Source organism: Pelodiscus sinensis, chromosome 23 (assembly GCF_052426305.1).
Source record: "Pelodiscus sinensis isolate ZL-2025 chromosome 23, ASM5242630v1, whole genome shotgun sequence".
NCBI lineage: Eukaryota > Metazoa > Chordata > Testudines > Trionychidae > Pelodiscus > Pelodiscus sinensis.
This window is the reverse complement of record NC_143074.1, coordinates 19,660,021-19,804,199: the sequence shown is the minus strand read 5'-3', so window position 1 is coordinate 19,804,199 and position 144,179 is coordinate 19,660,021. Positions and strand designations below refer to the sequence as shown.

The 144,179-nt window shown below is 47.0% G+C and overlaps 1 protein-coding gene across 4 annotated transcripts; it reads right to left on the bottom strand.

Moving 5' to 3' along the window:
- Positions 1–50,354: 50,354 nt before the first annotated feature.
- On the bottom strand, positions 50,355–126,222 carry OLFM1 (olfactomedin 1). Of its 4 annotated transcripts, none has more exons than XM_025183480.3 (6): positions 125,815–126,222; positions 92,025–92,174; positions 85,453–85,608; positions 82,678–82,897; positions 63,964–64,070; positions 50,355–52,049 (listed from the first exon to the last, which is right to left on the bottom strand). In XM_025183480.3, the coding sequence occupies exons 2-6, from the start codon at positions 92,073–92,075 to the stop codon at positions 51,375–51,377; spliced, it is 1,209 nt and encodes a 402-aa protein (XP_025039265.1). In that variant the 5' UTR covers positions 92,076–92,174; positions 125,815–126,222; the 3' UTR covers positions 50,355–51,374. The 4 variants fall into 4 exon arrangements, with proteins under 4 accessions (XP_025039265.1, XP_006120816.1, XP_006120815.1 ...); XM_006120754.4 differs by having other exon boundaries at positions 125,726–126,221; XM_006120753.3 differs by lacking the exon at positions 125,815–126,222 and adding an exon at positions 95,778–96,308.
- Positions 126,223–144,179: the final 17,957 nt, after the last annotated feature.

The window sequence follows — 144,179 nt, the reverse complement described above, 5'->3', positions numbered from 1 at the left end:
TGTGTCTGGGGCAAAGTGACATGACCAAGGTCGCAAACAGTCAGGGCTCCTCATCACTTTTGCTAACCACAAGACAATGCTGCCTCACTTAGATCAACAGGCAGGGCCAGATTAACTCTCTTGCAGGCCTGGGATGATTAGTTTTTGTGGGGCTTCTGGGGGGTTGGAGTGTGGGAGAGGGCTCAGGAGTGCAGCAGCAGATTGGTGTGCAGAAGGGGTGCAGCTCCAGTGTGGGGAGTGGGGGTGGGATCTGAAGTGGGGCTTGCACTGGGATAGGACTTGGGGTGCATGTGGGGGTGCAGGGTTGGGGAAGGAGCTTGGCTGCAGGAAGGGGCTCTGGACTCAGGTGCAGGGTTCAGGTGCAGGAGAAGGGACAAGGTGCAGACTCTGTCTGGGAGGGGCTTACCTCAGGTGGCTGCTGGGTGGTGACACAGCAGGGCTAAGGTAAGTTCCCTGCCTGCCCAGGCTCCAAGCCATTCTGCACAGTGCACGCTGCCCATGCCTTCAGGTACCCCTCCCCGCAGCTCCCATTGGCCGTGTTTCCTGACCAATGGGAGCTGCAAAGCCAGTGCTGGGGGCAGAGGCTGCATGCAGAGATTCCTTGCCCCTCCCCTGGGGGTCACAGGGGCATTTGGGGGTAGCTGGTGCGTGTGGCTTCAAGCATTGTTAGATTGGAACTGTGATCCTTGAAGAAAAAGTGCAATTCAGCTAGGACTAGTAGATGTGTGTGAGGCTGGCCAAAATACAAAATTAAGGAATCGCAGCTGCCCCCAAAATGTTCTTTCATTTTTCCATGCCATTTAGTGCAAGACAGGTGATGTTTCTTATCTTAACTTCACTCTGATTTTGGGGTGGATGTTGAAAATCTAAATTCACTTCTAGAGCCAAGATTTACAGATTTGGTTGAATACTCCTGATTTCTGGGGCATTTGAAATCCAGACGCAAAATTCCACAGTTTAAATCCATCTTTAGGGTTCTAACAAATGAAAGTACTACCGCCACATGCTCTTTGTGAAGGATTCCAAAGTACTATGCAAACTGATTCACTCGCAGGGACTGATTTTCAGAATTAGACTGGAGGTGCAATTGTGTAAAGAAAAAAATCATAAATATGTGCGTGCCTAAACTGCATCTTCCTTTTTTAAAAAAAAAGAAAAGCAAAGGGATCATTACCTTACCTTACTGAAATTTGTGCTGGTTTCTCAAGGATTTAATCGATTGGAACTGCAGTCCACAGTGAGCATTATTCAACATGGCCCTGAACAACTCAGCATCTGCAAAATCTTGACATAAAATTATATCAGAAAATAAATTGCTAAGCCTGCTTTTCTGAATGGATGTGCTGCATGGGCATTATAGAAACACAGAACACTAGAACTGGAAGGGACCTCGAGAGGTCATCGAGTCCAGTCCCCTGCCCAGACCAAGCACCTGATAGACCATCCCCAGTAGATGTTTATCGAACCTGCTCTTAAATATCTCCAGTGATGGAGATTCCACAACCTCCCTTGGCAATTTATTCCAGTGTTTACCCATCGCGGCAGGTAGGAAGTTTTTCCTAATGTCCAATCTAAACCTCCCTTGCTGAAATTTAAGCCCATTGCTTCTTGTCCTATCATCAGAGGCCAAGGAGAACAATTTTTCTCCCTCCTCCTTGTGACACCCTTTGAGGTATTTGAAAGCTGCTCTCATGTCCCCTCTCAGTCTTCTGTTTTCCAAATCAAAGAAACCCATAGGTCATATCTTCTAGACTTTTAATCATTTTTGTTGCTCTTCTCTGGACCATCTCCAATTTCTCCACCTCTTTCTTGAAACATGGTGCCTAGAACTGGACGTAGCACTCCAATTGAGACCTAGTGTGAATTTCATTTTTGCCTGATTCCTAGGAACCAAATTTCTTGTTGCAATTTTAGAAGACGAGCAGGAGGGCCTTGTGGTGATGGCTTGGGCTAGGCTTTGTAAGCTCAGGGTTCATTTCCTGTCCCACCACACACTCCCTGTGTGACCCTAGGGCTAGATTGTAAAATGCTAAAGTTCTATTGTTCATAGATCTATTCTTCTTTATACCAACTGAGGCTCTAGTCCTCTGTCAGTAGTCCACCGTCTCCATGCTTTTGCCAGAGATAGCAGACACAAAAAATGCTGCGTGGGTTTGTGGACTTTTTAAAAAAAGGCACAACAATTATGGGATATGGCTGGCATTATGGAAAGGAGAAAGTGGCATGCTGGGACATGACCCTTTGCTCCCAGAAATCCCTGGCTGAATCACTATCCAGCCTACCAAGATTTCCCAGAAAGCATTGTGCTGGACAGCAGAGTGATGCATCCTGGGAAACCTACCCATAAGGCATCACCTTTTATGTGGACACAAGCACTCCTATTGAAGACGCATAGTGTTGACTCAAAGAGCCAAGTATGAACCCACCCAAGAAATACAAAAGTCAGACCTTATATACCAAGGAAACATGAATTTTCCAAAGTTTATAGAGTGGATCTGGCCTTGGGAATATTTCTTTCCTCCCCCTCTTTGTCTGTCAAAGAACAAATTTAGATGTCAAGATCTTAGAGAAAGAAACTCTTATTATATGGGCCTTCTAAGAGCTGCTTTTCTACAAACAGTATTCACGGAGATAGCTAAGCAGACACCTGGTTGTGCCATCCATATCCATAATGACTAATACTATATGCAGCCCTTGAAAAGCAAATATTCAGGAGTTACAAATCCCTCCAAAGTCAGATATCTCTTTGTTTTCCTTAATGAGATATAGTCTAATCCCATTCTGCTGGAGGAAGTAATAAAAGGAGCCCTTATTATCAGTGATGGGCGAAAGAATACCAGTCCCTGTAAAGCAGAGGGCATTTTTTACTGACACATTTGAAATTCCTCTGGGGATTTATGGTGGCCAGGGTGAGGGGGAAGGGCAGCAAGAGCCCCGGGCCTGATGATGCAGGAGCGAGCGGGCTGGCTTTTAATTATCATGAGCCATAAAAGCAATAAAGAAAGTCGAATCCTGCTAAGATTATATTCTCTATCAGCAAGACCAGCTTTCCAATACACTCGGCCCTTTGGGGCCCCTCCCAAATGTAGTCCTATAACTCCTGTTAATGGCCTGCCTCTACGTTTGCAGAAGCGAACGGGTCCTTGCAGCTGAAGGAGCTATGCTGATTTACACCAGATTCAGCCCCAGTGTAATTTTTTTTCTTGGATTTCGACAGCGTCAATGATGCTCTTGCTTTTAACAATGCGAGTTGGACCGTATTAGAGTCACTGATGGGTAGGCAGGAAGCCCATTTTGCATTGGGTCTCCCTGTATCAGAGATGGGCAATCTGGGCTAGCGTGCAGGCCACGGACCATCCCAGTGGGCTGCAAGGTTGTCATAGCGACAATGGTCTCCCAGGATAGGGCAGTTTTGCTCACTGGGCTTGCGTAGCTAGAATGTGTATGTGGGGGATGAGGAGGGATGGATGGAATTATAGCAGCACTGTGATTGGATGCAGAGGGAGCACCCGGCCCTCACAGTCCATGTTGTGGGCCGCCAGCCCGCACCTCACCCTACACTCCTTTGCCGTATGCGCGTGTCACATTAGTAATCTCAGTAAAAAAAAAATACGTGGACAGAAACCAGCAGGATCTTGAAGCCCCACACATGAGCAACGATGAACAAAATGTCTCCTGGGCTACATATAGATCCCTGAAGGGCCGCAGGTTGCCCACCACTGCTGTGTATCGTAGGAGCACTGTCTGTGGACCGTGTTTCAGATTTTGTGAGCTACATGTCTGAGGTCCCAAACCTGAGTGCCATCGTAAGGCACGATTCTCATGAAGACAATCACTTGGGTGCTGGAGCTTGTTAAATTCTTGGCCCTAAGTATATTTGTAATCCTGTCGCATCTAGTCAGATACCAGCGCAGGGGAACATAAGAACATAAGAATGACCGTATTGGGTCAGACCAAAGGTCTGTCAAGCTCATTATCCTGTCTGACAACAGTGGCCAACACCAGATGCCTCAGAGGGTATGTCTACACTACGAAGTTAATTCGAACTAACAGACGTTAGTTCGAATTAACTTTGATAGGCGCTACACATGCAAACCGCTAGTTCGAACTTAATTCGAACTAGCGGTGAGCTTAATTCGAACTAGGTAAACCTCATTCTACGAGGACTAACGCCTAGTTTGAATTAACTAGTTCAAATTAAGGGCTGTGTAGCCCCTTAATTCGAACTAGTGGGAAGCTAGTCAGCCCCAGCTTTCCCTGGTGGCCACTCTGGGCACCACCAGGGAAACTCTTCTGCCCCCCTCCCGGCCCCGGAGCCCTTAAAGGGGCACGGGCTGGCTATGGTGCCCGTGCCAGGTGCAAGCCTGCCAGCACCCAGCCAGCAGACCCTGCACCTGGCACGGCGCGAGCCGGCCACCCTCTGCCACCCAGCCCTCCGCCTCTTCCCGGGACCAGGCTGGTGGCTCCCAGGAGCCTGCCCAGCTCTGCAAGAGGCGGGCGCCCGCCTGGTCTAGTGCAGACATCATGGACTTCATCCACAACCTCCACACTAGGCACAGGAAAGTGGCCGTCTAGGGCAGGAGAGCTGCCAGCCTGGCCACCCAGGAGCAGGTTGGCATGAAAATCAAGGTGGTCCACTGAGTCCCCCGACCCTGAGCCCTGAGCTTAGAATGACCGTACTGGGTCAGACCAAAGGTCCATCTATCCCAGTAGCCTGTCTGCCGACAGTGGCCAACACTAGGTACCCTGGAGGGGATGGACCGAAGACAATCACCAAGCCATTTGTCCACAAACAGAGGCCAGGGACACCATTCCTACCCCCTGGCTAATACCACTCCATGGACCCAACCTCCATGACTTTATCTCACTTCTCTTTAAACTCTGTTCTAGTTCTAGCCTTCACAGCCTCCTGCAGCAAGGAGTTCCACAGGTTGGCTATTTCCTTTGTGAAGAAGAACTTTCTGTTGTTAGTTTGAAGCCTGCTACCCATTCATTTCATTTGGTGTCCTTTAGTCCTTCTATTATGGGAACTAATGAAGAACTTTTCTTTATGCACCCTCTCCACACCACTCATGCTTTTATAGACCTCTATCATATTCCCCCTCAGCCTCCTCTTTTCTAAGCTGTAAAGTCTAAGCCTCTTTAGCCTCTCTTCATATGGGACCTGTTCCAAACCCCTGATCATTTTAGTTGCCCTCCCCACTCCCACCCTCTCTCTTCCCCTCTCCCACCTTCTTTTCCCAGTCTCCCTGAGTTTTGTTCAATAAAGAGAGTTTCTATTTTTGAACACACGTGTCCTTTATTTTGTACATCAGGAAGGATGGCTAGGGAGGAGTAAGTGGAAGGAGGTGAGGGAGGAATGGGGTACGAGCCCCCAATGGGGAGGACTGGGCTGGCTCTGCGGGCTCCTCGGGGTGGAAACTCTCCTGAAGCCCCTTGATTGACCCCCCCCCTCCGGATGGCAGCCTGCGGCAAGTGCAGCTGGGCTGATGGCCGAGTGCTGTGATGTGCCAAGTGTGGGCACTCAGGGCACTCCAAGCCAGGACTGCTTTGCAAGCGGGGAGCCCCTGAGAACTGTCTATCCGGGGTGGGGGTAGGTTCCCTTTAAGTACAGCCCTCGGCTAGCCTGAGGCAGCAGCTCCACACTCTAAGTCCTAATCTGATGCCCTGCCGGCACTGCTTCTGGCCATCCTTAACCTCAGTTCAGGGTCCACTCAGTGTGGACATGCTAGTTCGAATTAGCAAAACGCTAATTCGAACTAGTTTTTAAGTCTAGATGCGCTAATTCGAATTAGCTTAGTTCGAATTAACTAATTCGAACTAAGTTAGTTCGAATTAGTGCTGTACTGTAGACATACCCAGCGGTATAATCCTCAACAGATAATCCTCATGTGATCCCTTCTCTGTCACTCATTTCTGGACAAACAGAGGTTAGGGACACCATTCCTAGCCATCCTGGCTAATAGGTTCATGTCCATCAATGGCTATCTAGCTCTTTTTTGAACCCTAACTTTCATCATATCCTCTGGCAAGGAGTTCCACAGGTTGACAGTGCGCTGAGTGAAGAAAAACTTCCTTTTCTTTTAAATATGCCACTTATTCCCACAATATAAGAACTAGGGGTCACCAAATTAAATGAATAAGACAAGTGAATAACTTTTCCTTGTTCACTTTTTCCATACCAGTCATGATTTTATAGACCTCTATCATATCCCCCCTTATTCTCCTCTTTTCTAAGCTGAAAAGTTCCAGTCTTTTTAATCTCTCTTCATACGGGACCTGTTCCAAACCCCTAATCATTTTTGTTGCCCTTTTCTGAACCTTTTCCAATGCCAATATATCTTCTTTGAGATGAGGCAACCACATCCGTGCGCAATATTCAAGAAAAAGACCCATCTCCAGCGTTCCCCTGAAAATTCTTCCCCTTTGATGCAGGAGGAGCCTGTCTTCAAACTCCTGTCGTCTCCACGTTCCTTCCCCAGCCATGCTTCTCTCAGCCAACTAATTTGTCATTTCTACTTGTCTCTACTCTGTGTCATGGGCCTGTAAATCAAATGCCCAAAGCAAGTCAAGCTGGGCTGAGGCAAGACATTACCAATAAGTCAGATGGGGAGAGAGACACCAAGGCAGCAGAAAATGAGATTGTGCTTTAATAACAACATCTTTTATTTATTACTCCATCTCCCATTCCTTTCCCTCTGTGGAAAACTATTGTATGCACCTTGCAATGGGTGGGGTACGTGAGACCAAAAAAAAACCCTGGCACTTTCAGAACTCAGAACTGGAACATAACTTTTTTTCCCACGAGGATTATAAAAAGCCTGAATGCTACAGGTCTCCACAGATTTTCAGTGAGGATTGCCCCGTACATTGTGGTTTTGAGCGGAACAGGAAGACCAAATGTTAAAATAATGAGTCAGTCTGTTTAAAAAAATGAGGAGACCTGTGGCAACTTAGGCAACGTCTAGACGGCATGCCTTTTTCGACAGAGGCTTTGTCGACATAGACTGTCGACAAAGCCTCTGTCAAAAAAGAGCGTCTAGACAGCAAGGTTTTTTCAAAAAAGTGGCTCGCTTTTTCGAAAGAGAGTGTAGACGCTCTCTTTCGAAAAAGCAGTTTTCATGCAATAGCGCCTTTTTTCGAAAGATGACTTTTGAAAAAAGGCATTATTTCTCATAGAATGAGGTTTACCGCCATCGACAAAACTGCTGTGTTCTGTCAACTTACTGTCGACAGCATGTGGCGGTATTGTAGACGCAGGTATAGTTTTTTTGACAAAAGCCAACTTTTGTCGAAAGAACCCTGTAGTCTAGACTCACCCTTGAAGACTAAGGGCATATCTACACTATGAGGAAGATCAACGCTCCAAAGGTCAATCTTCTGGGGTTCGAGGAAGTGGGTCAAATATGTACCCATACATTGAACACGGAAAGTAGCTCCAGCCAGGGTCCAATACTACTTTTGTGAGGAGTAAGGGAAGCTGATGGGAGCTGCTCCCATTGACCTCTCACTAGGTAGATGCTGCCGAAACGTGATTTAACTTACGTAATGACTTACGTAATTAACTTGGCTGGAGTTGCGTATCTTATTTCAACCTTCTGCTGTAGTATAGAAACCAATGTTTCTCAACCAGTGGTACGAAAACCCTTAGGAGTACTCGGGAGAAGTCTGGGGGGTACGTCAACACAACTGAAATTTGGAGAAAACTGAATTTTTGTGTTAAGTTTTACAGCACTTCATTATTTTTGTACTTTTTACACCCAAAAATGTCATCGCTCACCCGGCTACAATTAAGTTGTTTAAACAAATGTGTTGCAACATTAGAAAAAATTGTGCGTGTCTGAAAACTGTAGATACTGGGGGTACTTATAATTATTTTTTTTTAAAAAGGGGTACTTTATAAAAAAAGGTTGAGAAACACTGGTATAGACAAGGCCTAACATTTATTGTCTCCAAATAAAAGCTTTCTTGTCTTCAAATCACTTAACTTTTTTGAGTCAAAACCACTTCATCATTTATGCCCAAATTAATCTGTTAGAGTACGTCTACGCTTGCCCTCTAGTTCGAACTAGGGAGGCAAACGAAGGCAACCGAAGTTGCTAATGAAATGCGGGATTTAAATATCCCACGCTTGATTAGCATAGTCACGGCCGGTCGCCATTTTGGAAATTGACTAGCCCAATTTAACTTGCCGCATATAGACACAGTACTCCGAGAAAAAACCCTGAACTCAGATTAACTGGTATGCCTCATTGTATGTATTCATACAGTTAATTCGAGTTCAGGGGTTTTTCTCAGAGTACCTACTGCATCTATACGCGGCAAGTTAAATTAGGCTAGTCAATTTCCAAAATGGCGACCGGCCACGACTATGCTCAAGCACAGGATATTTAAATCCCGCACTTCATTAACAACTTCAGTTGCCTTTCTTTGCCTCCCTAGTTCGAACTAGGGGGCAAGTGTAGACGTACCCTTAGTCTTTAAGGTGCCATGGGACGCCTCGTCGTTTTTACAGACACAGGCTATCATGGCAACCCCTCTGAGATCTGTTTTCAAAGCATTTCCAGGTTCTATGCAGCATTCGGGTTTGATGGTGCCTTATAATGAAGCTTCCAACCTCTGCTTTTCTAATCTTCTAGTAACACTAACCAGCCTTGATTGAGATCAGGGTTCTCTTGTTCAAAGTTTTGTGCCAACTCTGAGTAAGAGAAGTCCCTGCCCCAAAGAGCTTGCATTCTAAATAGACACAACAAACAATTCTCTAACTTTCCCTGATGGAGAACTTGGAGAGATAAAATGATTGCCCCAAAACTGCATCAGGGGTCTGTGCAAAAGCGATGAATCAGACCTAAATCTTAAAAATCCCAGTCTAGCGCCTTGTCTACAAGTTCAACTTTCCACCTAAAGAAGAAACAGATTTACTCCAGCACGACATGCAAACTGAAAGCCCAAAAAAAGGGGAAGTCTTGTGCTGTTTTATGCATGATTGAGCCCAACTTTTTTTGCAGTGTCAATGGAGACCTTTAAGAGCTCCAGCTCATTATGGAGAATCATGTGAGTTACAGGCAAAAAAAGACCTTTGCTTTCATCTGAGGTTTAATCTTAGACACCTTGCAATTCACTTCACAACAAAGCCACCAAAATGGCAGGCAATCACTAGCTCAGGAGTGGGCAATAAAACAGCAGTGGATCACCAGGGTTAGCCCCCGGTGGGTCACTGCCACTATATTTACCTACACCTTCGCTGGTATGGGTGATCATAGCTCCCTTAGGCCGGGAACGGCGATTCACGTCCAATAAGAGCTGTGATTCCCCATACCTGAGGAGGAGCAGGTAAAAAAAATGATGTGGAGGCCAGCTGGGGCTAACCCTGGAATATCAGATCCAGCCCACGGACCAGTATTTGCCCATCCCGCACTAGCTTCCTGTTGGGTGACTTAGAAAATCAAAAACTTTAATGGCCTGGGAAGACAGAACTACCTGAGAGGACGGCCAGTCAGCTCTGAACTCTGTTGTACCTGTTCTGTAGATAATCAGACTTTTGTTTTAGGGGTGTCGGGTCAGCACTGCGAACATAAGGAAATATCTTGCACTTTGCATGCAGAATGTGTCTTATATGCATCCCAGATAATTACATAAGAACGGCCATACTGGGTCAGATCAAAGGTCCATCCAGCCCAGTATCCTGTCTGCCAACAGTGGCCAATGCCAGGTGCCCCAGAGGGAGTGAATCGAACAGGGAATGATCAAGCGATCTCTTTCCTGTCATCCATTTCCACCCTCTGACAAACAGAGGCTAGGGACACCATTCCTTACCCATCCTGGCTAATAGCCATTTATGGACTTAACCTCCATGAATTGATCTAGTTCTCTTTTAAACCCTGTTATAGGCCTAGCCTTCACAACCTCCTCCGGCAAGGAGTTCCACAGATTGACTATGCGCTGTGTGAAGAAGAACTTCCTTTTATTTGTTTTAAACCTGCGGCCCATTATGAATCAGCTGTCATTACTGGACCCCTTTATGACAAAACCTGGGTGCTTGGTTCTCTGTAGCCTCGCATTGCATGTAGCCACGTACACAAGGCAAAGTGAGTATAATGTGCCACCACATTGAAGTCATAGCAGTTTACACCTATTTTATCCTGGTGTCAATGATGACACACGACGTAGAGGCACCAGACCTTTCAAGTCTCCCTAAAAGACACTCATACCCCAGATGTATTTGATCTAGCTAGTGCCCTTCCTTAGACCCTGCTGCCATATGACACTCAGTGAATTGGAACAGCATCTTCTAAATATAGATGCTTTCTCTTCCAATGGCTGTGAAAGGTGAGACTATCCTGTACTCATTTATCTTTGCAAGAAAGCTCCACGGGGATTTAATAATTAAACAGTGAACATCCTGTTGCTATGGAGTTCTTACCAACGCCTGTATCCATCACCCAGATGAAACTGGGTCACACGTTCAACTCTCTGTAGCTATTCACATTCACTTGGTTCACCAGAAATTTTAAAAAAAGAACACATCAACCCTTCCCTCTCTCCTTTTCCTCCTTAGTAGACAAGGCTTCCCCCAGGTGGAAATCTACTCTCGTGTTAATGCAACCCTGCTGGCTTCAGCAGAGTTTGTATCCAGGGATTAGTACCAGTGTGTGTGAAAAGTGAATCAGGCCCATAGGTCTGCATAGAATGCAGGAGGATTCTGATACGTTCAGATCTACAGTACAGGTTGAACCTCTATAGTCTGGCACCCTTGGGACCAGACCGGTGCTGAACCAAAGAATTTGCTGGACCATGGCCAGTCAATATTCTCTAGCAGCATGACCAACACTTTCGCTGCTTGCTGGGCTCTTAAAAGACATGGAGGGGTCAATTAGAGCTAAATAACCTCACAGAACACTAAGCGCCAGGACTAGTGGCTGCAAAAAAACTTCATGGGACTGCAGGAAACTTGGCCACACTCATGATAAGTGGACATCTGAGTAACTAAAATCATGCCAGGCCACAGATGTTGCCAGATCTGAAAGTGCCAGATTAGAGAGGTTTGCTAATCCTGTGAGTTGCTGACCAAAAACATCTGCCACTGACATCAGTGGGAACTGTGGGCACTCAATACCATCCCAAAAATTCAGGCCTTAGGCCATAATCCTAAAACTAAACATTCTTTTATACCCCCTGGACATCCCTTGAGATCAGAAGCATCAGCAGTTCTCAACTCATCTCTCCACCTCCAACTCCCCGGCCTCTCCTCCCCCCCAAAAAACAACCGTGGATAAGTGGCTTAAAAGGAAACCAAACCCATATCACAGAATTTGCTTCCTTCTCCCCCACCCCCCACAATGCTAATAAAAAAGCTGCTTTGAAAAGTTTTATATCAGACAAAGCAAAAAAGGGTCATTTTCCCATTTTAGTGTTTTTTTCCTAAATACACTTATATTCTTTGGCCAGATCCGTTTTTTTAAAATCCATGAACAGCTCTGTCCCACTTGGTTCTGTACAAGACCAGAAATGCTAAAATACTACTGTTCAAATAGTTTTGCCCAATGAGGAACTAACAGAAGAAAGCTGCTCGCATGAGAATTCCACAGAAATTAGGCAGCTGCTCATGACAACTGGATTAAGACACCGACTTTTGGTCTCCATTTGGGGGTGAATCCATCTCAGAATGCAATTGCTATGTGGTCTTCATTTCCCAGCATATTCAGCTCCATGAATGGTTTCTCCTTAATGCTTTATAATACTTTGCTCTTCTGTAGCCCTTTACTTTGGAGGACTTTGAAGAGTTTTGTGAATGTTAAATGGATGAACAGAAGAACATAAGAATGGACATATTGTGTCAGAACAAAGGTCCATCTAGCCCTGTATTCTGTCTTTTGACTGTGGCCAGGGCCAGGTGTTCCAGAGAGAGACTATGTCTACACTACAAAGGAAAGTCAGAAAAAGATACACAAATTGCAAACCGCAATTTGCGTATTTTTTTCAGCTTTTCTTCTGAAAGAGACTTTTCCAACATTTGGCCCATCTACATGGGGCCAAAAGTCAGAAAAAAAGCCTTCTTTCAGAACATCTGTTCTTCCAGAACATCTCTTCTTCCTCTTAGAACGAGGTTTACAGGGATGCTGAAAAAATGCATCTGCTTTTCTGATTTTTTTTTTGGAAAAGCAGACTCGTTCCTTGGAGCTAACCTCCATGCATTTGATGGACCTAACCTCCATCAATTTATCTAGTTCTTTTTTGAACCCCGTTAAAGTCCTGGTCTTCACAACATCCTTTGGCAAGGAGTTCCACAGGTTGACTGTGTGCTGTATGAAGAATGACTTCCTTTTGGGTATGTCTACACAGCAAAGTTATTTCGAAATAACAGCCATTATTTCAAAATAACTTTACTAGTGTCTACACAACCAAATCGCTATTTCAAAATTAATTAATAAGCAGAGCGCTTATTTCGAATTTGGTAAACCTCATTCCATGAGGAATAAAGCTAAATTTGAAATAGATGTTTTGAAATAAGTGCTGTATAGATACTTACATCGAAATAGGGGGCCTCCAGCCTTCCCAGGGTGCCCTGGTGGTCTCAACCAAGAAGACTCCTCTCCCTCCCTCCTCCCCAGATCCCTTAAAGGGGTTGACTCTGGCCACAGTGACTGTGCCAGCTCCAAGCCTGCCAGCCCAGAGCCAGCAGTCACTGTCCCTGACCCAGTGGCCCCAAAACATGAGCCAGCAAGACATTGGCAGCCAGCCCTCCACCGCTCCCCAGGACCAGTCTGCCAGCTCCCAGGAGCCTGTCAGGGCCTGGAGAAGGCGAGTGCCTTCCTGGTCCAGAGTGGAGATCATGGACCTTATTCAGGTTTGGGGGGGATGCCCCCAACGTCCATGATCTCTGCACTAGACGGAGGAATGCGGCCATCCATGGCAGGATAGCTTCCAGCCTGGCCACCAAAGGCCACATGCGAACCCAGGAGATGGTCTGCATGAAAATCAAGTTGGTCCAATGAGACCCCCAACCCTGAGCCCTGAGCTTCCCCTCCCCCTTCTTCCCCTTGCTTCCCCTTTCCAGCTCCCTCCTCCCAGGTTTCCCCCTCCCTTCTCCCACCCTCTCTTCCCCTCTCCCAGCCTCTTTTCTCCCTTCTCCCACTTCCTTTCCCCAGTCTCACCAGAGTTTCATTCTCTCCCCCACCAGTTTTGTTAAATAAAGAGAGTTTGTGTTCATGAAAATACATGTATTTTATTTGACATCAGGAAGGGGGTTAGGGAGGGTTAAGTGGAAGGACGTGAGGGAAGAATGAGGCACAAGTCCCCAGCGGGGCAGACCAGGGAGGCTCTTAGTATCCGAGGGTATGTCTACACTACCACCCTAGTTCGAACTAGGGTGGTAATGTAGGCAACCGGAGTTGCAAATGAAGCCCGGGATTTGAATTTCCCGGGCTTCATTTGCATAACGCCGGGCGCCGCCATTTTTAAATGTCCGCTAGTGCGGACTCCGTGCCGCGCGTCTACACGCAGCACGGACTAGGTAGTTCGGACTAGGCTTCCTATTCCGAACTACCGGTACATTTAAAAATGGCGGCGCCCTAGTTCGAACTAGGGTGGTAGTGTAGACATACCCCAGGAGGCCCGTCAGGAGAGTTTCCACCCTGAGGAGCACTGACAGCCCACTGATGGACCTCCCGGATGGCAGCCTGCAGAAAGTACAGCCGGGCTCACAGCAACACATCCACGAGAAGCACCAGAGTGCCCATGGGCAGCTCTGGCTCCATGCTGCAGAATGCTGTGGTGTCCCGAGTGAGGGCAACCAGAGCACACAAAGACAAAATGCTTTGTTGTCCCCCATCGAGGTAGGCAAGCAAGCAGGGAAACCTACGAACCGGCTGTCCAGGGGGGTCCCTTTAAGCACAGGCCTCAGCCTCAGGCAGCAGCCACACAAAATAACTCTTGACCTAATGCCCTGCCAGACCTGGTTCCGGCCGGCCTTAAATGCGATTCAGTGTCCACTCAGTGTGGACACGCTATTTTGAAATAGCAAAACGCTATTTCAAAATGCATTTTGTGTGCAAACGCATTATTTTGAAGTATCTATTTCGAAATAAGATATTTCGAAATAACGCTGTAGTGTAGACATACACTTTGTTTCAATTAAACCCTCTGCCTATTCATTTCATTTGGTAGCCCTTAGTTCTTATGTTATAGGAGCAAGTAAATAACTTTTCCCTATTCGCTTTCTCTACACCTGTCATGATTTTATAGACCTTTGTCATATCCCCCCTTAGTCTCGTCTTTTCTAAGCTGAAAAGTCCCAGTCTTTTTTCATCTCTCTTCATATGGCAACTATTCCAAACTGGTAATCATTTTTGTTGCCCTTTTCTGAACTTCTGCAGTCAGCATCTGGAAAGTCAGAGCAACAAAACCTATATCCTAATCCACAAAAGCCAGGACCATAGCACTCGGGTGACATACAGACTGCAGACCCCTCCCAGCAGACCAGGGACACCCCGAGCAGACCAGGGACACCCGGAGCAAAGCCGCAGAGGCGCAGGACCCCGCCGCCTCCGCGGCTTTGCTCCGGGTCTCCCTGGTCTGCTGGGAGGGGGGGGGGGGCGCAGCTAGTGCACCCCCCCCCAGCAGATCAGGCTTTTGTTGTGGACACCTGGGGTAGAGCAGCTGGGGTGCTGCCGGGTTGGTCCTGGGGGGACCTACCCGGCAGCGCCCCAGCTTTTCTGTCCCAGGCTCCAGATTCAGCCGCTGTTGAAACTGATCAGTGGCTGATTCCAGGAGGCTGGGGGCAGAGCAACTCTGCCTCAGGCTTCCTGTAGTCAGCCCCTGGTCAATTTCAGCAGCAGCAGCTGAATCTGGAGCCAGTTCCGAGTTACGTACAAATTCAACTTAAGAACAAACCTACAGTCCTTATCTTGTACGTAACCCGGGGACTTCCTGTAATTAACTGCATGGCATGTGTGTGTATGTACCACTGCCTCTCATGAGTTCCAAAGAGGCAAATGTGGGGTGGGGAGGGGGAGTGGGGAGAACCTGCAGTTCCCAATTTCTTCCTTCTCCATACTGATTTGTTGCTTGGCTTGTCCTGAGCATGCTCACATGGATTGAAGCTGGCTTCCCACCCATCCCCCACTGATACCCTGATGTCAGCAAGGGTCATCTCTGCTTCGATTACCCATTCAGGAAAGCTGACAAAGGCACAGATGATTACCCACCCTCTCTGCAGTAACTTTAATCAAAAAATCAGCTGAACCACTGGACATGGTTTGTGCTTAGCTGTCTCAAAACGTGCCAAGAGAGGTTTCAACCGAACAAGATTGGTCCAAATTAATAAAGGGTGTGCAGGGAGGGAGAGAGGAGGGGGGAAAAGATGATAGAAGTCACTTACTGAAATTTTGCCACTGACTCCTCTGACACATCCACTTAGGGAAATGAGTCCTGCAGGCAAATGCTTCTTGACAAGTCGTTTCCCCTGTTCCTGCACGCCGTGGAGAAAACCTGCAATGAGCACTCCCACCCCACGGACGCACGCACAAACCCTGAGCAGGCCAGCGAGCTGAGCAGTGGTCATGCGCCAGGAAATGCGAAACCCTTTGGAGGACGTTTGCATCAGCTCATCTGCCTTTTCCTGCTACGAGCCTCAGCTCTGAATTCGCTATTCAGCCATGCTGAATTGCTGGAAGCCCAGCCCCCTACGAATAGAACCAGCCAATTCCCCCGAGATGATGCAACAGTGTGATGCTGTTGCAAAAAAAGCAAATATGATTCTAGGTTGTATCAACAGGTGTGTTGTAAGCAAAACTCGTGAAGTCATTCTGCCGCTCTACTCTGCACTAGTTAGGCCTCAGCTGGAGTACTGTGTCCAGTTCTGGGCACCACATTTCAAGAAAGATGTGGAGAAATTGGAAAGGGTACAGAGAAGAGCGACAAGAATGATTAAAGGTTTAGAGAACATGACCTATGAAGCCAGGCTTCATGAACTGGGCTTGTTTAGTTTGGAAAAAAGATTAAGGGGGGACATGATAGCGGTTTTCAAATATCTAAAAGGGTGTCACAAGGAGGAAGGAGAAAAATTGTTCCTCTTGGTTACTGAGGACAGGACAAGGAGTAATGGGCTTAAAGTGCAGCAGGGGAGGTTTAGATTAGACATTAGGAAAAAATTCCTAACTGTCAGGGTGGTCAAATATTGGAATAAATTGCCAAGGGAGGTGGTGGAATCTCCCTCTCTGGAGATATTTAAGAACAGGTTAGATAGACATCTGTCAGGGATGGTGTAGACGGAGCTTGGTCCTGCCTTGAGGGCGGGGGGCTGGACTCGATGACCTCTCGAGGTCCCTTCCAGTCCTATTATTCTATGATTCTATGACGCAAAGGCCGGGGGATCGATTCCTCTAGAACAGTGGTTCTCAAAGTGGGATCCGCAGACCAGTAGTGGCCCATGATTGTCTTGCTGGTGGACTGCAGGCTCGGAGCTTTCCCCTACCCCTCTGCAGCAGGGAGCCTGTGCTGGCCCTCCAGCCCTGCACCCTTCCTGTAGTACCAGTGCCGGCTTCATGCTGGGGGGGGGGGGGGGGAGCAATACAGCTCATGGGGGGAGGAAATGGCTCTACGTACTGCCACCCCCCTGCCCTCTGGCTGGGAGAACAGCAGCACAGGAAACCGCTCACCTGGAGTCTTTCCCTGCTGTTCCCATTGGCTGGAATTGCAGCCAATGGGAGTAGCCGGGGGGAGGGAGAAGCTTGGGAGAGGCAGGAGGTGACCCCATCCCCCTCATGCACAGGCCTTACCCCCCCTCACGCCCACCCCCTCATGTACCCCTTTCCACTGAGACACTGCACATACACCCCACGCCGGCATCCTCCCTCCTGCACAGACCTCCTCACCCCCAGTCGACTCCTGCACCCCCAGCCTGCTCCTGCACCCATTTTGCCATCATGGGTGGTTGGTTGGTGGTCCACGGAAAGATTTGTGCTGAATAGGGTGGGCCTCAAGCCTAAATGTTGAGAACCCCTGCCCTCACGGGTCTATTCAGTTGGCTTCACCTGGATTCACTCCTCCCAGTTTAGTTATTTTAAATCAGCCTGTATTTATGTTAGGGCGAAGATATGGCCACCAGATCCCCGAGTCAGCATGCTGTACACAGGGGTAAAACTAAGCGCCTAATTCTCTGACAAACTCCCAAAGGTTAACTGGGTGGTAGTGTAAAAAAAAAAAAGCATTTGTGCCGTAAAAATAAATTGGCTGAGTGCGTCTCAGCACTGCAGCATTCCTGACAAACAAACACGGAGGCCTCTGTTTTGTATTTTTAACAGCAGAAAGGGAATAAAAATATGGAACTATAAATGTATGGTAAATAGAAACTTCCAAGAGGAAAGAGGTACAGTGCAAGCCCATCTAGTTGCCATGGAGATTTAGACCAGCATCTGTTCACCCTGCTTGCCTCCATCAAGTTGGGGAAAAAATGGGTTTGTTTTCTGAAGCTCTGTCTGTCTTTCAGATTCCACATTGAGAAGGACAAAAATTGCATCCAGGCTACAGAAATGTGAATTTGCAAGGGGTTTGTAGGGAAGAGGAAGGAGAGATGCTCTCCACTATTTTGTCAGGTTTTATATTGTGAACACTTTGGACACTGTTGGTGCACTGGCTGAAGGATTTGGAATTTCAGCAACCACGTGGTTCTTCCATTCAAGTAAGCTCTCTTCTGCCGTGGATTTTGGCATGTTCTAGCTCTATAGTTATGGGTTATTCTAATGAAGCGGGGGATATTTAAATCCCCGCTTTATTGACTATGTCGGTATGTCTAATTTACATGCCTCTGTAGACATACCCTGAGTGAATGTTTTCAAAGGACTCTTCACAATGACTCCAAGAGCTCTCTCTCGCATGGTAACAGCTAATTGAGTCACCATCATTTTATATGTATAATTGGAATTATTTTTTCTGATGTGCATTACTTTGCATTTAACAACATTAAATTTCATCTGACGTTTTGTTGTCCGGTCGCCTAGTTTTGTAAGATCCTTCTGAAGCTAGAGACAAACAAGAAGCGATACAGATTACAATGTGTGGCCTGGATTTGGAATGGCACACCTATGCAAGGAACTAATGACTTCCTTCATTGCTCAGGGTGGACTATCCAGACTGGGAGTCTCAGAATAGGTTTGTGCATATTTATTTACTGTTGTTTCCTTGCCCAATGAGTGGGTGGCCAGCGAACAAAACATGGACCCTGGATTCTGATGTGCTAGCAAGTAGAATTCCACTGTCAGGAAGGGAGCAATTGATCAAAACTGCAAATACATATGGTCTGTGTCTACATTGGCACCCCTTTCGGAAAAGGGATGCTAATGTAGCACTTTGGAATAGGCAAATCCGCGGGGGAATTAAATATCCCCCGCGGTATTTGCATTAACATGGCTGCCGCTTTTTTCCGGCTTGGGGAAAAGCCGGAGAAAAGCGCCAGTCTAGACGTTATTCTACGGAAAATAAAGCCTTTTCCGGAGGATTTCTTATTCCTACTTTCAAGGAAAAGGCTTTATTTTCCGTAGAATAACGTCTAGACTGGCGCTTTTCTCCGGCTTTTCCCCAAGCCGGAAAAAAGCGGCAGCCATGTTAATGCAAATACCGCGGGGGATATTTAAATCCCCCATGGATTTGCCTATTCCAAAGTGCTATATTAGCATCCCTTTTCCGAAAGGGGTGCCAATGTAGACGTAGCTATGGTTTGTTTCTACAGTAAAACCTTTGTTATCTGGCACGCTTGGGGATTAGCGCATTCCGGTTATCTAAACATTCTGGTTATCTGAGTGTCCCATCAGCCTAAGAAAAACCAATGGACAATAATAGTAAAACTCAAGTTTTTAATATTAGTAGTTTTGTAGTGTGAGGCAGTTAGTCTCACATTTCTATTTTGAGTTGAAGATGATTAGTTCTTAAATAAAAAATTGTTAAGCCAATCATGGTAAATCAAGCCAGGCCTGTGTGCCGAAAGATGTGACAGTATTGTGGCTGGGAGCAATGCTGGTTAACAAAGCTTTCTGGTTAACAGAGAGCTGGATAACCAAAGTTTCACTGCATGATGGCCTTTGCCCTTTGGGTTAATGGGCACTTCCACACTTCTAGGCTTTCAGGCATGAGCACAAGGTAGAAATGCTGAAATGACTGAGCACCATCCCAAACTTTGGATCCTTGTTCCTAGGCTTTTTATTTCCATGGTGTTGCTCAGAAAGGAGCAGCGGCAACCCGACATCCTTCCAAGCAGAAGGCAAAGTCCACTTCATGAGAACTAATTGGGAAGCGGAGACTCAAAGCTCCATGCGGCCATTTCACATCTGTTGGCCTTGCCATTAATAACTCAGACTGCTGGAAACGGAAGCAACATGGTCAATCCCTTGTTTATGATTTTCATCTTTGGTGTGATGGCAGATTCTTAGGCCTTCTTAAATGCTTGAAAATAAGGTTTGATGCAGTGAAATTGTCCTTTCATATTGCCAGCGCTACTTCCTATCTCTCCCCATCCCTCGGTTCCTTTTATGAATCCGTCTAAGTCACATATCTCAGGCTATGTCTACAGAGCAGCCTTATTTTGGAATAAATGGCATTATTCCGAAATAACGAAGTCCATGTCTACACTGCAAGCCGTTATTTCGACATAATGTCGAAAGAACATCAAGCTGGAGGACTTCTTCCTCCATCTCTTGTAACCCTCATTGTATGAGGAGCATTTGAAGTCGGAGGAAGAGTGCTCTAACTGCTGTGGAGATGTCAAAACCGCAATAAGCTATTTCGACTTCAGTTACACATTTGATGTAAGCTCAAGTTGCATAGGTTATTTCGGCATTAGCCCTGCTGTGTAGACGTGCCCTCAGAAACATCTTGCAACATGGAACTCCCCAGGTTAGTTATTTATACTGCAGTTTGACCTCTGCCAACCACTTCATGTGGGACCCCCTGGAAATCGGTAGGGTTCTTGTTCTGTTATGACCTGAAGGCTGATTTTCTCAGGGATAAGTGTCTAGGGCAGCGGCGCGCAACCCATGGGTCTTCCTGTCTTTCAGGGGGGTTGCAGTGCTTTCATCCATGCTGGCTGGTATTCTCTTTTCCTGGCTCGACACCTGACGTACATGTGGTGGGGGAAGTGGCAGGGGAGTGGACCGGTGCTTTAAAATAAAGGGGCCGCAACAAAATATTTCCATCTTTTTTTTTTTTTATTGCTCATCAAAAAGTTTCCTGGCTCCAGGGGTTGCGAATGAAACCAGGGACAGTGATGTTTGTGCAGATCCATCCCACACCCAAGAGCCGACCCTTTCTCTGTCAAACTCAGTATCTCCTCACAGCTTAGGGCTTTTAGGGGCCGAGCCCAGAGAAAGGGGTTAGATACACCTTATTGAATTAGGATGAGTTATTTTAACCGCCAGAAAGGTTCCTTACCTTTCTGACAACAGGGGTGGCTGCTGTCTCAGGTTCCTTTTGGTTAATAGGGGACTAAAACGTTCAGCCAAACTAGAAGCCTCTCTTTCTGAGGTAAAGAGAAGTCTAGGAACCACCACAAATATCCACAGCTTCCACCTCTGGTGAAAGCACTACCAAATTCGTCTCCATACTTTCGCCTCAGCCCTCTCTGTGACATCGGCATGACCTCAACCTTCTTCTCTACAGTGTGAGGGAGCCCCTATTCTCCCGCTAGCACAGGCTCCAACCCCAAGATGTGAGACTGAGGCTCTCCCTACACTTGCCTCAGATGCTCACTTTGTTCCTCCCTCAGGATTCCCTCCTGTGCTCGCTTCCAACCCTTCACTCTCTCTCTCTTTCTCTCTCTTTTTTTTTTTAACATAGGCTTCTTCAGCACCCCCTGCCAGGGGGTCCTTTCTCAGCTGAGAAGCCAACCACAAACTTTGATCACACTCCAGCAGTGAGAGAGAACATCCAGTGGCTTATTTAAGAGCCTTTCCTTTCCCAGCAGGCCTTGCAACACCCAAATAACTTTGAATTGTGCCTGATTTTCATCCTGATCAAGGGCTCTCTGGGGTCTGTAGTCTAAGCTATGAAATTCTCTTGAAAGCCTGGCTACTCTTTTGCTCTGCCACCCTGCAAGAAAAAGAAAGTTGCTTAGTATCGCAACAAAAATGTTGTTATTTTCTTCACAGAGGTTTAGTCTCTGGTGTGCATTCAGTCCGGGCCACCTTTAAGATATATGGGGACCTCCGCAGTACTATCTATGCAGCCCAGGGGAGAGGGTTAGCAATTATTTAGAGACGTGATTTGAGAATCTTCAGCAACACACTAATGGCATATTTTTAAAGCACATTTTCAACTAAGGTCCTGTCGACTCTCACAGAAAATTCAAGAAACTGACAGTATATATCTGGGGTTGACAAATGCCTGTTCAATGGTTTCATTACCACTTGAATAGCTCTTCCACAGATTTGATGTCCTGGTCGTAGCTGTGGCAGACTTCTTCACTTTTCAGTGAACTAGACCCTCTCCGGAGAAAGCAGAGCCACAGAACAGGGAGTGGAAGAGGCAGGGGACATTAAGACCGAGTGATGCCCCAGATTTTCCGGTGCCCTACACCACTGCAGATTCTGCATATGGGTCAGTCAGGCCTGGTATTCAGTTCTGTCTGGGGGTGAGGTAAAGCGCATTGAACAGTGGCTACAAATTTCCAAATTTTGTGGGGCTCTGCTACCGAGGTTGCTCCTTGTATATAATATTTTTATGCCACTGACTTAAAAGAAAATCAAATTGTCTCAAGTGGCAGCAAGGTGAATCAGCGGTTTGTTGTTTTTTTCTCTCTCAAGGTCTCAGATCAGGACTGCCTCCCAAGAGTCTTGCTGTCAGTCTAGAGGAAGTCTCAGAAATGAAACGTGCTGCCCAGCTTATCTTAATTCTGGTGCTGGAAGGGTATGCCCGTCACCCTCATCTCTGCTTCAGTAAAGCCCCCTCCTGACATTTCAGTTGTTCAAAGCACCCGCTCGGCCTGGTGTGTTCTCTCACCTTGTTTCCAGTGGCAGCCAGAAGGTCTCCTTGATATCCCTACTGTTCGTGGTTAAAAACAAGGTCATAATCACATTATTGATTATGTCTCGAGCCAAAGGAATCCAAGGCCCTTTGCGTCCCTGAGAAAGATCAGTTTGTTCAGAGGCGGGAGGGGCGGGGGAGCGGAACGGAGCTAGCAATTCATCCCCTTCCTCTGCACTCATCTGAGAGACTCACAATAGATCAATTGAAGCTTATGTTGTTACAACTTGTCCATCAGGAGAGCCAGAGAAAGCCGATGAAGGGGATTCTTGTGATTAACCTTCTCTCTCCCGCTTTCTCCGCCCTTCCCTGATTATTCTAAAAGAGAGCAATTTCCCTCCCAGTCTGTGCTCAGCCATGAGACCATATGGCCCTGGATTTTTCAATCCTGCTTGCACAAAGATGGATTTCTTTCCCCTCTTAGTGCTGGCAACGGGGCCACTCAGGGGAAAGGTGGGAGCCGAGGGGGCTCTCTTTACTCTCAGCGATTCCTTTCTGTAAAGACACGAGAAGATAGGCGAGCGATGCCATGGTAGCCATTGGCACCCACGAGCAAGAGGGCAGCTGTCTGACGGGGGGTGGGAGGGGGAGTCTTACCTTTGGTGACTGTGAGCCCCGTGAAGGACTGGAGCCAGGAAATAAAAGCCAGCAGCCTTATTTCCAGAGGCTTTTAGTCCTGAGTTATTGCTAAAATACGTAGCCGTATGGCTGCACAGCTTCCTAGTAAGCCCCACGCAGGTGCTCAGTGCGGCAGGGGCAGGAGAGAGCTCTCCCCAACCTTCAGAAGCTGCTGGGGACATTCAGGGAAGAGCCCTTCCCCACTGGCCCCAGGACCGAGTTCCTGTGGCTGAGGGAAAGGGACCCCTCATCACCATCCCCAGCAGCCAGCACCCCAACCCCTAGCCCAAAGCCCCTCCCCATACCTGAAGCTCCCCTCCTGCAGCCCAAATGTCTCATCCCCAGCCCCACCCCAGAGCCTGCACCCCCATCTGGAGCCTTCACACTCCTGCACCCCAGCCCTGAGCTCCCCATTCCACCCTGAGAACCTCTTGGCCCCACTCCCACCGCATGACTTTTGTTATGCCCCCCTATGAAGGTGATGTGCACATCCCCGCCGCACTGGTGCACATAAGAAAATTCATTCCGCCCGCGGGTGGGAAGAATTAAAGGGAAGTCCCATGGAAGTCAATGGGAGCTGCCAGAGCTCAGCACCTTTGAAAGTCAAGAGCACCAAGAGCAGCCTTCCACTGGTGAAGCCACGTCTGGAGTATTGCATCCAATGCTTGGGCCCCCGTTACAGAAAGGATGAGGACACATTGGAGAGGATCCAGCGGAGGGCAACCAAAACAATTGGGGGCTGGAGCACATGACCTACAAGGAGAGGCTGAGGGATTTGGGCTTTAGTCTGCAGAAGAGACATGTGAGGGGGGATTTGATAGCAGCCTTCAGCTACCTGAAGGGGGGTTCCACAGAGGATAGAGAGAGGTGGTGGCAGAGGACAGAACAAGGAGCAATGGTCTCAATTTGCAGTGGGGGAGGCCTAGCTTGAATATTAGGAAAAACTGTGGGTTTTGCCCACGAAAGCTCACGATACTAATCCATTTTCATTAGTCTCTAAGGTGCCACAGGACGACTTGCTAAAGTTACAGAATAACTACCCCTTAGAGGCTGGGGAAGCACTGGGATGGGTTCACTAGGGAGGGTGTGGAATCTCCATCCTAAAGGTTTTTAAATCCTGGCTTGACAAAGCCCTGGCTGGGATGATTGAGTTGGGGTTGGTCCTGATTTGGGCAGGGGCTTGGACTCGATGGCCTCCTGAGGTCTCTTCCAACCTTCAGATTGTAGGTTTCCATGACTGCTGTCTGTACAGCCAACACGTGCCAAACAGCACATATGTGACTGCAGTCGGTACCACACACGAGCTCTTTCTGCTTGCCTCTTCTTTCTCGGTTTTCTTTTCTCTGTGTCACAATCCTGCCCCTTCCCTGGGTTTCTTATAAGAATATAAGAATGGCCATACTGGGTCAGATCAAAGTATTCAGCCCAGTTTCCAGTCTGCCCACAGTGGCCAATACCAGATGTCCCAGAGGGAGCAAAACCAGGTAATCGCCATGTGATTCCCATCCCGCACCATCCTTCCCCAGACAAACAGAGGCTAAGGACACCATATCCATCCATCCTGGCTAATAGATTCATGGAGGTTCGGTCCATCGATGGCTATCTAGCTCTTTTTTGAACCCTGTTACAGTCCTGGTCTTCACAGTATCCTCTGGCGAGGAGTTCCACTGGTTGACTGTGCACTGCATGAAGAAAAACTTCCTTTTGTTTGTTTGAAAATAGGTAGCAAAAGCACACAGGAAGAAAATCATGGCAAGGAAGGGCCAGTGGTACAGCTTTGGTTGACAGAGGTCTGGCTTTGAACCGTGGCTCAAATTTGGGAGAGATATGGCTCTATTAGAAAGCTAATTTCATTCCTGTGGTGCTCCCTGGAAGAGCGAATAAGGCCAGACATCCTGTCATGTTGTGAATCATCACTCCGGGCCAGATGCAGAAAGGTGCTGAGAATATACAAGCCCCGCTGACTTTAGCAGCAATAGCAGATGCCATATTAGGCTACCAAATGGACTCTCTGGATTAGTCCCTTTCCACCAGATCCTGTCAATTTGTGCAATTCCATTGGAAAATCTGCATTGCAATCTCTGGGGGAAAAATGTTTAAGGCCCGCCAGCGAGGTGTGAATGGGCGTTGATTTCAAAAGGAGTTTACATCAATGGATGAGCTGACTTTTAATGTTTGATCAGGACTGGCAATCCACATTATAAAACGTGAGCTGGTCCAAATTGTTTGGACAAAAATTCCCATTAAAAAAATGGCTGTTTCCCCAAATTAAAAAAAAAAAATGTAGTCAAATATTTTTTTAAATGTTTCTTCCAAGCAAACCAGTTTTTCCTCTTCAATTTGCATGGGTCTTAGTATTTACTCTCCCTTCTTTTTATTCCCTCTTGTTGTGTTGTTTTGGGGGTTGGTTTTTTTGAAAATGAAGGGGAAAGTGAAAGAGGAGCCCCTCTTCCCCACACACAAAAACAAGCATTTGGGGTTTAACAAACCTGAACATTTTTGAAAATCAGCTCTGTGAAAAACACTTGGGGAATGTTTACACTGCAGGGCAAAAGTCAAATTAAGCTACATAACTTCAGCTATATCAACTGTGTAGCTGAAGTCGAAATAGCTTTATTCGGCTTTTGGCTTGGCTCCACAGTAGGAAGTTGAAGGAAGAGCGCTCTTCCTTCTACTTTCCTTACTCCTCATGCAACGAGCAGGGGCGGATGAGAGTGCCGCGGGGCCCAGGGCAGCACCGCAGGGCCCCAGGCAGCAAAATTTTGCGGGGCCCCTCATTTGACACGGCGCATGCGCGGGGCCTCGGGAAGCGCAGGGCCCGGGGCAGCCGCCCAGCTCGCCCTGCCCTAAATCCGCCACTGGCAACGAGGGTTACAGAAGTCGGAGTAAGAAGTCTTCTAGTTCAAAATTATTCTGAAATAACTCTGCTGTATTGACATACCCTTGGAAATTATAATTTTTTTTGGAAAGTTTTCTCACACATTTGTTTAGTTTTTCATGTAGGCCTAATTACAACATTGCAAATATTACGCCAGAGGGATTTCTTTTTAAAACACTTGTTAAGAAAATTGCCTGGCCTATTCAATGGCACGGCCATGTGATCCAGCAAAATCTAGACAAGGCATAGTATAGACCACACACTGCAGTACAGCCCACACTCACCTCCTGTCAACTAGCTGTTGAGAGCACTTCGCCCTTTGCTAGATTGGGAATTTAGGGCATTGTATAAGTGGCATCTATTCCTATAGTTTTTCCTTGACTTCAGTTTTCAGCAGGCTGGGATGTGTCTGTTAGCAGATGGCAGGGGGGGGTGCGGAATTATTTGTTTACTACCTATTTATGGCAGCCTCACGATATTCTACTCAAGCAAGGCACGTTGCTGTTTGGAGGAATTTGGACCTGCACACGAAATATCCTTATTCGTTACTTTTTGGCATCACAAAGAGATTTTGAGGCAGAGCTGCTAAGTTTACAGGGAAATTTTGCAATGCTGACTTTTGGGTAGTACAGATTGAACCTCTCTAAACTGGGATTCTCTGGTTCAGCAACATCTGTGGTCTGGAAGGACCATGGATGTTCCAGGACCAGAGTCCCACTGGAGAACTGGTAGTAGAGGGGCTGACTGGCAGGGGTCAGGCGCCTGGCCTGAAGCAGCAGGGCTGCTCGGCAGGACTGGGAGCCTGTTGTGTGCCCAGCGGGCTGGCAGGGCAGCAGGAGAGGAGCCGACCAGCGACCAGACAGGACTGGGGGGGGGGAAGGGGGGAGGATGTGGTGGCAGAGGGGCCAGAGAGGACCTTCCCTAGTCCAGTGAAATTCATCATCTGGGACCAGTCAAGTCCCAAGGGTGCTGGATCAGGGAGGTCTAACCTGTGTTATTGTCCATGTATAATTATTTAGTGGCATGCAGGTAGAAAGTTAATGGGCACAAAAAGGGTACGTCTAGACTACAGGCTTTTGTCGACAGAAGTTTTGTTGACAGATACTGTCGACAAAGCTTCTGTCAACAAAGAGTGTCTAGACAACATCCAGTTCTGTCGACAAAGCAAAACGTTTTGTCGACATGACAGTGTAGACACAAAGTAGACAGTGTAGATGCAATAACGGCTTCTGTCGACAGAACTCTGTTGACAAAAGGCATTATTCCTCATAGAATGAGGTTTACAGCCATCGACAAAACTGCTGAGTTCTGTCTAAGTTATGTCGACAGAACTCAGTGGCAGTGTAGACGCAGGTATAGTTTTGTTGACAAAAGTCCACTTTTGTCAATAAAATCCTGTAGTCTAGACACAACCAAAGTATGTGTCTAATAATGTCGCCAATCACTAAGCGTTAAACATAACATGACCTTTTCAGTTGCAGTTTTGTGAGTTAGGGTGAACTTTTTTTCACATTGGATTTCTCCCCTGTGCAATTTGCTAATCTAAGACCTAGATACTATTTAAGTCCAATTTATACTATATTTTGAAGGCTTAAAGATTTCCTATTAGGGATGGTAAAAAAAAAAATCTATTTAAACCATTGTATGATGGACAAATTGGGTTTTTGACTAAATTGTTTTCATGAGAAGCATCATCCTTGTGCAGAAAACTTCAATTTTGTTGAAAACCAGAACATCGAAAACCCAAAATATTTCTATTTGGCTTTGCTGCTGCAGGGTTTCGTGGGGGCTGTAATTCAGTTGCCTCATCATTCTCACTCTCCCCTCTGGGCTATAGTCAGGAACTCCCATGATGAACAGCCTTCCCTTTTCAAAATAGAAGTCTGTGGTGCACCATGGGAGATGTAGTCCCAGCAGGGAGGACAATGGGAGCATCCACCTCCATACAGAGGAGTATCACGCTTGAGAATTATGACTCCTATGGGGCACTACGGCAGTATAACAATATCAGAATAATGGATTTAAAAGGAGCCATTTGTCTACAAAGGAATTGCACAAGCTAGCGACGGAGAGAGAGCGCGAAATTAACCTTCATGCAAATTTGACATTGTCTCTCGTGACTTGAACTGGGTGGCTCATTATAAAACCTGCTTTCCTTATATTCAACACCCAATTGACATCAAAAGCTAAGTATGGGACCCTTCTAGACCACTCAATTAGCCTCCTTAGCACCAGCAGTGCAATTGATAGGTATCTCCCCCCCACCTGTTTTTTCCATTATCAGTTGTGAGGGTCCCCCCTTTTCTTTCCACTCAAACTCATCTGAGGAAGTGGGTTGCGCCCAGGAACACTCAGAATACTGTATATACTTACCTTTGTTCATCTCTAAGTTGCCACAGGACGGCATGTTGTTTTTAAAGTTACAGACTAACTCAGAGATTCCTCCAAGACTTTTAAACATCAAAATATGTTTTTCCGCCATAATATTCTGGTATTCAAATTTTCATTGAAATATTGTCCATTGGGAAAAGCAAAACCACCTGACAAGCTCTAAGGCCTATAGGTTAGGCTCAGGCCCTCTGCCCAGTGGTGAATTTCAGCGGCTCACACAAGTAGTGCTGCTGCACTCAACTAGTTACTCATCTGTGTAGAATCTCCTCAGAATTATAAAGTGGCCCACTAGCTATAGATTCAGTCTGGGAGAGACGAAGTCTCACTGTACACTTAATGAGAACAGGACTGCATGGCTCTGGAGGTCTCACACCTACTGAATACATAGCTACCGGCTTTCATCTATGCAGGCTGACCGTAACTGCCTAATTCATGAGAGCGCGGGGCACACCATGAATCCAGAGTCATGAAAGTGTAATATGGTATATTGCTCACTGTCTCATCTGCTGTATCTAATGGGGATGGCTGAGTACCAGTGTCGGAACAAACTTTTTATTGTACCTGTACTTGCCTGTGTTATTACTTTCATGACAGAGACAATATGATTTATTGATGCTTTTTTTTATTTCCCACAGGTTTACCCAGGACTATATGTGTAGGGAAGATAAACTATCTCATTATTGTCCTGATCTCTAATCATGTCACATTTTCAATTACTATAGCTTCTTCTCAGAGGCGGTGACATTTCTATATTTCAACCTACTATTATGCAAAAAAAAAAAAAAAAAAAAAAAGAAAAGAAAGGGGGAAAAATTCATTAAAAATCCATGTGTATGAGTTCAACTTTAAAATAAAACTGCTCTTGGTTTTCTTCAGGGAACTAGCTAATGAGACAAAGTTCTCCAGAGACCCCCATGCTGTGCCTTTTATATTATTTGCTTGTTCCTAGAGATGACCAATGGTATAATTACAGGCCACTTAAACATGCATGATCCCACATCAAGACCACAATGTTGTAAACAAGGAAAAATGTAATTTTGCACCCATGAAGCATCCTACAAGTCAATGAGACTGCCATGTATAAAGTTATGCCCATAAGTTTGTAGGGTTAGGGACTTATCAAGGAGCCTATATGGCATATTACAGGTCAGTATGTGCGCTGTGTTTGAAACAGGAATGCGTTGAATTGAAGGCATGAACTGGTGAATAAAAAGCTCCGTTTTTTATAACTAAATCACAGCTAGGTATAAGACTGCCTCTCCAATTGGTATAAATCAGCATAGCTGCACTGAAACCAATAGGTTGTCCCAGGGGCAGATGACTGTTTTGCGGGACCCTGGGCAGCATAATTCTGCGGGGCCCCCCCTTTACCACGGCGCATGTGCGGGGCTTTCTGAAGCGTGGGGCCTGGGGCGGCCGCCCCGTTCGCCCTGCCCTATATCCGCCCCTGGGTTGTCCCCAGTGGAAGATCTGTCCCATAATATTTGCTATTAAACACAACTGAGCATCTGAGAGCACACCGACAGATTGGTGGCCCTGGAGACAATGGATTTGGTTGCCCATCATTGTTATGGTTACTGTTTGTTTCTGACTGGGACATCCTGGATGGTTCCCTAATACAGAGTTATACTCATTGTGAGGTATTGTACACACAAGCCCAGTTCCCAAAGGAGATGCAAACTCCTGGACTCAGGCACTGCTGCGATCCACGACTCTACCCCCCTGTGATGTAGTGGGGGTACCTGGCTGGTTTCTATGCTGCTGGCTCTGGGGTAACCCCCACTGGCTGCTGTGGGTACCACGACCCAGCAAAACAGGATGAGTCACTATGCAAAGGGACCTCTCAACCGGTATGGCCAGACACCCCCTATGGAGAGGAACAAAGGAAGGTGGAATGCTGCCCTGGCTGGGGGGGCAAGGCTGGAAGAGTGTTGGTTAGTTGCTGGCTGGGAGCATGGAGGAGACAGCCTAGGGAAAGGGGCTGGAGTTTAGGGGCCCAGTCTCCCCCATCTCAAGGGGGCCTGAGGCATCCTAGCCCAGCTCTGTGACCAGATTACATCTTTGCTGTGCTGTATCCTGGAGAGGCAATAAACTTCCTCTATTCCACCGGCTGGTGCAGTCTGTTTGTGCCATTTCGGGGTGCAGGAGACGGGGGACCCCCAACGCGCCGTCACACCCCCCATCGGCTACCACCTCATCCCACGAGCATCCAGCCTCACCCAGTGCCTAGCTTTCTACTGAAAAGTTCCCGAGGCACCTACGTTGCTGCTTCTGTCAGCTGTCCGGATGCCTAAACCACAGCACAATCCTCCATCCAGGCACAGGGAAGCACCTAAGTCTCTTGGTTGATCCAGGCTGCAGTGTCTGCCCCAAAGAACTTATAGCTTATGAGTATATCAAGACCTATAGATATAGATATAGATTAGATAATTCAGGCTACGACTACACTGCAGGCTTCTTGCACAAGGAACTTTTTGCAGAAGAGATCTTCCACAAAAACTTCTTGTGCAAGAGCATGTCCACACTACAAAAGTGTATCACAAAAGTGATGCGCTTTTGCTCAAGAGAGCGTCCAGATCGCATGAACGCTCTCTCGAAAGAAAGCTCTGATTGCTATTCACAGAATAGCCATCTGTGCTTTCTTCGATTGGCTCTATTTGCATAAAAACCCCCTGTTGCCCATCCACTCGTAGAAAGAGGAATACCTACACTGCAAAAACTCCTCTGTTCTTTTGATTTACTGTAAATTTACTTGCACAAAAACATACTTGAGGTGTGGATGCTCCACGGGTTTTTGCACAAAACTCCTGTACTGTAGATGTAGCCTGGGGGTGGGGGTGGGGGTGTGTGTCTAGACTACAGGGTTTTGTCGACAAAAGTGGACTTTTGTTGACAAAACTATACCTGCATCTACACTACCGCTGAATTCTGTCGACATAACGTTGACAGAACTCAGCAGTTTTGTCAAAGGCTATAAACCTCATTCTGCGAGGCATAATGACTTTTGTCGACAAAGTACTGTCGACAGAAGGCATTATTGCATCTACACTGTCCTTTGCATCTACACTGTCATGTTGACAAAACGGCTTGCTTTGTTGACAGAACTGGATGTAGTCTAGACGCTCTTTGTCGTAGAAGCTTTGTCGACACTATCTGTCGACAAAACTACTGTCTACAAAAGCCTGTTGTCTAGACGTACCCTAAGATGCTAGAGGGCCATCCTGGTTATTGAACGGAAGATGGAATCCCGCCCCCTCCTCCAGTTAGGACTGCTTTACTCCATCAGGTCCAGTCTGGCAGAGTCTTACACATGCAATCAGTCCTTGCTTAACAGTCCCATTGTCTTTCATGGAGCTAGTCACATGGGTAAGCAATTACTTCTGTGGGGAAGAGTTTGCAAGGTTGGGTTAATATATTAGAATGTCTATCGCTACCTATACAAACCTGTCATGCAAGATATATGAAGCCCAGAAATCCAAGGAGCAGCAATCCATTAGTTGTTGAACCCTTCATTATCTGCATACAAGTTGGCATTCTGTATGTGGCACGAACGCTTGCCTGATTTCCTTTTGCTATTATTAAGCAAGTGAACAATACAAGCCAGATGCTCCGAGAGAGACGACTGAATTTATCCACAAACAGAGAAGCCGTAATGACTAAACATATTAGATAGTGAAAGAAAACAGAGGATTCATGTCAACATGAAATTAGAGGGCCTCTTATCTTCTCCCCTCTTCAGTTTTTTTCCTTCCTTCTTCCCTTTTCGAACGCTTCCACATCTGCTTGCAGCGTACATCATTTGGTGAAGAGGGAGGTGTTAAAATAAACACTTTGGCGTTTCTAACAGGTTCTTTTTTAGGGTTCTGCTGTGAGCACATTCCTGCTGTGATTCTCAGCGCTCCGGTTGCTATGGATAAAGCTGTTCAATTTCCCAGGGGGTTGTTTTTTTCCCCCTCTTTATGTACACATTATTATTACAGCACAGGCTGAAACTCTCTTAACTGGGATTCTCTGGTCTGGCAACATCCATAGTGCAGCACAGATGTTGCAGGCCAGAGAGTCCCAGTGGAGGGCCAGTGGCAAGAATCCCTGAAGGGCTGCCAGGGCAGTAGGCTGCTGGCAGCGAGTCCACTGTCAGCATGTGGCAGCAGGTCTGGGAGACGTGCACATGGCTGCCCGGCAGGGCTGGGAGCTGCGGTAGCTCGGTGAGGCAGGGAGCCATGGTGCACTGCTCCCAGGTGCATAACACCCTCACTATACCTCTGCCACACGGGGGATCTGGGACTCGCAGGGCAGCTAAGGAAAAATGTGAGCCCTCCCCTTCCCCACCTCCTTCCGTGGCCACCACCACCACACAGCGGGGCCCCAAACCTGGCGCACGGCTGAGCCCGACCCTGGGAGGAGGGGGGGAAGCTTGTACTGCATCTTCCCCCACCCCCTCCAGTTTGGGGTCAGGCCCATGCATGCACTAAGCTGCCGGTGGAGATGGAGGAGGGTCAGGCTGGGGGTGGTGATATGGGGAGGAGGCTCCGGCCAGCGACGGTGGGTGGAGGAGGAGCAGGTGAGCCGAGGGATGACAGGGGAAGTGGAGGGAGACTAAATTGGCGCCCCCACTAGTGTGGTGCCTGGGAGCAATTGCCCCCCCCCCCCCCGCTTCTCCTCACTACGCCACTGCCGTGTGGTGCACACAGCTGCCATGTGGCACCCAGAGCCGGGGCAGCGATGACTGCCCAGCGGGGTTGGCAGGGTAACAGGGCCAGCAGGAAGTGAGGAGCTGGTGGGGAAGCTGGCAGGCCAGGAGATGGGGGCAGCAGCATGGGGTCCAGAAATGACCTTATCTCCTCTGGCAAAATCCCTCATTCAGGACTGATTAGGTCGCAAGGGTGCTGGACCAGGGAAGTCCACCCTCTAGCACCAAGAGGATCCAGACCAGGGCTTCATTCTGCCACATGCTGTACGAACACTAAGAGCATGTCTACACTTGAGAGAAGATCAACACTCCAGAGGGTCAATCTTTTAATGTTCAATTTAGTGGGTCTAGTACAGACCCCTAAATCAAACGCTGAGGGCAGCCCCTGCCAGAGCTCAGGACGACTCCTCCTGCAAGGAGTAAGGGAAGCTGACGAGAGTGTCCTCCCGTTGGCCTCCCGCTGTGCGGACGCTGCCACGGCTCGGCTTAAGGTAAGCCCACTCCATTGCTCCTTCATTCTCTCATCCATCTAGTGAAGACCAGGCCTTAGGGAGAGACACGCCCTGCCCCCAAAGCCTTACATCTGTCATTGTGTCATCCATATCCCTGCTCCCCTCAGAGTTGTTCCATGTTTCAGCTACAAATGGGGAAAATATGCTTCCTGTTCATGGGTCAGATCCTCAACACCTTCCTCAGGGCCTGATTCTCCCCTCACACCAGCTTTCGGCTGGTGTTGCTGCAGCGGGGAAGAGCCTCCTCTGAGGGGAATTAGCACAGCTCCAGTGACGCTAATTCCACAACGCCGACTCACAACAGCTAAGCATCCACTTTCGTGCCCATCGACAGGCAGGATCGTCTCCCAGAGCCTGGGGGAGGGGGAGTTCTAAATGCACATCTCTCCTGGCTCGTGTGCAGAATTCACCACCGCTGAGGAGGCACACCTGACCTCCGTCAGATTCCACAGGTGCCTTTTGTGATTCTGGGGTCCACACTGGGGAAAAGGGTGGGGAATGAGTGAGCTACTGTCCCCAAGGAGAGGTCTTGGAAAGCATAATGTCGTGTAGAGGCCTTCTTGGTCCTGTGGTGCTAGGTGACGTGCCCATGGAAAATTCCTGTCTGTGCAGTTCCAAAGCAAAAACATGGGACCTCTCCATGGATAATCCTGTGCTCCTCAGGATCTCCAAAGACCCACATGAGTAAGACCCTGAAACAGAACTGTTGGCCACTGAGTCTGGTATTCTTGCTTCAACAGCAGCAAATGCAGCATGTTTCTGTATATGGACATAAACCGCCATAATACACTCAACGAGATGGTAACAGCTCAGAGTCAGGAAGAAATGTCCCTCTGGGGCTAACAATCCTCTTGTGCCCTGATGCATGAGAGTCAATGACCCTTACGCAATTTTCATTTCTGCTGGTTTATCCAAAGAGGCTATTTTTATTGTGAAGACTCGTGTGCCGTAGCTTTTATCCTGTCCACTCCTAGCAGGCCGAATTTAGCCCGGTGTCTGAGCTCCTGAAATGAAAGCCATTTATTTGCTGTCACGTCACTGATGTAATGAGAGTGAACGTTTGACAAAATATGCACATCTGGAAGGATGGAAAGAGCTTCCATCCACTCTCATTATTATCATTCACTAGCGACGACTATTCATTGAAAATCTGTCTGCTTTTCCAGCAGAAAACTCCAATTCTTGGGGGTTTTGAAGCTTAGGTATTTACAATAAAATGTTATGGGCTGAAACCGGGACCTGCCAAGTTGAAACCCAGTGGTGACAAGTGGGAAATCTGTCCCCACGGCTTAGCAATTGCGCAATTGCAGCTGGAATTCCTATTATGAAATTGCTGTCTTATGGAATGCCCGTCTGTCTATGGATAGCCACTGGTGCCAGCAAGGCCTTTGGACTCTCCCTCTGAGGGACAATTAGAACTCAACAGTGTCTATCATTCATGAAGGGTATGTCTAGACTACATGGCTCCATCAACGGAGCCATGTAAACCAGTTTACCCGGCATAGGCAAAGAAGTGGGGGGTTAAATAATCCCCACTTCATTAAAATAAACATGGCCGTCGTACTGTGCCGACGATCAGCTGATCCGGCACAGCGCGGTAGTCTAGACGTGGATTAGTCAGCTGGGGAAGCCTTTGCCGACCGGTCCCTTAAGCCTCATGGAACGAGGCATACAGGATCGGTCAGTAAAGACTTCCCCAGCCGATTGACCCACATCTAGACTGCCGGGCTGTGCCGGATCAGCTGATTGTCAGCACAGCGCGGCGGCCATGTTTATTTTAATGAAGCAGGGATTATTTAAATTCCCGCTTCTTTGCCTATGCCGGGTAAACTAGTTTACATGACTCCGTCGACGGAGCAATGTAGTCTAGACATACCCCATGTGTTCTGGCAACTTATAATGCAAAAGACACTATACAAATGTAAGCTAGTCTTATCGTGCAAGTTTGCGGTGGAAGTCTGCATGAAGTATCTTACTGCCCAGAGGTACATGTTTGTCTGCTACTAAAATACCCACAAAGAAACCAAATCAGAAGTCTGGCTCCATATCCAAAGTTCTGATCCTGACCCAGCTCTGGAATCAGGTCTAAGCAAGAGGAAGCATTAACTCAAAATGACAACACAGCTCTCAGTTCAAATATATTAACAGTCTGGCCTTGGAATGAGATTCTGTCAGATTTCTGCAGAGCCAGTCACTTCTGCCACCTGAACACTGACCTCTAGATACTGCAGCAGCAGAGCAAGGTAGATGCTACTTCATCAGTAACCACAAATCAATGCGAGCCAGGAAGATGAAGTTTCACCGTGGCATCCAGCCACCTCTTTGCCTCTAATGTTCTCCAGACAAATTCTCTTTGCAGGGGGCTAAGGGATTGACAGGTCTTAAATAAAGTGCAGACAGTGACTCGTGTCTTGAGGCTCCAACTCTGCCAAAGCACTCATCTAAGACACTCGCTTTGTCTCGTTTGGGACACTCGCCCCTCACTGTGGACAAGTGTGAGGACATAGCTTCTCTTGTGGAGAACTGGGAGGAAGGACTCAGATATTTTCTGCTGTTACGTTGCCTTGTGGATATTAGTAAAAACTATTTTAGGCAGGAAACTTACTGGTTATTCCACTGGCTCACATTCTTTTTCACTAGGAGAGTGGTGAAGCACTGGGATGGGTTCCCTAGGGAAGTAGTGGAGTCTCCATCCCTAGAGGTGTTTAAGTCTCGGCTTGACAAAGCCCTGGCTGGGTCGATTGAGTTGGGATTGGTCCTGCCTAGAGCAGGGGGCTGGACTTGATGACCTTCTGAGGTCTCTTCCAGCTCTATGGTTCTATGATTCTATACCACTAGGTTAGAATAGATACTAGACGAGGGGAAAAGGGCACACGGCTTCTTTTCTTAGCAGGGGGGACAACAGCCCTGCCAGGCCCCTGGGCAAGATGGGGTGGAGACTGGCTCCAGGCTCCCAGAAGAGACGGTGCCTCAGGTGGAAGGGGTGGGGCCAGAGGTGGGCAGCCAGTCCTCAGAGCTGTCAGGCCTGTGCCACGCCCCAATCCCAGCCCTCAGCGATGTCCAGAGTGCACTGCCTGAGGCATGTGGTGCTCCAGTGGTGGTTTTAAAGGGCCTGGGGTTCCGGGCACTGCTCCTAGACGATACCTGGAGTTTTGGCCAGGATACCCGGTCCTCCTTCCCCCTGCCCCCAACTTCTGTATCGGGAGGCCTGCTTCTTAGATTGTAAACTCTTTTGGATAGGGCGAAGCTCGACGCATCTATCGCAATAGAGTCTCTCAGGCTGACTGGGGCCTCTTGCCTCCAGTGTAATGCAAATATTGGATGATTTGTCATGCTAATGAAAACATGGGAGTGGCAGTGTCTGACTGCATAACCCCCAGTTTCAGCTCTCTCTGTTTGGAACCACGGCACACGTAGAGTACTAACCATGGGGCATGGTCTACTAATTAGCAATCCAAAGCTGTCCGTAATCTGAGACACATCAGCATTATCTCATTGGGCTGCAGCAGGACTTGCTTTGAAGTAACAACAGTACAATGTGCTTATAGACAGCTCACATCTCTCTCACTGCACTGGAGGCGTTTTCTGCTCAGTGGCATTTTCTATCTTAGCCTTTCAAAGTCACTAATGGCCTAAGTTGGTAAGTCATTTATCACACCCATTGTACGAGTGGGTACGGTGAAGCCCAACAATAGTACGAGTTGTCACAGGTCATACAACCAATAAATGAATCCAGAAATCTTGATTCCTAAATCAGTGCTCTAAGACCTTATCTCTGTCCACATATCTACACTAGTGACACCATCACAGGACCAAACCATATCAGCCATACCATTGAAGACTCATTCACCTGCACATCTACTAATGTAATATATGCCATCATGTGCCAACAATTCCCCTCTACCATGTATATTGGACGAAGTAATGAACACAAATCAGACATTAAGAATGGCAACATCCAAAAGCCAGCAGGGGAGCTTTTTAATCTTCTTCAGCACACAGTTTTGGACTTAGGCCTTGTCAACGCTGGCGTGTTTTGTCTCCAAAATCTGTGTTTTGGTGAGAAACAGAGAGAGAGTTTACACTACAATGCAACTTTTGTTAAGAAAAACACCTTGTTTTGGCGACAAAAAGCTTCCACCCCTGAGAGTGACTTTTGTCTTTTCCCCTCCCTTTATTGTTGACAAAGCGCCAGTGTGGACTCTGCTGTTTGTTTTGCCATGAGAACTGGATTCCGCCAGTATCCCACAATGCCTGCCCTGATAGCTCTGTTCAGTGATTTGTGCTCTTTGCTGCCCTGCAGGGAAGCGCCCCCCCCCCCCCCACCCCTTTCAAAGCTCTGGGAAGTATTGTCAGCTGAGCGAGCTGCTCTGTTTGAGGAACAAACAAAAAAGAGCAAATCATTGGAGTGCTCCTGTTCTGTCCAGCTAGGAATACAGCAGCAGGCAGGCTGCTACTGCAAGGGGACAGCTGGGGAGCTGGTGGTGCTGCTTTGACATTCCTCAGCACACAGATCTCACAGAGCTCCTCATGCTGCCTTCCCCCAATACTGCACTGGGAGATGCTTAGCCACATTGCTAGCACCTTGTCCAAAGCTAGAGCATAGCAATATGGCCAAGAAATGTTGACAATGAGAGGCAGAAAAATCAGTTTGACTAGTTTTCACTTATATATAACAGCAAAAGAAATACCTGTCAATTGTAGGTCCTGTGTTAAGAAGGCTAATTAAGTGGTCTGGATGTGTCCCATTCAAAGCTTTCAATGTGAAAATGTGAATGTTAAAGGCAGGGGAAATGGGCTTTGTAATGAACCAGCCAGGAGAGCAGTGTAAAACTTGTAGTTGAATTCCAGTTCTGCAGTCTCTCTCTGTGGTGAAATTCCTTTGTAGCAGAATGGCTACTTTTAAATCCATGACTGAGTGGTCAGTAAGGTTAAAATGCTCCCCTACAGGTGTATGTGTGTTAGCATTTCTGATGTCTGAGTCTGTTCATTTATCCTTGGGCATAGGGACTGTCTGGTTTGGCCAATATACATGGCAGAGGGGCCCTGCTGAAACATACAAACAGGGCTACCCCTTTGAAACCTCTCCTTAAGGAGCTACTGTTTAGTTACCTAATACCCATTTCATGAAACATCTTTGAGAAACTAGGCCATATAGCACATTGTCTTCCCTGATTGCCCTGGCTTTAAGACCCAGCTTCAGTGGCAAGTTGATTCCCATTATTTAAAAAAAAAATCACATTATGGCAGGGAAGGATTTACCTAGGCCTAGCACGACTAGCATGGGATTGGTCCTGCCTTGGGCAGAGGGTTGGACTTGATGACCTCCTGCAGTCTCTTCCAGCTTTATGAGTCTATGATTCTATGACTGCATACCCTTTGCTGGAGGTCCGGATCCCCAGAAAATTATTACGCTGCTTGTCCTTTAAAAATCCCAACTCAGCTATTGAGAGTCAACCTCGTGGCTCTGCATTGCCAAAATTCAATAAAGGTTTAATTGAATGTCTCCTTCATGAAGGGGCCCCCTTGAGTTAATGTCAGCTCCTCTGAATGGCCCTTTCCAGCCGTAGTTTCTCTCTCCCTCTTTTTTATTGCCGCATGCCATAGCCTGTTTGACAGGAAAAGGAGACTGCCCTAAGTGAAATGAACTGCATGATGTATTGATGGGAAGACTTCAACATTAATTAAAGGTGGCAAGTGCCGTAGTGTAATGCAAGTGGCAAATGCTAAATTGACACAGATGGCAAATGTAATGTTCTCTTTCCCCAAGGTCACTTATTCCTTTGAGAGGTCTGGATGTCCATATCGGGGGAGAGCCCTCTCCTCTGGATGTGGATGAATCAGCAGGGAGCACCCCACACTGGGATGCATGTAAGGGATATGTTATTCAGCATGAACATTACAATGCCTTTAAGAGAGATGGGAGAGATCTCAACGGGAAGGCGCTACTTCCTGAGAGTCAGAGTTGGCCTGTTAGCAGCCTCTCCTCTTCGGCATGGCTTCTCCCGCTTTGAGTGCTCATCCTGGCTGAAACGGCCATGTCGCTGAGTACAAGGCATGCACTGAGCAGACAGACTCGTATCCACCAATGCTGATGAAGCAATCACATGCACAAATGGATAGAGATGGCTCTGAACTAGAACTCCAGCGCTAAATACTCCTCTGACTACCACCTTTGTAACTCTGGATCCTGTTTAGTTGATGGAAGTGCTGAGTTCCCCTCCCTATGAGGATCAGCATCCAGCTGCCTCTCTCCTCATCAGCCATGGATGCTAGCTCAGTAAATCATTCATAGTCTCTCCTTCGCTTCTCTCTCTCTATCTTTATATATTTAACTTTTATTTGACAGATTTGCTTAAAAACCAGGTGGGACTATAAATGAAATGTTCAGTACAGATCTGGCCCTGGGTTTACAACATTCAAGAGAACATCAGGGTGACGTGATCAAAAGGCCTAGGCACAGCCGGAGAACAGAAGCCTGGTGCACGCAGCAGCCAAGAGCTGGCGTTTGTTGTGTGCTCCACAGATCACTCGCCAAAGCAGCTTCCCTCATTCTTCTCCCCTAAGTGAGACCCCCCACCCCCTGCTGGGAGAGGAAGTTGTTCAGTGCATAGGGCAGGGGACTGGGATGACTGTTGGGCCTACTCATGCTGGGCCATTGTTCGACAGGCCCATGGTTGCCATGGACACCAGATGGGCTCAAACCCTGAGAGGCTTTAGCTGTGTGACCGAATCCCCCTAGCACTTCGCCCATGTGTGAAGCCACTGTCGCAACCAGGGGTGCAGGAGCAAATTTTGGGGTGGGGGTGCTGAGCCGCAACCCCCTCCGCCCCCTTAGCCATGTTGAGATTGGGTTGCCAACAATCCTGGCCTGGACTCCAATGCTGAAAATGGTGTCAGGTCCATCCAGGCTGGGAGAGTGGCCCTCTCCCTGCCCCACGCTGAGGGCATCTCTGGAGGCATCTGCAGAGCCCTGGGCCCATGGTGGGACCCCAGGGCGAGTGGGGTGGGCAGGCTGTGGGGCTAATGGCGCGAAAAGCAGGCAGCAGGGCCCCGAGGACTGGTGGAGCTGGTGTGGCCAAGCAGGTGACAGGACCCCCAAGAGCTGGTGGGACCCCAGTGGACTGGCAAAGCATGTGGGGCTTGCAATCAAACTTGCTGGAGACAGGGACAACTAGATGGAGAGTTGAATTTCCAGTGAAGACCTGGTGGGATCAGGGTAACAGGCTGGTGAGTGGCTTTGAAGCATTATTAGAGGCACATGCAGTCCGTAGGAGGCCAGGTGGATACAGCAGGAGTGATGTACAAGTTAAAGCCCCAGCTCACACTTCTTCAATGAAGACTCCCCATTAACTCTTATTCACCGTACAAACTCTTCTGGCCTCGCAAGTCCACTCTTCTTCTGGGAGCCTGGGTGGTCACTGCCAGTCGGCCTCCCCCGCCAAGTTCAGGGAACCAAAGCTTCCTTCTAGGCCTGGGGAATAATTCAGGCAGACTCACCCTCTTTGTATTCGGGGCATCACAGTGTTTGTCCTGGGGAGGGGGCCATAGCCATACTGATTTAATGAGCACTCATGTCACAGTCCCATCTTTCTTTCTTTCTTTCTTTCTTTCTTTCTTTCTTTCTTTCTTTCTTTCTTTCTTTCTTTCTTTCTTTCTTTCTCATAGAATCATAGAGCTGGAAGAGACCTCAGGAGGTCATCGAGTCCAGGCCCCTGCTCAAGGCAGGACCAATCCCAACTAAATCAACCCAGCCAGGGCTTTATCAAGCCAAGACTTAAAAACCGCTAGGGATGGAGATTCCACCCCCTCCCTTCCACCACTCCCATTCCAGTGCGCTTGTAATTCACTCTCGCTTTGGCTCAGGAAACTCCAGCTTCTGCCATCACCAACAACTCCTCTTTGTCCTCCTCCTTCTTCTTGGGACTATGAGGCTACATCTAGACTACATCCCTCTGTCAACAGAAGGATGCAAATCAAGCACGTTGAAATTGCTAATGAAGCTGGGATTTAAATATACCGCGCCTCGTTAGCGTAAACATGGCTGCCACTTTTTTTTGAAACGGAGTTTTTTCGAAAAAAACCCAGCAGTCTAGACATGGCTCTGTCGAAAATAAAGCCTTTTTCGACAGAGCCTGTATTCCTCCAAAAATGAGGTTTACAGGATCTGTCAAAAAAGGCTTTATTTTCGACAGAGCAGCATCTAGACTGATGGGTTTTTTCGAAAAAATCTCCGTTTCGAAAAAAAGCGGCCGCCGTGTTTATGCTAATGAGGCATGGGATATTTAAATCCCGGCTTCATTAGCAATTTCGACATGCCTAATCTACACCTCTGCCGACAGAGAGGTATAGTCTAGACACAACCTGAGTTTCTCTTTCTGCTAGTGCCTCTAGAAGTCCCTCCCTAATTAACCTCTTGTAGCCTTTTAATAGGGCCAGGGGCTCATTAATCAATTCAGCTGCCAAGCAGACACCTAGGCAGTTAATCACCACAGTTAGGCCAAAATGGGCTTGTTCTCTTGACAGAGCAGGCCCTCGCTCTCTCTTCCAGGGCCAGTCGGCCTATGACATTTGCTCAGAATTTTGTTACCTCAGTGTCACACCGCAAAGCAGTTTCACTAAGAGAACGTTATCCATTTCCCTCTCTCTCCCCTTCATTATCAGCCCTGTGTTAGTTCTCTGAAATGTCTGCTGCCAGTTCTATCAGTGAGATGTGTGTGAATGTCCCTGCTTCATTGTGGGACTCCATTTTCCTTTGTAGTATCTCTCTGCTCTCCATCCCCAGCCAGCAGCTTGCGCAAGACAGGGACTATAAGCTAAGCCTGGTAGACCCTAATTTATTCATAAAAGGCCTGAATCTGCAATGAGCTGTTGACTTTCTGGGAAACACTGGGCATAGTTTTCAGTGCGGACTGAAATCTCTTAGCACCTAACGCTGTCACGCAGGATCAAATCCACACTGTAAGCAGGGATGTGTGGACCTTTGCTTTGATTGTATTGTGACAGCAGAGCAATATGAAATCCGCCTATAATTGCCCTCTTAATAATTCCCAGTCTTTAGCACTCACTCAAAAAGAGACTCGTCCCTCTCGTGCATCAGCTGCAAAAAGAGCAGCCCCCTTTGCCATACTTGGTGACATTATTAAAAGGGGGATTTTATATTAATAATGGTAGGAGCCGCAGCCCTATTTCCCCAGTGAAGGAAATGGGTGCCTTGGTCTAGTTCCAAGTTAATTTGTAAATATAAAGTATTAAAAGGTTTGACAGTTCTAAAAGTTTTAATTGGAAACTCAACAAATTGCTTTGCCAGATATTTATGTTTCAATATGGAGCCTTCATATAATGAGGAGCTAATTAAGGGACCAGGATTCTTTTTTTTTCCCTGATGGTATCTGTTTCCATGTGGGGCTCCAAGTTCACTGCTTGCCAGAACTTATGTAGGTCTTGCAAATAGCAGGAAAGTAAGGGAAATGATTTTTTTTAAAGCTTTGATGTAATGAGGATGCTACACATTAAACCTTGTGTTACCAAGAAACAGATTTCTGGATCAGGGACAGATGCCTGCATGAACTTTGTTGAAGTCGAATAACTGCTACTCGATCTAAGGGTATGGAACCATTCCTTGTATCTGAGGCCAGGTCTATACTGGTGGAGAAAATCAATGCAAGATAAACAACTCCAGTTACATGAATTGCATAGTTATGGTCCCACAGCAGGAGGCTGATGGGAGAAATGCTCCCAATGAGTTCCCTTACTCCTCACAACAGCGAGGAGTACCGGCATTGATAGGCATGCCCTGAGCATTTGATTTAGTGGGTCTTTATCAGGCCTGCTAAATCAAACCCCGGAAGATTGATCACCAGAGCGTCAATTCTCCAGCAGGTGGAGATGTGTCCTTAGTATGGGACACATTCCTGAGTGGAGGAGCACATTTCACTGGTCCTCATGCATTGACCATGGACTTTGCAACTTATGTGTCAAATTATCAGCCTTCACTTCCAAATATGTATGCCGGCCTATGACTGAGCCCTCAAAAGTGGGCATGCTTCTCCATGAAAACAAAATCAGCCATCTGTGCACACAGACAGGGAGTTTAGAATAAGATGAACCTAAGGCTATGTCAGTATTGGCAACAAAAGCACTGTCGACATGCAAAAGTCGCCAACAGTGAAAACCGGTCAAACCAGTTTTTCTGCCTCCTATTGTTGACATTTCATGGCCCAGCTGCAAACTGGGATGCTTACCCACATTGCTGTTTGCAGTGTTATGGGAAGGTAGAGCTGCTCTGTGAGATCTCCATACTAAGGAATGTCAAAGCAGCACCCCAGCCTTTCCAGCCCACACTCTGCAGCAGCAGCCTGCCTGATGCTGTGTTCCTAGCAGGGACAACAGGAGCACTCCAGTGATTTGCTCTTTGTTAAATGGAGCAGCTCACCCAGCTATCAGATGCTTCCCGGAGCTTTGAAAAGGTGCGTGCCTGCAGGGCAGCAGAGATCACAAAACACTGAGCACATCCATCAGAGCTGGCATTGTGTGATACTTATGGAAGCCAATTCTCTCCATAAAACAAATAGCTGAGTCTACACTGGCTCTTTTTTGTCTTTTCCCCCACAGTCTCTCATAGGGGTGGAAGTTTTTTGTTGCCAAAACTGGGGGGGTTTCCCCCCAAAAAATCACATTGCTGTGTAAACACTCACAGTATTTTGTCACCAGAAGGCAGGTTTTGGCAACCAAACATGTCAGTGAAGACAAGGCCTTCATCACACAAGTTCACTTCTGCATTTCAAAGTGCAGGGGTGCACCATTACAGGATTTTGGTTCAGCTCCATAGAAAGACAAGAGGTGGCTTGAAATCTGACCTAAGCCACAGACATTAAATTGAACTGACCCCCAGATGGGAGGTGGTTGTGAAACATATGTCTTGCTTTGCTTCCCACATCATCCTTGCTTAGAGGGTGCAATCCAGCCAGACTCAAACTGTCCCATCGTCCCAGGAGAGGATGGTAGGCACAAAGAGAATTCAATTGGAGAGGAAGAGGAGGATGAACAAAGTAAAAAGAGAGAAAAGCAGGAAGAGAGTGAGGCTACGTCTACACCGAGGCTTTTTTTCAGCAGAAGATATGCAAATGAAGTGTTAATTTTCATATCTTGCACCCACAAATCTTGCACATTTGTATATCCTCTTCCGATCTTTTTTGCAGAAGAGGTTTTGCTATTAAAAAGGCCCATGTGGATGGGGCCATTTGTTGGGGAAAAAAAATCCCTTTTTGCACAAGACCATGTAAAACTCATTTTTTGAGGAATAAGGGCTTCCCCCACAAATGGCCCCGTCTACACAGAGCTTTTTAATGGCAAAACTTCCACAAAAAGGATCGGAAGATGATATGCAAATGAGAGTGCTAGATATGTAAATTAGTGCTTCATTTGCATATCTTCTGCCAAAAAAAAGCCACAGTGGTAAACATTGCCTGAGTGAAAAGTAAGAAGGAAGAATCAAAGGGAGAAATGTAGGAAGGGAAAAGCAATGGGGAAAAGGAAATCAAGGGAGAAGGGGAAAAAAGGGTGAGGCAACAGAGTAGCCCTGAGGAAAGAGATGCTAAATTGGGCAGAGAAATGTGGGCAGATGGAAGGTGCATGAAGGAAAGCTGTAGGAGGAAATGAGATGTAAGGGAGAAGAGACAGAGAGTACAGATAAAAGAGGTAGCACATGGAGAGAACAGTCAGAGCGTATCTCCCCTGCTTAGTTTATGAGCTTTGGACCATTTCTAAAAAAACAACCTTCCTAGGCAAGTTCTCCCTCTATCTCCTGCAGCTGCAACTTTGAAGTAGAGGAGGGCACTGTGCACTCAAGACCTGTTGAAAGAGAGCTGCCAGTGAAAGCTTTCTCTTACATGGGATCATAACGATCAGATACACCAGGGGCCAGAAGTACCTATCCCTGCTGCTTGCACTCAGAGAGTTAGGTAACTTGGTACTGTGTAGTAGAAGACAATGAATCGAGGAAAGGCAGGAAAGCACCGGGACTTGGTGAAGTCCAAGAAGGAAAGAGACAGGAGTATTTTGGAGGTTATTTCGCTTTCCTTTGTAGAACCATCTGATGATCATGTGCACAGCTCAAGACCAATGAATCAAATGACAATGGTAGGCCATGGGTTAATTTGACATATAGGTTGAACCTCTTTACACCGGCACCCTCAGGACCTGACCGATACTGAACCGGAGAATTTGCCACAGGAGGTCAAAATTGTCCATCGGCGTTACTAACCCTCCCCCCGCTTACTGGGCTCTTAGAAGACATGTAGGGGGCAAATTAAAGCTAAATTACAGCCACGAGGCTTGGCTCTCTCTTCTGTGCTGTTAACAAACTTTAGGGGACCACAGATTTCCATAGTCGGATGTCCATTTATCATGGGATGTGGCCAAGTTTCCTGTCTCCTTGTGGGGCTGTAAATTCACTGCTTGCAGAACTAATGGAATGCAAAACACCACAGATGTTGCCAGATCACAGAGCGTCAGATTAGAGGGGTTCAACTGGTACAGGCAAATTTAAGGCAATTTAATGTATGGCTCAGTTACAGAGCTGGCACTAAATATTGCTGTTGTAAGTGAATGCAGAATATAAGCCTGATAAATATCAGTGTGGGTTTCAGGGGAGGTATTGTCCTCAGTGCTTTTAAAGCAATGCCTTCTGAGATAGTAACTGCGCGCGCGCACGCACACACACACACACACACACACAGGGTACATCTACCCAGTGGCGCTATTTTGGGATAATGTTCATTATCCAAAAATAGTGTTCTGCATGTCTTAACAGCACACCTGTTATTTCAAAATACATTCAAAATAATGGGCTTCTTATTCCAGCTTTCCATAAACCTCGTTGCACAGGGATTAAGGAAGAGGCTGGAATAGCCATTTATTTTGAAATAAGCTACGCAATTTGTGGAGGACAAATTGCACAGCTTATTTCAAAGTATGTGCTACTGGGTAGACTGTACACACACACACACACACACACACTCAGGCTATGTCTAGACTGCATCCTTCTGTCGACAGAGGCATGCAAATCAAGCACATCGAAATTGCTAATGAAGCAGTGAATTAAATATCCTGTGCTTCATTAGCATAAACATGGCTGCTGCTTTTTTCCGAAATGGGAGCTTTTTCGGAAAAAAAACCCAAAATCAGCAGACTAGCCGTGGATCTGTCAAAAATAAACCCTTTTTGGACAGTTTCTTTATTCCTCAAAAAATGAGGTTTACAGGATCTGTCAAAAAAAGGTTTATTTTTGACAGATCCGCATCTAGACTGCTGTTTTTTTCGGAAAAGCTCCATTTTGAAAAAATGCGGTGGCCATGTTTATGCTAATGAAGCATGGGATATTTAAATCCCTGCTTCAATAGCAATTTTGATGTGCCTAATCTACATCTCTCTGTCGACAGAGAGGTGTAGTCTAGGCACATCTACAGACACACACACACACACACACACACACACACACACACACACAAAAGGTTGGGCAATTTATTGCAGCAAGCCACTGACTTCCACTGTGAAATGCCACCACATTGGGCCCGGTATATTTCATGAACCAAATAATTAAGCTAATAGAAATGAATCATTCTGGGATGCATTTGCCTCAGAATGGCTCACTCACTAAGAAAACAAATGCATATCAAAGCTATATTACCATATGGCGTTCATTTATAGAATACGCACATCAGGCTAATAGAACAAAGACTGCAGGCAGTTTGATCACTTTTCTCACCTCATTGACTTTGGCACAGGGTTATGGGGAGAGCTATTTGGGCTTTGTAATGTTCAAGGACACCAGGTTGGTTCGGTTTTGTATTAAAAGATTTGGACGAGAAAAAGGAATTTGAATATAGTGTCTATGCAGAGGCAATCTAGCGGTTTTATGTGTGGCATGTGAGTCATGCGGGCGAAATATACCTACGGTAACAGTTATCATTCACATCCATAAAGGGAATGAGAGTGAGACAAAGATATGTCCTGATACACATACCTAGCTGAGCAATTCACATGTTCTTGATGCAGAAAGGGGTTCGTAGGCTGTTGAAGTTCCTAGGAAGCTTGCTGATGATTTCAGTGGGGTTTGGATCGAGCTCAAAATCTTTAAAAGAACAGCTGAGCTCTTGTCAAATGAGTTCCGGCTCACGGAATGTACTTGTTCCGTGGCTACAAATGCAGATGCTTTAAAGGCTCCTGGCATCACAGATTTTTTTCCCCCTGCACATCGAAAATCAATGCGGTTGCCAATTATAGCAGGATTCTTCCCTTTTTTAGCTTCTAGAAAGGAAAACCATTGCTTTGAATCGATGAGACCAACAAATGCAGCAATTCAGTACATTGCGTGTGTGGTATAATCAAATGCCCGGAAAGCAGCCTCCAGGCCCGACAGGAGCCCTAATTTCAGTAAGTCATCACCTTGGCGGGAGGCCAAGATTTACTCACCCAGCTCAGAAATCAAGTTGTGAAGAACTGTTCTTTGCCCAGGATGCCCTTCCATTTGGGAGAAAATAGCCTTCTGCTCATGCTTCATTTTTTTCCCCTCCCTTCCCTGGCTGCTGAAATTATGCAGGGATTATGTATTTGTGCCAGGAGGACAAAGCCCTGTATGTTCAACTTATTGCAATTGCATCTCTTGGCTGTTCAATTTTCTACTGAGGCCTCACTATTACCAAAGTGGGCGGCACTACCATGGACACCCCCGTGTGAAAGTCTGCCTAATTTAGGCCAAAGTAACATAGTTGGACTCATCATCCTTAGCCGAGACGCCTGATGGCTGGGGTGGCAAAACACGTTTATCCCCTTCTTTGCTTCTTGGAAAGGAATATAAGTTTATCACAATAAAAGAAGCTTTCTTAGAATGGGTGTAAGGGGAGGAGTTGAATTCAATGGGGCTTCTAACATAGGTGAGACTCTCAGAATCATAGAACACTAGAACTGGAAGGGGCCTCATGGGGTCATCAAGTCCAGTCCCCTGCTCTCATGGCAGGAACAAGGACCATCTAGATCATCCGTGACAGATGCCTAGACTAGTTCTATGTTATAAGTACACTCTTTCCAGCCTGTATGTCCTATAATGGACTCAATAAAGGGATCTCAGACGCCAAGACTGGCTTGTATGTGGTTCGTCCTTCTCCTGCATTAGTCTCCAGGACATTGCAAGATGCCTTAATACCATTTCTGATGGTCAGAAGCAACTGGGACATGTCCTTGGGGAAGGAATGACAATGGAGCACCCTGTGTTTCACCTGATGTGATGGGTCAACCGAGCAGTGATTAGTCAGCAGAGGGCAGGAGAGTGAATCTGGTTATTGGGACGGGTCATCAAGGGAGCATCTACACTGCAGGGCTTAACTCGAAATAAGCGATGCAATTGAGCTACGTCCATTGCGTAGCTTATTTCAAAATAGGGAGCATCTACACAGCACGTACTTCAAAATAACTGCTTGCTGTGTAGACGCAGACTAAGTTATTTCGGAATAGCACTAGTTATTTCAAAACAGTGTTGCGGTGTAGACGTATCCCAAGAAGGGTCCTTGGGAGTCAGGGAAGAATGGCTCAAGGAGGCCAGGTGTCCACAGATCATGGTTTTATCATTAGGAGGTGCATATTAACACCACAAAGTGGCCAGGCCCCTCGAGCATGAGCAGAGTCAGCTGTCGTACACCTGGGATTACTTGAAGGCAGGAGCTGGCATGCCATTGCGTGGCTCCACCCCATGGGCATGTCACAACTGGCAAAGGCGAGACATGACTGTCTTGCGCAGCATTGAACCTACTGTCTCTGACCCCTGGTCAGGGATCATCAGAGGCAAGATTGAGCCATTCTGAGCATTGGGGTTTTGTGTCTTTCAAGAAGGAGGACAGTTTCCTCATGCTACAATTGTTACAAAATACTAGTAGACTTAGGTCTTGAAACCGCTGCAGTTTCAATCTTCAAGGCTCACAGTCTTCCCCTCTGATGAATCTGGTGGAAAGAGGCCTTGTGTTGAAGGCCATTCTGAAATCCAAAGGATTTAGTCCGCGATGTAGAACAGGAACAGCGTGGCACTGCTGTCTGTCTTTGCTGGCAATGTATCGACGAAGCATCGATGCTTTCCTTCTTTTTTGTAGTCGAGCCGGTTTATACGAACGAAGGGAGGAACTTAACCTCCTTAAAACAGAAGACATTCAGCCTTGTGTTTCGAGTACGGGGTGTGCATCGCAGCCCATGAACTCTGCCTGATGTCTATGTGTGCTTCACTCAGCTTGCTTTTCACTGCCCAAATCCCAGGGGCCAAGTCCTGACATCGAAATGCAACCACCTGCTGCTTTGAAGGATGCACACTGGGGGTATGTCTACACTACCCTCCTAGTTCGAACTAGGGTGGTAATGTAGGCATACCGCACTTGCAAATGAAGCCCGGGATTTGAATTTCCCGGGCTTCATTTGCATAAGCGGGGAGCCGCCATTTTTAAAACCCTGCTGGTTCGAACCCCGTGCAGCGCGGCTACATGGGGCACGAACTAGGTAGTTCGAACTAGGCTTCCGGGCTATTGTTCTCAGTATGCAAGTCCTCCCCCTTTCAGTCATCCCGCACACAAGATTGTGCTCTCCAGTCTATCTTTGTGCAACCATTTGTCACTATTAATTTACGGCAGTTGTACTCCCCACGTCAGCAGTTTTCAACTTTTTTTTCTCATGACCCCGTTGAAGAAAATTGTTGGTATCCAGGAGCCAACATCATCTGACTAGAGTGTGGGCTCCGAGATGGGACTGAGGATGAGAGTTTTGAGGTGCTGGAGGGGGCTCCAGCTTTGGGGGGGGAGGGTTGGGGCAGGAGGGGCTGATTTTGAGCAGCTCTCGGTCAGCGGGAAGGGGGGGGGCTAAGGCAGCTTCCTGCCTCTCCTGGCCCCGTAGACTCTGCTGCACTCCAGAAGGAGCCAGCAGCAGGTCCCCCGCTAATGGGAATGCTGAGCTAGTGCTCAGAGCAGGGACAGTGCATGGAGCTCTGTGCACTCCCCCCTCCCCTAGGAGCTGAGTCTGCTGCCAACTGCTTCTGGGGCGCAGCGCAGTCTGCAGTGCCAGGACAGGCAGGAAGCTGCTTTAGCCCCCCGTTGGTCACCTGATCCCCGTGCAGCAATGAGACCCAAGACCCGACATTCCACCACCCAGCACTGGGTCGTGACTCATAATTTGAAAACCACTGCCCTACATATCCAGTACACAATAAGCAAAGCAGGGATGTCTCCTAATATTTTTATTGTTCCTTAGATAACTGTGGATAGTACAAAGTTTTCCCCTTTAAAAAAAATCAATTTCCTTCACAATTCCATCTCCCGAAGACTTCTTATGGGAATCTGATGCCACAGAATATCCACAGAAGCTATGTCCATCAATCATAATATTATGTAGGTATTATAATAGTAATCTAATATTTTTTAAATTATCAACATGAAATTAGTTACCTGTGTATAAGGGGTGAACACTGATTCATTGTATTTTTTTTTTTTTTTTAGAAATGAAACCATCATTTAGTAATCCAAACTACGTCATTGCATTTACAACATTCATTGCATAAACTAGACAGACAAAGTTTTGCCACCTCCGGTAAGTAACAGACATACATGATACAGTATATTTGCTGAATACATAAGTTCAAACAATATGGGTACAACAACTTGTTCATAATACATACTGAAACCATCGTGTTTAATAGATACTAAGACACAGATCCATGAGCTACTTTGAGTCTCAGCACAGTTAATCTAAGAGACAAAAACACAGTTGAGAGACAGTAGCTGCAAGGGAATGCAAGTAAAACCAACCAGTGTTAGTCTCACCAAACACCAAGATAGCTTTTCCACTTAGAAATACAAATCACACATCCATCAGAGTTGACCGTGATGCAGGAAAATGTCCATGCAACTCACATAGAGTTAGAGAGAAATTCTCCCCAGTGCTAATTTCCAACAGTCATTGCCTTACTTCTTTAGCATGTTCAGTAGATTTGCTATGGGAACCAAAAGCAAAACAAAAACTGGAGTGTTTCTTTTCAGTGCAGTTCCAGCTGCAAGTATATGATTATTCTTAAGTCTCTATAACACAGACTTGGATGTCTAGAAATGTAGAGGTAATGCTCAGGTGTATGCTGTATAATCCTCTGTGAAGTTATTCTCTATTTTGGCAGCCGTTTGTTTTTTAAATAAGAGTGTTTCCTCAATATTGGTAATTTTTTTTAAATTAGTTTCTAGACAAAAGCAGACTACAATTCATCAGACCTGATGACATGGAAGAGGGTGACGTTGTAAAGTATCTGATGCCCGTTGTTCCAGGCGTAGAGGGCTCGGTCCTTAGGGTTGTAGTCTAACATGGAAATGTGTGAGTATTTGTTTTGGAACGGGATGTCAATGTACTCGTAAGTGGATGCGTTGGTCTGGTAGGCGTAGTGCACCTTGGTTCCTCCCGAGTACCCGTTGGTGACGTAGAGCGTACCGCAGATGATGAAGGCCTCGCCGGCACTGCGTTTCGGGTAGCTGGTATTCCAGGTTTGCAGGCTCTGGAGGGTGTTGGGATCCAGCTTGCTAATAACAATGTTCCCCGCATTTTGATTGGTGGCATAGACAGCCCACAAGCCATTTTCATCCACCATGAGGTCAATGTCGGAATGGCCTCCCCAGGCGTAGTGGTACATGTTGTTGTAACCAGCATAATCCAGGCTGCGCGTCTTGAGGATGGTCTCGGTTTTCAAATCAAACCTGATGATGATGTGGCTTTGGTATTTATTGAAATAGATCGAGCCATTGTAGACCACTTGGCCTGTGCCAGACCAGGGGTGAGGGAGACGGTGAGAGGTGAAATTGTCTGTATTCATGAAATCCGACATGCTTTTGTACTCGCGGACAAAGCGGTTGTTGTGGTAACTGTCCATGTACCAGACCTGGGCAAACAATGGAAAAATTTCATGTTACAAGGCAGCAGAGAACCATCATAACATATGAGCAATAGAGAGAGAGATTTTTGTCCCCTCCTTCCCCCTCCTTCTTGAAGATATGGAGGGCGACAGCATCATGAGTCATATTAGGGAGCAATCGGAAGACTAAACTAAAGAAGACTCACTTTGAGGAGAAAACTCTGCCCCTCTTTTCCTATGGGGGTCTCATTACACTTGCAAGGAATTGGGTGACTGGCATGGACAGAGGAGAAAGCAAATGGCACATTAGGGTGCATGAGGAGAAGCATTGCCGACAGATCTAGGGAAGTGATTATTCCCCTTTATTTGGCACTGGGGAGGCCACATCTGGAGTACTGCATCCAATTCTGGGGCCCCCATTACAGAAAGGATGTGGATGCATTGGAGAGAGTCCAGCCCAGATGATTACTGGGCTGGAACACATGACTTACGAGGAGAGGCTGAAGGATCTGGGCTTGTTTAGTTTGCAGAAGAGAAGAGTGAGGGGGGATTTGAGAGCAGCCTTCAACTACTTGAAGGGAGATTCCAAAGAGGAGGGAGAGAGGCTGTTCTCAGTAGTGATGGATGGCAGAACAAGGAGCAATGGTCTCAAGTTGCACTGGGGGAGGTCTAGGTTGGATATTAGGAAAAACTATTTCCCTAGGTGGGTGGGGAAGCGCTGGGATGGGTTCCCTAGGGAGGGGGTGGAATCTTCATCCCTAGAGGTTTTGAAGTTCTGGCTTGACAAAGCCCTGGCTGGGATGATTGAGTTGGGGTTGGTCCTGATTTGGGCAGGGGGCTGGACTCAGTGACCTCCTGAGGACTCTTCCAACCCGTGGATTCTATGACAGACTCTTTCTGGCCTGGCCTGGCTTTGCCCTCCAGCTCATCAGCCAAAGATCTATTCGAAGACCCTGCTTATTCAGAAATGGTAGGGAGGCCCGCAGTTATTAACAGTAGGTCTTCTCATGCACAGACACCAAGGATCACAAGAAATCCAGAGCAAATTGCTAGGGAGAGCGGCTGTAATTAGCAACCTCCTTGAAAGTGATGCATTGGGAGGAGGCTACCAATGATCAAAAATGTCGGTCAACAATTTAAAACTCAACTGATTAGTTAACTAGCGCAGAAAAGCTTTCCAAGCTGGGGAGGCTATGTGACGGCGCGTTGGGGTCCCCCGTCTCCTGCACCCCGAAATGGCACAAACAGACCGCACCAGCCAGTAGAATTGAGGAAGTTTATTGTCTCTCCAGGATACAGCACAGCACAGATGTAGTCTGGTCACAGAGCTGGGCTAGGATGCCTCAGGCCCCCTTGAGTTGGGGGGAGACTGGGCCCCTAAACTCCAGCTCCTCTCCCTAGGCTGTCTCATCCATCCTCACAGACAGCCACCAACCAACTAACCAACTTCCAGCCCTGCCCCCCAGCCAGGGCAGCATCCACCTTCCTTTGTTCCTCTCCATGGGGGGTGTCTGGCCCCTGGATCAACAAGTTTGGCATTACCTCTGCGTAGCGAGGTTTTCCCTGCTGGGTCTTGCTCCAGACAGCAGGGGTCACCACAGCCCAGCAAGTACCCCCACTACGTCACAGGCTAACATCTTCCCAGATGCTCTGTAATAAATCTATTACCTTGAAGTTTCAGGTAGCTCTCTTTGTCCTTTGAAAGGGCAATTAATACACAGGTTTTATCCAGGCAGACTGGGATGTTATGCTGATACCTCTTTTGGCTTCCTGCAGGCCTCATCAGGGCAGCATTTATTAAATTATATCATCTGACGAGTGGAACTCCATGAATTTGGCATGCACAAGAATATGAATGCAATCACTCATTGTCAAGGAAATTCATTGGAAATTCCTTATCCCCTTTAAATATCACACCCTCCTGTTTCAAAAGCTCAAAGCAGTCTTCTATGACACAATAGATAAAGACATCAGAATCTTGCTATTGTTAAATTATTGGTTGATGGTGGAGATATTTTAGATTATTACTTAAATGCCAGTTCACTAGGGATACTGTCTAGACTTCTTACAAAATGCTTGAGTCATTTGCAACCAGTATTGAAGCAAATTACAAAGCAATACAGTGAGCGTGGAGAAAATAAATCTGTCCTGCTGGTGACATTTTGTATGCAGCTGCCTAACAATAAGACAGCTGGTTTCTACATCAAAAATTGTATGAGCTAGCAGAGAGATAATAAACGAAACCGTACTAGAGATGACTTTTGGGAGGTATATTTCCACGTCTTAAACAAATACAACTTCTGCCCGCATGGTCCTTGTGAAACCTCTATTGAGTTCTGTGTAGTGAGACTGAGCAGAGGGATGTCAACGGGAAAACTCCTGTGAACTGTAGGGCTACGACTACACTGGCACCCTTTTCCGGAAATGCTTAAAACGGAAAACTTTTCCGTTATAAGCATTTTCGGAAAAAGCGCGTCTACATTGGCAGGATGATTTTCCGGAAAAGCTCTTTTTCCGGAAAAGCGTCCGTGGCCAATCTAGACGCGCTTTTCTACAAAAAATCCCCGACCGTCATTTTCGTGATCGGGGCTTTTTTGCAGAAAGAAATCTATGCTGTCTACACTGGCCCTTTTCTGGAACAGTTTTCCGGAAAAGGACTTTTGCCTGAACGGGAGCAGCATCGTTTTTCCAGAAAAACTCTGACAATTTTACAGTAGATCGTCAGTGCTTTTCCGGAAATTCAAGGGGCCAGTGTAGACAGCTGGCAAGTTATTCCGGAAAAGCGGCTGATTTTCTGGAATAAGTGGCCAGTGTAGACACAGCCTAGATGTGCCTAGGAGACAGTGCTAAACCCAGATTTGGAATAGAGCAAGGTTTGGAATTCTGATGGTCGGTTGAAGTTTTGGCCCCACAGAAGTTAATAACAGAACTTCTAAGGCGAGGATTTCGCTCCAGGGGTGCGTCTAGACTGGTAAGATATTGCTCAAAAGTGCCCGCTTTTGTGCAAAAACTTGCCAGCTGTCTACACTGGCCACTTGAATTTGCGCAAGAGCACTGACTTTGTAATGTACAAAATCAGTGCTTCTTGCTCAAATTCTCTCATGCTCCCGCTCAGGAAAAAGCCCTCTTGCGGCCAGCGTAGACAGGGAAGAACTGTTTTGCGCAAAAAAGCCCTGATGGCTAAAATGGCAATGGGGGCTTTCTTGTGCAAAATCATGTCTAGACTGGCCATGGATGCTTTTGCGCAAAAGCATCTTTTGCGCAAAGGCATCCATGCCAATCTAGCCACGCTTTTGCGGAAATACTTTTAACGGAAAAACTTTTCCGTTAAAAGTATTTCCGCAAAATCATGCCAGTCTAGACGCAGCCCAGGAGTTCAGGCTTAAATTGAAGAGCACGGATTGACCTCGTGAGATTGTGACTCAATCTGTACTAGAAAATAGATACCTTTTGGTTCTGGAATCATAACTCTAAGGGGTGGCATTAGAATTGTAAGGAGTGGTCAAACCCAGAGATTTCATTCTAATCTCCATTGTCAGGGCTTGATATGCATGAAGCGCCAGTGAATGGGGCGCATGGAGCAACCAGCTGAAATCTACTCACCACAGGTGAGTAGATTCAGCAGTTTGTTGAGCCCTGTCCATTGCCATCTGAAATTTGAAAGGGATTGGATTGAAATCCCTGGCTCGAACCCATCTCTAGTTTGATTCATTGTCCTCAAAAAATGTCCCAGGAAATATTTGTCAGTTTAACACAGACTTTGTTTTGATCAAAGATGGAAAAGGACAATTATGCTGCTTCCAGAAGAAGCTGCCCTGCTTTGTGTACCCAAACACGCATTAGGGCTGTGTCTACACTGGCACCCTTTTCCGGAAAAGGGATGCAGATTAGCCAAGTCGGAATTGCAAATGCAGTGGGGATTTAAAATTTCCCCACTGCATTTGCATGAACATGGCTGCCGCTTTTTTCCGGCTCGGGGCTTTGCCGGAAAAAAGCGCCAGTCTAGACAGGGATCTTTCGGAAAATAAAGCCTTTTCCGAAAGGTCCCTTATTCCTCTTAAAATCAGGAATAAGGGATCTTCCGGAAAAGGCTTTATTTTCCGAAAGATCCCTGTCTAGATTGGCGCTTTTTTTCGGAAAAGCCCTGAGCCGGAAAAAAGTGGCAGCCATGTTCATGCAAATGCAGTGGGGAAAATTTAAATCCCCACTGCATTTGCAATTCCGACTTGGCTAATCTGCATCCCTTTTCTGGAAAAGGGTGCTAGTGTAAACACAGCCTAGATGTAACTGAAAATGCATGGAACATCCCCTGATCAGTGTTACCAAGGTTATGTGAAGTCATCGGCTCAGGTATGGATATGCAGGTTGAACCTCTCTAGCCTAGAACTCTCTGGTCCAGAAACATCTATCATACAGAATGGTTTTAGTTAGCCAGATGGCCACTTTTCATGGGTGTAACCAAATTTCCCTCGGTCCCATAATGTTTCTTTATAGCCACCAGTCCTGGATCTCAGTGCTCTGTGCTGTTATTTAGCTCTAATTGACCCCTCATGTCTTCTAAGAGCCCAGTAAGCAGCGGAAGTGTTGGTAACTCTGTTAGACAATATTGACCTCCTGTGGTCTGGAAAATTCTCTAGTTGGAACCGGTCAGGTCCTGAGGGTGCCAGACTAGAGAGGTTCAACCTGTACAGTGTTTGGTTGTTTATCTTAGAATGTGAACATCTGAGAGCTCTGCAAAACATCGGCCCTAAACTTCAAAGGTAGCCCAGATTTGAAACATTCTGTGAACCGGGATGAAGATGTTCCATGCACTTCCTTTGACAGGCCTGAGAAGATCCCAGATGGAAGAAGACACCAATTCCCTTGAGGAAAGGGGTTGGTAGGTTCTTAGAGACAAGCCATCTTGGGAGACGGGATATGGAGCAGAGGCGTAGAGAGGGGGGGCAGTTGTCCCTGGGCGCCATGCTAGGGGGGCACCAATTTAGTCCCCTTCTGCTCCTCCTGTCATCCCTCGGCTCGCCTGCTCCTCTTCTGCTGCCTCTCTGCCCCCAGTCCGACCCTCCTCCATCTCCATCAGTGGGTTAGTGCATGCAGGGACTCAGCCCCAAATTGGAGGGGGAGGGGGAAGATGCAGTACAAGCTCCCCCCCCCCCCCATCCTTCCAGGGTCGGGCTCAGTTGTGTGCCAGGTTCGGGGCCCTGCTGTGCGGCAGGGGGAGGGGGGGTTGCAAATTTTGCCTTTGCCCCCAGGTGCATAATACCCTCACTATGCCTCTGACGTGGAGTTTCTCCTTTCAAAGGTGGAGTTTATTGAATCAGGGTCTCTAAAAAACAACGAATAGACCTGCAGTCCCGTAGAGACTAATACAAAATGTGGATGGCATCCTGAATAAGGTAAAATATTTGTTAGTCTGTAACTGAAAAAACTTTAATTTTTTGGCTAACACAGATACCCTTCTGAGATGACTGAATTTACCCAGGAAATGACAATATTTTATAAAATATGAGAAACTGAGCCATCTTATTGCTCTGCTGCTCCTGTTTCATTGTTTGGCATTAAAAAGTAATACATGCCAAATATGCTGGGTACTTTTAAAACCAGAAAAGCAGAAACCCTTGCTATAATTCTAGCATTTTAGGGTGGCTGACTGTGATGAGTTTCTTTGCTTCAGAACACAAGAGATTGATAGCACTGTTTCAAGCCGGGCATGGTGCAACCTGGCTTTGAGTGAGTTTCTTCCACACACTGCTCCGCCCACGCTCATCAATCCTAGCCTTCAACGTCCTCTTGCCATTTCATTGCCGGACTTCTCCCGGGAGATTCACAATCAATCATGCCTAGTTGAGTTCAGTGATATTATGATATCAAGAAACGACTCATTTAGGGATCTGAACAGACGAACACCTGCCAAACTTATTGTGCGTTGTGATGCAACTCAGAGAGGACCAGCATTTTGGTCACACCTGCCATCAGCATCAAACTCTGCCAATGAACCCATGAAATTCCTAGCATGTTTCAAATAAAAGCAATTGTATGTACTTCTAAACGTAGAGCTACAATCCCTAGAAAATCTTGCTACTCCCTTGTACCTGTTGTGATCAGGACACGAGAAGTCATTCTTCCACTCTACTCTACGCTGATTGGGCCTCAACTGGAATATTGCGTCTAGTTCTGGGCACCACATTTTGAGAAAGATGTGGAGAAATTGGAGACTATCCAGAGAAGAGCAACAAAAATGATTGAATGTATAGAAAACATGAGCTATGAGGGAAGACTGAAAGAACTGGGCTTGTTTAGTTTAGAAAGGGAAGACGGAGGGGACATGATAGCGGTTCTCAAATATCTAAAAAGGTTTTATAAGGAGGAAGAAGAAAAACTGCTTCTTGTCCTATCCTTAGAGGCCAAGGAGAACATTGGGCTTAAATTGTGGCAAGGGAGGTTGAGGTTGGACATTAGGAAACCTTCCTAAATGGCAGAATGGTTAAATACTGGAATAAATTGCCTGGGGAAGTTGTGGAATCTCCATCACTGGAGATATTTAAGAGCAGGTTAGACAGAAACTGGCTATCTAATATGCTCTTAAGTATTTTCAGTGATGGAGATATTTAAGGGATGATCTAGATAGTATTTGGTCCTGCTGTGAGGGCAGGGGACTGGACTCGATGACCTCTCAAGGTCCCTTCCAGTTCTAATGTTCTATAATTCTACGGACACTAAAATCATCTACTGGAGAAAAGAAACTGTGTGTGATAACTATTAAAAGGAGGCTTCTTAGATGCGAATACAAATAATTAATAATAATGATAGACAAATAGCTTTCTGAAGATGCTAAGAGCCACAGAAGGCCCTTGCAATTCAATTGGACAATTAGAGTTCATTTTAAAGATATAATTGGCCATTTTCTCTTTTTGCGCCAGTGTAAATCTGGAGTAGCTGCACTAACATCAGGGAATTGAGTAAATATGCCAAAATGTAGCCCATGCAGAATAATCCTGTGTTTTATCAAGAGGAAAATGAAACGTGATGTGAGTACAGGGTTCTTCTTCATAATTACATTTTTAATTATGATGCGCATAAAGTTTGGTTTAATTATTGCCCGATGTTATATTAGATGGATCCTGTGCAGCCAATCATCTTGCTCAACAGCTGGCCATAAGCACTTCAGTTAACAAGCCAGACAGACAACTTCATTGATTATGTACTTTAAAAATCCCTGTAAGTTTATGGGTAAGCAAGACCCGGATTGATGGCAGAACACGATAGGCCTGCTCTGTGAACCAAGAAGCATAGAGCAGAAGAATAGTAATGAGCAACAAGACACTGTCACTTTGCTCTCCCAACCTCCACCAGATACAGAGATTAAATCTGCTTCCATTCGAAAGTACTACAGCAATAAATTTGCAGCGGATGTTTGGCACCCGATCGCTGGGGCCCAGTCTTGAAAATCAGCATTTTCGTTTCAGTTTGGTATTTATCATTATATGGCAACAGAGGCTGGTTCCTTTTGACATAACCGCTCATCATGTCTTAAGGTCTGCACCACTGATGCCTGTAATGGGAATACCTTGGACTAAAATAAAACCCTTTTCATCATAATTTTAGATCATGCAGTTGACTCCAACTCTATGCATCTGTGAAACTCCAGGTCCTTGTCCAAGAGACTCTAAGGCCAGATGCGACGAGGAGTCCTAAGGCCAGATGGGATCATGAAGTCATCTAATCTCACTGGCCATTAAATTTCACCCAGGCACCTCTGTACTGATCCCAGTAACTTGCTCGTTCACTAAGGCATATCATCCCATTTTGATCAGAACACATCAAGAGATGCAGAGTCCACCATTCCCCTTGGCTAATCACGCTCATTGTTCAAAATCTGAGCCTTATTTCCAGTTTGAATCTGTCTGGCTTCAGCTTTCAGCCAAGGGTGTAGGAGTAAAGAGCCTTTTTGTACCCAATAATGTCTCTCTCTGAAGATCTTTATAAAAAAGAAGGAATGATTTGATTACAGCGTATAAACTAACCAGATTAGGAAATAGTCTAGTAGCACCTTAAAGACTAACAAAACATGTAGGCTACGTCTACGCTACCTTTTTTTTTCAGCAGAAGATATGCAAATTGTGCTCTCATTTGCATATCTTCTGCCAATCCTTTTTGCGGAACATATTTTGCTGCTAAAAAGCCCCATGTAGACAGGGTCATTAGTCGGAAAAAAAACCCTTTTGCGTAAGATCCTGTAAACCTCATTTTTTGAGGAATAAGGAATCTTGCGCAAAAGGGTTTTTTTCTGACAAATGGCCCCGTCTACATGGGGCTTTTTAGGGGCAATTTGCATATCTTCTGCCAAAAAAACCGGCAGCATAGACATAGACATAGAGGTTTCATGAGCTTTCGTGGGCACAACCCACTTCTTCAGATGACTGGAGTATTAGAAGTCCAGATCCAAGAATAAATAAGGGAAGGGAAGATGGCGGGGGAAGAGGAAAAAAGGGGAAAAATAGAGAAAGAAGAGAGAAAAGAGAAAGAAATAAAAAATACCTTCCTTATTCCCTAAGGGTATGTCTACACTCGCACCCTATTTTGAAATAGGGATGCAAATGCAGCAATTCGAAATTGCAAATGAAGCCGGGATTTAAATATCCATTTGCATAATCGTGTTATGGCGCTATTTTGAGTTAGTGCTATTTAATAACTGTTAAACCTAATTGTATGAGGAATAAGGGTTATCTTGAGAGAAGGGATTTCTCTTGAAATAACCGTGTCTACACAGCGTCTGTTAATTCGAAATAGCGCTAACTCGAAATAGTGCCATAACGCGATTAGGCAAATGAAACGCGGGATATTTAAATCCCAGCTTCATTTGCAATTTCGAATTGCTGCATTTTCATCCCTATTTTGAAATAGGGTGCAAGTGTAGACATACCCTTATTTATTCTTGGATCTGGACTTCTAATACTCCAGTCATCTGAAGAAGTGGGTTGTGCCCACGAAAGCTCATGATACCAGCAACATGTTTTGTTGGTTGTTTTTTAAGTTTTTCCTGTTACAGACTGATTGTCTAGTAAGAAGCACCTTAAAAACTAACTCAGATACTCCTTTGAAGCTTTCTAACTAGATTAGGTTGGCGAGAGGAAGGGACAGATGGTCTTTATCTCTGCATAGTGCCCTGGGTTTTAATGCCTATGTTCAGAGCTAAGATGCTTCTCTGAAATGAAATCAACTTTGGAATCATCAGTAGGAATCTTTTTGTTAATAGGGTTCCTCCCTGTCTCAGCAAGAGAACCCCAAAAAAGAGTAGAGTATGACATTAATTTGCCTTCCCACCTCCTTTGACTAAGGCAGCATTAAACAATAGTGAATTTCCATTTAGCTGAGCTTTTTTTGATTTGTTTGTTTTGCCTCCTATAATGTCCTCAGCAAATGCCTTCAGATACTTTCTATTCCATCTCTCTTTGGAAGCCTAGATTGATTTTATTGGCTTCCTACCTCCTTGTGAGCAGAGCTGAACAGTCTGAATTGACAAGACCAAAACAGAACAAAACAAAAACCTCTCTTGATGCAGCAAATTAATTCTTCACAACAAGGAAGGTGGAGGAAGACAGAGGAGGGGGGATGTACATGGGTCAGACGACTTCATCGGAGATATGCACAGCAGTGTTATAGACACCAATCAGACTTCGATGGTCCCTTCTGGTTGGCTAATAACTATGGGCCTGATATTATACTGACTTGCACCTTGAGTCATCAGCTACACCAGAACGAGTGTGGTTCAAGTATGAAAAAATAAATCTAAACTTGAGCAAGCCAAATTTTGGAGTCTCCCTTTCATCTGCTTTGTATAGGACACAACCCTGTTCATTAGGCTTTAGAAAATAAGGAAGCTTTGGGCAGGAAAGCCTTTACAAAAAAGTCTTAGGGACCATTAATATATAGAGAATGGTCTTTTGCCATTAGCTGGCTAAATAGAAATTTGTACGCATCGGACCGATATGCAGCAAAAGGATTTTAACTCAAAGGTGATCATGAGAAGCTTGTTGGACATGTTTTGCCCTTGTAATCTGCTTGGAGCGTGCGGGTATTCAGCCTGAAATGGCCACTGTATTACTGAGCCCAGGTAAGACCGTGCTTTATAGGTTAACCAAAATAGGTAGGGCCGTTGAGAGGCCTGCTTAGAATGAGTTTGATGGGTCTCAGCCCAGTTCCCAGCTCACTCATGTCCTCTCCATTAAGAACCCGATGGTAACTGGCCCTACCAGGCCAACTTGGTTGGCCCTCTCAGTAGACAGAGTGTGTCTAGACTACATGGCTCCGTTGACGTTTACTAGACATAGTTGAGTTTACTAGACATAGGAAAATGAAGCGGTGATTTAAATAATCGCCGCTTCATTTGCATCAAAATGGCCGCCACGCTGCGCCAATCAGCTGTTTGGTGGCACAGCGCGGTAGTCTGGACACGCCGCGGTCGACAATGGAAGGCCTTGTTGACTGCTCCAGTAAACCTCATTTCACGAGGCATAACTCATCTACGTGGCTCCGTCGACGGAGCCATGTAGTCTAGACATACCCAGAGTGAAGACTTACTGACGCATGGAGATGGAATTGCCCTCTCCTCCAGGGGGAAGTGATAGCATGCCAGAACTGAGGCAGGCTGTGGTGAGCAGGAGAGGGAAGAAATTTGGCCCCCAATAGATTAACAGAGAACTTCAGTGGCTGTGAGCCTGGAACTTTTCCATAAGCAATAAAATTAATAGAAAAAATAATGTAAAGAACAAAAGAAATAAGTAAGAACCAATAAACCTCAGATCTTTAGAAAAAACCAAAACAACAACAAAAAACAACCACAACCAAGAGGCAAAGTTGTCAGCCATGCTACAAAGTGTGTGGGTTGGAATGACTTGCAGTCAGTCCCTCCAAAGCTTTTGCCTGTGTAGCCGGTTGCTCCTCAGCCTGTTGTTTCGAAATAGCGGCACTACCGCTATTTCAAAATAATGACTCTCCAAGTCGACTCAGTAACACAGCCCACCTCGGAATCATTTTGAGGTTTCCCTGTAGTGAGGACACTTTAATAACTCCTGAAATAACAAAATAGCAATAAACTCATAGGGCACGTCTATACTAGGAAACTATTTCTAAATAACTAACATTGATTTAATAAGTGCTGTGTGGATATGCATGCAGCACAGACAGGGCAGGCTTGCCGATGGGGAGGAACGGGTAAAGGGGGCAGCTGCCTGGGGGCCCACTGATTCAAAGGGCTCTGGGCCCTTTAAATCTCCGCTGGAGTGCCATGCCATACACTCCATGTGGCTCTGAGGGATGAGGGAGAGGTACCAACCTCCAGGAGGCATGGAGGGCTGGCTGTCCTCAGCTCCAGCCCTTCCACTCAAGGTCCAACCTCTTCCAAGAGCCTAGAGCCAACCCCAACACACACCTTGCCCAGGGGCCCACAGACTCTGTCGGCTTACTTGCAACAAGGTCAATAAAGCTGAGATGCGTTAAGTCTTTCCACAGTCTTCTGTGGACATTGGCTTGGACATGTGATGGTGGACTTCTAGTCAGAGTTTCAGTGCTTTGACTCAGAGCTCTGAGGCTAGGTCTACGCTACAGCTTTTTTTCGGAAAAAGCCATGCAAATTGCGCTCCACAATTTGGGTACCTTTTTCCGATCGCTTTTCCGGAAGAGGCTTTTCCATCATTTGGCCCCGTCTAGATAGGGCCAAATGGTGGAAAAGCCTCCTCTTTTGGTGGAGCCCATATCCCTCGTAGAACGAGGCATACAGGGCTCCCTGAAAGAGAGCATTTGCTCTTTTGCAAAAAAAAGTGGAAGTGCAAACTCATTCCTTGGATGCAGCAGAGTTTTTCCGGGATACCTCAGAGTAGCCGTACCCTGAGTAACAGACTGGGGGGAGGGGAAGGATAGCAGGAGGGGAATATCATAATCTTACCTTGTTTTCGCCTTCTGGAGCCAGAGGGTCTGTCATCCATGATCCAAACCTTGATCCAGAGGTTTTTATTGTGACGGGATCACTTATTCCTGTCAGCTTCCCACAAGCTGTAAAACAGTGGAAAGGGGGTGAGCAACGCAACAGAGGCACGATTAGGCTTCAGCGCATGTGGCAGACCCACGATATTCAGACAGTCGCTGCTCTGAGGAGGGACACTGGCATTCAGGCGCGCCTGTGTCACTGTGACATTGCCTCTCTCTGCGGTTGATTTTAATTAAGGGCAATTAGACGGTGAACAAACTATCGGCTGCTTTTGTTTTCTGAGGGGCACCGCGATAAGGACAATTGCTATTTAGTGGAATGAACCAAACAAGTCTGCCTGAAAACAGACGCACTGCTAATGCTGTGGAATAGCAAATGAGGAGAAGAGTTAACCAGCGTCAGGCAGCCAGGTGGAGAAATTAGAGGAAAAGCAACAGCTCAGTGTTACTGTAATCGAGCTGGTATAGTTCATTCTGAGTCTCCAAACAGTCCTCTCATAGGTTACAAAGGAGGGGTATTACATATAAGTTATCTTCCCAGCAAAACTCTCGACCTGCGCCTGTCTGTCATCATCTCAGATACCATGGTGATGGGCACCTAAGCGCCTCACAAACAGGAATGACTTTTCCTCACACACAACCCACTGTAAGGCAGGAAATTCTCGATCCCCCATTTGTATGGGTGGGGAATTGAAACACAGCAGGCATGAGTCTGAGGGGCTGTGCCCCCTCGGCTGCTGCCTTTGGCTTCACCCGGAATTCTGGATGGTCAGCTCCAAAAATCAGGCCTGAGTGATTTGCCCATGGTCACACAGTGAGTCTGTGGCAGAGTCAGGAATGGGGGCCGGATCTCCCGATCACCAGTCGAGCGATATAACCATAAGGCCAGCCTCCCTGCCAAAACTAGTGAGCTTGGCAGAACTGGGATTTGAATCTGCACAAACACATGCACCTTGGAACTAACGTCTAAAGGCCAAATTTTCCAAAGGTATTTAGATGCCTCAGGCACCTAGAGGGATTTTCCAAAGCACCTAGGCTCCTAATTCCCATTGACTTCAAATGCAGTGAATTCACCAGGTCTTACATGCACTACGCCCTTTGGAACAGACACCCAACTGCATCTTTACGTGACTAAATACCTTTAAAAATCAGGCTCTGATGTCTTAACCACTCATCCATTCTCCTTCTGAATCAAACCCCTGTATCAATCTGTCCCTTCCAAGGTTCCCCACAGTAAAATATAATCTTGTATCATTCCCAGGCTTCACACACGTATGCCTTCCGTGCTTCATTCTGCGCGTCTAAAAATATAGCCCTCTGGTGATTTCATATTTACAGTAATACCCGCAAGTTTCAGTAATGCAGCCATCGCCGGCTGTCAAAACGCTCACCTTTTAGCAGACACGCGCTAAAGAATGACCCGAGGAATGTCAAAGTTAGATGCAGCACAAAAATCTGCAAATCCCAAGGCAGGAGCAGCCATCTAAAACACTCGCACTGGTTCTGCCAAGCTGCTCTTGCAGAAGCCTGTCCTCAGTTCCCTGACATAAGGGTGGAAGAATGTGGCTAGCAATGAAAACTAAACTTGGGAAGGTGCCTGCTGGCTCTTCTTTAGGCTTTTAAACCCAGTCAAGGAGCAGGTTCCAGGAGTTAAGTGGAGCGCATGCTATGGCCAATGGATTTTGAAGCTTGCACGGAACAGCATATATGGTGTCTTTAGCCCAAATTGGAAATCTGCGGCTGGATCCTACAGGGTAAGTTGGCGCTAGCGTCACTGATTTCAGCAAAGCTGTGCTAGGTTTACAGAAGTTCATGATAAGACATTTGATTTTTAAGTACAGATTGAACCTCTTTAGTCTGGTACCCTCGTGACTGGACTGGAACTGAAACGGAGAATGTGCTGAACCCATGGGAGGTCAATATTGTCTAGCAGCATGACCAACATTTCCACTGCTTACCGGGCTCTTAGAAGACATTTGGGGTAAATTAGAGCTAAAGAACAGCACAGAACATGGAGAACCAGGACTGGGGGCTGTAAACAACTTTATGGGACTGTGGGAAATTTGGCCACACCCATGATAAGTGGACATCCAGCCAATTAAAATCATGCTGGACCACAGATGTTGCCAGACTAGAGAATGCCAGACTAGAGAGGTCCAACTTGTATGTGCCTAAGATTTTTGGGATCACTAGTCTTCAAGCTTTGCTTTGGTCTGTCCTAATTACAGTAGACTTCCGATAATCCGGAACCTATGGGACCTAGGTGGTGCCGGATTATCAGATATGCCGGACTATCAGGAGGTACTATAAGCTGGTTATATATATACTGTATACATTATATACTGTATATAAAGTGTTCTTAACCCTTTTTATTGTACATACTGTATACAGTATACTGTAATGTTTTCGGTTTTTTAAGCCTTTTTTACCCTTTTTGCTCAGTTCAGCTGCTGCCGCTGTTACCTTGTGCCTCGTTTTTTGCCGAAGCTCACTCACTAGGCTCTTGCCATTTTGATGCTGGACTATCAGGAGTGCCGGACTATTGGATGCCGGACTACTGGAGTTTTACTGTAGCTACCCATAGGGTTTCTTAGCTATTCAGTAGTGGGTGCAGATGTGGTGTGAGACTGTCACCTCTGTTCCAGCCTCTGGAGCAGTGAAAAGGAACTCTGCATTGCCCTAAAAGCCTTGTCATTGTGAAAGATAATCATCAAGTTGTGAGCCCCATCTACTCCCCCCTCCCAAGCCCTGGCATGAGGGGCATAGTGCAGGTGTGATGAGAAGAACATATATGAGACAGGGACAATGACCCATCATGAAGCTTTATGGATCTTCTGGGCCCTCCTGTGGCCCACTGACCAGCACAGAGAGATTTCTGTAACTTAGGCCAGTTAGGGCTGAGTTATATCAGAGTGCCCGACGCAGCCTAGAATCCGGAAGGCAAAAGAAGTCTGAAAGCCATGTTAGCGACCCCACTGTAAAACTATAGTGGAGGAAAGGTGCTTTAGGCCAGTGTTTCTCAACCTGTGGTATGACTAACCTTAGGGGTATTCGAGAGAAGTCTGGGGGAGGCACATCAACACAACTGAAATTTGGAGAAAACTGCATTTTTGTTTTAAGTTTTACAGCGCTTTTTTATTTTTGTACTTTTTATACCCAACAATTTCATCGCCTGCCTGGCTACGATTAAGTTGTTTAAACAAATGTGTTGCAATGGTAGAAAAAAAATGTGTGTGCCTGAAAACTGTAGGTACTGGGGGTACTTATAATTGTTTTGTTTTGTTTTTAAAAAGGGGTACTTGATAAAAAAAAAAGGTTGAGAATCACTGCTTTAAGATCACAAGGTAAACCAGAGAAAGTCATTCTAAGGTGAGAAATGTAGCATCTACCTCTCCCAGCGACCTTGCAATCAACACTATGTCTTGTCCTAACTTAAGATTTTACAGTGGCATTGCTATCGGTGCTTCTTTTCTCAATAAACGCCCCCATCATGGTGCCAATGAAAACAAAGCCTTAGACAATATAAAGATACCACCGCCGTAGGGTGTGCCCTGTAGCCCCCATTGATAAAAATACCATTCTTTGGCCAGTCCTTACTTCCCAGAGTAAAATCTCTCTCCCTGCCCCAGATTGTTCTGCATTGCCGCACATCTTCTGCCTTCCATCATATGTCTGATATGTTCGAAAGCAACTAATTGGGCTATTCTGAATGATTTCACCCCTGAGCAGTGGAGGGATGAAAATGGGGGAGAACATGAGCAAAAAGCCAAGCATCCACATGGCCCAAAATGTTAGATGAAGATGACATACTGGAGAAAGAATACAAAGAACCAAAAGAGTAAGCAGGTAATTTCTTGCAAAGTTTAGCTACACAAGGTCAGCCTTTGTCTACTGATCTTCCACATGCTCCTTGATATTATCCTACTAATATACTGCTTTCAGCGTAATCACTTTCCCGCTGTTTTCCTGGAAGGAATACTTGTATAAAGCCAATTGATTAAGAAATGCCGATACTAGTAAACTAACTGGCTACATCTAGATTGCATCCCTTTTTCGGAAAAGGGATGCAAATTAGACGTATCACAATTGCTAATGAAGCGGGGATTTCAATCTCCCCCGCTTCATTAGCATAAAAATGGCTGCCACTTTTTTCGGCATGGAGCTTTGCTGGAAAAAAAGTGCCAGTCTAGACGCGGCTCTTTCAGAAAATAAAGCCTTTTCCGAAAGATTCCTTATCCCTCTTATTTTAAAATTTAAATCCCCGCTTCATTAGCAATTGCGATACGTCTAATTTGCATCCCTTTTCCGAAAAAGGGATGCAATCTAGATGTAGCCATTTTGTTTGCAAGGAGTTAGGCTACCACTCACTATGCATTTAGCTGGAGACACATTTAGAACAGTTCCCAGTGGGGCGCTGGGGTTGACTGTATTCCAGGCTTGGTGTCTCTTTCATGGATTACCTCTGTCATGAACCTCAAGTCCTGGCAGGCAAAATCTAGAAACCTAGAGCCAGGGATTCATTTTAGTTAGAAACAGGACTGAAAGGCACCTCCTGAGTTCTTGAGTGTAGTCCCTCCTATCGTAGGTTACCCCATTTTACAATCTGAATCATAAATGTGTCATGTCAATTCAGAGCCTACCACTTGAACAAGGACTTGTGTTTTGGACTCTCAGATTAAAAGTCAGATGAATGATCGATTGAGCCCCTGGAGTTACAATTAAGCTAAGACAACATCAGTCATTCGGAGTTATTGTTCTGGATGGGCAGCTACAATCTTGTGGTATATCTAGACTACAGGCTTTTGTCGACAGAAGTTTTGTCGACAGTTACTGTCGACAAAGCTTCTGTCGACAAAGAGCATCTAGACTACATCCAGTTCTGTCGACAAAGCAAGCCGCTTTGTCAACATGACAGTGTAGATGCAAAGGAAAGTGTAGATGCAATAATGCCTTCTGACAGAACTCTGTCAACAAAAGGCATTATTCCTCGTAGAATGAGGTTTACAGCCATCGACAAAACTGCTGAGTTCTGTTGACACTATGTTGACAGAACTCAGCGGCAGTGTAGATGCAGGTATGGTTTTGTCAACAAAAGTCCACTTTTGTCCACAAAACCCTGGGCTGTGTCTACACTGGGCCACTTATTCCGGAAAATCAGCCGCTTTTCCGGAATAAGCTGCGAACTGTCTACACTGGCCCTTGAATTTCCGGAAAAGCAACGACGCTCTACTGTAAAAAATCAGCCGCTATTCTGGAAAAACTATTCTGCTCCCGCTCGGGCATAAGTCCTTATTCCGGAACACTGTTCCGGAAAAGGGCCAGTGTAGACAGCCCAGTAGTCTTTTCTGGAAAAAAGCCCCGATTGCGAAAATGGTGATCAGGGCTCTTTTCCGGAAAAGCGCGTCTACATTGGCCACAGACGCTTTTCCGGAAAAAGGGCTTTTCCGGAAAAGCAGCCTGCCAATGTAGACGCTCCTTTTCTGGAAAAACTGAAAAAGGAATAGCATTCCGTTTTAAGCAGTTCCGGAAATTCATGCCAGTGTAGACACAGCCCTGAAGTCTAGACACACCCTTGGCATTGCATTGGGAGTTTTAGTGGCGTTTGCTCATTTCAGCCAAGAAGCAACGACAAACATTACACAACGGGCTTTTGTATATCAGGTGCTTACTGACTGCTGGATATAGGTTGGGAGGAAATGTGTGCTGGAAGTCCTGGGGTGTGTGGAATGCTTTCTGCTAGGCACGGAGACCTTCTCAATGTGAATCCACCACAGCTCCAGCACCTGACAAAACAGGATCCTTGTATGGCCTATTACAAATGAATACATCAGTGAGACCCATGGCTGTACATGGGCAAATTAAATTGCTTTGTGTAACTTAGTCATTATAGTTAGGTAAAGTCCTGGATATATAGCTCATTTCTTTGTGTGTTTCTTTGGAAAAGAGAAGTCTGAGAGGGGATAGCCATTTTTCATTTGCCTAAAAGGGTGTTACAAGGAGGAGGGAGAAAAATTGTTCTCCTTGACCTCTGAGGATAGGACAAGAACAATGGGCTTACCTTGCAGCAAGAGGGGTTTAGATTGGACATTAGGGCTGTGTCTACACTGCACTCTAAACTCAAAATAAGATACTTATTTAGGTACATATTTCGAGTTTATTTCAAAATAGGCTATTACAAAATTTGGTGCTGTCTACAAATTTCTCTACATTATTAGTCTACATTACTCCCTCGTGCTTTCTGTGTCTCTTGGGGGAAGGAATAAGGATCTTGGGCAAAAAATGTTTTTTTCGCAAAACGGAAATGTTCACACTGCTTGTTTTTGTGCAAAAACCCCTTGCACAAAAATGGATCAGAAGAGTTTATGCAAATGAAGCACAAGAAAATGCTTATCTGCGCTTCGTTTGCATGGACTCTTCCGGCAATATGTAGTGTAGACATAGCCTCTGACACTGAGTATTTGCCTACATGGCAAACTCAGCCCTTTCAAAGAGAAGCAGGGACATGTGGGTCACCTGTTAGTTGCGCTAGGCGCTGTACAAACATGGAACAGAGTCCTGCCTGCCACCACAATAGAAATAACTAATAATGTGTGCAGGGCTCAGTCATATTATATATATGTTTCTTTAGCCTCACTCATGATTTTAATACTGACTATCCCAACTATAGGATAAACCTGGATAGTCCCAATAGCTCCGTGTTTCTGCTTATTTTTCCTCTGGCTCTTTGCATGCTTCAGGGGACCATTTCTAGTGCTTAAGTTAGGCGAGTTCAGACATTTGGAGGGTATTTCAAATCACCGGGTGGTGAGACTAGCATAAGATGACTTGGATTTGCTTTATTTTGTCTCTACAAATTATTCCTTGATGCAGGGAGAAAAAAGGGGGAGGAGATTAAAAAAACAAACATGACTGCTATGGAATTCCAGATGCAGGAAGTGTTTAAGGAGAGGCTAGAGCAGGAGTGACCAACTCATTTAACAAAGAGAGCCGAAACAGTGGCGAGCAAAATGAGAAGAGCCGCACCACAATTGTCAAGCAAAAAATAAAAAAAAAATAAAAAAGGAGCCTGTTCCTTTAAGAAACAAGCTAAGGCTTTTAGCCATATCAGGCTCCCGTCAACAGCCACCATCTTGGGCACCATTTTAAATCACTGCCCTGATGAGCACAAGGGAGCTGGGGTCCTTGGGGGGGTGGACGCAGGAGCGGCTTTGCAAGCCACACTTCTGGGGAAGAAGAGTCGCATGCAGCTCGCAAGCCACGGGTTGGCCACCCCTGGGCTAAACAAATATTTATCAGGGATGGATGGAGCATACTTAGTCCGGCCTCAACATGGAGAGATGGACAAGGTGACCTCTTGAGGTCCCTTTCAGCCCAACATATTCTCAACTCTGCTGTCCTGTTGAGCCCAACATGGCAAACATAATACATCTGTCAGTCATACTCAGGGCTTGACAAGCGGCAGCGAGCCCCATTCACCAGCCATGTGGTTTGGCACACTGCGCAGGCGCAGACTGCGCTGCGCATGCACTAATCGCGCTGTGGCACCGTGGTGGCTTAAAATCTACTCACCCCGGGCGAGTAGATTGACTAGACTAATTTGTTGAGCCCTGCTCATACTCATGCCACTAAAACACCAGGCAGGCTCAGGAAATATTGGTTTAAGGCTCAGATTTTCAAGGCTCACGTCCCTGGTGTTCCTCATGATGATCTCTCAGGCCATGTCGACACTAGGAGATTATTTCAAATTTACTAAGTTCGACTTCTGGGAACCTGATTTTACAAAGGGTGTGTCTACACAGCCGTGTTAATTCGGAATAAGGGTCATTATTCTGAAAACAACAATGCGAACATCTACATGGCAATTCCGTTATTTTGAAATAAATTTGAAATAACGGATGGCTTATTCTGACTTCTATAAACCACGAGGAATAACGCCTATTCTGAAACAGCTATTTTGAAATAGCGGTAGCGTGGATGCTCCATTGCTGCTATTTTGAAATAGCTCCTTCCCAGCACTATTCAAAGCAATTACTCCCTAGTGCTTCCTCTGGGTCTAAATTGAGGTAGCACATCCACATTAGGGGAGCCTGCCTTGGAATAATTTTGAGGCTTCCCTACAGTGTAGATGCAATATTTCGAAATAAGCTACTTTGGAGTCTTTCTTCTGAAATAGCTTATTCCGAAATAAGTGTGCAGTGTAGACATACCCAAATTCGAACTTCCGTATCCTCGCGACGGGGAAGAATTGAATGTAGTCTGAGGCAGGCTCCTTTAATGTGAATGTGCTACCTCAGACTCAGGAATCACTCTGGGGAGTTGTGGGAGGCCTATCAGAGGCCAATTAGTTTGAATTAGTGGCACTGGAGCATCCAGACTAATGTTATTTCGGAATTACACATTCAGGACTATCATTACTCCTCGTGAAAAGCAGGACTACAGAGTTCAAATTCCATGGCCCCTTCTTCCAGAATAACAGGCTTGGGTAGTGTAGACGTATCACTTTGAAATAAGCCCCTCAAGGTCGAATTTGTGAGTAAAAGCCTCGTGTGGACTAGGCCTCAGTCTCATATGTCAGTTAAACCCTTCTCTTGACCTTGCCTTCACTAAATCGCCCTGCAGGGAAGTGCACTATTAGGAGCTGTGGACTGGTCACAACAGACACTATTGGTGTTGCCTGAAGGAGCGCTATCAACTGCAACCTCTTTCCACCTGCTTTTAAGGGGGTAACATGAACTCACTCATATGCTACCATGCTCCTGGATGTTAGGAAAAACTATTTCCCTAGGAGGGTGGGGAAACACTGGGATGGGTTCCCAAAGGAAGTGGTGGAATCTCCATTCCCAGAGGGTTTTAAGTCCTGGCTTGACAAAGTCCCGGCTGGGATGATTTAGTTGGGGTTGGTCCTGCCTCGGGCAGGGGGCTGGACTTGACCTCCTGAGGTCTCTTCCAGACCTAGGGCTCTATGATTCTATGAGCTCCAGGCATCAGGAGGGAGCAGGGCTGGAGGAGGAAGGGGAGCATTATACCCCTTTGAGATAGATTTGCAAGATAGACTTTTGCCCTGAATTTCTTAATTCAACAATGCACCTCCATTTGCACTCTCCCGATCTTGCCTTTGTCTTCTGCCTGGGGGGAATCGGGGACTCTAATCGGACTGCGAATCCAAACGCAGCTGGCATGGATACGTGCGTGTGGCAGGAGGAGAGCACACACTTCTATGTCTCTCAGTCTCTATTGTGTAAAATGGTGGGGCAGCGCTTTGCTGGGGAGGTTTTATTTTAAAGACCAGCTCCCTGTTCCGTCCTAAGACCCATTTCAGAACAGGGGTGTACCCATCCTTCTTAAGCCCTGCCAAGGGAGCATGCGTCAGGGCTTTAAGAATCAAGACCAACCCTGAAAAGGACGAGACTCCTGAATCTGCAAAGAGCAGCTGCTCTTTTAGAACTACTCCTTAAACGAGAGGGGGCGTTTAAGTGACACGTTGAGTACTGCTCCAAGAATTCTCTTCAGGACATTCGGGGGAGGCTTCACAGCACCATACAAACTGCGATCATTACAAAATGTGAACAGAACCACACACTGGACACACATGCATGCACCCCAAGGTCAGGAAATGGTCTCAGCATTGATTTGTCAGTAAAGCTGAGGAGAAAAAGAAAAGCATGGGGGGCGGGGAGGAGAGGAACTTTGTCTACAGCAAATCATTCCTCAGCAATTCGGAGCTCAGTGCAACGGGCGGGGAGGGGGGATGGAATGGGGTGATAATACTGACAAGGAAATGGGAGGGGCTCCCCGACACTGTGAGACATCTCTGTCACTAGTCTCGCACCTTCAGCTGGCCAGACCAATGTGGAACAGGTATTTGGCAGCATTTTAAGTTAGTAATACTGTAAATACCCTCTAAACCAGAGCTACTTAACTTTGGAAGCCCTGGGGGCCACAATGATATTCATAGCACATGCCGAGGGCCGCAAACTTAAATGTGGTTGCATGTATATGTAAATATATATGCAAATATATGCAAATAACTTTTCACACTGATAGGCGTGAATACAAAGCACTTCCCACAATGTCCCGGTGTTCCCGGTACCGCCTCCCTGGGGGCTAGAAACACCGACACTCTGTACCCGTCTGTTCCAACCAGCCCATCCGCTTGCGTCTTTCAGTGCTCACCCCGCCTGGGAGATGCCTCACCATTATGGAGTGTGTTCTCAGTGGAGGCCACGTTCAAAGGATCCCACCTGCGGGCCATCTGTTTAGCCCTGTGTAAACCCAAACTGCACTGCGGGCCGCAAATATACAGGCCGTGGGCCGCATGCGGCCCACAGGCCATGTGTTGAGTAGCCCCACTCTAGACTGTGGACAGAGAATGGTTTTTTTGTTGCTGTCTGGGCAATACCTTGATACAGCCTTGATGCTTCACTCATATTCCTTTGCCTGTCTCTATTAGGGTGCGTCTAGACAGCACCCTAAACTGGAACTAAGATATGCAATTTGCACTACGCCAATTGCGTACCTTAGTTCGAATCTTTCAAAATAGCTTATTTTGAAATTTGGTGCGTCTACACAGCACCAAATTTTGAAGTAACGCACTATTTCGAGCCATGCCTTATCCCTTGTGCAACGAGGTTTCCCAGAATGGTGAAATAGCACGCCTGTTTCTTCGAAAAATATTGCGAAATAATGGGCGGCTTCTGTAGAAGCAGGGTAGGTGCAGTGTAGTCGTACCTATCGATATTTTTCCAGCTCTATAGCTGGGAAAAAAATGGGAACAGCTAACACAATTCGGCAAATTTGGCTTCATTTTGTGCTGGTGGAATATCACTGAGCAGATAAATTTATAGAAAAAAAATCAAGGATTTTTTGATCAATTTATTCTATACTCACATTTTTTGTACTCTAGAATAGCAAGAAATCTTAGGCATCTAATCCATGTTGATTAGCTGTAATTGACCAGATAAGCTACATAACCGGGCAAGCCTAAAAGCACTTCCAGGGCAAATGTTTGCAAACACAAATGGCAAAGTCTGTTCCCACAAACGTTTGTTGTACTGTTTGCTCCCTGCCAAAATTGAACCAGTAGCACACGGTAGCATGAATAGAGACAGAGATCAAAAACGAAAGGAGGGTGAGAAAATGGCCTAAGTAAAGCTGCTTAAAATACACCAACACCTAGCTGCAGACAGTTGCTTGCATGATCTGCCCAGCTGTGCTGGAATACATGGGAACTTTTATCCCAAACTGTTCTGTAAATTACCAGGCTCTCTCATCTGTCCAGGATGGAATCAGGGCCATGCTCAAGTTTTTTACAGGTACTGGCTGGGCCTATTTATCAGTCAAGCATGAAGTTCAGACACCAGAATAAACCAGTTCTTCCCCTTTGCCTCCTCTGCCACCATCTGAGAAGTTTTCCCCTTGCCTGTCTCATCTCACACACTTCCCTGAAATTCCCTGCTAAGTCATGGGACAGTCTGGGAGCCCTTAACTCTTTCCTGAATTTTTTACCTTTTAGTAGATCTCCAAAATATATATAACCGACACCGAGCGATCACTTCATCCACCACTGAAGGGCAACCACCTCTGAGATGGATCATGTGACAGGGTTGCCAATTTTCCCAACAGGACATTGTAGCAATGGCATTTATAGCAAATGGTGTCCGGTCCACCCAGTGGGAAAGTTGGCAACTCTTACATGATATTAAACAGCACACAACAGCCACTCTACAACAGTTCTGGATGGCAAGTGAAGAACATAGGGCCAGAGTCTGAGGCCAGGTCTACACTGTGGGGGAAGGTTGTCTTAAGGTACGCTACTTCAGCTGCATAAATAATATAGCTGGAGTTGGCATACCCGAGGCTGGGATTGGTGCCGTTTCCACAGTGGGAGATCAACGGGAGAAACGCTCCCTTTAACTTCCCTTACTCCTCCCAACAGTGAGCAGTACTGGTTCAGATGGGGGCACCCTCAGCGTTTGATTTAGCAAGTCTTTACTAGCCCTGCTAAATCAAACCCCGAAAGATTGATTGCCAGAGCATCGATCCTGTGGGAAGCGTGGCCTTATACACTGATTTTCAGCAGCAGAGGATCTCTGCACAGGGAGAGAGAATGCAACTACCCAACTTGGAGCTCAGTCAGTGGCATTATTCCTGTAGATTGTGGGAAGGACCTCCCGTTCTTCAGACCCACTTCTCCTACAGCTCGTTTTAAAGCACAAGTTCCCCAGCAGCAACAAACCCGCAGGTACGGCAGTAGCCTGATTTTCTGCAGTATCTATGTGAACTAGGGCTGCCCAGCATCTCTGACCGCCATCCCTTTACCTTTTAAAACCCCATTCCTACTCAGCAGCATTCCAAGGGGCATACAACGGGCTTGGTAGAACACTGCTCCAAAATGTGCTAAAAGTCCAGCCTGTTCCAGACTTGAAATCAATAGGCCTGTTCCACATGGAGCTGCTCCCATTTTGCAGCAGCTGAAATCAATGGAGTCACCCCGACACAGAATAACAGAGTGGAGCATGGAACCCCGACACGGGAAGAGAGATGGGGGCTGTACTCAAAGGAAATTGTGGTGATTCCAAGAGCTGAGTGCTAATAAACTTCATTGACCGGCCAGTTCCGGTCCTAGCAGCAGGGGTGGGGTTGCATACAGAGACGAGTGCTGCCAAATTGGAGGGAGTTGTCTCTGGATCTCACTTCCTTAGGACCAGACTCTAAGCAGAACAGGCCTGGCAAGCGGCTTATTTTCAAAGATCCAGATTCTCACTTGAGAGCCGTGATGTTCTGGGATGGATCTGGAACCTGTTAAAATTCTGCCACCAGGAAGGTCCATGTGGACTTCCTGTATGTGGGTCACATCCTCCATGGGGGTCAGTGCCACCATGGCTCCACTGAAATGAGCTGGCCCCTTCTTTCTGGGTACTGGGACAACACCCCTGCCTGGGTTGACTTATCCCTGGAACCGGAAACAAAGCACAAATGCTCCCAACACATGCCTTTCTCCTTTGTCTGCCACGTGCTACGGATGCTCTCCTGCAGGGGAGCTTTGAAGGCAGCAGTCTGCAAAGCCGTACTTGTGGTTTGCAAGAGGCTGACCACGCTCTCCCGCCCCCCACGCCCTCTTTCTTTTCAAGCGACTGGCTAACATGGCAGGCGAATGTTTGCAAACTCGGGACCCAACTCCTCCACTGGCGTAGAACAGTGCAGCTCCACAGAAGTCAGTGGCACTGTGCTGAGTAACACCAGGCAAGGAAGCCGGGCTGGAGTATTTAAAATTAAGTTTCTAAAACCCAAGCAGGCACCTTGCAACTAGAGACGCTAGCTTCCTGTAAGTGCTGTCGACTCCAATGAGGGCTAATTTAGCTACAACTACTGCAGAGAGAGAGAGTTCTTGGAGTCATGGTGGATATTTCTCTGAAAATAGCCACTCAGTGGGCAGAGGCAGTCAAAAAAGCAAACAGCATGTTAGGAAACATTAAAAAAGGGATAGAGAATAAGACAGAGAACATCTTATTGCCTTTGTAAATCCATGGTACATCCACACCTTGAATACTGCCTACAGATGTGGTTGCCTCATCTCAAAAAAGATAGCTTGGCGTTGGAAAAGGTTCAGAAAAGGGCAACAAAAATGATGAGAGGTTTGGAACAGGTCCCATATGAAGAGAGATTAAAAAGTCTCCTCTTTCCTAAGCTGAAAAGTCCAAGTCTAAGGGGGGGATATGATAGAGATCTATAAAATCATGACTGGCGTGGAGAAAGAGAATAAGGAAAAGTTATTTACTTGTTCCCATAACATAAGAACTAGGGGTCACCAAAACAAAATCAATAGGCTGCAGGTTTAAAACAAACAAAATGAAGGTTTTTTTCCCCCCACTCAGCACACAGTCAACCTGTGGAACTCCTTGCCAGAGGATGTGATGAAGGCCAGGACTTAAATATGGTTCAGAAAAGAGCTAGATAGATTCGTTCATCCTCTGTTTGTCTGGAAATGGGTGACAGGAGAGGAATCACGTGAGGATTACCTGTTGTGTTCCGTCCCTCTGGCATAGGCCACTGTCGGCAGACAGGACACTGGGCTAGATGAATCTTTGGTCTGACCCAGTATGGCCATTCTTATGTTCTTCATGGGATTTGCATATGCTCGGTCTGCCTGATACTTAGTCCATTTATTTAGCTTCCTAAGTAGGGATTTAGGAGGTAACACTGTGCATCAAGGAAGGAAAACGCAGGTCCTAACGAAATAAATTCATTTCAAAGCTACACAGGTGAGTTTACATGCAAAGTGAATTTTACATTCTTGCATGAGAATATTCCTGCAACGAGGTGCTTGCATATGAGATTACACGCGCTCATGCGGTCAGAGAACAGGACCCCTTCTCTGATCAGTCCCATCTAAGCAAGTGAATTCCACACTTGAATATTTGAGGGCAAGCCACACACACCCAAACCACAGAAGCTAGGTACATTATTTAGCTAATGAAACTTGAATAAATACAGAAAGGAGGGTAACCACTCGATCTAAGGAATTGTTGCCAACAGCCAAAGAGGGCCAGATTGTTTAAATAATTAGTCATTACAGATTATTTACTTAGCTCAAATTGGATTCCCCTAGTCCCTCCTTTTCTCCTTGAAATCACACACAGCTTTGGTCCATGGGGGATGTATCACATGTTCAGGGAGCACTATTACAGAAGCCTTCGGTTAAAATATTGACAGCACAATACTGCTCCACTTTCACATATAGCTGTGGTATTATTTTTTTTCTGCTCTAGAATGTTATTTTTTCCTTCTATGCTCTCTCTTCAGTTCCTACAGTTAAAGTGACGAAAGGTCAGCAGAGAGCTGGCAGCCGAAAACAAAGTGAGTCTCTTATTTCACAAGAGACAGGACTTGAACATAAGAGCAACCAAAAAGTGATAGGTTTGAAGAGACACTCTCTACTATGGAATAGAAACTAGATCACTGCTCTCCATTTGTTACCTTGCGTGAAACTCCATCTCTACTGCTTCTCTTTTGAAGGAAAAGACAAATGATTCCTCACAACAGAATGGTCTTGTGATTAAGGCACTCGACGGAGCCTCTGGAGACGTGGCCTTAATTCCAGGCTCTGCCACAGACTCGCTAAGTGACCTTGGTCAAATCACTTAATCTTTCTATCGCTTTGTTCCCCATCTATTAAATAATACTTCCTCATGCTCGCACACCCTTTCCTTGCCAGTCCAGGTAGTAAACTCTTGGGGGAAGGGACTATCCCTCATTATAAATCGATGCAGCCTCAGTACAATTCGGTCCAACTCAGCTGAAGTCTGTAGGTCCTACCATTATAACAAAAAATAATAATTACCAGGATCCATTTTACTTGAAAACATTTAGGGTGAACCTCAGACAGCCCAGAAAGAGGTCTATTCACCTCTGATTTTCCACTGAAGCCAAACTTTGAGGTCTTAAATGGGGCACAGACCTTTGTGCTGTGAATTTCCCCTTTAGAGCACAGAGCTGGAGAATTTTTCTTTACAGCCCCAAAACCACTGTGATAGTGTACATGGTAAATAACAAGGAGCAGCAGTGGCATGCCTTGCTTGCATCTTTCCAGCAAGGAGGGGAAAGAAGCTTTGGCATGTGTTTTTATTTTTAAATCAAGGGGCCCGATCCCCAGTCGGTATAAATCAGCCTAACTCCATCCTTTAGACCAGAGATGGACAACCGGGTCTAGTGAGCGGGCCGCATGAGTGGCCCTCCTTCATCTCAGTGGGCTACATGATTAAAATCCAGTGGTGGGCAACCTAGGATCTGTGGCCCACTGGGGGTTCCACCTGCAGCCCATGCACCCCCTCCCTCTCTGCTTCCTTCCCCCACACCTCTCACGCACTAGGGCACTGGAGCCCTGTACTTCCTATGTCTCCCCCTTTCTCCCAGCACCATGAATCGTCTGATCCGTTCTCCATCTCCGCTCCTCCCCGACCCTCCCATAAACAGCTGATCAGCAGATACATGGCACTGCAAAAGTTCTGGGAGGGTGGGGGAGAAGCAGGTAAGTGCAGGGCTCCAATGCCCTAGAGTGCAATAGGCCCTTGGGTAGGGTTGCCAGGTGTCCAGTATTCACCCGAACAGTCCAGTATTCACGTCCCCCATCCCGTAAAAAAAAAAAAAAAAACGGAAAATATTGGACATGTAAAATGTCCAGTATTTCCTGTCTCCCTTGGCCAGAAGCCTGGTAGGGAAAATTTCCCCCTGCGGCATCTGGTGAGGGTGGGGGAGTGAGGCATGTGGGGGCATTTAAAGGCACAGCACTTTACTTTTTTTTTTTTTTTTTGCTTAACAACTTTGGTCTCCCCCCTTTTTTTCTCAACAGAATTTTTTTCCACGTTGTTTTTTTTTGGTGGAGGGAGAGGTGTTCGGTATTTTTGGTTAAACCATCTGGCAACCCAACCCATGGAGCAGACGGGGGTGCCCTGGCCACACATAGAACCCCAGCAGGCCACGGTATTCGCCTGTGCTGATTGGTAAGAGCCTGGCCAATCTCATTAAGTTTCCTGCGGAAATGGGCCTTTCCCTTCCCCAACACAGAGAGACCGTGGCATTTTCAAAAGCATGTACATAACTTCCTTTCCATTTCCAAGTTTCATTTTCAAAACGCATTAGGCACAGAGGAGCCTACGTCTCACTGGCTTTTAATTAGACTTATGCCCTAGAGGCTGAGTGTTAACAACTAGAGTCACTTAAAACACCTTGGCAAATTTTACCCATCGCTCCCATAAAAATGTGTCTGTGCATATATACTATTCAAAGGGTATGTCTACACTACAGAGTTTTGTTGGATAAATGGTCATGCACTGAGTTACATCCACACTGCAATCGCGTTCTTCCAAAAGTAAATCGAAAGAACAGAGGGGTTTTTCCAACATTGGTAATCCTCTTTCTACAAGGAAGAAGCTTTTTTCTGAGGCTGTGTCCAGACTCAGGGGTTTTTTCGAAAAAACTTCACCTGCGTCTAGACTGCAGCCGCGTTCTTTCGAAATTAAATCGAAAGAATGCGGCTTTTCTTTCGACGGTGGTAAACCTAATTCCACGAGGAAGAACGCCTTCTTTCGAAAGCCCTCTTTCGAAAGAAGGCGTTCTTGAAAGCAAACAGGCTTTTTAGAAAGAGAGCATCCAGACTCACTGGGTGCTTTCTTTCGAAAAAGCGGCTTGCTTTTTCGAAATTCCGCGTGCAGTCTAGACGCTCTCTTTCAAAAGAGGCTTGCAGTCTAGACATAGCCTGAAAGAGCTCTTTCGGAAAAAGGCGTGTGGACAGGGAAAAGGGAGTTCTTTCAAAAGAAGGGGAAAGAGGAAAAAGCGTAGGTGCCCTAATGGCCACTCCATCCATAGTAATCACAGTTTAAATGCGAGATAGTGTCCATTCAATATGGACGCTATCTTTCGAATAAGCCGATCGCTTTTTCAATACGCTTTTGTGTGTGGACGCTCTCTTTCGGAAGAAGTTTTTTCAGAAGAAGCCTGCAGTCTAGATGTAGCCTAAAAGAATTCATTGTCCTCTGTGGGCTTTTAGCTGGCAGGTGGGCTACAAGGTAACAGGTCAAGAGAATAATAGCAATCCATTTCTAAAGGGAGGAAGCTCCCGAATAAAGATGGCGAGGTCTAAAACCAAACAGAACCCGTCCCGATAGCATAGACAGCCGAGAACTAGAATGGTACCTTGCCAAAAATATACAGTGATGATAAGGAAGCTTATTTTTAACGGAAGTCACTTGAGAGTATAATTTCAAATGTGCTACTGAAACAGGCTGGTGGATCAGCTAATATACTTAGATGACTTAAATTGCTTAACAAGCAAGTCAATAATGTAGGTGGAAATTAAATCAGGCAGGAGCTAGGTCAACAAATGTTGGCAGGGGGGGGAGGGGAATCTCTTGCAACAAGTACACAGAATGCAGAATCCCCACTTTCTCAAGGGATACTTTCACACTTTACTTGGGGCCAGATTCTGATCTGAGTTACAGGGATGTATTCTCCAGGAGAAACCTACTGACGAGAATGGGAGCCAATTGATACCAATGAGATCAGAATCTAGCTTCTTGGGCTTTACAGCATCTATATATTTAGCCAGTATTGAAAGCAAGTGATGGGATGGGGGAGGGAGGGGTGTGATATTCTTTATAGCAGCTGCAGCCCACACACAAACATGAGCAAATACTGGTGAAGGCGTGTGCCCCTTGCTGGTAAAAAGCCATGCCTCACATACAGATTATTTAAAATAATATGCAGAGAAAGCTTGACCTGCCCCAGTTCTAGCTAGCGGAAAGACTGGACATTGATACACGAGATAAATGGCGAGCCAGTGTTTGCATTGCATAAGCAGTATTTTAAAATAGCCTATTTACCATATTTCACTGTTCATTTCTGCTAACTTTGCAAAGGCTCATGTCCAACTAAGGATAGGATCCTGCATGCACTTACACCACGAGTAACTTTACTCAGGTGAGTAACAACTCATGGTAGTAAAGTTACTCATGTGTAGCTCTGTGGACAGGATCGGACCCTGGTTTGGGAGCTCATAGCCAGTGCAGTGAAGGCCCATGGCGATGCCCGGTTCAACATGGCTACCTTCAGATGGTGTATGTACTGCGCTTTACATTGCTGGTGTTTTGCCAGTGCCACCATATTGTTCTGAGCCTACCTAATTTTTGCATGCATGCACGGAGCCTTTCTTCAAGATTTGACACTCTGTTCTGAAGCTCTTCGTAGTCATAGGCGCCAATCTCTTCCTGGAGTTCGTTTAGAACTGACGTCAGATTCTGGACCTCCTCTTTAAACTGCAATACCAATTTTGCATCGGCTTTGTACTCTTCCAACACTGGTATCAAAGGCCTAAGTTCCTCCATTTTCGCTTTTATTGCCTGCAAGGTTAAAATAAGCTTGGTTCAGTGCTATGCGTGCAAAAATCTGCCACACTCTGCCTTGACCTGGCTGCTTCCTACGTGAGTGGAAGGTTCTTATCCCCACAATTATTATTATCATTATTATTTTATTTTGGTCCAAAATGATGTATTAGAAAGAGCATATTAAACAGTCTGCAGAACACCAAAATATTTGGGAAAGGCCTTTATTTGTCATTTTTAGAATGCAACAGCTTACGGTTACATGCTTCAGATCACATACACAAAGAGTTCTTTGTTTTTTTGCTTTTTTCTTAAAAAAATTATATATATATATGCATTGACAAGGGTTTCAAACTATTCATGAAATGCATCTACAATTGCATGCAAAGGAAGATCTCGGTTGTGGTGCAAGGTTCCTTAGTGAGATATGGTACTAATTTGGAAAATAAAATAAAAATAAAAATGCATGGTGCAAAATGCTCTGTGACCCTCTTTTCATGGTTACATGGGAGTGAACTGCTTCTTCAGTCACTGCAGCATTGAAAAAACTTTCTTTTAAGTTAGCCCTGCAAGCAAGAAAATGAAATACTGTTGAGGAGCTAGCTTACTACCCTGCCTTACACAGACATCCACTCATAAACAAATACTTTTATGGTAGGAAAAAACCAAAAACAAACAGAACTCCCACCACTCACATTTTAATGTTGGAGTTGGGCAGAGACAAAATGTTGTGACTGTTATTTAAAATAACGCCTGGGCAGCAATTATTATGAAAATTATTCCTTAATGCTATTTAATCATGCCAAAATACCATAATTAATTTTGTTCTCCAGAAACGCAGCCTTTATTTCGCCAAACTTTTTTTTAATGGAAAGAAAGGCTGTCTTTAAACCATTGTCCACAACATTTCGTTGAAGATGCTTTGAGACAGCAATGCACGTGTAAATATGCATGCACTTATTATTTAATGAAGCATTGGATAATATTTATAATAAGTAGGCTAGGAAGGATTCAATTTTTATTGATAAAGGTTGATAAATGTTGATTTCACCATAAACAAACAGAGGAAAAAATATTTCCACCAACAATAATTGAAATGAACAAATAGAGAAAATAAGAAAAATGCAATGTGAGAATTTACTACAGTTTGTGTTAAGGGTATTCATTTTGAGCAGCTCAGCATATGACAATTTGTGTTCTAGAGCTTTAATATTTGCAGTCTCAGAATCTACTGTTGTTAAATAATTATTGCTGTGTGCTCCCCCTGCTCTGGCCTCTCATGCTTTCCCCCAACCATTGAAAAATTTTAAACGATAACAATCAGGAAAAAAAGTGTATTATTTTGAGCAACTGTGAAAATTTAAATTGATAAAAACTGGGGGAAAGGTTAAAAATAAACATTTATCTGGTATATCTTTCACAGCAAATATAAATATTGTATTCTGCCAACTCTAATAATAGGCCAGCTTTTGATCTCACTTAAACCAATGTAAAACCAGAGAAGCACCAGAGGTAATTCCATTTCAGATTCTTATTCGATGCTTAGGTCCATGGTACCTGAGTGTCTTGTGGAATTACTCTGGATTTAAATTGGCATAAATGAGATTTGAAACCAGTCCTTGAAGTGAAGCATTATTTGTTTTCCATGCCTCTCTGTTTCAAGTGACATGCTTCCTCTCTGATATGTTCACTGAAGAACACAAATAAAAAAGTGTAAAACATCACCACGGGAGGGGAGGAAATAAAATCACATCGTTGGAGCCAGTAGGGTCAACAGCCTCACCGGGCCCCAGGGCAAAGTTGGGGGAGGGGCAGCTTTGCGGTCCCAGAAGGGGCGGAGTTAGAGGCAGGCAGTCTCGGCACCAGCTAGAGCGCACTCCAACGCGCTTCTCCCTTGCGGCCCTCACGGCCACCCAGAGCATGCCATGGCTGTGCTCTGGTGGTGATTTAAAGGGCCCAAGACTCTGGTCACCATCACTGCTGCAGTACACATGGTAACCAAGGTACCAGGCCTTTTGAATTGCTGGTAAATTAGGGCTAAATAACAGCACAGAACACAGAGAGCCAGGACTTCGTGGCTATAAACAAACTCTATGGGGCTGTGAGAAACTTGGCCACACCCACAATAAATGGACGTCTGGCTAACTAACATCATGCCGGACCACGGATGTTGTCGGACCAGAGCGTGCCGGATTAGAGAGGTTCAGCCTGTACCGGCATTTTTTTCTCCTCGCTGTTGGCATGTCACTTTAGTCATTTGGTCCCAAGTTTACACAGTAAGGGTGCATATTAGAAGACCCGCTCTCAACGAGTGCTTGAACAGTCCTTGCCTGGAAATTCAGTACATTCAAAATGTGAGTCCATTCAGGCAAAACTAGCCTGGATATCAATTTTTGCTGAGTAAGGCCTAGAATGCAGAGGGTAGAGAACCCTAGGATGGTGCCACATAGCACGTCCACCTACTTAGAAGTCTGGAAAATTGTTTTTGTCTTCTATGATCATTTGGCCCCTGGAATATTGAAGCAGAGGAAGAGACACTGCAGCCTTAATAGAAGGCTGGGAGACGTACGTACCTTAAACTGTCTTGCCAGGTGTTGTTTGTGACTCTCTTCCACTTGCTTGAATTTTGATTCCAACCCCTTCATCTGGTTCTCCATCTTCTCGACGTATTGTAAGTCTCTTTGAGTCCGCCTGTCCAGTACCTCTATTGACTGAGACATGTTTTGCACCTGTCCAAAGAAATAACCAAAGACAAAAGCAACAAAGTCAAAGACGGGAGCTTCCATAGGCACGAGGCCACAGCATTCGCCTCGCAACGCAAAACGTTGACCTTTTCCCAGTCAGCCAACAAAGCTAAAGAGGAATCAACAGATGCATTATTCACTAGCTAATCAGCAGCATCTGATGGCATTATGACCATGTGCTCCAACACAGAGCAAATTGCTTTCATAAACATTTATTTTGCCATGCTCCAGAAAATAAGCCAACAATCATGAATGCAAATAAGGATTGTAGTCAAGGACAAAAGGCCTGGGTCTTAATGGTCTCTTTGATTGGCTGAGCCGGAGTCAGATGCAAGTGGAAAGACTATTAGTTAAAGAGAAGCATATTTGACGGAGAATAGTACTTCTGCTCAGCTATGAATTAGGCAATCAGTGAATGTTTCTTGATGTGCATGGAGCAGTGCTGAGTGCCAACTTTAAACCCAGCTAGCAAAACCTTGCTATTCAAACAGTGCGGCCTTCTCCTTGGGACTATTTGTGTGTCCTCAGTCACACAGAATGCATTCAGAGGCGGACAGCGCTCTGTATACTGGTAACATGCGTTCATGATTGAAGGCTAATCTTTCCACCTGTAGTCTCTGATTATGGTGCCTGTAATTTTTGGCTGGCCTGCCGGGACCCTCTGATTTTAGCGGCCACAAGGTTGGAATCCATGCTAGGTGCCACCAGTGAGCTCACATTTCAAATGATGAAAAACACAGATTGCCACTTTGAAAAGTGCTATGAGAACCCAGGCTGCTGTGACTGAAATAGGGGGGAAGGAGGAAGCAAGGTGGTTATCAGAATGACCTGATTCTGAAGGATGGCCGTCAACTGAGATGCTAAATTGCTGGTTTCTCCTTCCAACATTTGTGCCATTACGGGATGTTAACCATGATCCCAGTTGAGGAAAGCAAAGAAGTGTAAGAATAGACTGTATGGACAGAGACAATGTTATTGTTCTTTATTTGGGCCGTTCCTAACACAATAGAGTCCTGAGATGTTACAATATCAATAAAACCAATGCAGTGTGCTACAACACTACTACTGCTACTAGGAGGAGGGAGAAAAATTGTTCTTCTCAACCTCTAATGGTGGGACAAGAAGCAATGGACTTAAATTGCAGCAAGAGAGATTTAGGTTGGACATTAGGAAGAATCTTCCTAACTCTCAGGGTTGTTAAACACTGGAATAAATTGCCTAAGGAGGTTGACGAGTCTCCATCATTGGAGATATTTCAGAGCAGAATAGATAGACATTTATCAGGAATGATCTAGATGGTGCTTGGTCCTGCCGGGAGGGTGGGGGACTGGACCGGATGACCTCTTGAGGTCCCATCCTGTTCTATGATTCTATACTTATTAAAAACCCCTTGATTTCAGTTTGGAATATTCCAGTTCTTAAAGTTAAGCTCAATGAGAACCTACTGGAATTCTTATCAGAACCCAAATCTTAAGGAAATCTTACTCTTTGCTTGCAGAGGAAATGATGGGCAATGAGCAAATTCCAAGCAGCTCTCTGAGTTCCGTGCTGCCGCAGTTAGCCCCTGTTTCTGTATTCAATGGTCAGTGAGGCCAGGTGTAATAATATTCAACTGGAAGGGTAGAGAAGAGATTCCTGCCACTCAATATTGCCTTCAGGGCTTCACTGAGCCAGTGTAACTCCTCTTGAACACAGCCATGGGAATTGTGGATGGTACCAGAAAGTACCTTGGAATATTGCTGGAGCCAGCCAAGGGACAAATGCTAGCTTTTCCATACGTCCTGTGAAATGATGGAGGTGGACCCATCATTAACATTTGATAGCAAGGCCAATATGGAAACTAACAATTCCACTAATTAAGGGGAACCCATGCACTTGATAAGTTGTGACATTCTAAGGTGGAGAAGTCCATCGTCCGAATGGTTTGTAGGCTAGTAAATTTCTCTCCCTTCTGGTCCGGGGACTGTGATCAGAAGAATACATTTTCAGTGCCTAATTCCAGCTGTATCCCCCATCCACACACAGCAACAGATATCCCAGTGTAACCCCCACACTTAGGCTACATCTTCACTGTTTTTGCGCAAAAACCGGCGGAGTGTCCACATCACAAGTGTGCTTTTGTACAAGAAAATCAACAGAACAGAGGGCTTTTGCCAATAGAGTTATTCTTCTCCCCACGAGGAATAAGTCCTTTTTGCACTACAGCTCTTGCGCAAAAAGGCAGGTGTGGACACTCCGCAGGAGTTTCTTGCGCAAGAAACCCCCATCAGAAAAAGCACAGGTGCTCTGATGGCCATTCTGTGAATGGCCATCAGAGCTTTCTTGCGCAAGAGCGTCCAGTCAGTGTGGATGCTCTCTTGCGCAAAAGCACGTCGCTTTTGCAATGTGCTTTGAAGTCCGGACGCACTTTTCTGCAAGAAGTTTTGGCTCAAAAACTCTTGCGCAAAAGGCTTCTTCCGCAAAAACCCTGCAGTGTAGACAAAGCCCTAGTGTGGTTCACTGTCCCATGCAGCGCCGCTTAGGCCAGGCTGTATAAGTCTCTTTTTATGTGTTGCTGTAAGTAGTCTGAGTAGCAGCTGGCTTTTAGCTCAAGCAGTAAAGGCTCCCACACTACACTCCAGAGATCCCAAGTTCAAATTCTCCAGGTGGCAGGATCAGGCCTTTAGGTAGACTGCACTGAATGGGGAGGAGAAGAAAAATCAATATCTATTTTTCTGCAATGGATAGGTGGGCATTTAAAGAGCTCTGTCCGCTCTGGTGGTATGACTGAGCTTTTGCTTGGACAAGATTTTTATCCGATTGACCCAGCCAGTCCTTCCATGAAAAAATCTGCATCCACTTAGTAGGACCACTTTGTGTGTCTGCCAGTGGGGAAGGGAATTAAGTTTGAACTTGCCTAAAACTGAGTCAATTAATTCCGCCAGTGCGCTCTCTCAATAAAAAGCCTAATGGGGGCATGAATTAAGGTAAGGCAAGTCGGGAAGGGGCCACACAGTTTACACCAAGCACGTTACTGAAAGATACTCTGTTAAAGTTCAGATCCATTCTGTTCATTGCTAATAAGTTTTTTTTAATTAAGTAACCACATATGCTGGACATTTTAAAACATCAATTACTTTTATTCCTGATCTTGGACAATTGTGCAAAATTCATCACCTAAAGAGCCACATCTTTTATTTTCATTAGCATTTTAAGGCCTTGGTCCAACAAAGCACTTAAGTCCATGATTAAATTTAAATGAGACTGCTCATGAACTTAAGGTCAAGCATGTGCTTGACTGCTTTAGGGGGCCGAAATACATTCTGTCTTAAATTTCCCTCCATTTCCTCCAATTACTTACGACCCCTGAAGAACCTTCGTTAAAAGTAGTCTTTATCTATGAAACACCTATATTCTGAGTGCTCAGAAAGCCTCTTTTTTCAGTACTCTAATGACAGACATGCCAACAGTTGCCAAGGGGAAAATACCTTTTTTGTTCCCTAGGGTAAAATCAGATAAGAAGATGAATTTTAAGCTTAAATTCTGCTTCCAGTTATGCTAGCTTCTTTGACACTGAAGGAGTGACTCTGGATTAATACCCTGTGTAAATGGGGAGCAGAACTTGGCTTGGTGATTCTAGGAAGCCACACTGGGGACAGAGAGCCATGGGGTGGGAGAAGGCAGGATGATGGCAGAAAGGGGGGGTTTAGGGGTCAGTAAGAGACATCCCCTTCTAACCCGCTGTAAATCCTGGGCCACATTGCATAATCCATGCAGCCGGAGGTGGCCTGCAGGCTGGGAGGTTAAGACCCCTGTCCTAGATCCTGGACATCCCAGTGTGGGTGCTACCCTTTGGGGATACCATCTCTGAGCAACACCCCTGCCTGGACCATCTGGAGCTACATGCATGTGCCACTATTTGTGGCAAAGGCCCAGTTCATTAACTTGTAAGCAGCAGCAGACTCATAAACCTCCATTCATGGCCTGCCTGTGAAAAGGCGATAGAGAGCTATGCTGTGACAAAAATTGGGGTGTGCCCCATTCTATTTTCAAATTTTATTATAACTTTGCCTTAAGAAGGGATTAAAAACCCCACAAGGTGCCAAGTGATGTCAATGCCCTTTGAACTAGAAAAAGATGCGGGATAGTCACTGGAATTTCACTTCCTATGTTGGAATCAACGGTGGGAGTGGGTTACAATTTTGAACTGATCTTTTAACTGCCAAAACCTCTATGCAAAGCCTATAACATCAGGTTCTAAGGAAGAAATTTCTCTGCTTTTCAAAAAAAATTACTTACTCAGAAACATGCAGCTTTGCTCAGAACAGTTACAGGGACGTTTTATTATCCCTGAAAGTGACTATTCATTTATGGTGGTGTTCCTCCTTGGAAAATCCAAACACAATGACATTTTGGATACATTATGTTTCTTCTGTTACATTTGGTGAAAAAAAGGTGAGGCTAGTTCCCGGCACAAAACTAGGGGAGTTAAAAGGGGCAGGGGGACTCTAGCAAGGGGCAGGACTACTTGCAACCAGCAACAGATCTTTCTTACGAGCTTGGAAGGCTTCCAAAAGCATCTGCAGATACATTTTACTAAAAGGATTTTGTTTTCAATACAGATCCCAGCTGAAGCTTCATGGTGACGGCTGAAACTCATTCTTTTTATTTCTGGGTTCTCTTGTGAGGTGGAGTGTGTGTGGGGAGATAGACAAGTCAACACACATACACGAGCGTCTGACTTTGCATACCATTCTTCCCTCACTTTACACCCTGCCATGCCAAGAGCAGCTCGCTGTCTGAGAAAAACAATGAACATTTATATTTCAGCATCCTCAACATTGGAAATGATCACATTTTAGCTCTTTCACCCCACAGCCGCTGCTCCCATGTGAACAGGACTTTGGACCAAAACTTTCTTGTCTAATGCACGTGTGTAGCTCTGATGCTAGTGCTGTCCCACATGATAGTTCCTGTTTCGACTTCAGACTCTGTTTGTAGCATAAGCATCTAAAGAAATGCTACAAAGGCTTTGGTCTCTTCATATAATAACGAGAACTCGATCAACAGAACAAAGAAGAAGGGGTGTCGGGTATGTAAGGCAGGGGAAGGCACAGCCTTCCCAAACCGCCAGGAACAGCCCCGCCCATACTTGCCCCCAGAATGACTGCGGTAGGCGTTTTGGGGGCGGAGCGTTGCTGTCCCCAGTGCTCGTCCTCCCCACGCTTCAGGGCTGGGGAGGCCAGGCCTGGCTGTGTGATGCGCTCTCCTCCCTCCCCCTGGTGCTTCGGGGCTGGCCGCACAGCACAACACGCCCTGCCTCCTCCCTCCCCGGTGCTCAAGAGGCTGCAGCGTGGTGCACCTTCCACCAGGACTGGGGAGGCTGTGGCGAGCATGTGCCTGCTCCCTTCCTCATGGGTGGAAGGAGGAGCATGCGTGTGGCATGCTGCCCCACCTCCAGGGGGCAGGGAAGGGGCGGGGCCTAACAGAAGGGGCAGAGCTGGAGGTGGGGCTGGGAGTTTGCCTCCCCCAGCTCTGCCTTCACCGACTGCCCATGCAAAGGAGAAATGTGTAAGTCACTACCAGCTCCTGTTTGGGTTTATTATACTTAGTCACTCAAAACATTCACAGAGCTGCACTTGATGGGTTTTACTATACTAAGACCATCAACTGTCTCTAGGTATCAGCATAAAAATTATTCTGTCACACACTTCAGACCCTGGCAGAATATTTAGACATGACGTGCCCCAACACAAGAGTCTACTTCGATTTAGACCATTTCACGAGAAATGGTGTTTCTTAAGGGGCTCCATTATCTAGAGAATTTTCTAAAATCGGGGATGTCTTCTGATCTCCCCGGACAGCAGACTATTAAAAAGGAATCGTCTGAATGTCAATGTTAAGAAGCAACCCCCAAGCTCCCATGACAGTGTTATTTGATGTCAGTGGCACACGCTGGCTCATCCAACCTTTTTAGTATCAACCCAGCTCCAAGAGCACCGGGTTCATTTTTAATTGTGCTTCTCTCTTGTCTCTTCGAGACTCAGCCTTTGAAAATACTGAAGCGTTAATTCAATGCAATCCCAGTGGGATTAGAGTCAAGTGCAGAATTTTTCCTCCTGCTGAATTACATATGGCAATCATTGTGTGCCTCTGATCTTATCGCATTCCACAAAGGCTTTCGGCACCCTCCCTCTATCTCAATACTTATGCATCAAAGCCCCTGACAATCATTAACAAAGTGGTCTTCCCCCCGGGAAGCATCATCACCCCATTTTACAGAGGGGGAAAAGAGGCCTGGAAGGCATGGCTCCAAGAGTTCTTAGCAAAACCAAGAACTGCAGCCAGATTGCTTGAATCCCACCTCCCTTCACTCCCGGACCATCCTCCCCCGCTTTTCGCAGGATGGTTCCTCCCGTTACCTTTTCTAAGAGCTGCCTCAGCTGCTTTGTCCTGGCATCACGAGAGCACATCGTCTGTTGGGGGGCAACCACTGTGCATATACACCGTCCTTCGCTGTCCTGGGCAGAGCTGTAGACCTGCCAGCTTTCCTCTGGGTTGGTCGGCAACACCTAATTGATAACATGGACAAGGGGGCGGGTTAAGTAAAACAGGGGGATGCTTCAAGACCCGGGTGGGTCAGGGGCCACTGACTCAGAAAAAAAATCAGTCGGGGGCTGCACAAAAGTAAGAAGCACAAAAAAAAACCCCCACCTCACATTCCCTTCACACATCAGAGCGAGGCTAGTAGATTTTCTGGGATGGGGCCAAAAATGAGGAGTTCAGTGTGTGGGAGGGGGTTGCCTGAGGTGTGGGGTCAAGGCACATGGGAAGATGCAGGAGTGGATTGGGGTTTGGCGGGTCTGGGAAGGTGCAGGAGCGGAGTGGGGGTGCAGGGTCGGGGGGGGGGGGCAGAGAACTGGAGCACCAGCTTCCCAATGCTGGGGGGGGGGAGCTCCAAACCTCAAGAGCCAGATCCAGGGAAACCAGGGGCCTAATCCAGCCCCCCCGGCCGTAAATTCCCTATCCCGACTTAAAGGGTTGGTGAGAGGGTAGGAAAATGGGTGCACAGGAAGTATTTGGTGCTACAAATAAAATAAAATAGCAATCAAGCAACACTACAGACAAATCATGGACCCCCTGGAAAAAATAATGAAAGTTTCCTCTGAAGGCCCAGGAAAGATATTAGGAGAGGGTTTTTTTAATGCAAAAATATGGATTGGGCACAGGTAAACAAAGAGTTTGATGACATAAAAAGGGGAGCAAGAGTTGAAGCAGCTAATAGGGACCCCAGGGGCCTGGGACTGGGGGCATGTGACATGGAAAATCAAGGGCCAGTTGGATTGGTTGGCATCATTAAAGTGAGTTCTACTGCACACCCAGCTGGTGTGAAACCCGAGGCCATGCCACTATTAAAGCACACGCTCAATTTCTCCTTGGCACACAGAGGAAGAAGTGCATCCTGATGGACTAGTCGCTGCTCTACGGACTCTCCGAACTGAGCCATAATCAGTGCAAATCTGCAGAGCTCTCCGAGATCCTGAAACAGGAATTGGCTCTGAAGAGGAAAAGGCAACCAGCATTTTTACTGCCCCCAGCCCCGAACAACCTGGGAGACAGCTAACGAGCACTGCAACCTTGGACTGTGGCTGCCCAGATCACAGTGCTGATTGCATTTCCATCTGGGGAAAGGGAGTCCAGCAATGGAGCGAAACACAATTGCACAACCTTGTGCAAAATGCATGATTTAATCACCGTCTCTGCTCAGGTGGAGGGGACCGGCATTTCACCAGCGAGAAAGAAAAAAAGTGCTGGTGTAGGCTTTCATCTGCAGTGCATAACCTAGCAAATGGCTAGACAGACAGGCGGACAGATGGATATTCCCCAGCTAAAATTATTCGGAGTCTCATCCCGTTCTTGTAACAGGCCTTCGCCACCAACAGACACTCTCTCAAATGCTCTTCCTCTCCAAACAGTGAGTCTATTTTTTTTTAAGACAGAAGCACACGGCCCGCAGATGAGAAGTGCCGATTCTGTCCTGCTAAGGGAAGGCGGCAGGACTGTTGTACCCAGCCATTCCCAACCGAGAAGATTCCAGGACACACTCTCCTTGCAGAAAAGGCAAAGGGAACCAGAAGGGACGACTGAAATGCACTTGCAACTTCCCTGATTTCGTCTCCAGCCCAATAAAGACTACTGATTCCAGTGTCCCTTCTTACGGCTCTGACGCCTGGCAGCGGAGCATATGGAAATAGCCATATGCCACAAGGGACATGCTTCTCTCACGGGGAAGAAATAAGGGGAAGCAACCCCACACCCACGCCCCTCCCCACCACTCCCACCTTCCACTGCAGGATGCTCTCGAGACCACTCGCTAACAGATTGTTACGTAACAGGATGGGCGGCTCAGAGGGGCGCCTGAGCTGTGCTGTCCAAGCACCAGGGCAGCCATGGCGGGACCCGCCCAGCACTGTGTGTGTCCTGCCCAGCAAGCGGCCATGCTGGGAATGGGCCCTGACCATGCCCTCCTTCGAATTGTGGCCAACGGGCCTCTCAGTCACCCCACCGCCACGCAAATGGAGGCTGTAGCTCAGCTCCCAAGCACTCCATATTGACAGCCTATTGAACAAGACACCAAGAGGTCCCTGGATGAACCCAGCAATACCCAGTCGCATTGAGGAGAGAAGGAAGGGTGGGTGGAGGGGGGAGGGAATGGAACACAATCCCTATTGCACCATTAGATTTTCCAAGTCCAATGCCTCTGCCAGCACTAGTGTAAAACATCATCTTCTCCCCAAGGCACACCCCCCTAAAGAAGTCCCTGGGAATATCTACCCCGCCCACTCCTGAAACACTACAAGATCAGAGACCTGCCCTTGGGAACCTGTGAGACGGCTTTGACCCGGATTATCAGTATTTAGACACACACACAGACACAGACACACACACACACACACAGACACACACACACAGACACAGGACAATCACCGCAGCTGATCTGAATGTTTAGACACATCTTCTAGCTGTTGTGACTCCAGCTAGTCAGTTGCCCAGCACAAAACACAGCCAGCCGAAGCTAGAAGGGGTGCTGTCCCTGTCCCTGCCCCTCCCCCAGGTCTGTCTGCCCCTCCCTCCGCTTCCTTGAGTCCCTGGGAGGAGATCAGGCCAGACCTTTGGACTTCGCCACGCCAACCTTGTCACTGCTCCACACCACAGTCCCTCTGGGCTAAAAGAGAACAAGTGCCTGGCACAAGGGGCCAGCGGCATCCAGCCAGCCCTGGCCACAAGCAAACTTTGCCCCCCTGCAAAATTCTGGATCTTGGTGTTACTGCCTCCCCAACACACACACACACACACACACACACACACACACACACACACACACACACTCCAGTGCTCTGTCCAAGGTGCCCCCCCAGGCACACACACTTCAGTGCTCCTGTCGGAGGTGCTCCCCCACACACACGGACACACAAACACACACTCTTACTCCAAGATACCCCCCCAGACACACAGACACATACTCCAGTGCTCCTGTCCAAGGTGCCCCCCCAGACACACACACACACACACACACACACTTACTCCAAGGTCCCCCCCCCACAAACACAGACACACACACACTTACTCCAAGGTGCCCCCCAGAAACACACACACACACACACACACACTCCAGTGCTCCCGTCCAAGCTGCCCCCCCAGACACACACACACACACACACACACACACACTTACTCCAAGGTCCCCCCCACAAACACAGACACACACACACTTACTCCAAGGTCCCCCCCACACACACACTTACTCCAAGGTGCCCCCCAGAAACACACACACACTTACTCCAGTGCTCCCGTCCAAGGTGCCCCCCCAGACTCACACACACACACACACACACTTACTCCAGTGCTCCTGTCCAAGGTGCCCCCCCAGACTCACACACACACACACACACTTACTCCAGTGCTCCCGTCCAAGCTGCCCCCCCAGACTCACACACACACACACACACACTTACTCCAGTGCTCCCGTCCAAGCTGCCCCCCCAGACACACACACACACACACACACACACACACACACTTACTCCAGTGCTCCTGTCCAAGGTGCCCCCCCCAGACTCACACACACACACACACACACACACACACACACACACACACACACACACACTTACTCCAGTGCTCCTGTCCAAGGTGCCCCCCGAGGCGGCCGTCAACTTGGTGGTGTTGAGCCCCACCAGCGAGGGCAGCGTCTGCGACATCCAGTTGGTGATCATGGCCATGGTGCTCAGGACCACCCCGATCTTGAGCAAAGGCACCGACATCTCGGCGGGGCTCGGCTCCGGCCACCCTTCATTCTGAACCGGCCCGGGGCTGCGCGCGGCTCGCCGGCACCAGCTGCTCCGCCCGGCCCGCGCCGGCGGCCGCCCGCTTCTTCGCCATGGCCCCGCGCCCCCTCGGCGCTCCCCGGTTCCCCCTGGGCTGGGCGCAGCGGCGCGGCCGGGCTCCGCCGAGGAGAGGGCGGCGGGTGCGGAGCGCAGCGCCCAGCGCGCACCGGGGCGGGCGGGGAGAGGCAGAGGTGCCGGCTGGGCTTGCTTTGGGGGTGGGTTTTTTTTTTTCTCCTAAGGTGCAAGGCGCCCGCTCTCCAAATCCCCGCGTCTCCCTGGGACGTGCAATGAACACGCCTGAAACTGGCTCTGGGGCGGGCTGAAATGCATGGGGGGCGGGGGGCCGGTGGGGCGGAGCCCGGCGGCTGGGGTGGAAATAAAACGCACTCTGATGTCAAACTGCTGCTTTCAGCCTTCCTCCGCCGCGTCCTTCGCTGCTCTCTGCCGTCACCTGGCGGCCAGCCGCGGGCTGCTTCCCACAGGCCGGCAAAGCCTTTTCGACCCCCAGGGGGGTGAGGTCTAAGGGGCCAAAGACGCAAAGGGGCGCGCCCCACCTGTTAGCCAGAGCCAACACCATCCGCTGAACATCACAGCAAGAGGCGGAGGAATTGGATCCGAATCAAATCTACCGGCTGGCATAACCATCCCCGAGAATGGGCCCTGCGCCCCGTTTTGCTTTGGACAGTGGTGGAGCCAGACAATCCTGGCAGTGTTGTTGTTGCATGGGGGTCCCTGGTAGGAGGCACAAGGGACCTTGTGCTTCTAGGGCAGTGGTCCCCAACGCTGTGCCCGTGGGTGACATGGCGCCCGCCAGGGCATTTATGTAGGCCCACCGAAACATCTGGGCTGGCCCCACCCTCAGGGCACGGCACGGCACATGTGTGGTGCTGGCCCCGGACGCATAGCGCATGGGCGGCCCCTGCCCTGAGTGCGTGGCACATGCACAGTGCCAGCCCCAGGCGCAGAGCGCGTGAGCGGCCCCAGCCCTGGGCGTGCGGCACATGCGTGGCCCCGCCCCAGAAGTATGGTGCATGAGTGGCCCCGCGCCCGGCAACCGCGAAAGGTTGGGGACCACTGCTCTAAGGTACACGAGAAAAATCGTGAGAAGGATCTCCATGTTAGTCTGTAACTTTAAAAACAAGAAGTTCTGTGGCACTGTAAGGTACGTCTCCACTGCCCGGCTGAGGTATCCCGAAATAGCTACCCCGCGTCTTCACAAGCCGCCCCTTATTTTGAAATATTTTTCGAAATAATGGGTGCTCTGTTTCAGCATCCCAGTAATCCTTGCTCCACAAGGGTGGAGGGATGTCCCGCAATAACGCGTTATTTTGAAATTTGGCACTGTGCAAATGCACCAAATTTCAAAATAACCTATTTCAAAATGTAATCAAATGTAATCAAAATGCGTAGCTGATTTCAAGTTTAGGGTGCTGTGTAGATGCACCCTAAGAAACTAACAAAACTAGATGTAGTATCATGAGCTTTCAAGGGCAAAGCCCACTTCCTCCAGCTCCTCTGAAGAAGTGGGTTTTGCCCACGAACGCTCATGATAGGAGAAAAAAATCCTGTAATTGTGAAAACACATTGTGTTACCCCTTTCAGACCCTCCTCAGTTTTCATACACGTATTCTGACCCTGTCTCAGATGGGGGCACGGGGCAAACTATGTTAATTGGAAAGGGGTCTTATAAGTTGGAAAGGCATCCTGGACCCACTTCTGTGGGCGGAAAGGACAAACTTTCCAACTTCATAGAGCTTGTCTTCAGACACCCTGGCTACCGTCCCCAACTTAGCATTGTCTTGTTTGCCCTAGGAATGTGGTAGTGTGGTCAATTAACCAAATTACTGATAATAAGCAAAAGCTCATGGGTTAGTGCTAAAGACTACATGCATTCCTTCCTCCTCTGCCAGTACATTTTTTAGCAAGCTAGCCAGCAGCCCGGCTCAGTCCTGGCTTGCACTGGGTCCAGGACTTACACTTTAAATGCAGAGCTGCAGAGCGGGGTATTAGGAACCAGGCAGGCAGGCAGGCAGCCTGGCTCAGTTCTGACTCGTGCTGGGTCCGGGAGCTCAGACCGCCCTCCCTCCACCCCCTGAACAGGGGCAGCTTGCCACCCTGGGCTGCTGCCTCTATCAGAGGCAACAGCGCAGGGTGACAGGCAGCCAGTCTACGAAGGGAGCTGGTTTTTAAACTGGCTCCCCTCACGGACCAGCTCCTGCCTGGCACCCTACACTGCTGCCTCTGATACAGAGGCAGCAGCGCGGAGTGAAAAGGGGCTTCTTGGGAGTGGGGCAGGATTGCACTGGCTGCCGGCCTCACCTCCAGGGACTATAGAATAGTCAAGTAACCGATAAGAATTCAGGAGGTTAATCAGCTCTTCAATTAACTGATATTTAACATCAGATGGTCACACGGCCAAAGTGGGGGAACAGGGCAAGGGCTCTGTTCTTCTTGACACTTTTCGTCTCTCCTCTGATCCAATTCCTGTGTGACGTTCTGTTCTCCAGTGGTTCTCAAACAGGAGACCCCCCTGTGGACAGGCAGAGATCTTCCAGGGGTCTATGTGCCTAGTTTTGCAACAGTCGGCAGAACAAGCACCAGCAAAATCGACACAAACTAAAATGCCTTATGGACAGTGACTTGTTGATGCTGAATAGTACACTACATACCGAAATGCACATGGCATATTGAAAGCTCGTTTGGGTGTATGATACAGCAAAAATGGGAATGTGAGCAATTTGTCAGTCACCGTGCGCTGTGACACTTTTGTAGCAAGGCGTTTTTAAGTGACGTGAAACAGTGGTGGGACGCAAGATAAATCGGACTCCTGAAAGAGGTACGGTAGTCTGGAAAGGTTGAAAAGTCACTGATTTGGGTATATCTATCTTGCTATAAAAGGCCTGCAGTGCGGCCGGAACTGACCCAGCTCAGTTGACTTGAGCTGAGAAGCTATACAATAGTAATATGGACATCTAGGATCTGAAACCCTGCATGGAGAAAGGGCTCAAAGCTCTGGCTCCAGCCAGAGCTCGAATGTCTACACTGAATGTTTCAGTCCCAAAGCCCTGGGAACCTCCATCAGCTAACCTGGATTTTGAGACTCCCAACCTTAGGTTTTCACCACAATGCGGATGTAGGCTTAGATTTATTCTGGTCCTCAGCACTCCCATGCTAACTTGGTGGCTCTTCCTCCACCTGCCTTGCTTTGCAAATGAAAAAAAAAATTGAAACTCCCTCATTATGTCCTGGCCTCATTTATATTCCCACCCTGAACATTGAAATCAGGCAGTGGAATCAAAATCTGAGCCCCATCAGTAGACTTCCCCTCCCTTAACCTTTCATCGTTCCAATTCCAAAGGAAGACCAGCCCCTTCCGAATGGAGAAAGACACAGTGGGGGCAGACATCAAAGAGCCCTCCCTGAGGCGTGACTGAATGGTCAAGTAAGCCGGTGGGCGGAAGGAGGGTGATGTGATGGAGAACAAGCAGATTCAAAGGAGGAACTGTGATCAATTGATTGGTGGCTAGTGTGGGGCATCAGACGGAGAGGAGAAGATCCTTCATGTTAGACGTGTTTGGCATGTAGGTCTCCATTTCTGTTTCATTGTCCTAAGTTGGGGAGGGCTGTTCTCCAGCAATGAGTTACTGAGGAAATGAGTTACTCTCCACCCGGGGAGGGATATCAGATTTATTGGGGCTGAGGGGATGAGAGATAGTCCTTGTCAACACTAATTCCCACCGTTGAGCTAATCTACGTGACCTCAGCTATGCACATAGAGTAGGTGAAGTCAACCTTCTGACCATGGCTTCTTCCATGCAATAAGGTCGGTGGTGGTTGCTCTCCCATTAACTCTGGCTACTTTTTTCATCCTGGTGGAATACCACAGTCAACAGGAGAATGCTCGGAGATTGATTTATAGTGTCTAAGCAGACACAATACAGCAACAGCCAGTGGATCGCTCCTGGCAGTGTTGCTGGTGCAGTGAAGACAAGCCTAAAGTTACCGCAGTGTTAATCAACCGGAGGAGTTGTATTACAGTAGCTCCCCCATCAAGGATCGTGGCCTCATTGTGTCAGTCACTGCACAAACACACGACAAAAAGACCATCATTGGCCCAAGGAGATGACAGTGTAAATATAAGGTGAGACAGACCACTGGGTATAACATACGGATGGGGAAACAAAAGATAAACACCATCACCTCAGCCTCCCCCCTTAGGTTTCTGTAACAGCTGGGTGGGAGTCAAAGGCCACACATTTCAGATCATACCTGCCTCATTAGTTTGGGCTATATCAAACAAATGAGTCTCTACATTTTCCCAGATGGTATCTCTGGGACTTCAGACCTAAGTGATGAAAAAGCATCCATTTTTACATAGCTGAGGCTGCAACTAAGTTTCTATTTAATGGAAATGTTTCAGTCTTGGTCAATCCCGCCCTCCCATTCTGCCCCAAAGTTGACAGTTTACATCATATTATACACATCGGGCGAGATCTTCATCTGGTGCAATCCACTGCAGTCAGTGGAGCTACCCTGGTTTACACGAGGAGGGGAATTTGGCGTCTTGGTGTCTTTCTCAGAAAAAATCTCACCCTGCGTTTGCTTGCACTGCAGTGACCCCAACTGTAAGTAGGAAGCCACTTGGCGTTTCCGTGGAAGCTGGGCTGATGGCTTTGTCAAAACATTTTCCCTGACCATGGCATCTGTGTAAGAAAACAGCACTCATTCAAGATTTTAAAAGAGTTCCTCGAGGAGCTTATATAACTTTCCGAATGACTGCAGAAAGAAAGGTTCCTCTGATTGAAATTCACAATTCCATCTTATTTTTTTCTAGGTTAACATTTAAATACCACATGCAAAGGACAGATTACAAAATTAATCCTCTGGTAATATGCAGGCTTCCCTAAAGTATAAAACAATCACATCTCTTCCTCCACAGTAATAAAGGCAGCCTCCGGGGAATCGGCTTCATATCTCACTATTCCTGAGATTTCCAAAAGCACAAGACGCAATCACAGCACTTAAAAAAATAATAGTAATGCAAACGCTTTCCTCCTCTCCAGATTCAAAATGAGAAAACGATTAAGGTAAGATGGAGAATTATATGCAATTATCTAATTTCTTTCCAGGGTCTGCAGTGTCCAAGTTTTACCGCTGCAACCTTGTGGTTTTCACCTTTGTGTAGGGAGGGAATTTGAAGGTGTTTAACTTTGTATTTGCAAGAAGATCTCGTTTCTGGCTGGAGTACAATTGCCAAACAGCGACCGGCAAGCATATTATGCAACTCCGCTGCCAGAGAGCTTCTGCAATTGTTGAATTCGAGTGCCACCTTCTAGCGTAGATGGGTATTGCATGCATCTCCTTCAAAATGTTTTATTATACAGTAGATCATCAGTGATAATAAATACAATAGCGCAAAGAATTGTCCTATATCCAGTCCCCTTGATAACTTCTTGCTCCCCGCCCCTGGGAATTTCTAGATAGCTCTGAGATGGATTTGTTAAAAGACAACTTGCAGGCTGCCTCTGCCAGTCTATATTCCCTTGCCAACGTCTGCTCATCAGCAATCTTGAGCTAAGTGAGATATGTTGGTGATGCCATCCGCATTTTCGGTATTGCCTAGGTCAGAGATACACTGGCAAAAACGAGGATTAGTATCTGCCAGCAGGAGTAACTTCCTGCTTCTGTAACTTTTTAGCTAACTAATCATTCACAAAGTCCCTCCAGATGTCTCAGGTCTCCATTACTGAAGTGTCCACGTACCTCACAGTCTTTAAGGGATGAATCCCGTGAGGAACGGCGGGGCAGTTATCACAGGTTTAAAGATGGGGAACAGACATGCAAAGGCTAAGGTCACGCTGAGCAAGGAATCGTCTGAGTTGCACCTAACGTTCTAATCATCAGGCCATATTTCCATGCTTGCTATAATGGGACAACCCTATCCCATATGCCGTGGGAGCCTAGAAATGTCAGGATAGAAGGGAGACGTCATCTAACCCACTCCCCTGTGCTGAGGCAGGGCCAAGTAAACCATCCCTGGCAGTGATGGAGATCAGTCAAGGCTGACTAGAGTGGCTTTGCCCAGCTAAACCTGTCATCTAGGCGTCTACATTCCTCCCCCGGGTGGCTAAAAGGCTCCATTTCATGGCCACGAGGCAGTTTCGCAACTATAGTTACCTCAGCCCTGCTTGCAGCCTACTCCTGCTCCAGTTAGATCACCAGCAAAACTCCCCCGACCTCTCCATGTGGGAGCAAAGCCTCTAAAGGGGAAACGGGCAGTGGTGTACTTCTGCCTTGCCCTCCGCCGGTGGGCACAAACCCATAACCCTAACCCCTGGCCCTAACTTTGGGCCCTTCTGGGGTTCCCAGCATTCCTGATGTGGGCAGAGCTCTCCAGGGCCAGAGAAGTGGCACCAGGCCGTGCCCTTACAATCGATCAGGGGAATTTAAAGAAACAGCAAAGTCAAGCACTTCACAAGATCCCCGGAAAGGTGAGGTGATGGTCGCGGGGCCGGTCAATGAGAGCGCAATTGGGTCCAATCTCTGGATGCAACCAATGGCTACAGATTGGAAGAGTTTAAATGGGATTCTCTTCCTGCCGATAACAGGACCCTCTCAGGGTAATACAGGTCAAACCTCTCTAATCCGGCACTCTCTGGTCCAGCAATATTCATAGCCCAGCATGGCTGCGTCTGCACCACAGGGCTTAACTTGAAATAAGCTACGTAAATGGAGCTATGTCAATTGCATAGCTTATTTCGAAATAGGGAGCGTCCACACAGCACTTCTTTCGAATTAGAGCACTCTTCCTCTGACTTCCCTTACTCCTCGTACAATGAGGGTTACAGATGTCGGAATTAGAAATCCTCCAGCTTGACAGTATTTTGACACTATTTTGAAATAACTGCCTGCTGTGTAGATATGGACTAAGTTATTTTGAAATAGTGTTGCAGTGTAGACATGCCTCATGATGTTAGTTGGCTGGATGTCCACTTATCACAGGTGTAGCTAAGTTTCTCACAGTCCCATAGAGTTGGTTTCCAGCCACCAGTCCTGGCTCACAGTGTTCTGTGCTGTGATTTAGCTCTGATTTACCCCTAAACGTCTTCTAAGATTTACCCCTAAATGCCCAGCAAGCAGTGGAAGTGTTGGTCATAGGACTAGACTCTATTGAGCTCCTGTGGTCCGGCAAATTCCTTGGTTTGGCACCAATCAGGTCCTAAGGATGCCGAACTACAGAGGTCAACCTGTAGGCTGTGTCTAGACTGCATCCCTTTTTCGTAAACGGGATGCAAATTAGACATATCGCAATTGCAAATGAAGCAGGGATTTAAATCTCCCCCGCTTCATTAGCATAAAAATGGCTGCTGCTTTTTTACGGCTTGGAGCTTTGCCAGGAAAAAGCGCCAGTCTAGATGTGGATCTTTCGGAAAATAAAGCCTATTCCGAAAGATCCCTTATCCCTCTTAAAATGAGCAAAGCTCCGAGCCAGAAAAAAGCGGAAGCCATTTTTATGCTAATGAAGCGGGGGAGATTTAAATCCCCACTCCATTTGCAATTGCGATATGTCTAATTTGCATCCCTTTTACGAAAAAGGGATGCAGGCTAGACACAGCCGTAGTGTTTCACTATTGTTCATGATGAGCCTTTTCCCAAAGGTCACTGATGGATGACAATGAAAAAATTCCCACTACAGTTTGGGTCAAACCCAATAACCCTGGGGATCCAGAAAGTAACCCAAGCTTCTCTGTCCCTCCTGCACTTTTTCATGGCACCAGATCCTGAGCTCCTTGTTTAAAGTTGGCCCTCAATGACAGGTAAAACTGGCATTGATGTTGCTGTAGGTTGTGTTGCTGCAGCCATGTTACTCCCAGGATACTAGAGAAACAAAGAGGATGAGGAAAAATATATTCTTCAGAAGACGAGCACTGTACAAGCTTGAAAGCGTGTCTTGCTCACTAACAGAAATTGGTCCAAGAAATTAGTACCTCACCCACCTTGTCTCCCTAATTGATGTTGATGGCACTTTGCCTGAATACGAATGGAATTAAAATGAAGATATCTTCCCTTCCTTGTCTGCACACCGTAGCTTGTTATCACAGGATTGCTCATATTGCTGAGTCACTGTCATTAGAAGACCTTCATTAGGGGACGGAGATTGAATTTCCCTAAATCTTACCGGTATTTCCTGTACTGAATTCTCATGATCCATCCATTCCCATGGAAAGCTGCTGTAAATACTGGGGGATGATAGAACATTTTCCCTTTAGGTCAAATATCCAACAAACATGTAAAGGTGCATCTAGACTACATTCCTCTTTCAAAAGAGGAATGAAAATGAGGGAAATCGAAAATGCAAATGAAAATGCTTCATTTGCATAATCTCTTCCAATCGCTTTTTTGGAAGAGTTTTTTTCGGAAAAAAAAGCAGTCTAGATGGGGTTCTTTCGAAGAAAAAAAACCACCTCTCTTGAAATAATCCTGTTAGCCTCATTTTTTTAGGAATAAGGGTTCTTTAAAAAAGGGTTTTTTAAAAAAAAGAATCCCTTGTAGACGCTTTAAAAAAAAATCTCTTCCGAAAAAGTAATCGGGCGAGATTATGCAAATGAAGCGCGAGATTTCTAAATCAGCACTTCATTTGCATTTTTATTTCCCTCATTTGCATTCCTCTTTCGAAAGAGGAATGAAATCTAGACGAACCCTTGAGTGTGCTACATTGGAACAAGTCAGATTTACGTTGGTGTTGCTGAGATAAAAATCTCTCCTGACATGCGTACCGGGATGGTAGCAATGAATGCCTGTGTCTAAGGCTGAACTACCTCTGCAGAGGGCATCTCGAGGAAAACACATCTTTCTGTTCTATACTAGTCTGTTTGGGTTCTTGTGCTGTGCTCACCAACATTGTATCTGAACACCTGATTCTGAACGACACGGAGAATATTAGAAGCATAGAACTGGAAGGCGCCTCGAGAGGTCATCGAGTCCAGTCCCCTGCCCTCACGACAGGACCAAGCACCATCAGGGGTGAGCAATAATTTTTAAGGGGGGGGGCACTCCAAGATTTTGCCAAGTGGGCAAGGGCTGCACTTTGGTGGAGGGGGTGTGCCTTCTGGGATGGAGGTTGGGTGAAGGAGGGGGGCTGTGATCTGGGGAAGGGGCTTGGGGTGCATGGTCCAGTAAGAGAGGATTTTGGCCTTGGGAAGGGTTGTGGGAGGCGGTGCAAGGTCTGGGAGGCAGTTATGGCCTGGGCAAAGGGGGTGCAGAGGGTTTTGGTGGTGACCAGAAGCAGGGGAATGGGGTGTAGGGTCAGGGAGGGGGGCTGGGTACAGGAGAAGATTCTGGCTTGTGGTGGGATGTAGGAGGGGGTACAGGGTCTGGGAGGGAGTTGTGACCGGAGAGAAAGGGGAAAAGGGGTACAGAGGGTTTGGGTGGTAGCCTGGGGCAGGTACTCAGAGGGGAGAGAGGGGGTGGGGCGCCAGAGGCAGGCTCTGGCTGGGAGGCGCTTACCTGCAGAAACCCGAGGCAGACTGTCTGCGGCAGGCCGCTTGCTGCTCCACGTGGCTCCACTCCAGGCATGATGGGGAGATGGGGAGGGAGGGAGAAGGCTTCCCACACTGCCCCTGTTCCCAGCAAAAATTCTCAGCTCCTATTGGGCAGAAACTGAGAGAGTGGTCAGTGGGAGCGGAGATGTTTTGCTGGGGGGCAGGAAAAGCATGAGAAGTCTCCTTCCTCCTTCTCCAGCAGTCCATAGCAGAGAACAGCTGGCTTTTTAGAGCGTGAGCTGTTCTCTTCCCAAGGGTTCTGGCGAGGCAGCCGCAAGCCGGATCCGGTGGCTTGGCAGGCTGGATCCGGCCCACTGGCACCTTCTTGGCCACCCCTGATCTAGATCATCCCTGACGGATGTTTATTTAACCTGCTTTTAAATATCTCAGGTGATGGAGATTCCACAACCCCCCTAGGCAAGTTATTCCAGTGCTTAACCACACTGACAGTTAGGAAGTTTTTCCTAATGTCCAACCTAAACCTCCCTTGCTGCAATTTAAGCTCATTGCTTCTTGTCCTATCCTCGAAGGTCAAGGAGAACAATTTTTCTCCCTCTTCCTTATAACAACATTTTAGGAACTGGAAAGCTATTATCATGTCCCCTCTCACGCTTCTCTTTTCCAGACTAAACAAACCCAGTTCTTTCAGTCTTCCCTCACAGCTCATGTTTTCTAAACCTTTAGTCATTTTTGTTGCTCTTCTCTGGACCCTCTCCAATTTCTCCCACACCTTGCCTGAAATGTACTGCTCAGAACTGGACACAACACTCCGCGTGAGGGCTAATCAGTGCAGACTAGAGCGGAAAAATTACTTCTTGCATCTTGCTTGCAACACTTCTGTAAATGCCTCCCAGAAAGGTGTTTGCTTTTATTGCAGCAGTGTTTGTATCATTTCAGTGCTCATTTGGAAAGCAGGGTATGCACCTACAGTTCACTTCTCGTGCTTGTCTGCATTGAATACGTATAAGGAGAATTAGTTCAGAAGCATAAAGAAATCAACATAATTTTTTAAGATTTTCCCCAGCTTTCCCCTGCACTAGGAAGGCAGGATAAGGGACAGCCTGAAGGTAGGGAGGGGAAATGGGTTGTGGAGTGGCACAGGGCAGCTACCTGGGGAACATTGGTTTGTGGGTTCAAGTCCTACCCCTATCCACCCTGGGAGCAGCTGGACAGCCAACACCAGCTCCCTCAGGCATAGACCTGGCTCTGGTACTAGAAAGGCAGGATAAGGGACATCCTGAAGTTAGCAGGGGGGTGGGATTTGAAGTGGCCTAGACCAGTGTTTCTCAACTAGTGGTACAAGTACCCTTAGGAGTACATGAGAAAAGTCTGGGGAGTACGTCAACACAACTGAAATCTGGAGAAAACTCAATTTTTGTTTTAAGTTTTCCAGCGCTTTATTATTTTTGTACCTTTTACACCCCAAAATTTCATCACCTGCCTGGCTATGATTAAGTTGTTTCAATAAATGCGTTGCAATGGTAGAATTTTTGTGTGTGTGTCTGAAAACTGTAGATACTGGGGGTACTTTTTCTCAAACTTTTTTTTTATAAAGTACCCCTTTAAAAAAAAAAAAAGACTGGCCCAGGGGATAGAGCATCCACCTTGGCAGTGCAGAGTGGTGGGTTGTTATTTAAAAACAGTACCAGAAATGCCTGCTGTAGCTTTTATTGCGCCAGGACCATATAAAGATTCATTCCCCCATTACTACGCATAGGGACTTGTCATTGGTATTCAGTCATGCCAATAATCCCATGAAGAACCCTTCATCCAAGGATTTTCTAAATGTTCTTGGTCTTGGCCTTACTCTTGTGGAGACCAGTGGCAAAGCTCAGGATCAGAGCCTCTATGAGGTAGGAATTGATTAGACTTTTTTCACAGACAGTGCAAAAGAGGAAACACACAAAGACATAGGGTACACCTAGACTACATGCTTCTGTCACCAGAGGCATGTAGATTAGGCTACCAGACATAGTAAAATGAAGCGGCGATTTAAATAATCGCCGCTTCATTTACATTTACATGGCTGCCGCACTGAGCCGACAAACAGCTGATCAGCTGTTTGTCGGCTCAGCGCGATAGTCTGGACGCGCGGGTGTCGACATCAAAGGTATTTGCCGACCACCCAGGTAAACCTCATCCCATAAAGCGGCATGGCTGTACTCAGGGGCAGATGACCGTTTTGCAGGGCCCAGGGCAACATAATTTCGCGGGGCCCCCCTTTGCCACGGCGCATGCGCGGGGCTTTTTGAAGCGCGGGGCCCGGGGCGGCCGCCCCGTTCGCCCTGCCCTATATCCGCCCCTGGCTGTACTGGTTTCAATGGTGCAACACTGATTTACAGCAGCTAAAGAAACAGCCAGGTATCATAGGCCAGTATTTCTCAACCAGCAGTATGAGTACCCTTAGGGGTACTCAAGAAAAGTCTGGGGGGTACGTTAACACAACTGAAATTTGGAGAAAACTGAATTTTTGTTTTAAGTTTTCCAGCGTTTTATTATTTTTGTCCCTTTTCTACACCCAAAACTTTCATCGCCCGCCCGGCTACGATTAAGTTGTTTAAACAAATGTGTAGCAACGGTAGAAAAAAAAGGTTGTGTGTCTGAAAACTGTAAGTACAGTAAAACTCCAATAGTCCGGCATCCAATAGTCTGGCACTCCTGATAGTCCGGCATCAAAATGGCAAGAGCCTAGTGAGTGAGCTTCGGCAAAAAATGAGGCACAAGGTAACAGCGGCAGCAGCTGAACTGAGCAAAAAGGGTAAAAAAGGCTTAAAAACACTAAAACATTACAGTATACTGTATACAGTGTGTACAATAAAAAGGGTTAAGAACACTTTATATACAGTATATAATGTATACAGTATATATATAACCAGCTTATACTACTTCCTGATAGTCCGGCATATCTGATACTCCGGCACCACCTAGGTCCCATAGGTTCCGGATTATCGGAAGTCTACTGTACTGGGGGTATTTTTAAAAATAAAAATAAATTATAAGGAGGTACTTTATAAAAAAAAGGGTGAGCAGCACTGTCATAGGCTGATCAAGGGAAGAATAAACCTATCTGAAGTGTTAGGCTCCTTTGCTTCCATATGCTCCAGAGGTTTTACGAAGTGACAAAGGTCCAGGGACTTCCCGGGAGTTGAGTCTTTTCTTGCAAGAGCCCAGCCCGAAGGGAGTGATGTGGGGACATTGGGAGAAAAACAGCGCTCTGAAATCGTCATGGACAGTGGCTTGGCGTCTTCTTTGTCACCGAACCTAATGCATTATGTATAGCTCAGCCAGACATGGCCAAAACCACCCCTCGCTCTTTTTCCACCCAGTGCAACCCCCTGGATGTCGCAGAAAGGTGGACAAGCAGCTACATCAATTCCAGCTCCAAACGGAGGCTTTGCAAAATCCATGCTCAATAGTAATGTTTGTTTCAATTTGTCAAATGACAAGTGATTGAGAAGGGGGATTGATGGTTGTTGTTTTTTTTAATTCAGATTTAATTATTATCATGCAGGGTTACCCTCCTCCCCGCCCCAATTCTGCAGCTTTGTGAAAAGGCCTGTGCCCTGGGAAGTGAAAGTGACGGGTGTATTTCCCACGCCCAAGCAAGGCAAAATGCAAAACCGAAACCCACATTGTTACTGCTCAGGTGCACAATGGAGCAGTAGTTTTCAATTTTTTTTTCTCTTGACCTAGTTGAAGAAATTTGGTTGATGCCCACGACCCAATATCATTTGGCTGGAGGATGGGGTCTGGGGTGGGGCTGAGGATGAGGATGAGAACTTCAGCTTTGGGGGCAGGAGTCAAGGCTGGGGCCGTAAGGCCTGACCTCGAGTGGCTCCCCATCAGCGGGTGGGGGGGGGGGCAGGGGGCTGAGGCAGCTTCCTGCCTCTCCTGGCACCACCGACCATGCTGCACACCAGAAGCAGCCGGCAGCAGGTTCTAGTCATTAGGAGTGCGGAGCTAGTGCTCGGGGTAGGGGTGGGGCTCAGAGCCCTACCCCCTCCCACCTAGGAGCCGGGCCTGCTGCCGGACGCTTCTGGGGCATAGCATAGTCTGTGGTGCCAGGCCAGGCAGGGTGCCCCCACGGCTCACTCTGCAGCCACGAGACCCGTTGCTTGACATTCTGCTACCCAATCCTAATTTGAAAATCACTGAATTAAAGGCAGGTTCTTTCCACTGCCATGGTCTAAAAGGTGGCGGGGGAGGGGGGGGAAGCCATAAGGACATATGTTTAAATACTTTGTAAGTGCGGGTACACTCGCTTACACTAGTGTAAATCAGGAGTCACGCCACTGACATCACTAGGGATACAGTGGAGTAAGTGAGAGACGACGCAGGTGGATTGTTTTCAACATGCCAGTCTCCTCTTAGGGAAGCTTTCCTGTGCAAAGCAGGACCGGGCCCTTGCCACAGACCAGACACCTCTTGGAACGTTCGACAAAACCCCTTTGGGTGTTGGGTTTGCCTCGATGTCTCCAATCGCCTGGCTCCTCCCTTGTTGATCACCCCAGCTATTTGTCTTGAAAACAGGCTCCTGGGAGTTGCTCCACTCGGATTGTGCAAGCTACGCCGGATGTCTCCGTGACATTAATCATTTCCAGAGCAGCCAATTTTGATGTCACAATGAATGAATTACAGCTGTGATGGGATAATAAGCAGCAGGAGAAGGTGAACTGTTAGGGAACAAAAAGTCCCATTTGCGAGCATATCTCCGTAGTAATGAAGGATGAGTAAAGGATAATATACAAATATTTGGTAGAGAATGGACCCCCCTAATTAGCAAACTGCTTAATGGAAAATGACACAAATGGAAAGTCGTTGTCCATATATAATGTCAAATGCGCCCTTCTGACTGCAACTGACCTAGAAGCCAGCATTCTCAAATGTGGTCAACAAATTTGTGCCTCTATTTTTGCACAACACACTAAGGTCAGGTCCACACTACAGGAAGAAGGTCGGCTTATGGGACACAATGCCAGCTACATAAATAATGTAGCTAGAGTCAACGTATTTTAAGCCAAGCTTGGCGCCGTCTCTACAGCGGGAGGTTGATGGGAGAAAAGCTTCCGTCGACTTCCTTTACTCCGTGCAAGAATGAGGAGTACCGACACCAATGGGAGTGCCCTCAGCATTTGATTTAGCAGGGCTTTACTAGAGATGCTAAATCAAACACCGGAAGATCAATTGCCACAGCATCAATCCTTTGGTAAGTGGAGATGTGACCTAACATGGGAAAGGTCTTTGTCTTTCTCTAATCATTAGTCCACCTACATATGAGGTTATGAAGTTGCCACAGCTACCAGGTGGAGACTTGGGGTCCTAGCCACACCCTAGTGACCCCAGTAGAAAGACTCCTATTGATTCAAAGCAGGTTTTCACTCTGTTCTTTAACTCAAGAGATACAGATTCATCCTTCTAGCAGAGCAAGTTCTGGGACCAAACACGGCTGCTATCCCAAGCTGTATCAGTTACACATACAGGAGTCGCCCTCCTTCATCCCAGTGGGCCACAAGTTTGTCATAACCGAGACAGTCTCCTGGGACACGGCAGCTTTGCTCACTGCCCTTGTGTACCTAGAATGTATGGGGGGTGCCAACTGAACCGTAGCAGTGCTGTGATTGGCCGCAGAGGGAGCACTGTGATTGGCTGCAGAGGGAGCACTGTGATTGGCTGCAGCACTGTGATTGGCTGCAGAGGGAGTGCCCAGCTCTCATTGTTAGTGTTGTGTGTCACCAGCCCGCACCTTGCTGCACATGCCCAGGCTTTAAGGGAGTGTCACTTTAGTAATAGCAGTAGCGGGGAAAAAATGACATGGACGGAAACCAGAAGAATCTGGCAACCCTGCAAGGGCAATGGGAAACAAAATGTCTTGTGGGTCACACATAGAACCCCAATGGCATGCAGGCAGCCCATGGGCTGCAGGTTGCCCTCGCTGGATTATAAGGACCATTGCAATCAGCTAGTCCCACCTCCTGCACAACACAGGGCATGGGATTCCCCCAAATGAGTGCCTGCTTGAACTAAACATCCCTCTGAGGTATGTTTCACAGGGTTCTTGGAGGAGCACCAGAAGCAGGATGGCAGTGGGTGGTCAAGTGGTCATTTAGTAGCTGTGCTCGGCCACAGCTCGGTGACACCCCCATCAAGGCGCCTTTGAAAGGGAGAAACCTGAGGAAGATTCCTCCTGCCTGCTCCACACAACCCCCGGGTGAAATTCCCCACTGTGCAGAAGACGTCAATGCACCCTCGATGTCTCACTCCGTTCCTCAGGGTGCGCCTCGGTCTCGTGCACAGGGAAGAACTTGGGCTGTAAGGCAAATCCTGGCCAAAGAGCACAGCCTAGAGCCTTCAGGGTGGGTGCCCGGGGAGCATCCTGAGACTAGGAAAATGAATCTTAGGCCATGTCTTCACTAGACAGAAGATTGGCACTGCTGTGATCAATCTTCCGGAGTTCGATCTAGCAAGTCTAGTTAAGGCTCACTAAATCGAACTCAGAGGGTGCCCCCTGCTGGCTGCCGGTACTTCTGCCTGTGCAAGGAGTAAGGGAAGCCAACAGGAGCATTTGCTCCCATTGGCCTCCCGCTGTGGGGAAACTCGAGTCAACTCCAGCTATGTAATTAACATTGCTTGCGTTGCGTATCTTGCTTCGACCTTCTCCTTTTGGATAGACCTGGTCTGATACTCCTAGACCACTGAGCAGCAGCAAAGTCATTCTAGGGCGCCCCCAGGCTGCAGTAATGCCCCGTCTGAAGGGCAAGGTCTGACGAATTCATGTAGCCATAGATCCATACCGAGGTCTTCCTCCCTCCATCAATTTCCTGGGAGCTGGGGAAACCCAAACCCCTGGAGGACTGTGCTTTGTGGTGGGGAAAGGACCACACCCCCTGTATGTGCTTCTGGCACAGTTGCCTCTCTTCCAGTCTTTGTTTAATGCACCCACACTAGCCCAGTGCCTCTGGGCAAGCAGAGCAAGGAAAAGGTTTTGTCCTTAGGGCTATGTCTACACTGCGCTGGTTTTGCGCAAGCAATATGCAAATGAGGCTAAGTGTGGAATATCGCCAAGCCTCATTTGCATAATTAATAAGCAGCCGCTTTTTGCGGAAAAACCCCCGCTTGTGCAAAAGCCTTTCTTCCTGAAAAAAAATGCAGAAGAATGGCTCTTGCACAAGAGGGGGGTTTTGCGCAAAAGCCTCTTGCGCAAAAAACGTCCGCTCATTAATTATGCAAATGAAGCTCGGCGATATTCCACGATTTGCCTCATTTGCATATTTCTTGCGCAAAACCAGCGCAGTGTAGACATAGCCTCAGTGTCATTTATCTCAGATGTTATCCCTGGCTTTTGAAGTGACATTGACCAGACGTTATCAGTCTGGCGTGGCTGGGAGGAGACTGCAGGTGCAGCAAGTTTGCAAGGCTGGGCATCTGGACAAGGGACCCAGAACTCCCCATTCAAGGGCTAATCACAGAAGGGGGCTCCCCCTTCCAACCATGACTGGGAGAGCTCCCCCTTCTGCCTCAAGAGACTGCCGCCCCAATGCATGTCTCCATTAGAGTGCAAGGGAGGTGAATGAACTTCCACCAATGTTCCCCCTATTTTTTTCCATCCAGGTGCAGAATACATTTTGTTCTGTGCACCGAGGCACGGGCAGATGTGCACCACCAGTAGAAACACACGCTGCTGGCTTTGGGTACGCTCCTAAGCAGCTGGGCAGCATCTGAATTTCTCCTGGCTGCCCAAGCACTCAGCTTACAGGACTTCCGCCCATAGTCCTTCTGTTGAGCACCGAAACCAACACAAACGTACGAACTCACGCTGCTGTCTTTGTGTCCCACCCACCAGGGGAGGTCAGTGGTGCCCACGCCCTCAAAAGTCATTCAGTTGCCTACCTCCCACTGAATTCACTTGGCTTTGGAGGTCTCTGTTCCTTTGAGCCTAAGAGGTTAGGACTGCCTCGCCAGAGCCTGACTGCACTGCAGCAATAGAAATGTGCCCAGCTTCCTTTCCCCTATCACAGAGACTCCTATCTTACCTTGCACCTCCCTATCCTGAAAGATCTCAAGCTACAGGACTACTTCTGCAGCGCCTCCTCACCCTGCATTTCCGCTGAGCTCAGCAAGAGTTTGGCGAAAGGTATGCATGATTGGTTCCAGGAGCAGCACTGAAATGCAGCCACTTCTGGGGCGAGGCACAACGTGCTGCACAATACACCCAGGGATGTTAAATTCTAGCCCTGAACACAGGACAATTCCTTGCACATGGAAAGTGCCGGGTGCATTCTACACTGAGTGTAGAGAGTAAAAGACCCTGAATGTTGCCGCAGAAAGAACAGGCTCTCGGTATTACATCTGAACAGAATAATCCCCCTTTACAGCCCTTTGCTTTGTACTAAATCTGTGTTTAGCAAAAGCTGCTCTTGACACTAAACCCAAAATCTCATAGCAAATGCCAATAGATCTCAGAAGTCTGCGCACCCGGTACAGCCGCATTACATTAACGGGAGTTTTGCAGTCATTTTTATAGGCCCAGAGATGAGGTTTGTATTAGGAACAATTAGCAGCATATCTTTTATGAGCAGGTTTCTTTGGCTATGTCTAGACTACGGGGTATCTCACCAAAACCCCGCTGCATCCAGGGAACACGTTTACTCTTCCGCTTGTTTTTTTTTGCGGAAGAGCAAACGTGCTCTTTTGGGGAGCCCTGTATACCTCGTTTCACGAGGCATAAGGGCTCCACCAAAAGAGGAGGCTTTTCCGCCATTTGGCCCTGTGATGGCACATTGGGGTCTCCCCACTCCTACACACCCGTAGTGGCATGAACAGACTCTGCCAGCTAGTAGGGTTGAGGGAGTTTATTGCTTCTCCCAGATACAGAACAGCACAGATGTAATCAGGAAACAGGAACTGGGGCCAGGGTACTTCAGGGCCCCCCTTTACATGGGGGGTGGCTGGGCCCTACAATCCCAGCCCCCCTCCCTAGCCCCATCTCCCCTTCTTTCCAGACAGAAACTAAAAACTCCTCCAGCCCTGCCCCCAGCCAGCAGTTGGACCCAATCTTCCTCCCTTTGTCTCTCTCCTTGGGAGACAACTGGTCCGACAGGTTGGGAGACCCTTGCCTAGTGACTCATCCACTGTCCTGCTGGGCCATGCTACAAATAGCGGCCCATGGAGGTCACCCACTGCCCAAGCCCAGCAACCAGCAAGGCCCCCATACTACACCACAGGCCCCATCTAGACGGGGCCCTTAAGGTCAATATTAGGGTGTGAGTAGGGAACTATTTCCATAGGTCAGTAAAGAACGACTGTCAGGGTCTTTTTCCAATTAATAAATAAGTGCATCCCATTGTGGTGCATGTCGATTGCTTTATACTATCCTCATTCGCTCTGAATTAGTTCTGGCAAAGCACCTGCTTTAATCCATTTCTTCCTGGTCTTATCCTTCACACAAAGGGTGCATCTACACTGCAGGGCTTAACTCGAAATAAGCGACACCAATTGAGCTACATCACTTGCGTCGCTTGTTTCGAAATAGGGAACGTGTATACAGCACTTCTTTCGAAATGGAGCCCTCTACCTCCAACTGGAAGAGTGCTCCATCCCTAGCAGGAAAGCGGCCCTTGTTTTTCAGGATTTGGACACGGCCAGCCAAGTGTCGAAGCCAGGGGCAGATGACCGTTTTGCGGGGCTCCGGGCTGCATAATTCCGTGGGGCCCCCCCTTTGCCACGGCGCATGCGCAGCGACGCCGCAGCGCATGCGCGGGGCTTTCTGAAGCGCGGGGCCCGGGGCAGCCGCCCCATTCGCCCTGCCCTATATCCGCCCCTGGTTGAAGCTATTGACAAAGACTGGGGTAAGGCCCAGACATAGCTTTATACAGTTGATCAGGTCAAAAGACAACCCTATTAATAAGGTCTCCCCACATCTGAAATGGAACCGTAGGGTATTCATGGCGTTCTCCCAGTTGACCTATTGGCCGATAGCTCAGTATGCTCTTCGCTGGGACATGATGTCTGCCGTTGTTGACACACCTCAGACTTCCAGAGCTAGTAGCTGGGCCATAACAAGACTCTTATACCTTCTGTGAGGATGTACAGAGGAACCTATCATATGTGCTTACCTGTTGGGTTACAGTGTACAATAGAGACACAGGTCAGCCATGATTTTGTATCTGCATTTTCTGTGGTGGAATCTTGTCAGAGGCAGTGCATGCTGGGAAAATCTTCCTGGGCATGTGCACATAACACATAGGGCAGTGCATTCTGAGATACCTTGCTGCACAGAGTTGGCTGGCCAGTGGCTAAGCAGGTTTAGGGAGAGTGGCAGAGTGAAATAAGTCATCATCAGTGTGTAGGAAATGAAGCAGAGGCCGTTAGCCCAGAGAGGTGACAGCTGATGGTCTAGACCAGTGTATCTCAACCAGTGGTACGAGTACCCTTAAGGGTACTCAAAAGAAGTCTGGGGGGGTAATTGAGTTTTGGAGAAAATTGAATTTGGGTTTTAAGTTATAAAGCGCTTTATTATTTTTGTGCTTTTTATACCCCAAAATTTCATCGCCCACCCAGCTATGATTAAGTTGTTTAAACAAATGTGTTGCAATGGTAGAAAAAAAATGTGGGTGTCTGAAAACTGTAGGTACTGGGGGTACTTACAATTTTTTTTTAAAGGGGGTACTTTATAAAAAAAATGGTTGAGAAACACTGGTCTAGATGGTACTGCGTCCTGCCATGGGGGAGGGCGGGGGTGGACTCAACCTCTTGAGGTCCCTTCCAGTTCTAGTGTTCTATGATTTTATGATTTACTCCTCATACAATGAGGGTTACAGGAGTCAGAGTAAGAAGTCCTCCAGCTTGACGGTATTTTGACACTGTTTCGAAATAACTGCCTGCTGTGTAGATGTGGACTAAGTTATTTTGGAATAGCACTAGTTATTGAGAAATAGTGTTGCAGTGTAGATGTACCCAAAGTCTCCCGTGAAAGTCAATTTCAAGTATAGGCTACTAACTTCACTAGAGCAAGGAGTTCAGAGACTCAGGCCTCCTGGGTTCTTCTCCCAGCCCTGAAAGGGGAATGAGGTCCAGTGGTGAGAAGATGCAGGAGACTGGCAGTCGGTATTCCTGGACTCTGCCTTGAGAGGGAAGTGATGTAGAATGGTTAGTGCAAGTAAGAGATTAGAAATCAGGATTCCTGGATTCTACTCCCAGTTGTCACTGATTTGCTGCATGACCTGGGACAAATCATATCCTTTTTGTTTACCTGCGCATCAAAAAACCCACTACATTGAGAGGAATACTTAATGTCATTGGCATTTGCGGATCTCTCTAGGTGCCTCAGATGAAAGGGTGTCTGTAAAAACAAAGTGCTAACTTCTCCTTCCCAATGTTCCATGCACACCACTTGTCTCATGAACAGCTTAGCTTCATAATGATTAAATAACAAATCTGAGAAGAAAGAATTTCCTCTCCTTCCTCATCTCGGCATATCTATATAGGGTTGCCAGATGGTTTCAACAAAAATACTGGACACACTTGACATTACATCACAATCTACATTACACCTTATTTAGAAAATACCGGACATTTCTATTTTCTCATTTCTATTTTCTCAACTTGTTTCCCGAACAGAAAACTCAAATACCGGACTGTCCGGTTCAAAACCAGACACCTGGCAACCCTATATCTACAGCCACGTCAGTGCATGTCTCAAGCATTCACATGGCCTTATGGTTTATGATTTTATACAGGTTGAACCTCTCTAGTCTGGCATCCTCTGGACTTAAATGGTGCCAAACCAGAGAATTTGCCAAACTACGGGAGTCTATATTGTCCAGAAGCATTACCAACACTTCTACTGCTTACAGTAGGGCTACTCAACTTTGGAAAGCTCTGGGGGCAACAATGATACCCACAGCACATGCTGAGGGTATGTGTAACCAACTTAAGTGTGGTTGCATATGCATGCAAATAAATATGCAAATATATGCAAATAGCTTCTTTCACACTGACGGGCATAAATACAAAGATTAAGGCAAGACTACACAACACACAGGCCCCATTTAAGTCAGTTCTGCTGATATTAATAAAATGCAATATTGACCCGATTTCCACCCACATGACAGCACTTTTAATGAGCAATGACAGTCCAGGAATTTAACTACTAAAACGCATAACTACAGAAGACCATTATATTGACTCGCCGTTGTGGAGTGTGTTCCCAGTGGGGGCCACGTTCAAAGGATCCCACCCGTGGGCCGTATGTTGAGCCCCGCATAAATCCAAACCGAACTGCAAGCCACAAACAAACGACCATGGGTCACATGCGGCTTGAGGGCCGCGTGTCGAGTAGCCCTGGCTTATTGGGCTGTTAGAAGACATTTAGGGGTAAATCCGAGCTAAATAACAGCACAGAACACTGAGAGCCAGGACTGGTGGCTGGAAACAAACTTTATGGGGCTGCGGGAAACTTGGCCACACCCATGATAAGTGAACATCTGGCTAACTAACAGCACGGATGTTGCCGGACCAGGCAGTGCTGGACTAGAGACGTTCAACCTGTAGTAGCAAACAAAAGCCACAACTAATCACTCATAACTGAGAATTCGCTTCCTCCATTATCAATGCCATTTTACAGGCCTCATCTACCTAATTCAGTCAGATGGTAATTAGTTCTGTATTACTTTACACAGTGGTGCTAGTAGTGATTACAAGGACTGATAACTTGAATAATAACTGTAACCAAAGGCTGACAATTACCTTTCTTTTTTATTGGTGAAAGCTGAAGTTAGTGAAATGAGACACTAATTGGTTTATGAAACGCAGCATCTGCCTCATGTTACAGGCTGCACGTTTCCAGCTTAGTTCATATAATCATAGAGCTGGAAGAGACCTCAGGAGGTCATCAAGTCCAGCCCCTTGCCCAAGGCAGGACCAATCCCAACTCAATCGACCCAACTAGGGCCTTGTCAAGCCGAGACTTAAAAACCTCTAGGGATGGAGATCCCACCACCTCCCTAGGGAACCCATTCCAGTGCTTCCCCACCCTCCTAGTGAAATAGTTTTTCCTAATATCCAACCTAAACCTCCTCCACTGTAACTTGAGCCCATTGCTCCTTGTTCTGCCATCTGTCACTACTGTGAACAGCCTCTCTCCATCCTCTTTGGAACCCCCCCTTCAGGAAGTTGAAGGCTGCTATCAAATCCCACCTCACTCTTCTCTTCTGCAGACTAAACAAACCCAAATTCCTTAGCCTCTCCTCACAGGTCATGTGTTCCAGCCCCCTAATCATCTTGGCTGCCCTCCGCTGGACCCTCTCCAATGCGTCCACATCCTTTCTGTTGTGGGGGCCCGGAACTGGACATGTGGAGCCATGTGGCTCCACAACAGAGAATGAAGTCCCTTAGCAAACAGCACAAATGTTGGAAAATCACCTTGACAGCTACATCTAGGCGAACACAATCTAAGGCAGTGATGGGCCACCTAGGCTAGGGAGTGGGTCGCATGAGTGGCCCCCTTTCAGCTCAGGGGGCTGCAAGATTGTTGTAACCAAGACGTTCTCCCGGGACAAGGGAGTTTTGTTACCTGCGTTTGGCATACCGAGAATTTGCGCTGGGTGCCGACGGAACTGTAGCAGTGCTGTGATTGGATGCAGAGGGAGTGCCCGGCTCTCTCAGTCAGTGTTGTGTGCCACCAGCCTGCACCTCACTGCACATGCCCTCGCTTTATGGGCATCTCACTTTAACAGTAGTGGTAGGAAAAAATGACATGAACAGCAATCTGGCACTGGGAAACAAAACGTCTCATGGCCCACTGGTTACCTACCACTGGTCTAAGGCCTCACATTAAAGTGAGTCTGAACTGAGCTGCACAGACATCAATCTGATAAAGACACACTGTCATCCTTCCCTGCTCTCTCGCAGAGCTACATCTAAACTACACCCCTCTGTCGGCAGCCGCTGCTTTTTTCCGAAACGGGGCTTTTTGGGAAAAAAACCCAGCAGGTTAGATGGGGCTTTTTTGTCAAAAATGCCCCATTTCGAAAGATCCCGTACTCCTCATTTTTTGACCCCATTATGCAAATGAAGCATGGGATATTTAAATCCCGCTTCATTTGCACTTTCGATATGTCTAATTTACACCCCTCTGCCGACAGATGAGTGTAGTTTAGACGTAGCCAAAAGTCTAAGAGTCCCATTTTGAACTAGAAAGCAATGAGTGGGATCCCAGGACTTGCCAGCTGTCTACACTGGCCGCTTGAATTTCCAGAAAAGCACTGACGATCTAATGTAAAATCATCAGTGCTCTTCCAGAAAAACTATGCTGCTCCCGTTTGGGCAAAAGTCTTTTTCCAGAAAACTGTTCTGGAAAAGGGCCAGTGTAGACAGCACAGTAGGGTTTTCCGCAAAAAAGCCCCGATTGCGAAAATGACGATCGGGGCTTTTTTGTGGAAAAGCGCGTCTAGATTGGCCACAGACGCTTTTCCGCAAAAAGTGCTTTTCCGGAAAAGCGTCCTGCCAATCTAGACGCGCTTTTCCGAAAATGCTTTTAACGGAAAACTTTTCTGTTAAAAGCATTTCCGGAAAATCATGCCAGTGTAGACGTAGCCATAGGGTATGTCTGGACTGCGTCCCTCTGTCCGCAGAGGGATGCAGATTAGGCAGGTCGACATTGCAAATGAGGTAGGGATTTAAATATCCCACACCTAATTTGCATAAAAATGGCCACCACATTTTGCCAAATCAGCACTTTGTCGGCAAAAAGCGGCAGTCTAGAGGGGGATCTGTCGAGAAAGCAAGCCTTTTTTGACAGATTCTGTAAACCTCCTTGCAGGAGACATAAGGGATCTGTCAAAAAAGGCTTTCTTTCTCGACAGATCCCCCTCTAGATTGACACTTTTTGCCGACAAAGTGCTGAGTCCTCAAAACGTGGTGGCCATTTTTATGCAAACTAGGCACGGAATATTTAAATCCCTGCCTCATTTGCAATGTCGACCTGCCTAATCTGCATCCCTCTGCCGACAGAGGGATGCAGTCTAGACATACCCATAATGATGGGGCTTTACAGACCCCTAAGAAGGGCACGCTTTTTCCCTGAGATAAAAATTGTAACCTAACACACCAGACATGCTATTTTGGAAATCAGTGGCAAAATTCCCTTCATAGGGAGTCTTAAATATTCTACACCTTCTCTGCCCCAAGGAACGTATATTTTTTTTCCCCTGTGGATTGAACTATTATGGGTGAAATAAATGTTGAAATGCCTCTTACCTCTTTATGTACCATCAAAAGTTCCAGGAAAAAAATCTATGGCAATTGCTTAACTATGGCATGGTGTAGTTTAGAGACCTGATTAAAGAGATGGAAAACATTACAAACCAGGACTAAACACGGTGGGGGAGAGAGGGTTTGTAATTGTGATTATAAGGGCATAAGAACAGCCATACTGGCTCAGACCAAAGGTTCATCCAGCCCTGCATCCTGTCTGCCGACAGCGGCCAATGCCAGATGCCCCAGAGGGAGGGAACACAACAGGTAATCCTCACGTGATCCCTCTCCTGTCACTCATTTCCAGACAAACAGAGGCTAGGGACACCATTCCTACCCATCCTGGCTAATAGCTATTGATGGCCTTAACCACCATGAATTGATCTAGCTCTTTTTTTGCAGAACTACGATCTCACACTTGTTTTCCATTAATCTAACTTTATTCGTTTTGATGACGTGCTTCTATAGCCATACCAGATCCTCAGGTGGTATAAATTGCCATAGCTTTGCTAAAGTCACCTGAGGATGTACCCTGTGATCTCTCTGGGGTTCCAAAGAAGCTGCCAAAGAAAGACAACACCCATTCTGAGTTCCAAAGAACTTTGACTAAACTTGCATGCATATAGGTAAGGTTGTCTTCCAATAGCAACAGGTACTAGAGAAAACCTTCTGGTGTAAACCCTCGAGGCACTGTTTAGTTGCAGCTGTAAAACCCAGTCTATTCAAATTCAACTGAAAGGTTCATCATTTCATGATTTGGATCACTAACCTGTAAAAATGGGAAGTGTGATTTAAGGACTTAGGCTAACTCTTATCCTTGGACTGCAATATAGGTTGAACCTCTCTAATCCGGCATCCTTAGAACCTGACTGGTGCCGAATTTGCCGAACCACGGTAGGTCAATATTTTCTAGCAGCATTACCAATACTACCATGGCTTACTAGGCTCTTAGAAAATATGCGGGGGCCAATTAGATCTTGGTAACTAATTGACCATTCATTATCAGTGGGAAATAGGTCAATGGAGGGATGATAGGAGTTACTATAGAGAACTTTCTGGGTGTCTGGCTGGTGAGTCTTGCCCACATGCTCAGGGTTTAGCTGATCGCCATATTTGGGGTCGGGAAGGAATTTTCCTCCAGGGTAGATTGGCAGAGGCCCTGGAGGTTTTTCGCCTTCCTCTGTAGCATGGGGTACAAATCACAGCTGGAGGATTCTCTGCATCTTGGGGTCTTCAAAATATTTGAAGGCTTCAATATCTGAGATATAGGTGAGAGGATTATTCTAGGAGGGGTGGGTGAGATTCTGTGGCCTGCATTGTGCAGGGGGTCAGACTAGATGATCATAATGGTCCCTTCTGACCTTAAAGTCTAGGAGTCTATGAGATCCAAAGAACAGCACAGAACATTGAGAGCCAGGACTAGAGTCTAGAAACAAACTTTACAGAACCATGAGAAACTTGGCCACACCCATGATAAGTGGACATCGGGCTAATAAACATCATGTCAGACCACGGATGTTGCTGGACCGGAAAGGGACGGACCGAAGAGTTTCAACCTGTGTTCTGAATATTTCCATATAGGACTCACTGAAATTAAAATGACAATACCATTGACGTCAAAAGGGATAAACATGTGGGGAATCAAAAGGAAAGCCGAAGTTCTGACAATGCCAACCCTTTGCAAGACAGGAGTTTGGCTCCCTCCTGTTATTTCAACATGGGCTCCCACTCCTGTTTAGCCAGGCCTTGATTCCAAAGCTGTGCTATTTCTTCTGGCTCAGTTTGCAGTGTCCTGCGTGCATCAGGAGAGAATTCAGGTTGAGAATCATAAATTCCTAGGGCTGGAAGAGACCTCAGGAGGTCACCGAGTCCAGCCCCCTGCCTCCTGCTCAGAAGCCAGCTGTGATTGGGACTTACTCGACAATTCAGCCCTGGTTTAGGGTTCTCAGATGTGATTAGTGGGTGAGTTTGGAAACTATTCTATCCCTTCCCAACTGGGGATGGTCACTCTTCTGTACACAGTGCAGGCTCAGTGGTTCACTGAAAGGAACACAATATGCTCCCCACATTACCATAGCAAAACCTGCTCTAGCACTCTGGATGTGGGATATTTGGGGAGCTGATATGAGTTCTTAAAGAGAAGGGGTGTGTGTGACAACAGCCATTGCCACCGAAAGCTGTCTGGTTAGAAGAAATCTTCCCTTAACCATGACCCTCCCCCCCCCTCCACATTGGGCTCCCTGATGGGGGCAGGGGAGAGTGGATCATGAGAAGGTGACTCCAGTGCATGTGACAGAGATGTTAATTTGGCACTGAATTAAACAGGGAAGGCACTGAACGGGGTGGTGTCAGGGATGAAAGGCAGATTCGGGGACTGCATCTGGCAGCTGGGCCATGGGAATGAGATGCAAAAACTCCAAAAGGGATTTGCAGAGGCGAACAATTCCGCAGCTCCGCTGGAGAGCTGGCTTCCTGTTCCCCTGGAAAGGGGGAGATGTGTGTGTGTGTGTGTGTGTGTGTGTGTGTGTGTGTGTGTGTGTGTGTGTGTGAGAGAGAGAGAGAGAGAGAGAGAGAGAGAGAGAGAGAGAATGGAGCTTTTCCTGATTTGCCAACTACAGGTGCTCGAGGTAGACAGTGAAAGCCAAGACGGTATTTTCTTTGTACATATTTTAGCTCTTCTTTTTGCTACAATCTAGTCAACGTGGCTACGTTTTTATTTGAAGTCAGTGAGCTAAATGCTGTTCTGGGATATCTCCCCCGAAGACAGCCAGGGATTAATTTGGCCCACAGCGTGGATTTCATTCCCCCAGGCTGAAGTTGGGACAGAAGCTAAGGCGGCCTTGCAGGAAAATGCCAAGGCAGAAGCAGTGGGGGCTGAAAGAGAGAAAGCAGCCATTAAGCAAAGGGGAGGAAAGAGTTGGATGAGGCCAAGAAATTCAAATTCCTCCCGTGCTGCCCTGGGAGCCACCAAGAAGGGAGAGAGGAGGGGAAATACCACTCAGGCTTGCAGAAGGGGCAGCCCAGGGTCGCTGGGAGGTACCATGCCAAAACAGAATTGCAGGGGTTTCCTTAGGGAGCCTTGTTTGGTTGTTTGGGGGCAATTCTTGTGCACTTCCCCCCTGCTCTGCCCACTTTGGTGCAGGCACATGAAGGTGAGCGAGGAAAGACCCTGCTGTAGATAGTCTCTCTCCTGTACCCAACTGATTTGTATCGGGCAGTCGCTTTAGCCAGAATTCCTTCCCAGCCCTTTCACTTTGCAGGCCACTTGGAATTATTTTTCATAAGCTTCCCCGCTTGCTCCCCACCCCCACCCCCACCAACGTGTGTAAGACTTTGCTTTGGAAAATTCTTCCTATCAGCAGCAGCTCAGACACATTCAAGAGCATCGGTGATGCGTGGTAGCACCCGGTAGCATCGCCGATCTGCCCCCACCGACATTCTAATTGCCAAACGGGGTGCCCCACATGCCCTCTCCAAGGCTCTGAGTGGCCCTCCCTGCGTCCGCTTCCCCTGCAGGCACCCTGCTCAGTAGGTCAAACATGCTTTATCCACTAAAACTCAGTATCCAGGGCAGTGACTTAGGAGATTGTTATTAGGGTTGGGTTTTTTTTTTTACGGGGGGAGAGTAATAATAAACATAAATTATCTAGGGTACAAGTCCACCTGCTAATTAGTACCATGCGCATATCCCAGAGGCTCTTGGATATTGTCCAGTCCTATTTAGTTATTGCTTCCAGGCAATATTACAATTATCCCCCCCCCCCCCCACTGAGCATCGCCTTCTGATCACTGTTGCTCCTTTCTTGCCTAATAAAGAAAAAAAACAAAACCATCCTTGTTTCCAAAGACATGGAATGGACTTTTATTCTCACTCCCATTGAGAGCTCTTTTTGGCCCCTTCTAACTTAATAATAGGTGGGCTTGGAGAAAAGAAAGAAAGAAAGAAAGAAAGAAAGAAAGAAAGAAAGAAAGAAAGAAAGAAAGAAAGAAAGAAAGAAAGAAAGAAAGAAAGAAAGAAAGAAAGAAAGAAAGAAAGAAAGAAAGAAAGAAAGAAAGAAAAACTCCTAAGCATGTCACAGAGGGAAACATTTAAATGTCCCCCTAAATGAGGAAAGATTATACCACACCGGTCATTCGTCAATATAAAAGGGAGAGGGAATTAAACTGGAGTGATTGCAGGTGGAAATTGCATATTTTACAAAGGGAAATAGAACGCACACAAGTCGACAAACCAATCCCCAGCTTTCCAATAACAGAGTTTGCATTTCAAGCTATTTATATTATGGGATTTTAAGGATTTCACATAGCCCCTTCCCCTCAATTCCAGCCCATTTACCAGCAGAGAATTGCATTGAAACTGTGGCAACCTCATCTGTAATTGTAGACTTCCCAAAGCAGAACAAGGACTATATTTTTGAAAAAGCAGGGAAGGCTCAGGACCCCAGGGCGGTGAAAGGTTGTGGTAGATGTAGATGAGGATGAGGATGAATTCCCTTCCTCCCCTAGTGAAACAAAAGGCAGTCACATTACAGAGTCACCTTACCTGAATTTCAACTTTTAATGGGGGGGGAGGTTGAATTATTCAACCTCCCTACCCCATTCCAAAACTGGCTGCAAGCAAAATCTACAGCAGATCGGTGGGCACAAAGGCAGCCTTAAAAAAATCCCCCTTTAGTGAAGAGATCGCACTTAGACACACAGACACCTTCATCCCCCCCCCCCCTCCCCGCCCCACTCCAGCTTGCCTGCAACGCAGGAGAGGAATTTGATGAATGACCTCTATTGCATGCTCCAAACAGAAGGAAAGGGGAGGGATGCGGGGGGCGGAGGGGGGGGGGGAGTGAAATTGACAAAAAGATGCAATTACTCTAGTTTCTTTTGTGCTCAGCGGCTTTAGTAGAAAATGGCGTTGGGAGAAAGAGAGAGAAAGAAGAAACCTACTTGAGTTAGTTCTGTGCCCATCAAGAGGAGAAAGAAGAGGCTCAGAAGCTTGCTTGTAGGTTGCATCTCTCGCACACAGATCCAAGTACCTGGCATGCAGATTCCTCCCCTCTCCTCCTGGGTTCTTTGGGTTTGCTGCGTGGATCACCGACTCCCCTTGCTTGCTTTTGAGTCCTTCGGGCTTTTATTGTTGTTGTTGGTTTAATTCTTATTCTCTCAGTACCCCGAGGAGGCAATGCAAGAAATCTGCTTGGCACAGCCTTCACTTTGCATATTTATAGAGCTCGGGTCTCCTTTTCTCTCTCCCCGGCTCGCTCTTTTGTTGTTATTATTACACTATTCTTAGGAGGAGTAGTTAATGGCTCCCCGGATCGAAAGGCATTTGCGAGGAGGAATTCACCGGAGCACGAAATGATTATCTCTGCATTTGCCAAAAGTTTGCCTTGCAAAGGGGGGCTGATGGAGGGAGGACAGGGATTAAAAAAAAGGGGGGGGGATTGGAAGGCAGTGGCTACTAGCAGGGAGGGATGCTTGGAACAGGATGTGACATCAACAAAGGCGGGGGAAATTTAACTAGAGAAGGGAATGGGGGGGGGGTAGCATCAGGATCAAAAAGGAGGAGGGGTCAGATTTGGGGCTGGGGCAGGGTGGGGAAAGGAGACAACAGGGGGTGAGGAGCGAGATGGGAGGGTCCCTCCTCTGGAGAGAATTTGAGGCCCTGTTACAGCAGGGTCCAAAGGGAGAAACCACGGTGCATATCAGGAAGAGGCATCTCAAGGAACCGGCTGTTGTATTTTAAAGGCAAAGATGATTTTCCTTGAGGGGTATGTGTGGGGTGTGATTTCACACACACACACACACACACACACACACACACAATACAGGACTATGTAGCACTTTAAAGACTAACAAGATGGACTTCCTCTGGCCCACGAAAGCTCATCATCTAATAAACCATCTTGTTAGTCTTTAAAGTGCTACATAGTCCTGTCTTTTGTTTTAGCTACACCAGACTAACACGGCTACATTTCTATCACTACACACACACACACACATATATACACACACACACCCCCCTCATTCTTTCCCTGTTGGAAATGGGAAAGCCGAAAACATTTAAACTTTAACACCGGTCTCCTGCCCCTTCCTGCCATTCAACCGTATCCCAGGCACCTTCCACTGAAGTTAAGGATTTTGTTGTTGTTTTCATTATTGATGGATTTGGCACAGGGCCAGCGGGGAGGAATGTTTCTGAGCTGGGTCCCGGCAATGCCAAAACGTCCAGCCAAAGGGGAAACAAACGTATATACAATCCTCAGATACAAAGTATTGAGGCCAATATATAACTGGTGAAAATACTCTGGCTTTCTACATAGCAAGATTACGGTTGCCAGACACTTTCACAAAAAGTACCGAACATGGCAAGAAAAAAATGGGTTGAGCAAAACAAAAAAGGGTGGGGGACCAAAGTTGTCGAGAAAAAAAAAAAGAGTCGCTGCACTTTTAAATCCCAACACTCTACGCTCTTCCTACCCCCGTCAGATGCAGTAGGGAAAGAATGGCCCAAGCCGCCTTCCGTCTGAGAAAAACTGAAAATGTGGGACATTTTACATGTCCCATATTTTCTGAATTTTTTTTACCAGGCCACAAATACCGGACTGTCTGGGCCAATACCGGACACCTGGCAACCCTAAGCAAGACAGAAACATGCACATAAACAGAGACATGTGTATGTATGTGCATACCATAGGATCAGAGAATTGGAAGGAACTTGGAGGAGGTCATCAAGTCCAGTCTCCTGCCCTTACAGCAGGACCAAGCACCATCTAGAAGATCATCCCTAACAGTTGTCTGTCTAACATGCTCTGTGGAATCTCCATCATTGGAGATATTTAAATCTCCCTGGGCAATTTATTCCAGTGTTTAACCACCCGGACAGTTAGGAAGATTTTCCTAATGTCCAACCTAAACTTCCCTTGCTGCAGTTTAAGCCCATTGCTTCTTGTTCTATTCTCAGAGGTTAAGGAGAACAATTTTTTCTCCTTCTTCCTTGTAACAACCTTTAAGCTACCTTAAAGCTATTAGCGTGACCCCTCTCACTCTTCTCTTTTCCAAACTAAACAAACCCAATTCTTTCTTTCACTCTTCCGTCATAGATCCCTCTCCCTCTCTCTCTCTCTCTCACACACACACACACTTTGTCTACACAAGAAGGAAGAGACCTTTCTTTGTTGCTTCATACAGAGTACCTGAAACCCTGGGACTGCAAAGTACAGATACTCATTATTAAGGCTTAGATTTTTAAAATTATTTAAATGAAACTCTGCTCGGCATTGCAAGTCTTAAGAGCTGGTCTACACCCAAAACTTCGGTTAATGCCATTATCTTGCGTACGGGGCATGGGAAATTCTCACCGCTGAAAGACACAGCAGATTTAAATCCCACAGTAAACACCATGAGATCAATAGAAAATTATTTGCTTGTCCTCGCTACTGTCTCTGGTAGGAGAGTGAGGTCTGGGGTGTGAAAAACCAACATTTCTGAGCAACATAAATGTCTCAGAGGGGGTAGCCATGTCAGTTTGTAACTTTAAAAACAATGAGCAGTCCGGTGGTACCTCATCTGACGAAGTGGGTCTTACCCATGAAAGCTCATGATACTATAAGTATTTTTGTTAGTCTCTATAAAGGCACATCTACACTATGGCATAAGGTCGAATTAAGATACTCGACTTCAGCGACACTAACTGTGTCGCTGAAGTCGAAGTACCTTAACTCGGTTTTTGACGTTGTCACACTGCAAGAAGTTGAAGAACACTCTCCCGTCGACGTCCCTTACTCCTCATGGTAGCAGGACTACCAGCATCAGCTGGGATGCCCCTCTCAGTTCAAATGAGCTGTCTTCACTAGACCTGCTAATTTGAACCCTGGGAAATCGACAGCGGCAGCTTTGATCTTTCTCTGTAGTGTAGATACACTCTAAAGTGCCACAGGACTACTCGTTGATTCTGAGCAACATAGTTCAGCCAGCCTCAGCCTCGGTATGGACAGTACTAGATCAATAGAAAAATTCTTCCATCAACCTAGTTACTGCCTCCTGGGGAGGTAGATTAACTATGCTGTCAGGAGAGTCTCTCTTGTTGGCTTAGGGCATCTTCATTAAAGTGCTACCATGGTACAGCTGTATCAGTGCAGTGTTTTACGTGTACATTTGCGCTAAGCCTCATTTTCAAAATTGACGTAGGCTGCCTAAGTCTCTGAAAGTGACTGGTACTTAGGCCAGGTCTGCACTGGTGGAGAAAATTGGGGCAAAACACGCAATTCCAGCTACAAACATTGCGTAGCTGGACTCAACGTACCTTGCCTCAATTTTTCTGGGGGAGCCCCACAGCGGGAGGTCGATGGGAGAAATGCTCCCGTCAACTTCCCTTACTCGCTGCGCCTGTGAGGAGTTCTGGGGTTCACAGGGGCATCCTCAGCATTCGATTGATCCTCCATCATTCAATGGCTAAATCGCTAAATCTCCGGAGTTTGGATCTTCCCAGAAGCGAAGACAAGCCCTTAGTGTCTAACTAACTGAGTCGCTTTTATCAATGGGATTTACCCATCCAGATCACTGAACTGTGCCACACCGAGGCGAACAATGCCTAACTAATGTTAAAAATCTAGGCCTAAATGTTAATACTCTGGTGCATCAAATCAGTATTATTATTACCATTTCACAGGTGGAAAAGCTAATGTACAACTAGGGTACGTCTAAACTACATGGCTCCGTCATGGCATCCTTTACTTGAGGGACCTGAGGGGCAAGGGACAAGTTGCAGTCATTCCTTGGCATCTCTGATCAGATTGCCAATTAGTACCAATTCGGTGAGTGCTAATCCCGATGTTGCAAGAGGGAAACAGCTTTTAGTCCTGACTTGGCCATTCTACAGCACAAGGAAGAGCAGCCTCAGGGCTCCTCTAATTATGTTTTTTTCTAGCGAGAGCCCATGCTGGGCTAGATTTACAATAGCCCATAAAAAGTAAACAAGCTCTCTATCGCATTACCAGTGCCGACCCGTCCAGTGCTGCGGCATGTCTAGTACAGCCGCTCCCCGAGTTACGACCACCTCCACTTACGACCATCCGCACTTACGACCAAAGCAGTCATAAATGCGGATCCGAGTTACGAACGGCGATCCACGCTTACGAACAGCGCGGTCGCCATGTAACTCTATGGGATCTGAGTTATGAACACTTTGAATTACAGACCAAGTGTTGGTCCGTAACTTGTTCGTAACTCGGGGAGCAGCTGTATATATTTAAGGGAGTTTGTCTATCTGTCCCTCTGTCTGTCTGTTTGAGAAAGCCTCCTAAATGGTGAAAGCTAGGACCACCACACTGGGGAGGCAGCTTCCCCTTCTCAGAGCTTAAAGTGAGGCACGGTTGTGCCAGGACAATGGGATGTGCCTGGAATAGGTTTGGTTCTCAGAAAACCAGTCAGAATAGAGACAGACTCACCAAACAGGGGAAAGGGGCTGGTTGGTGGCAGGACCCCACCCATCCAAGACTGCTCCAGCCCTGAGCCTCCCACCCCCAGAGGCCTTTAGGAAGGGTGGGGGGATGAAGCTCTCGCCCCCACCCTCCTGATTTGTACAGGGACATTGCTGGCTGTTCCCCTTTGTCATGGAGTAAAAGAACACAGTTTGCTGCATTCCTCATTCTGGCTGGGGAGCGCAAGGGGCAGACAAACCTGTTGGGGGACATGCAGCCCTCCCCAAGCTGTGTCTGCTGGGACTGCAGCAGCCATGGAGAGATGCTTCTCACCTTGCCCTAAGCTACTGCAATGACAGAGGGCTGGGGTGGTCCTCTCTGGCCGGGGCAGCTGCCTACTGAACCCCTCCACCCCAGCCCCACCCCAGAGCGATAATTTCAATGAAGTGTAACCACACACCTAGGCTACATCTACACTGGCATGATTTTGCACAAGAACTCTTTTGCGGAAGAGTTCTTGTGCAAAAACTCTTCCAGAAGAGAGCGTCTACACTGGCATGTGCCTTTGTGCAAGAGATGTGCTTTTGCGCAAGAGCATCCATGCTAGTGTAGATGCTCTCTTGCACAAGAAAGCTCAGATGGCCATTTTAACCATAGGGCTTTCTTGCGCAAGAAATTCATGTTGCCTGTCTACGCTGGCCTCTTGTGCAAGAACAGTTGTGCAAGAGGGCTTATTCCTGAGCGGGAGCATCATAGTTCTTGTGCAAGAAGCACTGATTTTATACATTAAAACGTCAGTGTTCTTGCTCAAGAACACGCGGCCAGTGTAGACAGGCAGCAAGTTTTTGCGCAAAAGCGTGTGCTTTTACTCAAGATCGCACCAATGTAGACACAGCCCTAGGGTATGTCTACATATCAAAGTTATTTTGGGATACCAGAGGTATCCTGAAATAGCTACCCTGAGTCTTTTGAACACGTCCACTATCCCAAAATATAGCAGAGGCGCTATTTTACCATCCCCGTAAATCTCGTTGTCTGGGGAATAAGAGATGGCTCGAAATAGCACTTTATTTTGAAATTTGGTGCTGTGTAGACAGAACCAAATTTCAAAACAGCCTATTTCAAAATAGATTTGAAATAAACTGGACATTTGCGTAGTGCAAATTGCTTACCTTATTTCGAGTTTATGGTGCTGTGTAGACGTACCCCTACTGCAGTTCACTGTCCAATGTAGTGGCACTTAGACCACTTACAGTGAGAGCTAAGAACAAGGGAGCTCTACAGCTTTAGCTAAAAGCCAGCTGGCTTTATACCTCAAGCTGTCAAAGTTCCTATACAAAGCTTCAGAGGTCCCCTGTTCAAATCCACCTAGTAGTGGTTACAGAAGCACATCCATTTTTTTTTAATTTATTGAGTTAAGGACCAAGCAACCATGGGTAAATGTAGTTGAACATAAGATGCCTCATGTATGACATACTTGTGCTCCTCTTATAGAACTGGCAGTATTCACATCCACTGGTCTGGGTATTTCTACATTCCTGTGTCCTACTTCGCTTTCCTCTTTGCTGACAGTGTTTTAGACAAAATCAAACCAGCCCCCCCATTTTCTTCTCAGGGAACAATCTGTCTGCTTCCCTTTTTGCGCAAGATCCATATGCCTCTTAAGGAGTTTTTGCGCAAAATGGAAACGTCCACACTGATTGTTCTTGCGCAAAAACGGATCCGGAAGAGTTTATGCAAATAAAGTGTGAGAAAATGCTAATCGGTGCTTCATTTGCATAAACTCTTCCGGCAAAACCCGCAGAGTAGACGTGAGAGGAAGAACATTCCAGAGGCAGGGTGAAAACCACCTCACGAAGTGCCTTTGTGCTACTTACAAAGCCAGGCAAAGAATGTAAAAATCTCCCTGTGGCTTTTGAATTTGAGTTTATGCAAATTCGCTTCTGCTGGGCACATGCCCTGTTTGTGTTCATTTTTACCCAAAGATAGTGCAGTCAAGTGTGACGCTCATGGATATTCGGGGGGGGGGGGGGGGAGCAAATTTTAAGTACAGTGGAACACTCATAAAGAACACATAAGAACATAAGAACGGCCGTACTGGGTCAGACCAAAGGTCCATCTAGCCCAGTATCCTGTCTACCGACAGTGGCCAGCACCAGGTACCCCAGAGAGGGTTGACCGAAGACAATGATCAAGCGATTTGTCTCCTGCCGTCCCGCTCCAGCCTTTGACAAACAGAGGCCAAGGACACCATTTTATCCCCTGGCTAATAGCCTTTTATGGACCTAACCTCCATGAATTTATCCAGCTTCTCTTTAAATTCTATTATAGTCCTAGCCTTCACCGCCTCCTCAACACATTTTAAATTCACCTCCCACGTGGCTTTGAACCAAGACCTACCCAATCGTAAGATCAGGGAAACTAGAAAAATATCATACGATTGTTGAGACCAATCACAACTCAGTAATATTCTCTGGTTTCTGAGTTGGAGGAAACAGAGGCCAATGGAATGAACTGTTATAGGCTGCAAAACATCCGTGAGATGACAACAACTTTCACTCTAGTTTGGCTTCAGTTAGAAGGGTATGTCTACAGTAAGCAGAAGATTGAGGCTGCCATGGTGAATCATTTGGGGTTCAATTTAGTGGGTCTAGATCAGTGTTTCTCAACCAGTGATACGAGTACCCTTAGGGGTTCTCAAAAGACGTCTGAGGGGTACTTCAACACAACTGAAATTTGGAGAAAACTGAATTTTTATTTGGCGCTTTATTATTTTTGTACTTTTTATACCCAACAATTTCATCGCCTGCCCGGTTATGATTAAGTTGTTTTAACAAATGTGTTGCAATGGTAGAAAAAAAAGTGTGTGTCTGAAAACTGTAGGTACTGGGGGTACCTATCTTTTTTTTTTTTTTTTTTTTTTTTTAAAAAGGAGTACTTTATAAAAAAAAAGGTTGACAAACACTGATCTAGTACAGACCCACTAGACTGAACTCAAAGGGTGCTCCCATTGACACTGGTAATCCTGCTCCTCATGAGGAGTAAGAGAAGCCGACAGGAGCTGCCTCCCACTGTGTGTAATTTACGTAGCTGGAATTTGCATATCTTACTTCAACCTTCTCATGTTATGTAGACCAGGCCTTAGAGATGAAAGGCTCTATATCCACTCATCACTTCCCTAAGTCATCCAGCCCTGTCCCATAATAAAGTTACATCCTATTTACAATGCAGCAAGAACTATTTTGTATGCTGAAAAGTATTTTTGACTGGTATGGGAATAGAGTTGAACTATACTGGAAGATACTGCTGGTTGCACCACGGTGAGTGATGACGAACAAAATGCCAACAATACTGCCTAATGGACCTACCGAGAAATGCTAGTTTATAAACCAACTCATCTAATCCCCTGCTCACAATTCCTGTTTATTAAACTACCGTAGATAGTTACTAGTCCTTTCTTGAGGTTTATGATTTATGCTGACATTTCTTAGATTGTCTGCTAAGGGTTGTCCAGGGAGTGACTGACTTTACAAGCTGACCTATATTATTGATCTCCTATCTGAAAAGCATCAAGACACAGGAGAAAGGGACCTGGCAAGAGTGTTGCTGTCATGGATTCATCATGCTCTGTGACTGGATAATTGCTGTCAAGAACAACATTTCCATGGGAGTGTTTAAGTGGTGACAGAACTGGAGTAGACTCAGATGGGAGATCTCTTCCGCCACTGCTCCACTTATCAGTCGATCGACACTCTGCAGATTGATCTTCTGGGGTTTGACTTAGCTGGTCTAGGAAAGACCCATTAAATCAAATACTGAAAGTGTGCCTGTCGGTGCCTGTACTCCTCACTGCTGTAAGGAGTAAGGGAAGTTGACCGGAGTGTTTCTCCCACTGATCTCCCACTGTGGAGACGACACCAAGCTCAGCTTAAGGGGTGTTGACTCCAGCTTTGTTTTTTACATAGCTGTGGTTGCGTACCTTAAGCCGACCTTCTCCCCACAGTGTAGACCTGAGTATCCCATAATGTGCACACAGGACAGAGAAAACAGCCCAGGAAGCCTATTCTCTTCCCGTTGGCTATAGATGCTAATTGTATTTCCTGTGCAGTGAGACATTTTTTTGCTTTCAAAAAACAACGGGGAGTCCTGTGGCATTTGAAAGCCTAACAGCTGTTGAGTCTCTAAGGTGCCAGAGGTGCCTCATTGTTTTTGCAGATGAAAACTAACTTGGCTACTGCTCTGAGACTTTTTCTTTTGGGTTACAGGTGGTCTCAAGACCCAAGTCATACATTTTGGATCTGAACTTCTCCAAGCGGTGGGTGGCGGTGATGTTTGAATAGGGGACATGGCTTTGGAAACTGACAGAGATAGCGGACATCTGTCAAGTTTGGAGCCAGTTCCTGAAACAAAGATCTTGGGGTATGTCTACACTACCCCGCTAGTTCGAACTAGCGGGGTAATGTATGCATACCGCACTTGCTAATGAAGCCCGGGATTTGAATTTCCCGGGCTTCATTAGCATAAGCGGGGAGCCGCCATTTTTAAATCCTCGCTGCTTCGAACCCCGTGTAGCGCGGCTACACGGGGCTCGAACTAGGTAGTTCGGACTAGGGTGCCTATTCCGAACTGCCGGTACACCTCGTTTCACGATGCGCGATCGCTGATGGAGGAGAAAAAAAGTTCTTGAGCTCAAAAAGCTCATTCTCAGTGGTGATTTTTGGGTCACATCTTTTGTGAAGAGGGAGTTCATTCGGGGCTATGTAGATTCCCTGTCTCCCAAGCCCTCCATCATTGCATGTCGAGGGGTGTAAAGGCTTCCACAACGCAGCCCTCCTCCTGTAACAGAAACTCCTTATGCTTTTCTACCAGCTGCAATGCTCTCGAACCCCTTCCATTGGGCCTTTGGTAGCTCAGGCAGGGGGAAGGCGTTGCCTTCCCAAGCCACCAGGCATGGTTCCACCCATATTCAGCCCCCAGAATGCCTGCTGTATGCATTCTGGTGGCACAGTGTGGCTGCCACCAGCACCCACCTCCCCATGCTCCAGGGCCGGGTAGGCTGGAGCTGTGTGGCTTCTTACCCATTCCCGCTCAGTGCTCTGGGGCCAGAGAGGCTCACGCCATGCAGCCCCCTCTCTCCACGGTGCTCCAGGGGTGGGGGAGTCTAGAGCCACACAGCCTCCTCTCCTCCTGGTGCTCAGGGTCGGGGAGGCTGGGGCACGTGCATGCATGGCTCCTTCTTATAGGGGGTGGGGCCTGAGCAGAGGGGGCGAGGCTCTAAGTGGGGCTGGGGCCCTGCCTACTGCAGCCCTAGCTGCATCGAACATCCATGATCCTTTCTCCAGCCAAGACCTCTCATGTAGAAATAACAACAGGAAGTCCCAAACTTGTGAACAGGTTGTGTTTGTCAGTCGATTGTCTGGAACTCGGAACGCATTTTCCCGTAGGAACCATGTTAGTGGTAGTTCGGTTCACAGGCCAGCCCACAAAAGCCTGTTTAACCCATAATGTCACTGAAACACAGCATATTTGAAATGAAAAATAGTAGAAATAGGGGTTTTTAAAAATTTAACCTTGAATGCTGGTGTTTAAGGAAAGGCAGGTTTAATTAGAGGAGGATGAGGAGGTAGGTGGGGATTCTGAAGAGGACTTCTGGGCATTCTCTGGCCACCACTATCCTCGCCCCCATGGGCTTTGTGCTGGTTCCTGCAGCCAGCCCATCCCCCAGCACCCCACCCCACGGGCCATACCCAGCCCTTGCTCACCAAGAAGTAGTGAGTGTCATGCGTGTGGACTGGAGGACTCTAGGGGTACGTCTCCACAGCAGGGCTAAAGTGGAATTAAGCAACATAACTTCAGCTACGTCAGTTGCGTAGCTGAAGTCAAAATAGCTTAATTCGGCTTTTGACGCTGTTTCCCCAGCAGGAATTGGAAGGAAGAGCACTCTTCCTCCGACTTCTCTGGGGGTATGTCTACACTACCCCGCTAGTTCGAACTAGCGGGGGTAATGTAATCATCCGCAGTTGCAAATGAAGCCCGGGATTTGAATTTCCCGGGCTTCATTTGTATGAAGCCGGCCGGCGCCATTTTTAAATGCCGGCTAGTTCGAACCCCGTGCCGAACCCCGTGCCCTGTGCTACACCCGGCACGGACTAGCTAGTTCGGATTAGGCTTCTAATCCGAACTAGCTGTACGCCTCGTGGAATGAGGTGTTTAACCTAATCCGAACTAGCTAGTCCGTGCCAGGTGTAGCCGCGCATCACGGGGTTTGAACTAGCCGGCATTTAAAAATGTCGCCAGCCGGCTTCATGCAAATGAAGCCCTGGAAATTCAAATCCCGGGCTTCATTTGCAACTGCGGATGACTACATTACCCCCGCTAGTTCGAACTAGCGGGGTAGTGTAGACATACCCTTGCTCCTCGTACAATGAAGGTTACAGGAGTCCGAGTAAGAAGTCTATCAGCTCACAGGGGCAGGCTCCAACAGGGTTGTGGATTCGCTTCAAGACAGAGTTGATTAGGGATAGATGGTTGCTTTTATTAATTTTACTATGTCACTACTATTACAGGCTTAATACTTCCAGATGGTGACACCGCTACTGCAAAGTAATACACCAATAAGCATAGGCAGAGCAATGCATAAAAGAGTAACAAGCACTTGGAAATGCTTATGCCCCTTCAGGTCTGCAGGGAGTCCCGTTCCGGTTACCTCACTCCAGGCCGCAGTAGACATGGCTCCCACTGGGGGACCCAGGCACCCTTCAAGGTCTAGGTCCCTGGTGAGACTCAATGGGCCTGGGACTTCCTGCAGTAGTTATACTACAGCGCTGTGTCTACACTGGGCCACTTATTCTGGAAAAGCAGCCGCTTTTCCAGAATAAGCTGCAAGCTGTCTACACTGCCGCTTGCTTTTCTGGAAAAGCAATGATGATCTAATGTAAAATCGTCATTGTTTTTCCGGAAAAACTATGCTGCTCCCATTCAGGCAAAACTCCTTTTCCGGAAAAACTGTTCCGGAAAAGGGCCAGTGTAGACAGCACAGTAGCCTTTTCCGCAAAAAAGCCCCGATCGTGAAAATGACGATCAGGGCTTTTTTTGCGGAAAAGCGCGTCTACATTGGCACGGACGCTTTTCTGGAAAAGTGCTTTTCCGGAAAAGCATCCTGCCAATGTAGACGCACTTCTCCGGAACTACTTATAACTGTTCCGTTTTAAGCATTTCCAGAAAAGGGTGCCAGTGTAGACGTAGCCCAGTTGTTTACCGAGTGTGCATGTACCTGGCTCAACGCCATTATCACCTTCATGAGCTGAGACTGAAGTCAAACTTGTTTACTGCTCAGTAGTTTCCCAGCTCAAGGCATGGCTTAAAGCTGCTAAAGCCCCGCTGCTGTTTGGGTTTGCAGAGTCCCACACTATGCTAAGCTGGGTACAACAAGGATGGAAACTTCCATCCTAGGCCTGCTAAGCTGCAGGACCCACATGTGACTTTTATGTGCCATTCCTTTCGCTCAACAGCAGCGGATATAGGGCAGGGCGAGCGGGGCAGCTACCCCGGGCCCCGCACTCAGGGGAGGACTGGCCCGGCAGGATACCGCACCTTAAATTCCCCAGCGCTGCATGCCACACGGTGGAGGAGCGCATGTGTGGTGTGAGGAAACGCTGCGCAACGTAGGTGAGAGAGGAGATGCCCGGTGAGAGGGGCCCCGCGAAATTGTGCTGCTCTGGGCTCCGCAAAACTCTCATCCGCCCCTGCCGCTTGACATTATTTCGAAATAACGGCTTGTAGTATAGACGCACCCTCCGTAATTTTGGAATGACATCAGTTATTCTGAAGTAACGCTGCTGGGTAGACGTACCCCAGAGGAGCAGCGGGTGGACGAACCACTGTCAGTTGGAGAGACACCCCCTGCTCATTCAATGTCCTACAGCCAGCACTTGCATTGCTCTTGCCTGCACTCCCTTCCACATCCCTGCCCTGAGTCCTGCACCCACCTCCCCCCTTTCCCTCCCCCTCCCCCTCCCCCACCAGCCCCCTGCCCTGAAGGACCCAGGTAACACTGGGGTAAGTCTACTCATACAAAATATTGAGGCCAAGGTCATTCTTACCCAAATGCAGAATACACAGGAGTGTAGGGCATCCCTGGGTCTTAATGCCCACCCGTCCGCCTCATCTATCCCTGTTCTGTGGCTCGGCTTCCTCTGGAGAAGAGGTAATTAACTTAAAACGGAACAAGCCTGCCAAAGCTACTAGCAGACACTTCACTTGTGAAAGGGGTAACAAAGCCTCTTCACGGGCATTTGCCAGCCCCAGGTCTATACTGTTTCTGAATTTACTGTGTGAGTCGACAGGACCTTGGTGTAAGATTTGCTTTCAAAATATAGTGTGCGGCAGAATATTACAAAATGACGTCTCTAAAAATATTGCCAACGTTCCCTTGCTGCCGTTGGGCACAGGGGCACCAAGTTAATAGTCCTGCCTAGAGTCCCATAAATCCTAAGGACATCCCTGCCTGAGGTTACAGGGGAGCTTTGGTGTGTGCGTGCGGATGCTTGGAATGTGGGGAGGGCCCACAGAGAATTTGCCGGCTGCAGCCAAGGACGCAGCCTTATTGTGATTGTAAGCTGGGGGGTTTGGGAACATGAATGTGCTTCTCAGCACGGCTGACAGAGCCATTAATAAACCTCCAGATTCCACGACAAACCCAAAATTCAGGGCATCTTCTCCACCAGGCCTGCAGACCCGTTAAAAAACCAGGCCAAGTCTGGAATGAATCTGCAGTGATTTATGGTCTTCATTGTAATCCACAGGTTTGGCCCTTTGGTTTGTGGGTCGGTACGGTAACGTCCCCAAAGCAAGCAAAGGGCTATTATTCTTAGCAGCTTAATAGTGAGTCCCTCCTCCCTCTTCACACTGCATTTCCTTGCACTCCCCTTGCTCCTTTTTTCCACCTGTTATCTCTCATTTTCCGCTCACCCAAAATAGCGAGTGGTGAGCAGCCTGTGGTCCAAGGGCCACATGTGGCCTGTTGGGTTCCGTGTGGCCCATGAGGCATTTCATTTACCATTGCCACGTACAGCGTTGCCAGATTCCACTGGTTTCCGTCCACGTAGCTTTTGTCCTACCAGTGTTACTCAAGGGACACACCCGTAAAGCCAGGGCACGTGCAGCGAGGTGAGGGCTGGTGGCACACAATACCGACTGAGAGAGCCGCTCGCTCCCTCTGCAGCCAATCACAGCGCTGCATCCAATCACAGCGCTTCCTCTGCAGCCAATCACAGCGCTGCATCCAATCACAGTGCTTCCTCTGCAGCCAATCACAGCACTGCTACGGTTCTATTGGCGCCCCCCGCACATTCTAGGCATGCCAGCGCAGTGAGCAAAACTATCCAGGAGGCCATTTTGGTTACTGCCGTCTTGTGGCCACTGAGATGAAAGGAGGCCATGCCTGTGGCCCACTCACTAGCCTAGGTTGCCCATCCTGTCGTTCTGTCCTTGTGCAGCACCTAGGTCCTTGGCTAGCACTCCTGGGGCTACTACAATGTAAATAATAACCCACATGAGTAATTAATCATCACACTGCCTGTTGCTTCATTACCATCATGTGTACACTGGCAAAACAAAAGTTCCAGGACTTTGGGCACAACATTACCATAATGGGATGCAGCAGTTGCTAAGGTAACATCACTAACTTTTTTTTTTCCTGAATAGTAAAGCAAATTGGCATGAAGCAATAAAACCCACATACATTGCCAGCATAGTCGTGGAAGCATTTGTCGGCTCGTTTTCATTGAAAACAAGTGTGTGTGTGTGTGTGTGTGTGTGTGTGTGTGTGTGTGTGTGTATCCCTTAGACACACAATATTTTGTATGAGTAGGCTTACCCCAGCGTTGCCTGGGTCCTTCAGGGCATGGGGCTGGCAGTGGGGGCAGAGGGGCAGGACTCAGGAGGGATTTGGGGATTGGAAGGGAGTGCAGGAGGATGGGGGTGGTGAGGGTACAAGAGAGAGACTTAGGGGATGGATAGGGGCTCAGACAGGAGGGTTCCATCTGGTGGGGCTTTCTCTCCCCAGCACCCCGTCTGCCAAGGGCATTTTTCTCCTCCCAGTTTCCCCTGGCCAAGAGCTGGGAGAGAGGGAAAGAGTTTGGGGGTAATGGGGCTACTTGGTGTACTGACTGGCCAGAAGGGCTGGGGCTGTGCCATCTTCCCTATGTATAGGTGGTAAAGCTGCCCCCTATCCCCGACACTCTGCAGGATAGCTATCCCCTGAGGACATACTGCCCCCAGTGGCCACTCTCATATTTCAGCCCTTGGAACAGCAGCCCCTCCCTTTGCATGTTATGGAAAATGGTCCTTTTCCCAGGACTTCCAGTTGTCCGGGCACAATCAAACCCTGAATTTGCTTTAAGTTAGGAGAACAGATATAGATATCAATATCATTGACACACCGTCAGAACTGGACTGTTTCATTGAGTCCAGGCACTGTACATGAGTAACGTCTTAATCCTGATCTTCAGAAATTCCAGACATCTGAACCTTTTGTCATTGCTTTGGTCTTTGACTGCCCAAGGTGAAAGAGAAGATTAACAGCTTGTCAGCGAATGCATTTGGACATGTTTCAACCCTGTTCATGGTTTGACTTCAGGGCTATGCAACCCCAGCGAGAAGAATAGCGGGGCTAGAGACGACGTACAGAAAGCCCCCACCATTCACAGGGGGATATGTTCTTGAGATCACTGTGAGTGGCAAAATCTGTGACCACTGGGGAGCAGAGGGCATTCCTCACTCAAACCAACCCCATTTTTCCACCCACTTCTAGTTTCTGGCAGTGACTGCGTACCAAGGTGATGAATCGTGAGTGGCTGCAATCTGAGAGTGGCCACTGGGGGTGTTAACTCTATGGTTGAATAGATGAGACTCCAGAAAGACAGTGGCTGCGTCTAGACTGGCAAGTTTTCCCACAAAAGCGGCCTCTTTTGCGCAAAAACTTGCCAGCTGTCTACACTGGCCGCTTGATTTTGCGCAAAAGCACTGATGTTCTACTGTCCGAAATCAGTGCTTCTTGTGCAAATGCTTTGACGTTCCCATTCGGGCAAAAGCCCTTTTCCGGAAATGTTTTTGTGCAAGAGGGCCAGTGTAGACAGCTAAAAACTGTTCTGCGCAAAAAAGCCTCAATGGCGAAAATGGCAATCGGGGCTTTTTTGCGCAAAACCGTGTCTAGATTGGCACGGGCGCTTTTCTACAAAAAGTGCTTTTGAGGAAAAGCGTCCATGCCAATCTAGATTCTCTTTTCCGCAAATGCTTTTAACGGAAAAACTTTTCCGTTAAAAGCATTTGCGCAAAATCATGCCAGTCTAGACGTAGCCAGTGTGTGTGTGTTTTGGGGGGTGTTTTCTCATCCTGAGCTAGAGAGAAGATCTGCAGTCATAACGCTTTGCCAGACTCCAGAAGCTAAGCACTGTTGGACTCGGTCCACACTTGGTCAGGAAACCCCCTTTGGAAAACTGACGTTCTACAAGCAAGCAACATGGTGATGAGAAATTACAGTTTCCATGAATTTCTCTGCAATGTTCACCTATAACTTACTGGTTTTACTCACACTCCGGCCAATACATTCCCTTGAAAGGACACAGTGCCCTGTGATAGGGACTGAAGATATCCGTCTTTGATTCTTAGCTCTGCCACTGACTTCGCATGTGACTTTGCTCATGCCTATGAGCTCTGTGTGCCTTAGCTCCCCACGGGCCACATGTGGCCTGTGGCCAATTTGTTTGTGGCCCACAGTATGGTTTGGGTTTACGCGGGGCTCAACACGTGGCCTTTGAACATGGCCTCCACTGGAAACATGCTCCACAGTGGCAAGTCAATATACTGGTCTTCTGTTGCATGCGTTTTAGTAGTTAAATTCCTGGACTGTCATTGCTCATTACAAGTGCTGTCATGTGAGTGGAAATCAGGTCAATATTGCATTTTATTTCTATCAGCAGAACTGACTTAAATGGGACCTGTGTGTCGTGTAGACTTGCCTTAATCTTTGTAGTCATGCCCGTCAGTGATAGAAATGTAGCCGTGTTAGTCTGGTGTAGGTGAAACAAAAAACAGGACTATGTAGCACTAATAAACCATCCTGTTAGTCTTTAAAGTGCTACATAGTCCTGTTTTTTGTTTCATGCCCGTCAGTGTGAAAGAAGCTATTTGCATATATATTTACATGCATATGCAACCACACTTAAGTTGCAGCCCTCGGCATGTGCCGTGAGTAACATTGTGGCCCCCGGGCCTTCCAAAAATGAGAATCCCTGCTCTAGAACTTATTACAGGTTGAACCTCTATGATCCGACACTCTCTGGTCTGGTAACATCTGTGGCCCTGCATGATTTTAGTTAGATGGACGTCCACGTTTTTAGATCAGGGGCCACTGACCCACAGGAAAATCAGTCAGAGGCTGCACACAAATGAAAAACAAACAAAAAATCCCACCCCTCACCAGCATGGGCTTTTCAATGCTTGAGGGAGCCCCGAGGACCCGGATTCATGCAAGCTGGGGGCTTTACGTTTTAGGTTTCTCATCCCTGCCATAAAGTTTGTTTACAGCTCAGTGTTCTGTGGTGTTATTTAGCTCTAATTGACCCCTGAATGTCTCCTAAGAGCCCAGTATCCAGTGGAAGTGTTGGTCATGTGGCTAGACAATATTGACCCCTGTGGTTTGGCAAATTCTCTGGTTCGGGTCCCGACGGTGCCAGACTAAAGAGTTTGAGCCTGTATTCACCAATGGATGAAATCACTCAGGACTATCTTTAGGATAGTGCTTATGCAACACTATTAAACTGGTTCCCCTATGCCAAAGACAGACTGCGGGAGAAGGGGTGATAATATTTTAGAGATGTGACTGTATAATCTGCAGCAACACTCTAATGACACATTTTAAAGCAAATTTTAAACTAAGGTCCTGTGGACTCCCACAGTAAACTCAGAAACTGAGGGTCTGTATCTGAGGTAGGACTGCCTATTAAATAGCCTCCTTACCACTCAAATGGCTCTTTCGCAGGTTCAATGTTCTGCTAATAGCTCTGGCAGGCTTTTTCCCTTTTACGATAACTAGCTTCTCTGGGGAGGAAGCAGAGCCACAGAACAGAGATAGGAAGAAGTGAGTGGGTGGACATTAAGACCGCGTGTGCCCCAAATTTTCCGCTGCCTTACATAGCTGCATATTGTGTGTATGGGTAAGGACGGCTCTGGAATCAGAACAACATGGCTTAGACCTGCTATTGCTGAATATTGAAGGAGATTCTGAACAGTAGAAGCCTGTTATTTCCAGAAGGTTCCAAATTCTTTCCTCAAAGCTCCAAAATCACGGATGGGGAAACCGAAGGCCCAGGAACTGGATGCAGCCCCTGTTTTGCCTGGATCTGGCCCCCTAAGCTGAGGGATCCCCCCAGCACTGGGGAGCCCAGAGCTAGAGCACACAAAATCTACTCACTTGCTCCCTGCCCGCCCCCCAGCTCTGGTGTCAAGGAAATATGGAGAATGTCTTTCTTCTTCTCAGTTGAGGGCTTTTTTGGGGGGAGGGGTTTGCTTCTCACCTGTATGAGGCCCTCCGACAGATTTCTCTGTGGGTCAGCACCCCAGACTCAAGAAAGGTTTCCCACCCCCGTTTAAACGAACCCAGCGTGCAGTATACTGTCGGTTGTGATGTCCCAGGTACATGCAGTTTTGTTCCAATGCAGTTCTTCCTAATCCTTCCACTGACTTCCCTCTTTATGTTATGAGTGGCCTGCAAGTTCAGCGTAAACGGCCTTTCTTATTAACGAACTGCCTACAGGTTGTACAGGCGTATCAACATTTACACATGGGTGCCCAGCACTGCGCTTCCGCTTGCTTTCTGCTGAAGCGGCGTTTTTATTCATCAGCTGCGTCCGTCCACCAGTTGGTGCTTCTGTGTCATCATCTTGCAACAGCAGAACGGTGCCGTCGCTAGCATCTTC

Coding starts and splice junctions, on each gene's coding strand:
- OLFM1 (XM_006120753.3), bottom strand. CDS start 95,927: ATGTCGGTGCCTTTGCTCAAGATCGGGGTGGTCCTGAGCACCATGGCC. Junction 92,175..95,777: donor CCTTGGACAGGAGCACTGGA/GTAAGTGTGTGT, acceptor GTTATCAATTAG/GTGTTGCCGACCAACCCAGA. Junction 52,050..63,963: donor CTCCAGAAGGCGAAAACAAG/GTAAGATTATGA, acceptor TTGTTTGCCCAG/GTCTGGTACATGGACAGTTA.